The sequence below is a fragment of the Polypterus senegalus genome, chromosome 2 (assembly GCF_016835505.1).
Source record: "Polypterus senegalus isolate Bchr_013 chromosome 2, ASM1683550v1, whole genome shotgun sequence".
Classification (NCBI taxonomy): domain Eukaryota; kingdom Metazoa; phylum Chordata; class Cladistia; order Polypteriformes; family Polypteridae; genus Polypterus; species Polypterus senegalus.
Window position 1 is genome coordinate 2,150,199 of NC_053155.1, and position 144,179 is coordinate 2,294,377.

At 42.2% G+C, this 144,179-nt stretch overlaps 2 protein-coding genes across 2 annotated transcripts; one reads left to right on the top strand and one right to left on the bottom strand.

Annotated features, from left to right (window-relative positions):
- Positions 1-42,730: 42,730 nt before the first annotated feature.
- Positions 42,731-94,309, top strand: LOC120521313 (complement factor B-like). The gene is made up of 11 exons (XM_039743025.1): positions 42,731-42,898; positions 48,545-48,649; positions 55,087-55,202; positions 56,215-56,365; positions 66,962-67,109; positions 67,507-67,583; positions 88,650-88,750; positions 89,850-89,985; positions 92,772-92,821; positions 93,316-93,482; positions 93,935-94,309. The coding sequence occupies exons 4-10, from the start codon at positions 56,239-56,241 to the stop codon at positions 93,463-93,465; spliced, it is 789 nt and encodes a 262-aa protein (XP_039598959.1). The 5' UTR covers positions 42,731-42,898; positions 48,545-48,649; positions 55,087-55,202; positions 56,215-56,238; the 3' UTR covers positions 93,466-93,482; positions 93,935-94,309.
- Positions 94,310-100,105: 5,796 nt separating this feature from the next.
- Positions 100,106-112,457, bottom strand: LOC120521304. Its single transcript, XM_039743019.1, has 5 exons — positions 112,368-112,457; positions 109,353-109,438; positions 107,034-107,618; positions 105,467-106,018; positions 100,106-100,779 (listed from the first exon to the last, which is right to left on the bottom strand). Exons 2-5 carry the CDS (start codon positions 109,431-109,433, stop codon positions 100,342-100,344), a joined length of 1,656 nt encoding a protein of 551 aa, XP_039598953.1. The 5' UTR covers positions 109,434-109,438; positions 112,368-112,457; the 3' UTR covers positions 100,106-100,341.
- Positions 112,458-144,179: the final 31,722 nt, after the last annotated feature.

Genomic DNA, 144,179 nt, shown 5'->3' on the forward strand with positions numbered 1-144,179 from the left:
TTGATTTGCAGGTCTGTCTCTGTCACATTTTCACGTCCCCCGTATGTCTGTATGGCCTTTTCTACTGCACTGGTGTGACATGCCGGTCATTTTAAGTGTCCCTTCAAACTGGAACAGCACATCTGACTGCAGGTGTCATCTGGCTGCCCTGTCTGTGATTGCTGAATGGACGAGTTCTGGTGCTTTTGATGCTGAGTGGGAGGGAATAAGCAGGACAAAAATAATTTAAGCATTCAATAAAGCGTATACACTAATAATGGTTCACAATGTATTAGATAAAATGTTGAATTTTTTTTTATTTTAAACAGAGACGTGTCTTTTGATGTGATTTACATATGAAGTGATGACACTCCCAGACCATATAACACAAAAGACTGTTTTTTAAAACAGGAAAGTATTTTGCTATTTTCTAATTCCAGATTTTGGGATGAACTTGTCCTGCGTCCTGTGTAAATGTTTTAAATCTTTACTCTCTGTCTTCACACCTAAACGCTTATTCCAGTTTATCACTTTCATGCTTTGCCACATCTGTTTCTCTTCGCTCTTTGAAAACACTGAGAATTGAATGATATGCTGGTCAGCTGACCTCAGTGGTCCAATCACATGCACTCCCTCAATTCTATCTGATTATTACAAACTGCAGACTGATGGCTCATTAAACTGTCACTGATTACGTTAGTTAGTTAATGTTAGTAAATTAAATTGGTGACTGTGTGGGGGGTCTATAACACACTCCTAAATATAAGGCCTCATCCCTGAATGCTTTCCAGACAAATTCAGACGACCTCACCAAGGTGGGCTCATCGTCCAAATGAAGAGGCCTTGAGTTTAAATTCTGTTTGACAAAATTAACACCCAGGGCCCGCTTTAAAGTTCTGTCTGTCCTTCCTGTTAAACGTCTGCCCCTCCATGTCCTGCTCATCCCCATCAGGTTTCTATCATAATTATGCTTAGCTACATATTAATATAATTGATTTATTTTACTCTCATTATTGATAGCATTCAGGTAAGCATTTTAATGTGTTTCTTATTTGAGTTTTGTACTTTAACCTTGGGTTAGAATTTATGTTACTATGCATTCTTATTTCGCTGCTGTTCATGTTAGAGAATTTAAATACAATATGACATCATAAACCTTCAGAAATACAACAAGCAGATCTGCATGTGCGACACAATCATTTAGACTCCACTCGATAAACAGAAATGAAAGGAAAATAAGGATTTACATTATGTTAGATTTTATTTTTAGTAATTAAAATAATGTTACTATATAAGCAACATATAGCGTCACTTAAATAATATTGTTTTTTGTATAGAATGACAATTGAATCTTAGCAAGACCTTTTACATTTAATAAAAGAATAGCAAACATAAAATGGCCTGATATTAAGGCCTTCTAATATGGCAGTCATCATGGAGAGAATTTCTCAAAGCCAAAACCTTTATAAACATGAAACAAATGCCTTTAGTAGAGACAGTATGGTGATTAAAATCAGATGATTTTAATTCTTAGAATGTTAATGTGGAGAATAAACTGTACAGTAATAAATGGCTTTATTTTAACTTGTAGTATTAGGTGTGTAGTGAGAAGTCAAGCAGAATGGCCCCTTATATTGACTAACTGAGCAGATTACAATATGAAGGGCAACTCAGGCCTGTTCTTCAGGCAGGATGTCATGTAAAGTAATGTATGTGTGATGTGTATTGATAATATCCTGGCAACAGGAAGAAGGGGCCTGAGTTGCCTTGAAAGCTTGCATATTGTAATCTGCTCAGTTCGCTAATTAAAGGTGACATTTTGCTTGACTTCTCACTCCGTTCATAATGGCTAACACAGTACAACACCCTAGTACTACAGTATTAGGTGTGCAAAAGATTAATAAAGTTGTCATTGTCTCCATGTCTTTGTATATTTTTCACAACATCATGGAATTTTGCTGTCACTTCATATGACACAGGGTGGCATGTTGGCACAGTTGTAGCACTGCTACCTCACAGTAAGGTGACCAGGTTTGCCATTTGCATGTTCTCCCCTTGTCTTTGTGGGTGTCCTCCAGGTGTGCCAGTTTCCTCCCATTGTGCAAAGACACGCAAGTTAGGCGAACTGGTGATTCTAAACTGGGCCCTTTGTGTGTGTGTGTTTGCCCTGTGATGGACTGGCGCGCTGTCCAGGGCTTGTTCCTGCCTTGTATCCTATGCCAGCTCTATATGAGACCCTGGTCTTGATTAAGCGAGTCACAAAATGACCTCTTATCATGTGACACAGCTGTGTAGATTACATTAATAGATTTCTGGCGCCGCATGCGAGTGGCAGCCATTCCAGCAGCTCCGTGTATGACTTTATCTTTTTACCTTTTTTCCTATTTTTTTCTCTATTTCACTGATCACTTCTACCACTTTCTTTTATGTGGAATCACTCCCTGGATCAGTATACTGCTGCTGGATTATGTGAATTTCCTCTTGGGATTAATAAAGTATCTATCTATCTATCTATCTATCTATCTATCTATCTATCTATCTATCTATCTATCTATCTATCTATCTATCTATCTATCTATTTATCTATCTATCTATCTATCTATCTATTATATAGTGCCTTTCACATCTATCTATCTATCTATCTATCTATCTATCTATCTATCTATCTATCTATCTATCTATTATATAGTGCCTTTCACATCTATCTATCTATCTATCTATCTATCTATCTATCTATCTATCTATCTATCTATCTATCTATCTATCATATAGCACCTTTCCTATCTATCTATCTATCTATCTATCTATCTATCTATCTATCTATCTATCTATCTATCTATCTATCTAATCTTGTCCAATGTGTGTGTGTGTGTGTGTGTGAATACATCCTGGTATTGACAGGCATCCCATCTGGGTCAGGTTGCTGCCCTGCTTGCCAGGCTGTGAGGGTAGGCTTCTGCACCTTTGCTCCTGAACTGCACTAAGAGGCCTTTTAAAGTGAATACATGGATGAACAGATTGATTTCTTTTGCTGATCAGTTTGGGCAGAATGGTGCCTGCTGGGTGATGCCACTGCTATACAGATCCAGCATCCTGAGTTTTACTAGCACACCTAACCGTTGTACATGTGAACTCTGCATGTTCTCCCTGTGTGAAGAATTTGACCTCCTGTTACAAAAATACAGGCAAGTTAAGTTGATTTATGACTCATAATTGGCCCCAGTATGTGAATGAGTGGGCCACGTGTTAGACTGCCACCGTAGTAATAATAATAATAATAATAATAATAATTCATTTTATTTACAGTATCTCAAAAAAGTGAGTACACCCCTCACTTTTTTGTAAACATTTTATTATATCTTTTCATGGGACAACACTGACGATATGACACTTTGATCCAATGTCAAGTAGTCAGTGTACAGCTTGTACAACAGTGTAAATTTGCTGTCCCCTCAAAATAACTCAACACACAGCCATTAATGTCTAAACCACTGGCAACAAAAGTGAGTAGACCCCTAAGCTAAGTGAAAAATGTCCAAATTGTGCCCAGATTGTCAATATTTTGTGTGGCCGCCCACCATTATTTTCCAGCACTGCCTTAACTCTCTTGGGCATGGAGTTCACATGAGCTTCACAGGTTGCCACTGGAATCCTCTTCCACTCCTCCATGACGACAGCACGGAGCTGTTGGATGTTAGAGACCTTGCGCTCCTTCACCTTCCCCACAGATGCTCAATAGGGTTTAGGTCTGGAGACATGCTTGGCCAGTCCAGAACCATTATCCTCAGTTTCTTTAGCAGGGCAGTGGTCGTCTTGGAGGTCCGTTTGGGTCATTATCATGTTGGAATACTGCCCTGCGGCCCAGTTTCCAAAGGGAGGTGATCATGCTCTGCTTCAGTATGTCACAGTACATGTTGGCATTAGAACATTAGAACCCTCTAGACGAGAACGGGCCATTCAGCCCAACAAAGCTCGCCAGTCCTATCCACTTGTTTCTTCCAAAAAAACATCAAGTCAAGTTTTGAAAGTCCCAACGTTAAGAGTAGATTAACAAATGCAAAACACAAATCCTGCTCTGAAAAACAAATTAAATACTTTTAAAAGAGAGAAGGGTGCAAAGCAGCCCTATGGTGCATAGATAGATAGATAGAGAGAGAGAGAGAATGTAAGGCACTATATAATACCTGGTAAGTAGGTAGGCAGGTAGTTAGCACTTCATGTGTTCCAATGAGAAATTTAGCTTTCAGAGAAACTCTAAAAATATAGAAACAGGACCCAACAGGAATAAGCCACACAAATTAAGGCCTGATCACTGTGTTTTACTGCGGGTACGAAGGAGCCCTTTGACACACTTCTGCTGAAGATTTTGCTGGCTGAAAGTCCTCAGTGTTGATATGTCAAAGAGAGGATTTGCAGCGTTGTTCATAAAGGCACTCCTCTCAAAAGTCGTCACGATGTCAGACGTTGGTGCCATCAGTCTGTAGTCATTAGGTGGAGAGGCGTTTGCCTTCTTAAGAACAGAAACAATGAAGTGACACTTTCTGGGGTCTTAGGGACAAACCAAACCTGTCTAAGCATTCGTCTTTAGGCCTCCTTGTGGCTCGTGTCCAGCCATGTTGAATTTCCAAAAGACATTTATTTATACACTTAAGTACGCTGGCTACTTATTTGCTTGAATGTGTTGCTTTTGGGGTTTTCTCTGGTATTTAGCCTTTTGGTCAGTATATTTGTACGTGTTCTGTTTGGTATCTTTATCCCATCCGTCCATCCATTATCCAACCCACTATATCCTAACTACAGGGTCACGGGGGTCTGTTGAAGCCAATCCAGGCCAACACAGGGCACAAGGCAGGAAACAAACCCCGGTCAAGGTGCCAGCCCACCGCAGGGTGCACACACACACACACCAGGGACAATTTAGAATCGCCAATCCACCTAACCTGCATGTCTTTGGATTGTGGGAGGAAACCCACGCAGACACGGGGAGAACATGCAGACTCCACGCAGGGAGCACCTGGGAAGCGAACCCGGGTCCCCTAACTGTGAGGCAGCAGCGCTACCCACTATGCCACCGTGCCACCCATGGCATCTTCATTGTCTGTTTAATTTGCTTTTGTTTCTCCAGTACTTTGGATTTGTTGTCTTCCTGTATGTTCCTCTTTTCATTTCCTGCTCATTTGGTATTTTTAGGACTACACAAGTTTGACCTTCATGTTAAGCTTTCTAAACTCCTCAGTCTTACCTGGTCTAACATATGTAGCACAGACAGAAGAACGTCTGATATGACCACCTTGTCTGTTTTGCCCCTGATTTTACCTCCTCGCTCTTTATATTGTTCTTGCACCACTGTCTGCATGCCTTTACATTTGTCACTTGTTCAGACCTGGATCCATGAAAACTCTGATCAGCAGCCTACCCAGGTGTGCAAGGTGGACATCCACCTCTGAAACAAGAATACTAAACACCATATCTGTCACTGGAGCACACCAGTGTGCCAGCATAACCCTTTGGGGTCCACTGCTATAGAAGGTCAGTTTGGGTTTATGAAATGTCCTTCTGCTGCACCGAGCTCTCCTCCTCACCTCTAGCAGGCCCTCTTATCCCTCTTTGTTTCCTTCATGACCTGGTTGTATACCTCTGACTGATTTGCACCCTTGTCTGTAGCCCCCCAGCTTGTCCTCGCTCATCTTTATTGCCTGTTTAGTCCTCAGTGCTTCCACAGCCGTCCCTTTGGCCATCGCTAGTAACCGAGCCTGAATGTGGCCCCCTTTCATGACCTAAAGCAGCCCACCATGTAGTAATTTGTTTCCTCGTCTTCATAACTGAAATTGGAGTTTCTTTCAGTTGTCTTCTTGTTTCTGGAATTCAATTTTAAAAGTTGTTTGTCTTCTCTGGGCCTCACTTATAAAGTGTTTTATATTTGCATTTGTTGCCAGCTTGGTTTACTCTCAGCTTTATGAATTCTCATCTTGTGTGTCCAAACAGAAACAGCTGGGGGCGATTCGGATCGAAATCACAAGGAGACTTGAGGAGAGGGAGAAGACCCTGCAGGAGACGATGAGGGCGATGGAGCAGATAATGGTGAGTGCAATTAAGAAGAGACTTCATATCAGAGAGAGGAGAAATAAATGAAAACTGGAAGAGCCGGCAGAGCTTCACTAGTAATGACATGTAGGGAAAGGCAAAGGCGTTTGGACAGAAGAGGTTTAATTATGTGTCCCACGTAGCATGGCATTGTCCTCCATGTTTTGTTCATTTGTGATTCAGATAGTATGACCCTTATGTCCTTTGCATTTTCAGTCAGTTATAGTCCAACACAGGGTCACGGGGGTCTACTGGAGCCAATCCCAGCCAACACAGGGCGCAAGGCAGGAAACAAACCCTAGACAGGACACACACCAAGCACACACACTGGGGACAATTTAGGATCGCCAATGCACCTGACCTGCATGTCTTTGGACTGTGAGAGGAGTCTCTCTTAACTACGAGGCAGTAGCGCTAGCACCGCGCCACCATGCCGCCCTTGCATTTTCAGTCGCACTTTTATTTTCATCCAATTAACTCCAAAGTGCAGGTTGGTATCAATGTTGTGAAGCAGATCAGAGGGCACAATTTTCCTTTTTGGCCTTTTCTTGTTCATTTTGGGGTCACAACTTTGTTTGACTCCATAGCTTAAGGTGTGCCACTCGTTGAGTGAGTGCAGTTTTGATTGTGGTCACTGCTGTTCTTTAGTCATTTTTTAAGTCTTACACATTTTACATTAAGAACCATAAAGATTCTAAACATGTCACTGGTTCCTTAGTAAAATTCTTATTTTGCTTTGAAAGTGTACTGTTGCTAAGACGTGTCGACAGCTCGCTGGGTCCGTTTCTCTGGTCAGTTCTACTGCCTCACATATCCGGTGTCCATATGTGCAGTTCGTATTTTCTTTCTGTTATTTGTGGGCTTTCCTCCAGGGGACCTGAGGAGTTTGTTAATTGGCAGCGACTCTAAATCGGTCCAACGAGTTTGTGATGATGGGTATGTGTGGCCCTGGCACACTATCCAGGGTTGCTTCTTGCCAAGGAATTCTTGAGTTTTCAGCCAGCATTGGAAGAACTCATCACTTAAACTTTAACAAACTAATTTATTCAGCACAAAAGTTTTTAATTAAAGAGTTATATCAAACACAGCAGGTCCAGACCACTGGGGCGTACCATCAGTTGAGAACAAATGGGCAGGACATGACATGTCACTCAAGTGTCCAATTAAGAGACTGACGAACTGAGCTGATGTGACAGTCGAGGAACAGCAAATGAGCTGAGATGAGCCATCGTGACAGAGCCGAACGCTTCAGGCCTTTTGTTGATTTCTGCAGTCAGTCAGTCAGTCATTCTCCAACCTGCTATATCCTAACTACAGTGTCACGGGGGTCTGCTGGAGCCAATCCCAGCCAGCACAGCTTGTAAGGCAGGAAACAAACCCCAGGCAGGGTGCCAGCCCACCCACACACTAGGGACAATTTCGGATCGCCAATGCACCTGACCTGCATGGCTTTGGACTGTGGGATGAAACCCACGCAGACACGAGGAGAACATGCAAACTCAGCGCAGGGAGGACCCGCGAAGTGAACCCAGGTCTCCTTACTGCAAGGCGGTAGCACTACCACTGTGCCGCCCTAGAAATGCTGCACCTCAATTAAACATCTGTGGTGGGCTGGAGCCCTGCCCAGGGATTTGTTCCTGCCTTGAGCCCTGTGCTGGCTGGGATTGGCTCCAGCAGACCCCCGTGACCCTGTGTTAGGATATAGCGGGTTGAAGAATGACTGACTGACTGACTGACAGTAAAACATGAAATTCCCCTTCTAACCCCATGCCAATTGCTCACTGACACTCCTTTACATTTATTTCTGAATTGTTTCCTTAACAACTGATTCCATTCATTTAAATGTAATAAATGTTAAGTTTATATTAATGCCCCTCTGGCGTCACTCATTTAACCCCCTTTTTTCTGCACCAACATATCACACATGTATTAAATCTCTTAGTCTCTTCAGTCTTTCCAGGAATAGTGCGTGGCACAGGTAGACCTTCTGAGACTGACCACCTTATCAGTTCTGCTCTTCAACTTAACACGAAACTCTTCAAATTTCGATCACACAACTGATATTCTGCATTTTCGTATACAGTATGTCACTTGTTGCAACCTGGACAATGACAACTGAGCCTAACAAAAAAGACTTTTTTAGCCATCCAGGCAGGACTTCTACCTGTGCACCGGTAAATTAAAATCCTGTGCGAGACTTCAGCCCCAGAATCAAACCAGTGCCTCCGTTTTCCCTTCTGATTTAGTCCTGGCTTTCTCTTCATTTCTTTCTTTGTACTTTGGTGTGGATGTGTCAGTTGAGACTTCTCATTCCTACCTACCACCTCAGACTTTTAGGAGTACCCGTCCAGTCCTGAAATGTCCCAGAAACAGTTGGAGACCTCCAGCTCTAGGCTTGATGCACGTGGACTGTATGTGTCTCTTACCCTGTGCTAAATTCAGGCCATGACCCATCTGTGTGTGTCTTTCTGGTCCCCTTCTGCATCGTTTAAGGACCGCACACTATCTCAACAGGAGACATCCGAGTACGTTCACTTCTGTAGGCCAGCGGTCGCCAGCTCCAGTCCTGCAGAACCACAATGGCTGCAGGTTTTCATTCTAACCCTTTTTTTTAATGAGCGCCTATTCTTGTGAATTCATCCATCCATCCATCCATTATCCAACCTGCTATACCCTAACTACAGGATTCTTGATTATGCAAGAATGGGCTGCCATCAGTCAGGATTTGGCTCAGAAGTTGAGGGACAGCCTGCCAGGGCGAAATGAAGAGGTCTTGAACAAGAAAGAAGGGCCAGGACTGCAAATATGGACTCCTCATTCAATAAAAGCCTTTGAAAATCCTGAAATGCTTGAAATTCTACTTCAGTATTCCAGAGAAACATCTAACACTTTGTGAAAACCAACACTTGTGTCATTCTCAAAGCTGTTGGCCTCAACTGTATAGCAAACAGAGCTTTCATAAATATGCAAAATAACCATTAGAATACAAATTTTGAGATTGATAATGAAAATATTGTATTTCAAACTGTTCAGAAGTGAACAATAACAGGAGAGTCAGTTTACCCCTTTTAGGGCTGATTTTTTTTTTGTTTTTATTATATAACTAGCTGTTAAGCCCATGCTGTTGGGTCCTAGAAACTATCAAAATCTCCAGAAATAAATTGAAATGTAGAGACGTCAAGTAATTGAAAGGAACGACTCTGGGCGTCTCATTCCTAGGAGGTTTTGTTTTGCCGACGTGCTCACATCGTTTGTGCGTTAGCGGCTAAGCGACTGTCTTTCTTCAGAGTTTTCATTTTGCTGACGTGCTCGCCTCGCTTGTGTATTAGCGGTGGGAGGAAAAGTAAAAGGGATACCGCTTCGCCCATGTGCTTACCACGCTTCTGTAATAGCGGGATAAGCGAGTGACTCTCTCTTCGGATGTTTCGTTTTGCCGACCTGCTGGCCTCGCTTGCGTATCCTCAGGAGGTGGAGCCCTTAGCCCGACTCCACCTCTCACATCCAGGCCGAACAGACACACAAACTTCCACGCATAGACGTTTATATTATACCAGTAACGGCGGACTACACAATGACGTGTAGTGAATACACTTGACTTCTAGTTTTCTTCCTCTTTCTTTCTCTGTACGTTTACCATTCGTTTGCTCAGAGTCTGATGAGCTTCCTGTTTCCTGAGCAGCTTTTCTTTTCTCCACCATAGCGACCCGCTTCTTCTCTTCTTTCATCAGCATCTTTTTGTGTTAAAACTGATTAAGTCAGTGTTTGTGTTGCAATTACTTAGTACGTTTTTCTTAATTTTTCACTTAAGCTGGCACTTAAGTCTTCAATCTGCCTCAAGAATGATTTAAGATATGAAGAGATAGTGACGGTGAAGGTGGTAGGGATGAGAACGGCGCTGGTACACATGTGCCCTGCTGCGCACTGCCAAGAGTTCATTCTAAAATAAAATAAAATAAAAATAAAAAGAGGAATAACCTTGTAGGTCAATCATCACCCCGAAACCGAACAGCAGACATCACGTAGTATGTGTGTACCAAATTTCAGGTCAATAGTTCAAACGGTTTGTGAGCGACAGGTGATTTAAAATCCTGGACAGACAAACAGACAGCCACGGTAGCGTCGGATATAACAACAACAACAATGATGACGACATTTATTTCTATAGCACATTTTCATACAAACAATGTAGCTCAAAGTGTTTTACATGACAAGAAAAGAGAAATAATGACAAAATAAATCATTAAAATTAGGGAACACTAATTAACATAGACTGTGGTGGGCTGGCGTCCTGCCCGGGGTTTGTTCCCTGCCTTGCGCCCTGTGTTGGCTGGGATTGGCTCCAGCAGACCCCCGTGACCCTGTAGTTAGGATATAGCGGGTTGGATAATAGATGGATAGATGGATAATTAACAGAATAAAGTTAAGGTCCGATGGCCAGGGAGGACAGAAGAAACAAAAAAAACTCCAGATGGCTGGAGAAAAAATAAAATCTGCAGGGGTTCTGAGGCCATGAGACCACCTGATCAGCCCCCTCTAGGCATTCTGCCTCACATAAATGATCTCAATTAGTCCTCATGGCATTCAGGGTTCTCATGGAAGAACTTGATGATGACGGGCATGTACATTTCTGGCCTTTAATCCATCAATGTAGGGACATGTAGGGACAGTGCTTTGATTAGGTGGTGGTGGCGCAAATCGCCACCACAGAAAACTGGAAAAAGAACAGCAGAGAGAGTAGGTGGAGCCACCATGAATAATAATGATTATCATTTCAATATACAGAGCATCAGGATTAAACTAAGATGAAGTTATGAGAAAGCCATGTTAAAGTAATGTGTTTTCAGCAGTGTTTTTAAAGAGCTCCACCATATTAGCCTGGCGAATTCCTACTAGTAAGCTATTCCAGATTTTAGGTGCATAACAGCAGAAGGCCGCCTGCCTCACCACTTCTTTTAAGTTTAGCTCATGGAATTCTAAACAGACTCTCATTTGAAGATCTAAGGTTACGATTTGGAGTTTAAGGTGTAAGAAGATAATAGTAATAATAGTCACATCATAGCACTAAATGCAGAGAGGACCCAGGATTGAAACGACAACGTCTTGATTATGAAGCAGCCAATCTGCACCAACCAAGCAGATATCAGTGAGAGTGCCGCCCTTCTATTGTGAAATGCGCAAACACACACATGTGTGCAAACATCTTTACTTCGCATTGATTGATTGATATTTGGGTTTTAGCTTTCACACATTGACAGCAACATGTAAATGAAACAATTTCTTTTTCTTTGGTTTTATTCAAGAATAAATGCACACTTGTTTTGTTATAACTTTTTTCAAAGTGTTTATTTGATATTTGGACTTCAATCCTCACACATTATACACTTTACATCAACATTTTGTCGTTATTACTATAATATATCCATCCATCCATCATCCAACCCGCTATATCCTAACTACAGGGTCTCGGGGGTCTGCTGGAGCCAACACAGGGCACAAGGCAGGAAACAAACCCCGGGCAGGGCGCCAGCCCACCGCAGTCTATAACATATGAAAAATGTTTCTGCTTTAGGTATGTGTTCAACATTTTTTTTCCTCACATTTCCTGTCATCCTGCATTTACCCAGATCACTGTAGACACGAAACACACATGGTATGATTGTATTCCAAATAACAATAAATATTTTTCCTATTCAATTCCAGACACCTCACTCCCAGATAAACAGACTTTAGCTGTGAGTATTTCGTGTCTGATTTCAGCTGCCTCAGTGGTGGATGGGATAGCAGGCTACCTGTCTGTGGCTGATTGACACATTTGTCAAATAAAGGGGCTTATTGTGGGCAGCTGGCGTAGTGATGAGGAGCTGTGAGGTTTAAGGTGGCCTGGCATTATGAATATTTTCACAGACTTCAGGGATTCTAGTGTTAAGTAAAGAGCCATCAACCACCCCAGATGTAATGCCAGCCCATCCAAACAGTCCTTTACAACATCTAAGCACCAACAAAAGTGCCTTGTGACTGGCAATTCTTGTTAGGTAACTTAATTCTGTGTCTTTTTCAATCCAACCAGATCTCTGTGGAAGAAGAAGTGGAGGAACAGAAGAAGAACTTCACTCATCTGATTTGCTGTATTGAAGAAACCTGGAGGAAATTAATGGAGCGGATCAGAGAACGAGAAAAGACAGAAAAAGAGAAGGCTGAAGGAGTCACAGAGCAAATTGAGAAGGAGATTGAGGAGCTGAAGGGGACAGAAGCTGAGCTGAAGGAGCTTTTGGAAACGAACAACAATTTCCGCTTCCTGGAGGTGAGGTGACACTTCACAGGGATTCTGATTAGAATGGGGTGTGTGGGACCTGAGAACATTTAGAGAGAAATTCAGAACATCTGAGGAGTTTGTAACACATGACAAGAACAGACCATTCAGCCCAACGCAGATCATCTTTTCATATTCACCTAATATTTCTAATAGGCCTGTATTCAAAAGTCTTTGAGGTGCTGCTTCCATCTGCACCACAGGATAATGTGTTTGATGTTTCTACAGTTCTCTGTGTGAAGGGCTACATTTGAATGGAATTTATGCCTAACCAAAATCTTTAAAATATAACCTTTAATAAAAGATGACACCAACTCGGTTCATATATCGGTCAGGTCATGTTCTTAAACTGATGAGATATTGAAGTCCTTCAGCATTTCCTCTCAACTGAGACCCCACAGTCCATTCTCTTCAATCTTCTCTCGACTTTATGTTCTGCTGTTATGCCGTTTATCAAATAAGGAGACCAAACCCGCACACACTAGTCTGGATTTGGACTTCCAGCTCCTGACAACACTACATGGTGGCAGATAATGTGGACTGCCCTTCTAATTAAAGAGTTTGGCTATTTCAGCCTCCCCATTGCTAAGAGGTCCACACAGCCTGTAATCTCAATAGATTAACACTGGCTGGAGAGTGGGGTGTACTGAACCAGCATGTGACTTTCCGCATGGCACTGTCATGGGATGCCACATTTAGAACAAGCTGGCTTGCTAAATTTCTTCCTTAGTCAACCGCAGGTGCTGTAAGCGTGAAATAGAAATGTCTTGGAACACTAACAACCATGTAGGTGCAAAATGATAGAACACACAAGATTTGTGAGTGCCAAACGCTGAAGCATATAAAAGTCATCCATCTTTGGTTGCAGCACTCACTGCTGAATTCCAAACTACCTCTAGAATCAACACCAGCATGGAAGCTGTTTCTCTGGAGCTTCATTACCAAGAACCAAGTCCACCGCCATTGGAGTGTGGAGCAGTGGAAGCACATTCTCCTGACTGATGAATTATGATCTGGCAGTCTGCATGGTGAATCTGAGTTTGGCGAATGCCAGAAGAATGCCACCTGGTGCCACATGGTATCAGTCACATGGTGATGCTGTGGAAGAATCTTATTGGCCTGCACAGGACCCTGACCTCAACTCCATTGAGGTCATCTTGGGATTGACTGGACTGGGGACTGTGGGCCCGGCATTACCATCCAGCATCAGGGCAAACCTCTCTAATGCTGTGGTGAGTGAATCAAATTGCGGCAGCCATGTCCCAGAATCCAGTGGAAAAAGAGTGAATGCTAAGACAGCAAGGATGGGCTAGCAACTCCATGTTAATAATGCCCATGGCCGTACGTCATGGACACCATAACACCCACCTTCTCAGTAGCCATCTCAGCTTTGTCTGGTTGAAAATGGCGATCAGTCTAAAAAGACGCCCAAGTCTCTCTCATCAGTTGCACTTTCTAGCTACAGACCTACCATTGTATAATTAAAGTGAATCGATTTCTGGGTACTTTTGTAAGTCATTACATTGTAACGACCGACCCCTTACCCAGACCGGCCACTATAACTTTCTTGCTCTAATAAAAAGCCACACTCCTTAAAAGATGTCTTAATTTCCTGACACGACAAAATAACCAGAGACAGTAAACGGATATGTCAAATTAAACACGGATATATTGTAAAATGAAAGACAGGAAAACATTCAATAATAAATGAATATGTATACTGTAAGAGTGCACAAATTATCACTTATCCCCAAAACACCAGTGACTAATTAATATCTGTCCATCCATCCATTCTTCAACCTGCTATATCTTATCTACAGGGCCACGGGAGTCTGCTGGAGCCAATCCCAGCCAACACAGGGCACAAGGCAGGAACAAACCCCAGGCAGGGTGCCAGCCCACCGCAGTATATTAATATATATATATATATTAACACAAATATTGACAATAAACCCTCCCTTGCCCCCAAACAATTAACAAAAGCACACAACACAAATACAAACATAGATTTGGAAAACACAGCAGATGAAATTGTGGTGAAACAATGTGTCCGAAAATAAAGTCCGGCAGTATAGAAACTGGCTGTGGTGTTATGGTGCTTCCTCCCGATAACAAAATGACCTCACCGTAAAAGTCCTGGCAATGGTTGGAATGACTTCAACCCTGGGGTTTCTCGGCTCTGGCTGTCGTGATGAATGATCGTTAGATGAAAAAGCAAGCAATGAGTAGCAGTGACGAGTTTGTAGATGGATGGATAAATTGTCTTCTGTAACTGGTGTGTAAACAGGTGATTTTCGTCAAGGGGCTGCATGAAGTCTCTCTCCATCATCTGTCTCCTCTGCACTTACGGGGACGTACACATAACGGACAGTAAATGGGACGATGAAAACAACACGCACTCAGCACACACATAGAATATACTATTACTACGTAGTCCCGCTACAACGTTCAGTTTCATTTAATTACCTTCATCTTACATCTATAAAAAGCAGCAGTTCTGGCACCGACCCTGCAATCCCCAATTTTGAGTTTAAGGGCCAGACGACAATTAAGAGTTTATCTAGCGCTGTAGCACTTCACCAAAACAATCCCAAAAGTGCTAAAAAAGTGAGCTGCCATTGTTTTCAATGCTACCTACTCACACCTAAGTGCTCTAGCGGTTTAGAGAACTCCTGTATGCAGCAGTGTTCGTGTTTTCCATTGCAATTAATGGTAATGCCTATAAAAAGTTGGTAAAAGAAAAGAAAAGCGTGTTTTGGAAGCACCTTTAGAGGAAGTCACTGCCTCTGCCAGGACAAGCCAAGAGTGAACAGACTCAGTGAAAGTAAAAAAAAAAAACGACGCCAGTTGTGTGGTGACCTCTATTGACAGAGACATCAAGTACGCATGGACTTTGAAATGAAATCAAGTGACAAGAACTTCACAGAAGTTACAGGTTTACATTTAGTTTTAATCAGGTCAAAGTTTAGTACGGGCATTCTGACATATAGGCAGAGTGGTAGTGCAGAGCTGGCATTCCCTCCTTACAGGGCCAACTGGAAAGGGTTTGTAGGATCTCTCCTCGGGTAATTGTGCATTGATCGCTATCAATGAGTGTACTTAACAGCGTTTTATTACCCGATTTTATGCTGAATGCAGGAAATGTGTCAGAAAAACTTTTCAATTAAGAAAATACGTTTAGTCCTTTGCATTATTCCATTCCCAATCTGAAACCCCAGCTGAACACCGGCTGCTGTGCCAGCAGATCACTCTGTTTCAAAATATGTTATTTGAATAACTGGATTAAAACTAAACAGATTCTTTAAAAATGGGTTCCTGATTTGGAATTGCAAACACAGTGCACTCTTTCTTGCTTGGCTGGGCGACTGAGCCCTGAGAATGGCTGATGCACCATCCATCTTATTTTCTTCTTGCCTTATACCCAGTGCTGCAGTGACACTTACTGGCACCCAGTGACCCTAAACTGGGCATCTTAAATTTACCTCTCAGCCCAAGTAGGATTAAAATCTAGGAGTATAAGGCCTGTTCGGTTCTTCTGAGATGGGGATCTCTGTGCTGCTCTTTGCTGCTCGATAGATAGATAGATAGATAGATAGATAGATAGATAGATAGATAGATAGATAGATAGACAGACAGACAGACAGACAGACAGACAGACTGACTGACTGACTGACTGACTGACTGACTGACTGACTGACTTACTTTATTAATCCCAAGGGGAAATTCCCATACTCCAGAATTGAAGAGTCTCATAGTGTGGGGTCTCCTCAGTCTGTCAGTGGAGCAGGACGGTGACAGCAGTCTGTCGCTGAAGCTGCTCCTCTGTCTGGAGATGATCCTGTTCAGTGGATTCTCCATGATTGACAGGAGCCTGCTCAGCGCCCGTCGCTCTGCCACGGATGTCAAACTGTCCAGCTCCGTGTCTACAATAGAGCCTGCCTTCCTCACCAGTTTGTCCAGGCGTGAGGCGTCCTCCTTTATGCTGCCTCCCCAGCACACCACCGCGTAGAAGAGGGCGCTTATCACAACCATCTGATAGAACATCTGCAGCATCTTATTGCAGATCTTGAAGGACGCCAGCCTTCTAAGGAAGTATAGTCGGCTCTGTCCTCTCTTACACAGAGCACCAGTATTGGCAGTCCAGTCCAGTTTATCATCCTGCTGCACTCCCAGGTATTTATAGGTCTGTACCCTCTGCACAGTCACCTCTGATGATCACGGGGTCCATGAGGGGCCTGGTCCTCCTAAAATCCACCACCAGCTCCTTGGTTTTGCTGGTGTTCAGGTGTAAGTGGTTTGAGTCACACCATTTAACAAAGTCTTTGATTAGGTTCCTATACTCCTCCTCCTGCCCACTCCTGATGCAGCCCACCATAGCAGTGTTGTCAGTGAACTTTTGCACGTGGCAGGACTCCGAGTTGTATTGGAAGTCTGATGTATGTTGGCTGAACAGGACCGGAGAGCCTATATACATCAGACTTCCAATACAGTTATCTAGCAGTTACTAGATGACTTGAGGATGTTGCACCGACAGCTGCAGGCTTTTCTTGGTGAAATAACAGATTGTTTGTTGTTTTATTTCTCCCAGCACATGCTTACATGCTCATTGACACCCACATGTAATCCGGGAATTTTTCAGGATGCTGCATGATTCTTAGGGAGTCCAGAATTGTCCTCTTTGATTCCTTTTGCAGCAGAACAGGGTGAACTCAAGATGAACACACAATCACAACGCTGATGAGACCTGCTCTGCAGGACTGTGATCACCAGTAGTCAATTCTGCACCCCCAGTCCCATCATTTACAGTCTGATGACTTGCCTCTTAGGCATTACAAAAGATTATTGAAAATCAAGATCAATAATCTATATAAACTGCTGAAAAAAATTAAAGAAACACTTTGAAAACACTTCAGATCTCAATGGGAAAAAGAAATCCTCCTGGATATCTATACTGATATAGACTGGGTAATGTGTTAGGAACGAAAGGATGCCACATCGTTTGATGGAAATAAAAATGATCAACCTACAGAGCCCTGAATTCAAAGATGCCCCAAAAATCAAAGTGAAAAAATGATGTGGCAGGCTAGTCCATTTTGCCAAAATTGAATTGCAGCAACTCCAAATTGTACGCAGCACTTTGTATGGCCCCTGTGTTCTTGTATACATGCCTGACAACATCGGTGCATGCTTCTAATGAGATGACAGATGGTGTTGTGGGGGATCTCCCCCCAGATCTGGACCAGGGCATCACTGAGCTCCTGGACAGTCTGAGGTGCAACCTGGTGGCATTGGATGGACCAAAACATAATGTCCCAGAGGTGTTCTATTGGATTTAGGTCAGGAAAGTGTGGTGGCCAGTCAATGGTATCAATTTCTTCATCCTCTAGGAACTGCCTGCATACTCTCACCACATGAGGCTAGGAATTGTCGTGCACCAGGAGCCACTGTACCAGCATAGGGTCTGACAATGGGTCCAAGGATTTCATCCTGATACCTACTGGCAGCCAAGGTGCCTTTGTCAAGCCTGTAGCGGTCTGTGTGACCCTCCATGGATATGCCTCCCCAGACAATCATTAACCCACCACCAAACTGCTCATGCTGAATGATGTTACAGGCAGCATAATGTTCTCAAATGGCTTCTCCAGACCCTTTCACTTCTGTCACGTGCTCAGGGTGAACCTGCTCTCATCTGTAAAAAGCACAGGGCACCAGTGGTGCATCTGCCAATTCTGGTATTCTATGGCAAATGCCAATCGAGCTGCATGCTGCTGGGCAGTGAGCTTAGGGCCCATTAGAGGACATGGGGCCCTTGGGTCACCCTCATGAAGTCTTTCTGGTTGTTTGGTCAGAGACATTCACACCAGTGGCCTGTTGGAGGTCATTTTGTAGGGCTCTGGCAGTGCTCATCCTGTTCTGCTTTTCCCAAAGGAGCAGATACCAGTCCTGCTAATGGGTTAAGAACCTTCTATGGCCCTCTCCAGCTCTCCTAGAGTAACTGCTTGTCTCCTAGAATCTCCTCCATGCCCTTGAGACTGTGTAGGGAGACACAGCAAACCTTCTGGCAATGACACGTATTGATGTGCCATCCTGGAGAAGTTGGACTACCTGTGCAACCTCTGAAGGGTCCAGGTATCACCTCGTGCTACCAGTAGTGACACTGACTGTAGCCAAATGCAAAACTAGTGAAGAAACAGTCAGAAAAGATGAGGAGGGAAAAATGTCAGTGGCCTCCACCTGTTAAACCATTCCTGTTTTGGGGGTCATCTCATTGTTGCCCCTCTAGTGCATCTGTTGTTAATTTCATTAACACCACAGCAGCTGAAACTGATTAACAACCCCCTCTGCTACTTAACTGACCAGATTAACATCCCATAAGTTTCATTGACTTTATGCTATACTCTGATTAAAAAGTGTTCCTTTAATTCTTTTGAGCAGTATATATACATATATACATATATATATAAGTCAAAGTACGTGTGTGTGTGTATGTATGTATGTTCCAGCATCATGTCTGAATGGCTGGAGCGAGTTTCATGGAACTTAATACACATGTTTCTCAATAGTTGACTAAAAATACTGTAGAGTGAAATCAACCGTAACCCACCCCCTTCTGGGTAGGGTGTGTGTGTGTGGGGGGGTGATCTTACGGTCTCGTATGCATGTTATCATCCAGTTGACACCAGAGGGCGAACTGGAGGTGACTGCCAGCATTCTTTATGTTTGAGTGCCACCACTGCGCTCCTGTTGCTTTTGAAATGAAAGAGAGTTGGCCAGGCTGGCATCCCAAATATTTTTGGTACTCATTCTGTCTTTGTGACTCAAACAGCCATATATATATATATTTCCTGCCTTGCACCCTGTGTTGGCTGGGATTGGCTCCAGCAGACCCTTGTGACTCTGTAGTTAGGATATATAGCGGGTTGGATAATGGATGGATGGATATTTGTTTATATAGGTAAAATATTTAACCTTTAATTGATTGTAAAAGAATTTCAATTGGAGAGACTAATTGGAGATCTGGACTTGTATGTCTGTTATCATCCACTTGGCGCTCAGAAAGTTTGGACAATTATTGAAAGTTGCTGGAATCAATTTGGCCACGGCCTGTTTCTCACATTGACCACTTTATGTGGCCTGTTCAAGGGTAGGAAGTCCTAAGAACCTTTAGATGTTAAGGCTAAAGATGGAAAAATTCAAAACATTGTATATAACAAGGCACTTCAGCAAACAATACCAGCACATTAGTGAGTCTTCATTGTTTGTTCATTTAAATAAAATCTATTATTATTATTATTATTATTATTATTATTATTTTTAAAGTTGTTTTTATGATTTCATTATAATTTTCTCAAACAATTAAAAAAAAACAACACTTTATTTTGCCCCTGGGCAGCTAGTAACTTGTATAAAACAACACTGAAGTGCACTCTCAAATAAGCCATACATTAATGAAACATCATCGCCCATTTAACCAGGCTGGCTGTCCGTTACACTAGAACAGCTTTATCTAACAAATATTTCTTTTTTTTCACCATGTCCTCTCTACCCTTCTGATGGAGATTTTCTCATCTTGCTGTATCCTTTCTGCCGATGGAGACACGCTCAGCTTCACCGTCACGGCTGACTTCACTTCTGAGGAACTGAGAAAGGAGCTGGCATTTCTGAAGAAGCGTCTGGAGAAGATCAGCCAGTGGGAAATCATGAGATGGACGTCAGGTACAGCATCTGGTCATGTTGTGTCGATTAAAGTCTATTAAAAGGACCAGGAAGACAATAAGAGGAAACTGAGAGATGAAGAAGGCCTGCTCTTTAACATGTGTCTGATCAGCCTTGGCTGTTAACGGTGTTTTATTATATATAGTGCCTTTTACAATGACTATCCTAATACAGGGTCACGGGGGTCTGCTGGAGCCAATCCCAGCCAACACAGGAAGCAAGGCAGGAAACAAACCCCGAGCAGGACGCCAGCCCACCGCAGCGCACACACACACACAGCCACACACCAAGCGCACACACTAGGGACAATTTAGAATCGCCAATGCACTTAACCTAGGTGGAGTGGTGGCTCTGTGGCTAGGGATCTGCACCGGCAATCGGAAGGTTGCCAGTTCGAATCCCATAAATGCCAAAAGGGACTCTGCACTGAGTGCTTTGAGTAGTGAGAAAAGCGCCATCTAAATGCTGTCACGCACGCGCGAGTAGGAGGCCGCGGATTGATTCGATAGCACCTGGGAAACCACTCGCCGCCAGGGAATGGTGGGGTATTAACTTTCTCCCTCTGCTTCCTCATAGAAAGAAAGACCTTCCTGCACCATAGGCCTGGATTGACCGCAGTGCGATACTTCCGCCCTTCCTCCGCCATCTTGCCCTGACGTCATCCTTCCCATCCTCCCTTGCGGTCCTTCCCGCATTCCTCCACTTCCGCTCCTCCCCAATAAAATGGCCGCGACGCCAGGAGTCGGCGTCGCGCATTATGAACTGTTTTGTTTATAATTTTGACCAGTTTTTTGTTTGTAATTTACAATATACGGGGCCGGAAAACCCCAACCCTTGCTACTGTCTCCTCGGTCCTTTACAAGTGGCGTAGTCGGCAGGATAGAGAGATCCCGGAATGACGGAGGGACAGGACCTCAACACGTGCTGCAGGATGAATGACCAGCTCCAGGCGCTGCAGCTGCGCAAGCCGCCACCACCGGGAGCTGGAGGCCACGAGGCCAGGTTAGTGGAAGCCCAACGGGCGAGACCAGACCCGCCAGGCAGCCGCCTCATCCTATGGTCCCGGCGGGCCCTTCGAGGACGTCGATGCCTACCTGGGCATGTTTGAGAGGACGGCCACCCGGAACGAGTGGCAGCGGTCCGAGTGGGCGTCCATCTTGGCGCCATACCTGAAGGGACCCGCGCTGCGGGCCTATTATGACCTCCCTGAGGAGGAGGCCGCTAATTACGACCTCCTCAAGCCCGAAATACTGGCCCGCTACGGCATTAGCCCGGGCCAGCAGGCGGCCGAATGGCGGAACTGGGTCTTTGACCCGAAAAGCCGCCGCGCCCAGGCGTTCGAGTTCTGGGGCAAGATGGGCCGCTGGCTACGGCCAGAGAGCCCCGGCGGGCGGAAAGTGGTCGAGCGGGTGGCCTGTGAAGGCCTGGTCAACGCGATGCCCAGTTCCCTCGCCCAGCAGGTCCGGGGACACGCCTATCAGAACATGTCGGGCCTCCTCGACGTCCTGGAGCGTCAGTTGGCGGTCCTCCGACTTGGGGGTCAGAAAAGCCTGCTCGCTGGAACCGCAGGGACGGGCGGCCACCCCGAGCCCCTCGACGCGCTGCAGAAGCGCCAGCCAGAGCCAGAGAGAGGCCGGTCCGCCGCTGTTTCAAGTGTGGCGAGACCGGTCACCTGCTGCCAAACTGCCCCATCACATCGCCCGGAGCCTATGGACTGCAGCTGGACATCATCGGAGAGGTATTGTACCCGCCGCATCCCTTGGCGAGTCCGAATCGGGAGTGGTGTTGCTAAATGGGCACGCCGTGGTGGCTTTGTTTGATTCCGGCAGCAACATTACCATTGTTGCTCGCCGTTTTGTCTTACCGCAACAGTGGTTAAAACAGCATTTGTTGGTCACCTGTGTGCATGGGGGGACTAGGTCATATCGTTCGCCACTGCTATGTCACCTGGAAGGGGGAACCAATCCAAATGACGGTCGCTGTGTTACCTGACCCCCCCTTCCCAGTGATTCTGGGACAAGACTGGTCTAAAAGAATCAGCGGTAAGCCATTCGCCGCTCCCGGGGCCTCGTTGGATCTTGTTATGAGGGGAAAAGGCACCCCTCCCGCGCCTCCACGCCGTGCACAAGGGCAGGCCCTATGGGCGCTGGTGTCTCGGGGACCTTCCGTGGCTACGGACCTTGACCCGAAGATTCCGCGGAGAAGGGACTAGCCAGGAACTCTTCCCGGCCCAGGCCCCAAGACCCTCTCGGCGCCTGGACCATCAATTTCGGTCCACGCCGCCTCCTTTAAGAGGGAGCAGTGGAATGATGACTCCCTGCGCTTTGCCCGAATGCATCGTTCTGCCTAACAGCTCAACAGCGGACGGATCCACACCGGAACCCTTCTTTGTCCTTGAGAATGATCTGTTGTACCGAGTGGCTACCCATGAGGGCGAGGTGCGGAAGTTGTTGCTAATTCCGCGTACCTTCCGGCGGGAGATATGCGAGTTGGCACATGCTCACCTCCTAGGCGCCCACCTCGGGGCCGAAAAAACACTGGAGAGGATTAAGCTCCGCTTTTACTGGCCTGGGATCAATGAGGAGGTCCGCGGTTCTGTCAATCCTGTCCGAGTGCCAGACCCGCCAGATTCCTAGGAGGGACCGTGCTCCTCTAGTCCCTATTCCCCTCGTGGACATCCCTTTGAAAGGATAGGGGTCGATTTGGTGGGACCCTGGAGCCCTCAACCCGTGGCCACAAGTATATCCTAGTCATGGTGGACTATGCCACCCGGTACCCAGAGGCGGTTCCCCTGCGCCCGCTAATACTAAAAGCATCGCACGGAACTGGTTAATTTGTTTTCACGCTGGGCATACCCAAGGAGGTCCTCACGGACCAGGGTACGCCCTTCACTTCGGATACGTTCAAGGAGGTAGCCAAATTACTGCAGATAAAGCACCTGAAAGCGTCAGTCTATCACCCGCAAACTGACGGGTTGGTCGAACGATTTAATCAGACGCTTAAGCAGATGCTCCGCAAGGTAGTCAGCGGACGGCAGGAACTGGGACCAGCTCCTCCCGCCGTGCTTTTGCCTACCGGAGGTACCCCAGGCCTCTACAGGCTTCTCCCCTTTGAATTACTATACGGGCGACAACCCCGGGAATCCTCGACATCCTAAAAGAAGGCTGGGAGGCCGAGGCTCTTCCCTCCTCTAACATTTTGAGTGCGTGCGCAACTGCGCGACCGACTCACAAAGATCAGGCCCCTCCTAAAAGAGCACGTGACTCGCGCGCAAGCAGCGCAGGCCGGTGTTACAACCGCAACTCCGTCCTCAGGGAGTTCCGCCTGGGAGGCCGAGTTATGGTGCTCGTCCCGACCTCCCACTCGAAGCTGCTCGCCACTGGCAAGGGCCTTACGAGGTTAAGGAGAGAAAAGGACTCGTCGACTATTTGGTGAAACAGCCCAATCGTCGACCGAGTGAGAGGATCTATCATGTCAACCTGTTAAAGCCCTGAGAGATAGAGAGGAGCTCCCAGCTCCGTAGGTCACTCTCCCTTTCGCAAGCACAACTGCCCTTAACCTCGGCGAAGAGCTGACCCCAAGCAGCGGCAGGAGTTAGCCCAAACACTCCGAGCCATCCCGAGGTAGTGAGCGAGTCACCCGGCGGACCGCGCTGATTGAGCACGATATAGTCACGGAGCCCGGGGTAATCGTCCGGGAGAGGCCCTACCGACTCCCGGAGGCAAAGCAGTGCAGAGGTCGAACTGGAGGTGAAACGTATGTTGGACATGGACATAATTGAAGAGAGCCATAGTCCCTGGTCCAGCCCTATTGTCCTCGTCTCCAAGCCAGACGGCTCCTGGAGGTTCTGTAATGACTTTAGACGCCTGAATCAGATCTCCAAGTTCGATGCCTACCCCATGCCCCGCATTGACGACCTCCTTGAGCGGCTGGAGTGCGGCTCGATATCTGACTACCCTTGACATGACAAAAGGGTATTGGCAAATTCCTTTAACGGCATCCGCAAAGGAGAAAACGGCCTTTAGCACCCCTAGCGGGCACTGGCAGTACAAGGTCCTCCCATTTGGGCTGCACGGGCCCCGGCGACCTTCCAACGCCTGGTAGATAGAGTGCTGAAGCCCCACCAGTCCTATAGTGCCGCTTACCTGGATGACGTTGTCATCTATTCCGCACCTGGGAGGAGCATCTACTGCAGGTCGCAGCTGTCCTCCGAACACTGGCTAAAGCCGCCTCCGCATAAACCCCGGAAGTGTTTTTGGATTAAAGGAGGCCAAATATTTAGGCTACCTCGTGGGACAAGGACAGGTGCGCCACAGAGCTCCAAAGTTAAAGACATCTTAGAATGGCCCCGTCCGAGTACCAAGAAACAGGTGCAGGCTTTCTTGGGGCTTGCGGGTTACTACCGCCGGTTTGTTCCCCGTTTCTCCGAAAGAGCAGCACCCTTGACTGACCTGACAAAAGGGCGCCCCTATACGTGGTGTGGACCGACAAAGCAGAACACGCGCTCAGTGACCTAAAGAAGGCCCTAACGCCGGCACCTGTGTTACGGACGCCCGATTTTGGGCTCCCGCTTATTCTCCAGACCGACGCCGGACACAGGCCTGGGTGCCGTGCTGAGCCAAAGCGTCCGATGGTGTCGAGCACCCTGTGATGTACCTTAGCCGGAAACTGATGGACCGGGAGACCCGGTACGCTGCAGTGGAGAGGGAGGCCTTGGCCATTAAGTGGGCAGTGACCCACCTCCGTACTACCTGCTGGGTCGCGAATTCGCTCTGGTGACTGATCACGCTGCACTTCAGTGGATGTCCCTACACAAAGAGTCGAATCCGCGGGTCACCAGGTGGTTCCTGGACTTACAGCCGTATAAGTTCACTGTCACTTATCGGCGGGCACCCTTCAGGCCAATGCCGATGCCCTCTCTCGTATTCACGACCTCTCGGTTAGGTCCGCCCGACCTGACGGTCCTGGGCTAAGGGGGGGATCGTGTCACGCACGCGCGAGTAGGAGGCCGCGGATTGATTCGATAGCACCTGGGAAACCACTCGCCAGGGAATGGTGGGGTATTAACTTTCTCCCTCTGCTTCCTCATAGAAAGAAAGACCTTCCTGCACCATAGGCCTGGATTGACCGCAGTGCGATACTTCCGCCCTTCCTCCGCCATCTTGCCCTGACGTCATCCTTCCCATCCTCCCTTGCGGTCCTTCCCGGCATTCCTCCACTTCCGCTCCTCCCCAATAAAATGGCCGCGACGCCAGGAGTCGGCGTTGCGCATTATGAACTATTTTGTTTATAATTTTGACCAGTTTTTTGTTTGTAATTTACAATATACGGGGCCGGAAAACCCCAACCCTTGCTACTGACTCCTCGGTCCTTTACAATGCGAAGAATTATTATTAACCTGCATGTCTTTGCACTGTGGGAGGAAACCGGAGTATCCAGAAAAAACCCACGCAGACACGAGGAGGACATGTAAACTCCACACAGGGAGGACCCGGGAAACAAACCTGAGTCTCCTAACTGTGAGGCTTACAGTGACTATCTGAGTAATATTACACTCCCATAGCCAGGAGTTGATTTTGCCATTTCTTTCCTCTTCTTGTTTGGCCCTTTGCAGACATCACTTTGAAATATCAAATCAGTGATTGTTCTTTAGGTTGATCACACGTATTTGTAATTTTTAATTACAAAACATTTTATACAGAAAGCTTCCGTTTGTGCATTGTTGGTACTCCATCAAGTTTTGTGCTTAAGCTGCTGGTCAATTTGTGTTTTATTTGTATTGCTCTGCGCTTGCAATTTGTGTTTAAGAATTTACCTAACATTCCACAATGCTGTCTTCCCAGTTTCCATTCTTCTTCTCTTTTCTCTTTATTTTCAGGTCGTGAAGCTCCCATTTTTGCCATACAGCCTCCTGAACCTCGGAGCAGAGAGGAGTTTTTACAATGTGAGTCTGTGCTTTGATTAAATGGACCATCACAACAGAAATCATCCATCCATCCATCCTCTTCCACTTATCCGAGGTCAGGTCGCGGGGGCAGCATCTTGAGCAGAGACGCCCAGACTTCCCTCTCCCTGGCCACATAGTCCCTCCAGTGTGTCCTGGGTCTTCCCTGGGGACTCCTCCCGGTTGGACGTGCCCGGAACACCTCACCAGGGAGGCGTCCAGGAGGCATCCTGATCAGATGCCCGAGCCACCTCATCTGACTCCTCTCGATGCGGAGGAGCAGCGGCTCTACTCTGAGCCCCTTCTGGATGACTGAGCTTCTCACCTTATCTTTAAGGGAAAGCCCAGACACCCTGCGGAGGAAACTCATTTCAGCCGCTTGTATTCGCGATCTCGTTCTTTCGGTCACTACCCATAGCTCATGACCATAGGTGAGGGTAGGAACGTAGATCGACTGGTAAATTGAGAGCTTTGCCTTACAGCTCAGCTCCTTTTTCACCACGACAGACCGATGCAGAGCACGCATCACTGTGGACACCGCACCAATCCGCCTGTCGATCTCACGTTTCTTTCATCTCTCACTCGTGAGCAAGACCCCGAGATACTTGAACTCCTCCACTTGGGGCAGGATCTCTCCCCCAACCCTGAGAGGGCACTCCACCCTTTTCCGGCTGAGGACCATGGTCTCGGATTTGGAGGTGCTGATTCTCATCCCAGCCACTTCACACTCAGCTGCGAACCGATCTAGAGAGAGCTGAAGATCACGGCCTGATGAAGCAAACAGGACAACATCATCTGCAAAAGCAGTGACCCAATCCTGAGTCCACCAAACCGGACCCCTTCAACACCCTGGCTGCGCCTAGAAATTCTGTCCATAAAAGTTATGAACAGAATCGGTGACAAAGGGCAGCCCTGGCGGAGTCCAACTCTCACTGGAAACGGGCTCGACTTACTGCCGGCAATGTGGACCAAGCTCTGACACCGGTTGTACAGGGACCGAACAGCCCTTATCAGGGGGTCTGGTACCCCATACTCCCGGAGCACCCCCCACTGGATTCCCCAAGGGACACGGTCGAACGCCTTTTCCAAAATTCACAAAACACATGTAGACTGGTTGGGCAAACTCCCATGCACCCTCCAGGATTCTGCTAAGGATGTAGAGCTGGTCCACTGTTCCGTGACTAGGAAGAAAACCACACTGTTCCTCCTGAATCCGAGGTTCGACTATCCGACGGACCCTCCTCTCCAGAACCCCCGAATAGACTTTTCCAGGGAGGCTGAGGAGTGTGATCCCTCTGTTGTTGGAACACACCCTCCGGTCCCACTTTTTAAAGAGGGGGACCACCACCTCGGTCTGCCAGTCCAGAGGCACTGTCCCCGATGTCCATGCGATGTTGCAGAGACGTGTCAACCAAGACAGTCCTACAACATCCAGAGCCTTAAGGAACTCCGGGCGTATCTCATCCACCCCTGGGGCCCTGCCACCAAGGAGTTTTTTGACCACCTTGGTGACTTCAGTCCCAGAGATGGGAGAGCCCACCTCAGAGTCAACCAGACTCTGTTTCCTCATTGAACAACAGAAATCATTTCTCTTTTAATATCTCAGGCCAGGATTATTATATGAAAGTGAAACCAGCAGAAAAAACTGCAGTGTGAGTGTTGTGTGACTGATGAGATGAGAGTGATGGGGTCTTGTGACAGGGGCATTATGGGACAGAGAGGATCAGGACAGCACCCAAGCAGTCTATTAGGTGTCATTCTCTTCAAGTGTCAAGCAAACTCACAGGAAGTAAAAACGGATAAACTGAAAATGAAATCTTGCCGACTACACCAGGTCCTCTTTGTTTGGACACATATTGCTTTTGTATTTCTCTGTTTTCCATTCTGTCATTTCTGTGTGTTGCCATTCTGTGCTTATTTTCTTATAATTTGTAATGACATTTATAATTTTAAGAAGAGCAGACTACTTACAATAAAAACAGCTGAGAGTGTTTCACACTAAGAACTGCAGTTTCACCCACTGGTAACATATAAATAATACATATAAGCAGTCAATGCTAAAATACGCAACATGATACGGTTAATGAAAATGACCGACATTCCAGTAAGCCGAGTACTCATTTCGACTCCGTGTCACATCAGAATGGCAGACATTTTCCTCAATGACTCGTCCTCAGGTTTACTGATTTGTGTCATTCAATAAAATTCAATCAGTGACTCGGTGATCGGTGAACAGCAGCTGATCGTCTTCACGGACTGATTCATTCAGGTCAGCAGACCATCATGGCCGTGCTGGGTTTACATTAAAGTGATTTTGAAAACACCCTCATCAGGCCACTTCAATCCAGTTCAGGCTGCATTCTGTAAAGTCAGGTGTTCACACAGCCACAACCACACAAGGCCAATTCAGAGTCGCCAATGAACCCGACAGGCACGTCTGGGGGATATGTGAAGGAAACCAGGGATGACACGAGGAGAACAGGCGGGGCTGACAAAGACCACGACATGGCGCCAAATTCAAAGTCGTGAAGCTGAGTCTGTGAGGCTGCAGCTCCAACCCTTTAACCATCATGCTGTCCTGAATCGAGGTTTGCCAGTTCAGTTCTCTTCTTTATCTATATATATAATTCACTAAGGGCACGCAAGACACTGCGGGCACGCAATACAGTGAGCACAAGCAAGACAGAGCCCCGCCCGCCAACTCTAACCCTCCTACCGCGTCATGGGATACGCACGACAGAGCCATGCATGACAACTGTAACCGTCCTCCCGAGACCAGCGTGTCTCTCTCGAGGCACACAACAACTCTCCAAACACAGTCTCAGTCGCTTTCATCTGTGCAAAAGTCCACATGCACCTCTGAGCCACGTTGACTTTACACCGCACGCAAGACAGAGAGCCACGGCCGCCAAATCACCGAGCCCCGCCCACCAACTCTAAGACCATGGGATACGCACGCATTTAGTGTATAAATGGATATAAATAATTGCATGTGAACGATTAGCCAAAATCTGTTGTATGTAAACGATACTGTTTAAAACGTTATTGTTTTTTCATCAGAAAACCCGGTTTCCACGTCTACCTTTATTAGTTTAAATGGTACTTTTACCACTCGCAATATGGCGGATGCGTTGACGTATCATGTCGACTGTGCAACACAGTGAATGCAGCGTCTATCTATTTATGTCTATGTTTTCCGTAGCCTGCTACAGGAAGGTGCTCTCTCGAGTCGACCATTGGCGTTGGTTTCGCTCCTTGCTATTTTCATTATACTGCGACGGTGCTTTCCTAAGCCTTTGTTATACTGAATTCCTTTCTCACCGTTTTCCATTCCTATTCTTACACCGCCGTATGCTACGGCGGGCTTTGGCTAGTATTTCTTAATATTTGGACCCATTTTTATTTTATTTTAAATTTCTACTGACTGAATCATCTCTCTTACTGCCTGAGCACCTTCAGTTCACTCCATGATGATTTTCTTCATGAACTTAACATCTCCTAGCATTTGATGGCCATCTTGTCTGCTGGCCAGTAAATCAGCGAGTTGTCAGTCAAGGTTTGTTTTTCTTTATTTCCATTTTCTGTGTAGCCGTGACCTTCACGGTGACCCCTAAATGTTTAATGGACCACCAGAAATGGAAGGAGAAAAAACTGGGAATGGAAGGAGAAGAAAGAGGATCAGGGGTTTAGTGTGAGGAAAAAAAATCAGTTTGGTGATCAAGTGTGACAGTGGATTGATTATAAATTAAAAGAGGTGGACAGTGACAGCAAAAAGTGTCATTTAATAAAGCCAGCAGTCAGTGTAGACAGTCCATTAGAACTTGGGCCTTGATGGTCACTTTATGGTGTTTATTGTAATTCCAGAATGTCATTTTTTAATTCTCTTAGATTCTGTCCAATCAGTTGAGCTCTTTACTGTCTATGGCACACGTTTGAGTCTCATCAGCACAGCTCCTGATTGGTTCTTGTTAATTGTCTGTGTTGTGCTCCGCCCCCAATCCCGTTACGCACTCACAGATTTCCTAACTCGTTTTCTTTTGTCTCTTTCAGACTTCTGTCCTCTCACACTGGACATCAACACGGCAAACAGAGAGCTCCGTCTGTCTGAAGAGGACAAGAAAGTGACATGTAAGAGGACAAAGGCCAACTATCCTGATCACCCTGACAGATTTGACTACTGTCCCCAAGTCCTGTGCAGTGAGGCTCTGACTGGGACCCGCTGCTACTGGGAGGTGAAGTTCACTGGACACTGGGTGAGGATAGGAGTCACATATAAAGGACTGTGCAGGAAAGGACTGGGCAGCGAGTACAGCCTTGGGAACAACGATAATTCCTGGAGTTTGTTCTGCTCTCATTCTCAGTGTTTTGTGTGTCACAATAGACAGCGGACCATAATCAGCGCCCCCTACAGCCCCAGAATTGGTGTGTATCTGGACTGGCCTGCTGGCTCGCTGTCATTTTATAGCGTCTCACACACAATGACCCTCCTGCACAGGTTCAACACCTCCTTCACTGAGCCCCTCTATCCAGGGTTTTGGGTTGGTCCTGACTGCAGTGTAACACTCTGCCCTCTGACACCATGTGACTACTGATCAGTACCCTCCACCGGTCACTCGATGTCCCCTCGAGTGCAGGTCTGTTTTGTGTTTTTTAGTTTGGGATTCAAGTGAATTTCACTGCGAGGGGACAGCACCTCTGTGACCAAAATTGGGATTAAGAATGTTGGGCAAGTTTGGCTATCGAGGTCTTCATTATTATTGGGTTGGAGTAGCCAGTCAGGTGTGTTGCGCTGTCATAGTAAGGGGTGGTGACATCTCAGACTTACAAACACCAGTCTAACCAGCACTGGTCACGGTTGCTTCACAGCCGCATGTCCTTCAGGCTGACACCATGACAACTGCTGTGTCCTCTTGAGTGTCACTGAATGTCATCTGTTAAGTAGAACGGACGTGTGGACCTGCTGGAGCAGCACTACTGCAAGGCACTATATAGTCTAAGTATCGAGACTTTTTGAATAGTGACCATACAGTATGTAGGAGCACAAATGTGACTAACTTTGGCCTCTCACTAGACATTTTGTGCCCCTCCATTGGTTACTCAGGGGTCCATCACTTCTGAATGAGATGAGCACTCACCGGCAGTCAGATGTCATTCATACTGACAGAGTTTGACTGAGTCCCTTGATGTCACGTTAGACTTTAAACTGCACCTCATCCTTCTGGTCCCCAGATTTGTTACTACTGGTGTTGTTGAAGCTCTGACATCCTCAAAAAAAAAAAAAAAAGAATTCTTGGATAATTGACACACACTTGCACCCATGTCATGGCCTAGCAGTGGGCTGGCACCTCATCCAGGGCTGGGTCCTGCCTCGTCCACAAACCAGAAATAGAAAAGTGGACAAGAAAGAGAACAGATGGACAGACAGGGTCACTGATTGGTCAGTAGCCAAAGTACTGCTTCTTGTGGCCATTCAAAATTTTACACAGCAATTTACAAAAAAAAGAAATCTAAAACATTAAAGCAGAAAGCATTCGATGAAATCTTGAGCACTGAAACGTGAAAGCAGAGAATGAGAAACAATCAGAGAGTCAGACCAGTGGAGACGTTAACTGGAGGAGTGAAGTGCAGCAGCACTAGTCTAGTGGACTCTCGTCATATTACACACTTGGGCAAATTCAGCAGTGGGGGATATTATTATTATTATTAATTTTTATTATTATACTTTATTAATCCCGAAGGAAATTACCCCTTGGGGTCAGAGCGCAGGGTCAGCCATTGTACAGCGAGCGCCCCTGGAGCAACTGGAGGTTAAGGGCCTTGCTGAAGGGCCCAGCAGAGTAGCATCCCTTTTGGCACTGACGGGGTGACAAACCAGCAACCTTAGGGATGCCAGCATAGATCCTTAGCCTCAGAGCCACCACTCTGCCCCTAATCTCAGCTATAGAGCATTATAACAGAAAAAAGAATAAAATAAAAGCACACGAATAAAACACCAGAAAGAAATTCCTTTAAATTACTTTAAATTCAAATGCAAATGTATTAATATTGTTATTACCTTTTAGGACAGTGTTGCTTTGTTAGGTTATGTAAGATTCTTATGGTAAAATAACATTTATTTAAATGAATTTCTTTTAATTTCATTTTAAGTAATTTTTAAGTATGTTATGTAAGATTCTTTTGGTAAAACAACATTTATTTAAATTTTTTTTTATTTTAAATAATGTTTAAGTATGTTATGTAAGATTCTTACGGTAAAACAACATTTATTTTAATTCATCTCTTTTTATTTCATTTTAAGTAATGGTTAAGTATTTACAACATACAAATCTAATAATTTTTAACAGTTTGCAAAATTCAATGAATTATGCCAAGGACACTTGCTTGGCTTCTCAGGATCTTTAGATTTTCGTGTGTCCGTCTGGTGTTGCCTCAGCTAAGGGAACATCGTCAGATTCACTAAGCCGGGTTTTAGGGAGAACTTACAAATCCGATTCTGTACAAAATATCATATCGTTTTAACAAGGCAGCTTCATTCCCAAGAGTGTGAAATGTTCAATAAACAGCATTTAAAACTGCAAAGATGTTTCTGACCTGGTCATATATTGTTTTTGCTTTAATTTGAATTAAGTTACTATTACAGGTTTTATCACTTGGTTTCAATATGCTCCTTATTTGTTGTTATCGAGTAATTTAACGTTTCCATCAAGACCATACATTTATAGGATGCCCCATAACAGAGATTTCCGGGTGACAGCTACGGGATTCTAACGGGTGGGACTTACAATCACAAAGCTGCGGCCTGGATGGTGCTCTGATCAGTCAGCCAGGCAGTTTTGCTGCCATATTTTGGGATAAAGCGTCAGATCCCCTCCAGTTACCACGGAGACCCAAAAATCATCCCAGTTATTCAAAAAGGCTTTGCTTTTATTTGAACAGCAGGACTCAAACCAGCTTTGAAAGGGATGCAATCCACTATCAATCACATCCCCTCCATTTAATTTCAGTAAGGGGCCAGACACATTTGAATTCCAACATTTTCATTTAGCTTTATTGCTCTGCCATCCATGCCACAAATTTGGTTGTGAAGTTTGCGGATGATACGACCGTGGTGGGTCTCATATCAGACAATGATGAGACTCACTACAGAGAGGAGATACAACACCTAGCACTATGGTGCTCAGCCAACAACCTCATCTTGAACACCAGAAAGACCAAAGAGATCATTGTGGACTATAGGAGGTCCAGAAGAACAGAACATACATGTGTGTGGACAATATCAAGTTCTTGGGTATCCACATCGGATCTGACCTGGTGTTTGAACACATCTCACCTGGTAAAGAAGGCCCAACAAAGACTCTTTTTCCTCATGAAGATGAGACGTGCTGGATTCTCCTCTCGGCTGCTCACAAACGTCTACAAATCCGCTATAGAAAGCGTTCTCTGTGATAGTATGACAGTGTGGTGTGGCAGCTGCACAGTACAGGACAGGAAGGACTTGGCATGGGTGGTGAGAACAGCACAGGGGATCATGGGAGGTCCTCTCCTAGACCCGGATTCTCTATATGCTGGAAGGGTGCAGAAGAGGGCCAAATGTATAGCTGCAGATCTCACCCATCCGAGAAATTGACTGTTTGTACCACTGCCTTTGGGAAAGCGGTACAGAAACATAAAAACACGTACCAGCAGACTGAAAGACAGCTTTTCACCAGAGTTGTGAAGTCCATCTGCCCTGTTGATACACACACATCTACACCTACATCTACCCCTAACCTGCCCCACTGTAGACATGCACACACACACTCCCTCGTAATCAAACACACACTCGTATTCCTCCCCTGTAGACCCTCGTACACAAATCACTGGTCTCTACTACCTCAGGAAAAGTCTGGACTTGATGATGTCTTATTGCTGCTGTCTTTTATACTTATTATTATGTTTATTTTATTATTTATAGTGTATTGTTCCTAGTGTGTGTGCTCTGCGGTTGGCTGGCGCCCTGCCCGAGGTTTGCTTCCTGCCTTGCGCCCTGTGTTGGCTCCAGCAGACCCCCGTGACCCGGTAGTTAGGATATAGCGGGTTGGATAATGGATGGATGGATGGATGGATGGATGGATAGTGTATTGTGTATTTAAGTATTCTGCCTTGAAGCCAGAGTCCTACCAACAAAAAAAAAATGATTATGTGTATGCATAATGACAATAAAGAATTCTATCTATGGATCTAAAGAAATGCGTTTCCCCTTCAATACCCCAGATTGCTGTCAGTAGATGTTATTTGTGCTGACATGCAGCAACACGTTAAACACTTCATTGTCAGCAAACAAGTCAAATTTGGCCCCTGTGTCAGATCCCTTCAGCCCTGGGAGGCATTCGGCTTTAACGTCTGGATGAACACAGTTTGGAATTCTAACACTACACACCATGGAGTCGTCATTTATGAGCACTTTGTTCTTCAGCTCCACAGACATGCTGCTGAGTGTCGTGTCTGTTCTGAGTTTGCCTTAATGATCTGGATGCCAGGGGTCTAAATTTTGAATTCTAGGACCCCTCCACTCGCCCTGCAGCTGAATTGGTGCCGCTGATTGAGGCCACGCACTGAGCCAGGAGGGACTGAAGATGAATCCATAATGTCCAAATTGTTGAAACAAATCAAGTCATGTTTGACTATCATGCTGGAATTTTACGAGGGAGCAATCCAATATAATTAGAGATGTGCGTCTATTATTACTTTTCAGACTTTTTAAAAAGTGTTTTATCAGGTGCCACATGAGAGTTTAGCTATTAAAAGAACTGGAGGTTTAGGGAGCAGTGTGCACATGAGCGAAAAATTGACTTATTAAAAGTTTGGGAACAAAGTGTTAAAGTGCACAACCCTTTTTGATAGATTGTGATATTAAAAGTGGGGTCCCTCAGGAGTCAATGATCTTTTTATTATATATAGATAAACGAGAGAGATCGCAAAGGAGAGAGGAGTCTGAGACTGACGTGCTGGCATCACCCGTGTATTTTGAAGCTGAAGAACGGTTAAATGTTGTGCGTTATTACTGTGTAAAATTTAATTAAAACACAACTTTTGCTCCTGAATTAGTGAATAACAAGAGGCAGATCTTAGTAAGAAGGAATTATGGTATAAAAAAGGTGTTAGCATGCAGGAGAGTTAGCTCTAGAAAGAGGTGGACAGACAGAAAGAAGCCGAGGCAAAGAGCTTGAAAGTGACAAAAGAGCGGAAAACTGACAGGAAAAGTAAAGTTTAATAACTTTGATGAGATTCACACAACAGGAGCTTAAGGGGACCGCAGGTGTTACAGAACTGCAGTAGTTAACAGGATATTATCTTGAACAGTCAAAGTTAAAGAACTGAAATGTAATAAAGAGGAGCTGAGCATTGACGTAATCCAAATAGAAACTTTAAAAATGACGCCAGTACAATAATGCAAGTCCTGTTTGATGTTGGACTTTTTGGAGGGCAGCCTGGATGGGCTTGAAGGCTCCGTCTGCAGGAGATACCAACCGGTCCAGCTTCTCAAGCTCAGGGTCACTGAACCGGAGGAGGAGGTCGCTGTCCTGGTGGCCCTGGAGATGGTGTGGCTTGTGTGAACTGCTATTACTCCAGAATACTTACAGAACAATAAATATGGAGCAGAACTCCTCATGTAGAGAAAAAACTGCTGAGATGTCTTTCACGCACACTGCCCACTCGTCATGTGATCTTCTTTAACAAGAAAAATCCCAGTCTACCCATAATAATAATAATAATAATAAATGTGAGACGGACTACTTATAATAATGAGATGAAATTAAAGTCACCATGCAAGGGAGAGCTACAAGCCTCTTTCGAATTCAGAGAGAACGGATTCACGTGGTCCTTACATCAGAATGTTGAGTGTCTGTTTAGTATCTTCAAGTCACGACTACATGTTGGGTTCTGATCTGATTGCCCAGCTCGGCAGATGGGATGTTAAGGGTGTCAAGAGCTGAATTTTGAATGAGACATGGGATTACTTTTGTGTAAGCTTGATTGCTGTGAAACACTTTAACGTAACGTAATCTTAACAAGACCAATGCAAAGAAGAAGAGAACAAACAACTGACTGACCATGAATATACTGTAACACCATACATTAAATACAACATCAGATAATAGATACAAGAAACACTTATGATTTGATTATGTCAATGCTCAACCTCTCTTTATTACATTTCAGTTCCTTAACTTTGATTGTTCAAGTTAATATCCTGTTAACTATTGCAGTTGTGTAACACCTGCGGTCTTACGAAACCAATGCAGAGAAGAAGAGTACAAATAACTGACCATGAATATCCAGTAACGCCATACATTAAATACAACATCAGACAATCGACATGAGAAAGACTTGTGGTCCGTAAGTGTGAGCAGATGGTAAGCTGCCTGTCCCTGAACCTGCTGCCAGTGCTGATGGTCCTGTACCATCTACCAGAGCTGAGGTGGGAGAGCAGAGATTGTACAAAATGGCTGACGTCTACAATACAACTGCTTACCTTTCTCTTGAGTCCTGAACATGTCCATAGTCATATGCTCAATCTTATTTTACCATTTGGTTTCTCTGTTAGTGATGTTAATAATGAAGAACTTTGTCTCTCTGATGAAATGCCAGTCATATTCAGTGCGGTGGCGTCTTCTAAAAACACTCCCAGGGTTTCAAGCAGTAGCTTTAATGCTATAAACTTCACCAAATATTTTTCTTCTGATATTTATGTAATATCTTCTGATGCTAGCTCCATGTCCCGAGATAACCCCAAAACACAACACAATTGATTACCCTTTTTTAATTCTGCATGTCAATTTATACCTGATTATATTGGTCCTGTGAAAATGAGACATTCCATATGAGGAGCCCATCCCTGGTTTAAACTCGGCAATAGGGAGGGACTAATGGAATTTGATTTGACTGGATTATAATCGTACAGGCATCTTTAAAGTGTCCCAGAGGGCTAGAGAAACGTCTGCCGACTATAACGGACCCATTATTGCGACCAAAAAAAAGTAACCTGAGCTGCGAGGGCAGCAGTGCCAACCACTGCACCACCATGCCCCTGTAAGATCAAATAAGAAAGAACTCAGTCAGACTCGCAATCATATATTTTGTTTAAACAAATGGAAAATACCGAAATCGTTGTCAAAAGTCACAGAAAATACGTCTGCTTTTTAAATGCAGAAAATTCAAAATGCTGAGGCAGTCGCGTTAAAGGCGCTCCAAGCTGTCTGTGCTGATGCTGTGCACTTTTTATTCTATCAAAATATTAAAGCGTCTTGTAAATAGTAGTACACATTATTATTATTATTATTATTATTATTATTATTATTATTATTATTATTATTATTATTATTACTAAGCTGATCCGACTTTTAAGTTGACCACTTCTTAAGGCAATTCAATATGTAGATCAATTTGATATTTTATACAAACTCATTCATTTGGTTATATTGCATTTGAGCGGTATAACTTTAATACACGTAGTTTCTGTTATTTTTGTGATGAAATTTAAACTTTTTTTCCATATTGAGGTCGCCCTTTTGAACCCCCCTGATATTTACTACGCGGTGAGGCATTTGTACTCCATCAACATGAATTATTTCCAGAGACATCATTTTGTCTATTTTTCCAGCGCATCGCGCACAAAAGCAAGGGAACGATGGGAGCACCAGAACTCTGCTCACATCATGTCGCTTCGTACCGCAAACTGCAAGTAGTAAGTCTGTGATAAGCGGATAATCCCGCTACGCTTTCCACTCACGGGACGGAAGGACAATCCCGAACGCTTTTATATAGTAAGAAAGAAGAAGAAGATATCGCACAGTCTGGAGTAGAAAATCATCTTTTACTTGGAAAAACGAAACTACAAATCCCATCGTGCATTGCAAAATGGACGGGGCGTGTGTGAAACTCCGCGCCTGCGTAGCACTCAGGACAATCCCGACCGCTTTTATATAGAAGGATTATTATTATTATTATTATTATTATTATTATTATTATTATTATTATTATTATTATTATTATTATTATTATTATAGAGTCCCCTGTGTTGTCAGGCCCCTTTTGTTTTTTTATCTGCACGTGACTAACTATGCTCGTTTTACAGATGTGGAACTCGTAGATCAACTTGCAATCTGGCGACAAGCAGAGAGATAAGTTATTTATGCCTTATATGTTTCATAAAAATAAAACGATGAGAGCCTGCATTATTAACTTATCTGTGCCACCAATAATTAAGTCCCACAGAGTCACTAATGCAAGTGATCAGCATTATATTGGGGTCTTCGGGGGGTTTTGGGCATTCCCAGTCAATGTTAACAGTGACAGCTCCGGGGGGTGTGGCGCTGGCCTCGCAAAGCATTATATGGCGCTAAGGCAAAAAAAGTCCCCTGAACTGGCTGAATCATCAGGAAGTCATTCGTAGCAGCTGATCAACACAACTTGAGACGCAGTCAGTGGCGGCGGAGTCTGTTAACCAGGATCTCCATTAGAAACGAACACAAGTCTATTGTGCCCTGCGCGAGATCAGCTTAAAGCCTCACGATTCTTAGCCCGTTTAGAGCCGAGCCCTCATTTGCGTCGTTGCGCTCTCCCGTCTTCTCGCTCTCCTTCCGAGTCCCGCTGAAGCTGCTGGACGGAAGGAGGAGGCTTTGTAGTTTTTTAACTTGAAGAAAGAAGCGAACTAAAGCAGGACGATCGTCACGTCGCTTCCAGCGTGCTTGTGTGCAGAAGCAAAGTCTCGCATTTTGAGTTGAGTCTTGACGCTGCCCCTGCCATCTCAACAGTCATTGGACTCGCCGTCCTGTCTCTCGTGCAATTCTGTGACCCCAAGCTTGACAAGCTTACAAAAGTAACGGTTTCAAGGGTGCATCGACCGAGTTACCGTTTAAAGTGAACAGGCATAGCAACCGACACTTAGGAATGGCAACTGCACTATTTAGCATTGGCCTTTTCACTCTTGCTCCATATGTCAGATCAGGTAAGGGTCCACCTACCATTCATTTAAAAGCTGCGGGAGTTCAGTGTTCTCCATTGCAGTCAAGTGTGCTTTAGTAAATAATGTTTGTATTACACATACATTTTTGCTATTGATAACAAGATATAAAATTAGATATATTAAAAAAACGCGTTAAGTTTTGGCCAGGAGGTGATCGCGCCAGGCAGTGCTTTGGTCAGAGCGGAATTTTCATGTATTTTTTTTTTTTACATTAGGAAACGTCCATCCATCCATCACCCAACCCGCTATATCCTAACACAGGGTCACGGGGGTCTGCTGGAGCCAATCCCAGCCAGCACAGCGCGCAAGGAAGGAAACAAACCCCAGGCAGGGCGCCAGCCCACCACAGGGCACACACTAGGGACAATTTATAATCACCTCACCTGCATGTCTTTGGACTGTGGGAGGAAACCCACGCAGACACGGGGAGAACATGCAAAATCCACGAAGGGAGGACCCGGGAAGCAAACCCTGGTCTTCTAACTGCGAGGCAGTAGCGCTACTCACTGCGCCACCGTGCCGCCCCAATTTACGAAACAATAATACAAAAATGTTAAGTGTGAACATAAAGAATTAAATACACATCCTGTATTGTATTTATATATTATCTTTAAATAAAATTGAGAACTATATTTTTATTTCAAAGTTTCAAATTACACAGTTCCTCACGTGCATGATTTCCTTGATTTATTCACAGGTGCAGAGGAGTGGGAGGGAAAGGGGAGGGGGGTCATAGCAGTCCTGGCGCAATACTACGGAAGAGTAAGGAAGTTTAACATAACGGCATAACACCCAAGGCATGCATGGTGTCAGTTTCTAAGCCAGGTAGCTGCTTCACAGGACTTTTTAGCGTGCCAGGAGCCGCGTTTTCCAGCCTTGTTAATGTGGTGGCACACTTTTTCTAACCCAGAACATCACAAGGCACACCTCGATCTTGCCCACCACAAAAAAACAAAAAACCAAAACCTTAAATCTCATATACTTGCGAAGACGAGGGCGTACGGAAGCGCTTTAGGGACATGGAGAAGAAAAAAAATTGCGAAGAAAAAAAAGTTGACTTTAATTCCTTAGTTTGTTTTGTCATTAAAGTAAAACCAATGTGTAATTTACTTGATTTATTCAAACCCCGTCATTACTAATGTAGCACATGAAACGCTTTGTATTAAATGTTGCCCGAGCCAGCTGTTAATGGAGAAGAGCGCAGACAGGCAGCGCCCGCCGGACACCTACAATACATCGACTCCATGATATCACAGCTCCCTGGACATGTCCAGCACAATACTAAGCTCGATGTCATTTACATGATGAACTGCATTAAAGCGCGCGTGTATTAAATCCGGCTTTGGAGTGGCGCTGGCGCTGCTGACTTCCACTTGCACGGAGCACTTAGGCTCTGGTTGTTGAGGTTATTGCTGTAAGTAGGAAGTGTGCCATTACATTTAAAAAATCTTTTGAGTTAATTGTACGTTATTTTGGGGTTTAGTACATAAATATATATTTACCTAATGATTTATGTATTTATTTTATGACTGCATGTTTTAATGTTGCCCTGCCCGGGGTTTGTTTCCTGCCTTGCGCCCTGTGTTGGCTGGGATTGGCTCCAACAGACCCCGTGACCCTGTGTTAGGATATAGCGGGCTGGATAATGGATGGATGGATGGATGTTTTAATGTTAGATGCGATTAATCACAATTAATTCCATGCATTTATGCAATTAGTGTTTTTTTATTTTTAATTGATTCCCAGTCTTAACACACACACACACACACACACACACATATATATATATATATATATATATATATGCAAACCAGAAGAGAGTTCACCCAATGAGGACTCCACCGGAAGGAATTGTGAAAAATTTTTTAGAAAAATGCATACATTTATCTGTATCCCCCGACCTAATTTTTTAAAACATTTTTGCCTTTTTATCTGTGCTGTATATATGTACATTGTTTTGAAAGTATTTAAATCTTGAAATCCTGGTACAGAAAAGTAAGCTGCTCACAAAAATTAAAAGAACACTTAGAAAACACATCAGATCTCAATGGGAGAAAAAATCTTGCTGGCTCTCTCTACTGATCCGCACTGATATGGTGATGTATGAGGAACAAAAGGATGGAAATGAAAAGGATCAGCCTACAGAGAGAGGGTTGAATTCAAAGACACCCCGAAAATCAAAGGGAACAAATGATGAGGCAGGCAGGCGAGTCCATTTCGCCAAAAATTCCATTGCAGCAACTCCAAATCGTACTCCGAAGTTTGTATGCAGGCCTGCCAACATCCTAATGAGACGATGGAAGGTGGAAGGAGGATTTCCTCCCAGATCTGGACCAGGGCATCACTGAGATCCTGGACAGTCTGAGGTGTCGGATGGATCCAAACATAATGTCCCACCCAGAGGTGTTCTATTGGATTGAGGTCAGGCTAGTGAGCGTGGGGGCCAGTCAATGGTATCAGCTCCTTCATCCTCTCAGCACATGAGGCCGGACATTGTCATGCACCAGGAGGAACCAGCATAGGGTCTGACAGTGGGTCCAAGGATTTCATCCCGATACCCAATGGCAGTCCTGCAGTGTCCACCGTTGTCTAGCCTGTAGAGGTCTGTGAGTCCCTCCATGGTTATGCCTCTCCAGACTGACCATCACTGACCCGCCACCAAACTGGTCATGTTGAACGATGTTACAGGCAGCATAACATTCTCTATGGCTTCTCCAGACCCTTACACGTATGTCACATATGCTCAGGGTGAACCTGCTCTCATCTGTGAAAAGCACAGGGCACCCATCAGTGATGGACCTGCCAGTTCTGGTATTCTATGGCAAATGCCAATCGAGCTCCACAGTGCTGACCCTCAGGTCACCCTCATGAAGTCTGTTTCTGATTGCTTGGTCAGAGACATTCACACCAGTGGCCGGCCTGCCTTCCTGCTGGAGGTCATTTTGTAGTCTCTGCCAGTGCTCATTCTATTCCTTGTTGACCAAAGGAGCAGACAGCAATGGGTCCTGCTGATGAGTTAGGGACCTTCTACAAGGGGCCCTGTCCAGCTGTCCTACAGTAACTGCCTGTCTGTCTGCTGGTATCTCCTCCATACCCTTGAGACTGTGCTTGGAGACACAGCAAACCTTCTGGCAATGCCATGTATTGATGTGCCATCCTGGAGAAGTTGGACTACCTGTGCCAGCTCTGTAGTGACACTGAGTGTAGCCAAATGCAAAATGAATGACAAAACAGATGAGGAAGGAAAAAATGTCAGTGGCCGTTAACCCATTCCAGTTTTGGGGGTCGTCTCAGTGTTGCCTAAATCAAGTGCACCAAAGCAGCTGAAACTAATGAACAAGCCCCTCTGCTACTTCACTGACCAGATCAACAGCCCACAAGTGTCATTGACTCGATGCTTCACTCGGATTAAAAAGTGTTCCTTTAATATTTGTGAACAGTAATTATATATATATATATATATATATATATATATATATATATATATATATATATATATATATATATATATATATATATATATATATATATATATATATATATATATATATATATAACTGTGAAATAATTATAGCTTGGCCTGAGCATCAATTCATTTTCTGTTTATCGTTTAATATATTATGGTACAGTACTAATTTAGCATCAACTAAATCCTTAATGTTTTCTTTTAGAAGTTAAATGTCCTGACCTGTCAGAGTCCCAGCAGGGTCACCAGAGCCATCTGAGCCACTTTATTATGTAGGAGACACCACCACGCATCAGTGTTATGGCGGATTTGAGCTCTGTGGCGCAGCCAGCAGGACATGCCAGCGTAATGGGAAGTGGAATGGGATCACACCTGTCTGTGTCCGAAAATGCAAGTAACACTTTAAATTTGATTTTTTTGAAGCGTTAAATAAGGTTAAAATGCAATATTCTCTAATGCGACCTAAATCTGCAGAAACCATCCATCCATCCATCCATTATCCAACCCGCTATTTCCTAACTACGGGGTCTGCTGTAGCCAATCACAGCCAACACAGGGCGCAAGCCAGGAAACAAACCCTGGGCAGGGTGTCAACCCACCACAGATCTGCAGAATCTTCTGAGTAAAATTTAGTAATATCTAGTGATGTTTTATTCATCTGTAAAGAGGCAATATTCATGTCACTGTATCCCTGCTCACACACACACGCACACACAGACACACAGACAGACAGACAGACACACACGCAGTGTGCAGGTCATTAAATTAGATTTGACATCTGTAATCCAGTTGTACACAATAGCTTTATAATAACATTTTTTCTGTGTTGTAGCAAGTGCTCTCATTTAGATAGATAGATAGATAGATAGATAGATAGATAGATAGATAGATAGATAGATAGATAGATAGATAGATAGATAGATAGATAGATAGATGAAAGGCACTATATGACTGATAGATAGATAGATAGATAGATAGATAGATAGATAGATAGATAGATAGATAGATAGATAGATAGATAGATACTTTATTAATCCCAAGGGGAAATTCACAATTTAAAACCAAAGTTTAAAACAATATATCATTTAATACGCTTTAAACTAAATTGCATACGTATGGTAGGTCAGTTTTGTAAAGTTAGGCCTTATAAAATATCCTCTAAAGGAATATGAGTACAGACTACTCCTTAGATGATGAAGACGTTGGCACAGACCCTGGGGTTCCTGCCTTCAGCAGAAGGACTGGCGACGGCTTTGCCATCGATGACGAGGTGACATGTGAGTGTGCAACACCAATGATTTGGATTGGATCCGAGGTCAGAGTTTGTCAGGAATCTTGGGAATGGACCGGCGCTGAGCCTGCCTGCTACTGCAAGTCCACCATCAAACCTTTCTATTGTACGTGATGTGCAAACAGATAGTGTTGACTAAGTATTAACTCTGTCTACTACAGTCCTGGTTTTTGAAGTTAACACCTAATTTACTGTAAAATCTTTCTGTGTAGGACTTCAGAATTTATTTATTTATTTTATGTTCTACTAGCCATCCCCCACAGCTTCACCCACATATTAGTGAAACAGGACAGTGAGGAGGGTCCTGCTTGGCTCCCCATTCCTGACGTCACTCTTCCCCTTCCCCTCGGCCCACAGCCTCTGTCCTGGATTAGCGCAAATATATCACTCCCACAAGCAAACTATAATTCTTAGCATGATGAGAGACGTTGCAAAATCAGCCGGAATGTTCAAGCAAATTACAGGAAAAAACACGATCTAAATCCGTTAAGTAGTTGTCTCGTTTGCTAGCTAAGCAGAGGTAAGGTACCCACCCAGTGTCTGGCGCATGAGTGAGGAGGTAACTCGGCCTGCTGCGTATCTCTCGGATTCACGCAAATAAATCAGTGCCAAAAGCAAACTCTGATACTTAGTGCAATTAGAGAAGTCACAAAATCAACCGGAATGTTTAAGAAAATTATAGAAAAAAACCCAATCTAAATCCGTTAAATAGTTCTCTCGTGAAAAGCAGACAGACAGACAGACAGACGTTGGATTTCATATATATATAGAGATGTGATTATTTTAAAAAGAAGTAGTCTGTCATGTAATTTAAAGATGGATATCCGAGTGAATACAAGGTGATAAGGTCACTCTCATCAAGCAAGACCAGACTCCCTGCCACTCTGCCACTCTCTGTTGAGCAACCCATGACTTGAATTTGGGAAACTGAGACAGGAAATGGACAAATGAAAGAAATGTTAATTTGTTTCTGCTGAGGTCAATGTGTTGGGTGCTCACAGTGCTGTTTCTGGACAGCATGTTGAAAACACACTGTGAATTGTTAAGGACAGCTAAGTCAGAAAGACAAAGGGCTAGTTCTGTATGTTCACGTCACTGCGTTTATTTTTCCTAAGTGATTGTGTCTCTTCCAACCAGACTGGATTCTGTGTAAGAAATATCCAAATGTGTGCTGTCACAAGAATAAATAGGAGACATAAAAAAAGGTTTGGGGCAGCCACCAGTGTATTATGCCCTGGCTGCGAAGGAGTTAATTTTTGGAGGAGTTGTGTTTGGTTTAATGTCCAAATCATAACTGATGACATGTGGCAAAGATGGCGGCACTCTCAAGGTCTGGATAGGAAGTGACGTCATCATGGGCACCGGGACCAGAAGTGACATCATTTGTGGCAGGAAGTGATGTCATCACGGGCGCTGGAACCCTGTGGAATTTCCTGTGAATGTTCTGCAGTGGATTGAGAGAGTAAGTCAGCGCACCTCGCCCACCCCTGGTCAGACTTGGAATTGCCACCATTCGTGCCCTTTAGCTGCCTCCCATGCACACGTGTATGACAGTGTGTATTTAGAAACATTAGACATCTCTTATGCACCCACATAAATGAATACCAATTTTATTTTAGTGGTCAGTATGGTGGTCCAGTGGTTCTGGCCCAGTCTGGTCCACTGTCCATGTGGTGATTTACCTGTAAGATTATTTTATTGATAGTTGGCTTTTCTAAAAGGCACCAATGAAGCATCACATTAGTAATGTGCAGACCTCTGAGACTGAGTTACCCAGTTTTGTAGCCTCTTTTATAGTTTTATCCATTATTAGAAGTTAACCTAACTGTACTCATTCACATATAAAAACTCCTGAAGATATAAAAGGTTTGGGAGAGCGTTTAGTTTGACATGATTTAGTTTCACAGCTAATGTAAGGTGACGAGATTCCTATCTCTCTATTATAAAAAAAAATCTTGGAAGGTTGGAAGGAGACGAGACGTGATTTTCTCAGAGAGACACTTTCATGTCCCACGACACGAGTCTTTGTGCCAAGAGATTTAACCAGGCCCTGGGCCAGAAATAAAAGACAAAGAGTAGATGACAAAGTAGAACATCGTAAAGAATTTAAAAATGTTGGCGCGGTACACATGCAAAGCAAGTTAGGGATAATGGAAGTACGAAATTTCTAAAGTCTCAAAAAAAGGATAGTAAAGATCACATTAGTGCAAACAAATGGAAATTATTACTTGGTGAAACAATGGAACAGCGAAAAGAGATCAAATATATTGTTTGGATTTAAACTTTAAATTGGAGACTTGTAAATCAGCTAATTCGTGTTGTCATCAGGGAAAAAAAAAAGGTAAAAAGTAGTGTATCTTCCCAATGAAGAGGCCTAACTGTGAGATTTAAAATATTTGTTGTTTGGTGAAAGTGAAATCCCGCGAGAGAAATCAGACACATTTCTTGTAGAGAGAAAGAAACTATACTCACTCACGGGCAGTTATACGTTGTGTTGTCACAATTTGATTCCAAACAAGGAATCAAAATTCAATGCAATACTGATGAAAAGGTAAAGGCAAAAAGAGATCGAGTATATGGGCAGCAGCAGTAAACCAGCAGCTAATCGAGCAAAGAGGAGGTAAAAAAAACTGTTTCCCATTGTATCACCGTTTGTTTAAGAGGGGGTTTGGGGAGAGCGACCGCGTCTCCTTGGGGTGCATTCAGCCCCGCTCTTCACAATGCGAGCATCAGAGACGTGAAATGGTTGGCGTTTAGCACAGGCCAGGGGGAGTGAAGCCCCCTAGTTTATTAATAAAGCCTTCTCAGATTACACTTGCAGGAGTTTATATGGTGATTTCAGCCTGACTCTCAGTATAACTTTCTTCTGATAGTTCAAAATCCTTTTGTTTATACAGTTAGGTCCATAAATATTTGGACAGAGACAACTTTGTTCTCATTTTGGTTCTGTACATTACCACAATGAATTTTAAATGAAACAACTCAGACGCAGTTGAAATGCAGACTTTCAGCTTTAATTCAGTGGGTTGAACAAAACGATTGTATAAAAATGTGAGGCAACTAGAGCATTTTTTTAACACAATCCCTTTATTTCAGGGGCTCAAAAGTAGTTGGACTTTTGGTCAGTACACAACTTCACACAGCTGCCAAGTTATTAGATCGTTTCTTTGTAACAATATACGTTTAAATGGTGTGTGTCTGTGTGTTTCATGCCAGGAACTTAATGACTCGCATACAACAAACACAAAAATATTTTGAACACAATGCAGCCGTAAATGGTAACAAAGGACAACACAGATCAAATCTAGTTATGTAAAAGATTATAACTAAGTTAGCCTTGATTATTCTATACTGCAATATTATGACATCTGTCGAAATGGAATAAACTGATGTTAAATATAAAAACACGGTTTACCTGGAACTGTTAGCATTCTGGCATACGATAGTTAAGAGACTCATGTTAGTATAAAGAATTCCTTCACTGAAGGTTTACCATCTTGGTCCAGGGTTGATGCTTTTGTTATGTCGTACCTTTTAGTGATATTTCTGACATTTCAAAAATCAATCATTAAAAATGGAAATGGGAAGTGCAATACACGCCATCCATTGCTGGCAGACTAACAGGACGTCGATTTATCTGTCAATGCATCACATCCAAATTTAGTTTTATCGGCAAGGAATAGCCCTTTTCGCAACCTAGTCAAAATATTTCATAGATTTCAAATTTTTTTTTTTATTTTGTCATGTCAGTTCATTATCTTATATTAAAGATTTCTCTTTTCTGAGAATGTAACCAAAATGATTTGTGGTCTGGAATTGATTAGTAATCACGGACACTCTTGAAGGAACACACCTCAGATGTAAATGGGACCAAGTTAGACGCTGAACTGTCATTTGTAATTGGTAACTGGTTAAGAAAACAGAAAACAACTATTGATGGCGTGTGAATTAAAAGTGAGCCTTAAAACTGCTGCTTGCTCAATAATTACCTCATTGACAGTAACTGACTTCTAATTAAAAACACTGACTTGGACCAAAAACCAGCAGCCATTCCGGCCCACCAGGACCTGAACTTCAGCACCCCTCAGTTTTATGATGTTAAGACAATATTCCCATCAGAAATGATCTTTTAGAGCGCGTTGATCACCCTGCGTTGTTTGTAGATACGGGTGAGAAGAATCTCGTGTTTTCATGGAGAGGACAGCATTTTTAGTACAAGGGGCTTCAATGGGGGGCTCATTGGGGTCTGACTGAAGAACAGCAAACACCATTGAGTCATCCATGACAAGATAAACTCTCAAGTTTCTGGTGTCTGTCACACACTCCACATGTCCTGTCACTGAGAGTCACCCTCTTTAGCCAGTAACCTAAACTGACTGAACAGTGGGCTCACTTTTGTAGCTACTGAACACTTTATGAAGAAAATGTCTTCTGTAAAACAACTGACCATCACATAATGAGAAGAAGAAAGAACAAAAAAGAGAACACATTTATTGATCATTGAATTTGCACAAAGGCCAATAATGTTACAGAATTAAAGCTGAAGACAATGTGCCCTGCTGCTGAAGGTGGTGAAGATCTCAATGAAACTATCCAGTGGCCATCACGTAAAGTGAAATATCTGTGGCTTTCCAAAGTATTAGCGGTCAAGCACCTCAACTGATCTTCAGTTATTAATTTGTGTTACTAACATTATGATTATTAAACATAAACCTTTTACCATATTTTTTTCTCTTGTATAACAGATCCTTACACTTACGAGACACCAGAAGAAGAAGCAGCCTCAAAACTGGGTTCCACTTTGAATGTTTTGCTGGAGATTTCGGATCCTGAAAAACCGAATGAAAATAGTAAGTCTAAGCAATATGTCGGCCAGAATATGTCTTTATACACACCTATTACAGGTTTATCTATTCAGTACTTAACATCTCTTCTCCCATCTTTGCCTTCACTTTTTCTTGTCATCCTTTGTCCAAACCCATTCAGCCCTATTCAAGGTTGCAAGGAGTAACGTCAGTCTCAGCAGCTTTGGAAAAGAGCTTGGAAACAACTCTTGTGCCTGTCCAAGAAAGCTTTTATTATTTGTTTTGTTAGTTTATACTCTGTTTCCATTATTCATCTTCATTGTATTATCTTAATATAGCTTATCAGAAATGATTATTACAATACATTTCCAGTATTTGATGACACTTGCCTCACTGTCAGTGTTTATCGTAGGCCTTTCCTCGGTATGCTCATGTGTCTCAGTCTGTCTCGGCCGATGTTTCCTCTCTTTTCAGACTCTGTTGTTTGCTCACCTCCTGCTGCTCTTTGACTGCCACCAATGGTAGAACCGCCTGCTGTGAAAACATCATTTGTGTTCTTGATAATACTTCTCGTCTCTGAAGGCGACTCTCAGCACTCCTCCTACTCCTCTCCATGGTATTTTCATGTGTGTCAACCTCTCCTGCTCAGTATTTCCTATCTCCTGTCCTATCTTGGTAATTTCTGTCCTTCCAGATGCAGTCTCAGGTTTTTCTTTTGTATAATCCTGTAATCTTTGAATCAGTGAACACCTTGCCTCAGCTACACTACCCACCTGTCTATTCTAAGGCTGCATTGGCTGTTTGGCAATGACTCTGTAACACCCAGGGTGACAATGTTTAGTTTCACTTTGGAAATGTTCATATTTTACTGTATTTGTTATTAAAGTGGAGCAATGGTAGCATCACAAGGAGACCAGGCTTCAAGTCTCGGGTGTCAACTGTGTGCAGTTTGCATGTTTTCCACACGTCACTATGAGGTTCCCTTGGGTGTTCCCATTCCTCCCACAGTCCAGAGTTTTACAGGTTAGGTGGATTGCTGTTGGTAAAGTGGCCCCAGTTTGTATTTGTGTGTGTGTGTGTGAGTGAGTGTGTTCAACTAATGACGGGCTGGGACCCTGTCCAGGTGTTGCTCCTGCATAGGTGGGATAGTCTCCAGTGTCCCCATGACCCTGAATGAGCGCTCTAGGAGGATGCCTGGATGGATGGATGGATGTTTTCATTGTTCCCAGTACTCTGTTTTGTTTTTCATGGGCGTGGCCTGTTGGTAGGGGTGTGGTTTCAGAGGCTGTGAATTGTGACATCACTAACTCAACTGTATAAATGTCGATGATAAGTGCGGTGTTGCCGTTGTCTGAGATTGTGGATATTTTCAGAACAGAGTGTGTGTGCTGCTGTAGTTCTGGTCATCCAGGCTTGGACCTCTGCTGTGTTTATTTGACTCTGAGTTCTGGCTTAAATATTGGGCTGTGCTGTAAAATATGTACAATAATGTGAAAGGGTTTTCACTTTGTAACCTTCAGTGAATTGCAAGTGTAGTTAGTGTTTAGGATTCTCAGTCTTCGCAGGTAACGTTTTTTGGTTCCCTTCGCACACATCATCTGATCTTCTGCATACTCCCCTGCCTTCTGGTCAGAATAGTGAGGTTAATGGGTGATTTTAAATTGGCTTAGTGTTGCTGTGAGTTGGTGTGTGACTGGGCCTGACAATTGACCGGGATCCTAACGGGATAGGCATGGCTCCCCTGTAACCCTGATTTGGATTACGTGCTTTGGACAGTTTATGTCATGCTGTTTCTACTTTCTGTGTCAAAAATAAAACTGATTATTTACTTAAACAGTTGAGTTCTGAATTATGGTATAAACCAATCCAATTATTACGTATTTCTCTAAGTGTATCAGTTGGTTGCAGTGCGGTGTTTGTATGCCTTATTAAAACAAGAGGCCTTTTGTGCGACCATCTTTACTAATAATCTGAACTGGGCTGTGGCTGAAAAGAGATGTAGGCAGCACTTCTAGTGTCAGCTGGATGGGGACGAGGACAGAAACTGTGCGTAAAGCTGTTCATGAAGCACAGATTTGACAGGCTTAAATACTAGGGTGGTGAGTTCAGGCATTCTGACTTGTTCTTCTTCATGAAAATCACACCTCCAACCCAATCTGCAGCTCCAGTGGAATTGTGTGACCAAAGTCCCAAAGCCATGCAGGGCTGACACAGTGACCTGATGGAAATCATGAAAAGAATGATGGCTGCTCTGTAAGACCTGTGTCTGAGCCTCCAGTGACAGCACAATGAAAACATGACAAGTATTATCAAGAAAAGCTCACTGACAAAAGCGCAATAGACATATGAGCACTGACAAAACTGCGACGGACAAACTCGCTAACTGGTTTTCGACAAATGCGCGCCGACAAAATTGGCACGACAAAATCGCGAGAGAGGCCAAGAGAGTGGGACGCATACGTGCGCTTTATGTACACATTATGTGCTAGGTTATAACTGTTATAACTGCTGATGGCATGCCGTGAACAAATAACTCAGTCGAGGTTTGGCATAACGTGTCGTATACAAAGCGGAATTACCAGCAGTCAGGCAGCCAGCAAGTCTAAATACGCTCAACTATCAAGACGTCTTGCTGCAATTCTTCCTACATATACAGGGCGTGATCTTAAGGACTATCTGCGTGCCACGTCTCATAATATTGACTTCTAAAATAAACATTATTACAATACATTTGCAGTATTTGATGACACTTGCCTCACTGTCAGTGTTTATCGTAGGCCTTTCCTTGGTATGCTCATGTGTCTCAGTCTGTCTCGGCCGATGTTTCCTCTCTTCTCAGACTCTGTTGTTTGCTCACCTCCTGCTGCTCTTTGACTGCCACCAATGGTAGAACCGCCTGCTGTGAAAACATCATTTGTGTTCTTGATAATACTTCTCGTCTCTGAAGGCGACTCTCAGCACTCCTCCTACTCCTCTCCATGGTATTTTCATGTGTGTCAACCTCTCCTGCTCAGTATTTCCTATCTCCTGTCCTATCTTGGTAATTTCTGTCCTTCCAGATGCAGTCTCAGGTTTTTCTTTTGTATAATCCTGTAATCTTTGAATCAGTGAACACCTTGCCTCAGCTACACTACCCACCTGTCTATTCTAAGGCTGCATTGGCTGTTTGGCAATGACTCTGTAACACCCAGGGTGACGATGTTTAGTTTCACTTTGGAAATGTTCCTATTTTACTGTATTTGTTATTAAAGTGGAGCAATGGTAGCATCACAAGGAGACCAGGCTTCAAGTCTCGGGTGTCAACTGTGTGCAGTTTGCATGTTCTCCACACGTCACTATGAGGTTCCCTTGGGTGTTCAGTGTATACAAAGCGGAATTACCAGCAGTCAGGCAGCCAGCAAGTCTAAATACGCTCAACTATCAAGACGTCTTGCTGCAATTCTTCCTACATATACAGGGCGTGATCTTAAGGACTATCTGCGTGCCACGTCTCATAATATTGACTTCTAAAATAAACATTATTATATATGCTTTAAACTTGTAATTCATATTTAATGAAACTTTTGCGATTTTGTCTGTGTGATTTTGTCTGCGCGATTTTGACGCCGTGTTTTAATGGCCGCTATTTTGTCGGCGCTCATATGTCTATCGCGCAAATGTCGGCTCACTATCAAAGAAAGCCCATCCAAGAATGTTCTTTATGCAGCATCTGAGGACATGCCATCTCCCCAAAGCTACTCTGGTCTAGTGTTACTCAGCCATCATCAGATCCATTCTGACCTGACCTGTAACTGTCTGCTTTGGTGCTGCTTCTGTTCAGGCTCAGGTCCATCATCAGAGCTTTAGAAAAGACCACAGGCTGTGACTTACCACCCACTCACGTCCAGTCTGAGTCCAGGATAAGGGAGCATGCAGCAAAGATCACTGCTGGTCCAAATCACCCTGACAGCACCGACTTAAAGACTTCAAGCGGTGAAAGTTAAAACAACACGTCACTTCAACAGTTTTTATTCAATGCGGTTATCCTGATAAGAAGGCTTGAGTTTTACTCGGCTTATACGTGGTTTCTCATCATGAAGTATAATTATAAAATCCACCCCTCCAACCACCCATTTTTCACCAGCTTAATACATTAAGGGTCTCCTGGCAATGCTGTACATTAGTAGAGAACTTCCGCAGGATGAGCCGACAGTCCTTTGCAGAGCAGGCTTACATACACAGCTAGACTCACACATACAGGGCTAGTTAAGAAGTGATGATTCTAAAATTTAAAGGATCGTTAGTATCACATAGCACAACAAAGTTCTTCCTTGCACGTGCTAATCAACATGCAACACATTGATTGACACTCTTTGGCACCATGATTAGTGAGCAATAACAATACAAGAATTGTGTGTTTCCTGTGACCCTGGATTGGATTAAGTGGATTTGATGAGAAGATTCGACTAATAAAGTCATGTAGTAATTGACACTTAGAGACAGCGAGCAAAAGGGACGTTTGCTATTATTCTCCAAACTGTACAATCAACCAGAGAAAATGACATAACAAGGAAACTGAAACCAAAATAAAAATATTCATGTTAACACCAAATGCCAAAATAGTAAATCAAAGAAATTGAAAAATTCTTATTTTATTTGTGTACCAAACCTGTTTTTATCACCATAAGCTGAGGCACATATAGCATCTCTCTATTATAAAAATACTTGATCTTTAGAAGAAAGATCGTTTGAAGAGAGTCAGAGAGTTAGAGATACTTTCACGTCCCACGAGACGGGAGACTCACGTCATACTTACAACCTTCAGACACAAGTCCCGTGATACACATGAAGAGCAGGTTAGAGATAATGGATGTAGGAAAATTCGAAAGTCTCAAAAAATGAGAGTAACAATCACATTAATGCAAACAAACTGAAAATATTACTCGGGGAAATAGCAGAACAGTGAAAAGAGATCATATATTCAGGTGCTGTGCTGGCTTTTAAATGTTCGAAGCTCCGCGTGAAATGCGGATCACGCAGCACAGCAGTAGCAGCAGCAAGCCAACAGCTTCTCGACTAAAGAGGAGGTGAAAAAAACACCTGTTACTTGTTACCCAATGTATCACCATTTAAGACGGGTTTTGGAGGAGCGGCCGCGTCTCCTTGAGGTGCACTCAACCACCTTCACAACGGCACTTAGAGAAAGGGTAGGCGAGCGAATTGCCGATCACGCGTGAGGGCAGCAGCTGCACTCCATGGCTACTCGAGCAAAGAGGAGTTAAAAAATCGTATTTGTTTCCCATTGTATCACCGTTTAAGAGGGGTTTCGGAGGAGCGGCCCCTGACAGGCGCTGTAAGGGGTTGGCGAGCAAAGCGAGCAGGGGGTGAAGCCCTGTAGTGATTTAAAGGTATAATTGAATTAAAATGGACTGGTCATCTTAACTGTGTTTTTGACGACAGGCTAAAATGCCAACTTTTTTCAATCTCTCTATATATAAAATCCAACATCTGTGTGTATGTCGATCTGCTTTTCACGAGAGAACTACTTAACAGATTTAGATCGGGTATTTTGCGACCAGTTGATTTTGTGACTCCTCTCATCGCGCATCATCCTCTCATCTCCTGTCATAGTATCATAGTTTACTTGCGGTACTGATTTACTTGCTCAAATCCGAGAGACACACTGTATACACTATAATAATAATAATAATAATATATTTTATTTATCTGGTGCCTTTCCCATTCTTAATAATATTTTTGTAAGCGTTGTGGTATGTGGCCGGCAGTTCATCCTGGCCAATACCCCCACACCGCCAGATGGAGCCCTTCTTGCAACATGGAGGTGCCCCGAGTTCCAGCAGGGCATCATATACAGTGGAGTTTTACATCACAGCCCTGCTGAATACCATGGGGGCCACCAGGGGACGCTGCAGGAAGGCACAGGGATATTTATGATAGTCCAGAAGTACTTTCTAGTCACAGGAATGGAAATAACAAAGTACTTCTGGGATGAAGAAAAGAAGGAGTTTTCACCTGACCCGGAAGTGTTGTGAAACCACGTGGACTGGGGGATAGAAGCACCTCCGGGTCAAGGACTATAAAGGATTCTGGGAAATCCCAGCAAGCTGAGCTGAGTTAGAGGAAGGGTGACGAAGCGTCTGGAAGAGTGGACGATTGTATTGTGGATTAGTGATTGTTTATTGTGTATAGTGGAGGTGGAGGTGCTTTGTGCACAATTTATGAAATTAAAAATATTTCTTTATTTTATCTGGTGTCTAAGCATGTTGTCTGAGGGTTCAAGGGGCAACAGCGACCCCTATCTGTCACAGCATACAGCAGAAACCAAAACAAGACATTAAGAGCTAAACAATGCACACTATGTGAAATGTACACCCAGTTCACAAGGACTTTGTCGTCTCTGTCGAAGGCCTAAAACAGAACGTTGTTGTCTTTCAGATGTGAGGCTATTATTACTTAGTTAATACATTTTCTTTCTAAATCAGATGAATCGGAAAGTGTGGCATTATGTGGTCTTTACAAGGAAGATGAAAAACCACTGAAGCCGGGAGAGTACAGGGAGCAAGAACACTATCCTTGGCATGTGGCCGTCCAAATAACCGTAAGTACAAAGTTCATTCTACTATCACAGATTTCCACCTCCTTATATATATATGGAGTCTGCTCGGTTGGCACGGTCCCATAGCACTTCAGACTAATAGTTAAGAAGTTCAAGTTGTTTCAGTAGTGAGATAAACAACAATTAAGGCATTATGTGATATTTTTATGAAAAGTATTTTTTGGAGTACATGGAAGTTCTTCATCTGTTGCTTTGCACAGAGGTTGAGAACTCATCTCCAATTTCTGAAAAGTTTTCCTGGTGATGTATAAACAGTGAATCATACTAAATAAATGACGATGTGGAGAAGAATGGAATCCATTTTTTTATTTCAGTTCAGACTGAATAAGAATATCCATCCATCCATCCATCCATTATCCAACCTGCTATATCCTAACTATAGGGTCACGGGGGTCTGCTGGAGCCAATCCCAGCCAGCACAGGGCGCAAGGCAGGAAACAAACCCCGGGCAGGGTGCCAGCCTACTTCAGGAATAAGAATATAAAATTTTAAAATTGAAGTTTAAAGTGCAGTCATTTGAAAAAAAGGGAGAGAAGAATTAGTTAAGGTGGCCAGTTTAGTCATCACAACTGACTCACACTTCACTCATTCTTACAGTTTATATACGGTACATGGAAACAGGTAGACGGACAGTTGGTGTGATTTTGAGCGTGTGGGCTCAGAGTTCTCACCTGAAATAAATGCCTAACAAGCAGAAGAAACTGGAAACTCCGTCTCCCTTGAGCCTGATGACAGACTCAAAATTACATACAGACGTGTCCAAGACAGCAAGGTTAGCATGTCAGCAGGCTTTGGTAACTAAATAGTGACAATTAGTCACATTAAAAAGTCATGTCAGGTATTTAAAAAAGCTGAAATGCTATTGGGGAATACGGAAAAAAAATGAGAAAACAGATAAAGCCCATGAGACCCCCAAACAAGCCACACAAATCATGCAGAAAACAGAATGGTGATTCCATCTTTCATTGACTTTTAAATGTTACGACTTTCACAGCATCCATGGGGAGTCCAAACATGTATGGGGTCCATTGTTGGAAATCTGCATGTTTTGACTGCTGCACACTGCTTCACAACAGACGATGATCAAAGCAACGTTAAGGTGCTAATCAATGACAAGGACGCTGAAAATCCTCAGAGACCTACAAGTAAGTAAGACTACACATAAATCATGTAAATCTGTAAAGTATAAAGGGCATGCTGTATATATCTACCATTGTGATATGTGAGACTGGAGTAACGCAGGTATATCACCAAGAACTGTTTACAGATATTCTACATGTGTAGGTAGAAGGCTGAAATTTGGCAGGCTTATTCCTTACAGCTTACTTACAAAAGTTAAGCAGGATTCATTTCGAAATTCTAAGCGTAATGGTCATAACGGTCGACAACGTCCGCCATGTTGAACTTTCTTATTTATGGCCCCATCTTCACGAAATTTGGTAGGCGGCTTCCCTGCGCTAACCAAAACCAATGTACGTACTTATTTCGGTGGTATGATACCACTGTCTGCCGCCATATTGAACTTTTCAATGGTCTTTGTTACTTGGGCCCATCTTCAAGAAATTTGGTACACGGGTTCCCAATGCTAACTGAATCCTACTTACGTACATATATACGTCCCTAGCTTGCAGCTCGGTCACCGTGTGAGGCAGCGTTGGTTCCCCCATCCCAACGCCTCCCACGTGTTGGCTACCTGCCTATATAAGGCCGTCCGTCGCTCCTGTCTCTACATTCCCTTCCTTGCTTTGCCACGGGATTCACGTCTCCCTGCTGATAACTGCAGCCTTTCTATTTAATCCACGGCTTCTCCGTTGTTTTATTGTTCATTTATTACGATTATAGTTATTGTGTAGGTATTTTAGACTTACTTTACATTGTTCAGGTACCCATTTCCTTTATCATTCCAATCGTACCCCCATTAACATGTCTATCGAGGTGATCACCATCGATCAAAGAACTGTCACTTACCGAGTGGTTTCCATACCCAGAGATACCACCTACCTTTTCCATTCTCTTTGTTACATATTGCACGGCCATATCAGGCTCACTCTTGATATCCATTGTGTCTTATGTATTGAATGACTGGGACAGGTTCAAGGTGTGGACTGATGACGGTACAGGAGATAATTAGACTACACAGGAGCACTAGAAGAGTGAAATGCTTAAGCACTTCAAATATGGTTCTGCATGTGAGTTGATGGCTGCCGCTGAATTGTTCAGTTGTCGCTTTCATGTATACCGAAATGGCCAAATATTTTACACCTTTGGACAACCGCCAATGCCTCTTCAACATCTTAGATTGACAGGTGACGATTTCAGTAGTGGACACTTTGATGTTTATGAATGTTTAAACTCTTAAAAGCTGAATGTGAAGTTATCGATGAAACCGGTTGTATACTTACAACACTTGACAGATGCTGAATGTCTCTTCAACACAAGTCCTACAAATACTGTCGTAATTGAAACAAACCATGAAACTCAAACCGTTTATGACAGCAGCAATCCAAGCTGTGAGATTTGAGACAAGATTACTGTTCACATGGCCAACTGTACGTTACATGCTCAAGAGTAAGCTCAGCGCACAGCTTGGTCATGTTACAACCGGAGGGCCGAACTCACAATGTGGTATACAAAGAGATCCTTATCAAATAAATATTGGTATATTTTCCCTCAGTTTAAAAGGTTTAATTTTCTTTTTAATAAAAATTTTAAGGCAGTACTTCGCCGCCGCGAATCGCGGGTATTTTGCTAGTTCTCTATATACGAAGAGTGCTTAGATCTTCTGGTCAACTGCCTCTTGTTGTCCCTCGTACCAAGTGTAAAACTTAGGCATGGGTTATACTTCACGTGACGCGGCGCATGCTGCAGCTGACGATCCTGCCACGCAAGCGTTGTACCGTTTATACTTGCGCACGGACTTTACGTAAATCTGGAGGAATCCAGCAGGTGGCAGTGCAAGATATTATCACGGTGAGAACAGGTTAGGCTTTGCTGTGTTGTGAATTGCCTGGAACACCCATTAAACTCCGATGACATCTTACCGCAATATCTCTGAAAAGGATGTTTAATGATTAAATTAGACATCAGCTCATCGCAAGATGAATACAAGCACACACATACACGCTGGTGTCATTTTAGTGTAACCAAATCTGCATATCTTTGGAAGAAAATTGGAGCCCACTGTGGAAACCCAGCAGGAAAACATGCAAACTCCAGGCAGGGAACACCAGCGACAAAACAACCTGCAAAACAGCAGCGCTAACGCTCCGCCACCGTGTCACCCCCATGTGTGTAATTATTAACAGTATTCATTATTTAAACGAAATTACTGATTTATCTGTAAAATGTAACATACATACTTTAATGCATTTCATCATGAAAGTGATATCAAGTATAAATCTAAGGATTCTAAATGTGCAGAGAGTTAGAATATCAGACATTTAATGTGCTCAGTGTGGCAAACTATTGCTGTTTGCCGCTGCTGTCAGTACCGGAGGAAGCTCTAGAAAAAAAGATGGCACAAAAGACGGTATGTGAGACTTTTAAAATGTGTCGTGTCATTACAACTGGGAATATGCAACGCTTGAATATAAAAGCACCAAGAATACATCTGTATGTCGGCATTTTGCTTCGCCACATCGAACCAGTCATTAAACATCGAAGTGCACACACCGATCTTGTATGATCCGCAAAGCGGCTTTCTGTCACATGTAGATAGTAACCAGAGACTCTGACGTCACATTCCAACTTTTAGCACACTGCACCCCCTGACTTTTTGCTGGTACTGCGCATGTGTTGCATAAATTTCTGAGGACCTGCTCAGAGGACACATCAAATGAATGTTGGAAACATTTGGTAGCCATGATGCGGGTGCGTATGCGTTCTGAGCGTGAAGTATAAACGAGCCCTAAGAGGGACAGACAGGACTTTGTGCAGCTGCTGCTCCTCGCCTGTGGAGCTCTTTACCTCGTCACATAAAGGAGTCGTCTACAATTCAAAACAATAGATTTCTATTCACTTGCTTTCTGTGACCTTCAGTAATACTGATGGTTTCCTCATTCTGATTATGTGATCTTACTTCTATTAATTAATTATGTTCATTTATTTTATTTGTATTTATGTTTTTTATGTTAATTGTATATTTTTTTCTTCTTTTATTGTAAATCACTTTGGCCACAGCATTCCTATGTTGTTTTAAATGTGCTATATAAATAAATTGACATTGAAGTTAGATCACTATTCAAAAAAAGAATTAATTATATAATCAGAAACCTTTTAAATAGATTGGTTACTTCCAATTGCTAACGGGACATGACAAACGTTGATACCATAAATGACCACAATTTACCCTGTCCACGAGGTTGATTGATAGTTCTGTTAGCTTAGGGTGTACGTGACTTTTTAAAAGTATTATTTTAATTGTTATTGTAGGAGATATGTGGATTTCTGCAGGATTATCCTGTATTCCAAAGGAAAATTCTTTGCATTTATATAGCGCTTTTCTCACTTCTCAAAGCGCTCAGCAATTGCAGGTTAAGGGACCAACAGAGCAGAGTCCTTACTGGCATTTACGGGATTTGAACCAGCAGCCGTCCAATTGCCAGTGCAGGTCTCAAGCCTAAGAGCCACCACTCCAACTAGGAAAGAACAAAAGCCTAGATTCTTATGATCCAGGAGGGTACAAAAACAGGAAACTTAGTACTAAGCAAAATAGAGGAAATTGGTTATGCCATAAAATTTACATTTTCTCTCAGGGGTAATATAAAATAATACAAAATCATTTATCATAGTTAATAATAAAATAATAGCATCAGCTTTTAAGCATAAGCTCAGACATATATGAGACTCAAACACATGCTAGGTGCACATTGGACCAGGGTTCAAATTCAACTCTTATAGAAGACACTGATACTGGTGTAAAGTTTGTCAGATTTCTTCCTTTTAATTAGGATGCTTGCAGCTCAACTCTGTTAGAAACAAATTTTAGCATTGTAAACGGCTAAAGACAAAGACACATATGAACTTTTCTGTATCCTCTAAATATATAAAAAGCCAAACATGTGCTGTATTTCTTATGTGATAAGACAGCCCCCGGGTGCAGACAGACAGATGCTGAATGTCCAAAAACACACACCGTTTATTCACATAAATGTCCTGCACCCAACACAGTGCTCCAGTCCGCCCAAACTCAGTCCCTTCCTTCCTTCACTCTTAGTATTCCTTCCGCCTTTACTTCTCTCCTCCCAAGCTTTGTCTTCCTCCTCCCGACTCCGGCTCCTGAGTGGAGAATGACAGCCTCTTTTATAATGCGATATTTTATTTATATTTCATTTTATAATATGATGTGTTCCAGGTGCTCCTTAACGATCTTCCGGTGGCACTTCCTGGTGTGGCAGAATTGGCACAAGAGCACCCAGAAGCACTCCGGGTGTTCCTGGAATTTCGAGTGTGGCGAAAGTGCTGACGTCCAGGGCTACACAATCCTGCGCGGGGGTTCAGGGGCCCTGTGGCAACCACAAGCCCCAATAGGGTTGAGCTTCTCTGCTCTGTTCCTGTGGCCCCCATAAAAACCAGGGTGGCTGCTCTCTCGTGGCCCAGGGGAGGTATAGTCCCTCTCCGGGTCCTTCCAGGCATCCTGGCTGGGCATGGCCTCCAGCCATCCGCCACACTTAATTGAAAGAATGCAGTTCTGGTGACATAATTATTATGAGATTTAAAATTATGGTCTGAATCTAAAATAAATCAAAAGATTTTTTTTTACCTCAAATTTTCTGCTTTTTTTATTTCTGCACCTTTTCTGTGTTGTGGCTATAAACAAGTAGCTTAGTTTTCATTTTATTTAATGTTGGAAAGTTACATCTTAGCCACTGCATAAAACACGTTGTTTAGTCAATCTGTCAGATCGTACGGAGCCTTCAGATCATCTGGGACTATAAATAAAGCTGTGAGTTATCTGCATAGCTGGGATTATTTATATTGTGTGTTGAGATACTCAGGTCTGAAAGGGAGCATGTAAAGTGAGGACAGCGATGGACCACAACTGATCCTTGTGGGACACCATATTCAATGTTACGTGTTTTTGGTACACATCAACAACAACAACAACATTTATTTATATAGCACATTTTCATACAAAAAGTAGCTCAAAGTGCTTTAGATAATGAAGAAAAGAAAAATAAAAGACAAAATAAGAAATTAAAATAAGACAACATTAGTTAACATAGAAAAGGAGTAAGGTCCAATGGCCAGGGTGGACAGAAAAAACAAAAAAAAACTCTAATATCTCATCAATTAATGGGTCAGACACGTCTTTGAAGACAAGTGATGGAACAGGATCAAGGATAGATGTGGATGGTTTAAGACTGGATATTATTTTACAAAGTTTATGTTAGTAAACGGTTTAAATGAGTAGATTTAGTAGTAGATGGATCAATATGCTCCGTTGTTGTTATTGATTAGACTGCGAGAGACTTTTAGCGATTCTTTTAGCCAAAAGAAGAAGAAAGAAAGAAAGATGATCTTTTCTTAAATAAAAATTTGGAAAAAGTGCACTTTTTCCACAGCTACTTAGGTAGGTTAGGTTGGCTTTTTATTTGATAAAGCAGACAACTCCTTACACTTTAACCTCTGAGGCTTATGGCTGGTGCTGGATTTACTAACTGATGGATGGCTCTGTGCTATCCTTTATGATTTTGTTCAGATAAGAGCATTTCTCAGATCGCACTGCTGCGTTGTACTTAGTTCTATTTGACTTTAGGATTTCCTACTCGACTCTAACTTTTGTCTTTCTCCTGGTTCAGCCTTTTCTTTTTTTCCAGTGCACTTAACTTTGACTTCTATTGATTTTTCCGGGAGTTGTAATGTCTGCTGCTGTCTTTGGTTTAGCAGTGAAATTGTCGACCATTCTACTTACTTGGTCATCAGTCTGAAAGTGAGCAGTGGCGTCTGACCAACTTTTTAAAATGTCAGTGAACTCAGTGGCAGTGTTATTATCAATGTCTTTTATATCTGAGTTCTTCATTGAACTTAGGAACACAAAGAGATATGTTACAGAAAATACAGTGATAATCAGAGAAAGCAATATTCGCAATTTGTGGTATATTAATATTAATTCCCTTTGATATTACTAATTTTAAGCTATGGTCAGATTTTTACATTAAGACATGCTAAGAACGAAAGAGAGAATTCAAAAATTCTCTTTTTTTGGGTATCCTGGTTTATCCAAATGTTAATTAAAATCATCAAGTATGTAGTACAGCAAGAGAGAAAAGAATGAGAAGTTAAACTCATGTTAAAATTGAATACATTACAACATGGCTTGAACAGAGACATGGGTCTTATAGCCAGGTATGAGGACTGTTTGCATCTCTCAGACTGACACAGATAACCTGACTACAGACCCACCTTGTTTTGAAAAACTCATCACAAACTTCAAAGGACTTTTTTGGACAGTTATCTTATCTAAAGATCTTGACCATACATTGTTCTTCTCTCTCTTGTTAAATTAATCTTTGCCTGAATGAGCCTATTAATTTTTTACATTTAAGATTTTTCATTTAAAGATTTACCAATGTTGTTTCTTGTCCTAGTGTGTGGATATAAACACAGGGAACTTCAGTTTCTGTATTACATCTTGCCTGAAGAAGGGGCCTGAGTTGCCTCGAAAGCTTGCATATTGTAATCTTTTTAGTTAGCCAATTAAGGGTGTGATTTTGCTTGGCTTTTCTCTACAATCATCAGGTATTAAACGCTCATTATATTCAATCATTGTTACGGATAACAGATCTGGGAATTCCTCATAAGAGAGGCATTATATTTTGGTGGATGATATACCAGGGTGGTCCAGATCTAATTATGCAGATCCAGATCACCTGGATGACTTTGATTTATGCAGAGACGATTCCAGTTCGGCGCAAAGACGATTCTTCATGTCGTCGGTTCACACACTTCTCGATGGATTTTTCGGAGGATTTTTTATGTAATAAACTTAATAAGTTATAGCGTAATGAAAATTGCATAATTAGATCTGGACCACCATATATTGCTACTAATAGAGCTGCCAAGTTAGCTTTAATACATTATTGCAATCAATATTTTCAAAAGCAGTAAAATGACCCAAACTGACTTCTTTACAACTTGAATAGTTTGAGAGCATGTTAGATAACCACCCGCCCCAACGCCTTTTTCCAACATGGACAGACTGTAAAAAAGTTAGTTCAGTTTCAACTAAAACTGGGAATGAATTAGCATTAGGCCAAGTCCTACAAAATGTAAAAAAATCAATTTCCTTATCAGTAATACGATTACTCAAGAAGACCGTCCTACTCATCAATGCCATATTAGTTATCTTGGGAGTAGATTGCTTATGGGCTTTTGAATTGTTGGCACATATTTTAATTAAATTACTGTTATTTGCAGCAGAGTACTTATTCCTTTAAATATGTCTGTGTATATTAAATATTGGCTTAATTATAAGTCTAAAGGAAAATCATTGCGATTTAAATCAATGTCTTGATTATTATTATTCCTATTTTTTGGTCACTAATAAAATCATTTACATAGAATGATTTCGTAGTTATTCTGATACCACGTAAGGCAACTTTACAAGTCACAGATTGGCACAGTTCCACCAAATAATTAACGACAGGGATATTGACTAAACTGTGGACAGTAAACCCCTTGCTATTTAACTTTTTTAATGTGTCTGTTATTAGTTACATGAGGCATAATTAACATACTTTTTATTCATCAGCTGGATATTGAAACATACCATACATTAGTGTTGAGGTTAATTTCAAATAGTCAAAATGGATTAATTACCTTAGCTATTCTGTCTGAGAGGACCTGAGTGCCTTGCCTGCTGAACTGTAGCCCATTTGTCTTAAAAAAAAAAAAGCGCTGAAGGCCTCGTCCGATCTTCAGAGCACAGGTTGTGGTCCAGAGATGATGATCAGTGCAACTGGCTCACAGGTCCCCTCTCGAGAAATGAGGAGTAGCAAACTGTGACTGGCAACTGTGAATGTCATCTGTTCCCATGCGAAACAAATGACATCTTTATGGTTTATAAGTGCAGTTAGATTTTATTTACAATGTCCTGAACACGTGCCTCAGGAAAGCAGGACAGATCTCCCAGCTGGACAGAGTACAGTCCAGGTTTCATACAAGGTTTTGTCCCTCAAAGTGACCACAGCACTTCAGCGGGCAGCTAAAACAGAGCTGAGAGCCTCAAAACGGTTACTCAAATACAACAGTGTCACTACTCTGTGTGCTGGAGAGTGAGGCTCTCATTTCAGTTGGTGGTCCCAGACTCCATCTGGAGTTGAAGAAGGAGCAAAACAGATACTCACCAGCTTCAGCCTCTGCTGGGGTGTGAAGAAAACGAGGGAGAAGCCGCTCAGGACACACTGCTACACCGTGCTGTAGCTTGAGGGCTTTCAAATGCCTGTAGCAAATGTGCAGATTTTAGATCTCATCCTACAAAACATTCAGTTCTTCATTAAAGTTTGGAAACTCCCATTCTCCATTATATGAAATCATTCTCTGTGGGATCTTACAGTTGATGAAACAAGAAAAAAAGTGACAAGCCAACAGACAAAAAATTGACAAGCCAACAGACTGAACAAGTGACAAGCAAACAGACTGAACAAGTGACAAGTCAACACATAAAGCTTCCACATACGCATTCAACAAACCGACGATTGACGACCTTATTGTGACATGCCTAACAAATTTGTATTAATGACGAAAAATCTGTGGTTTTTTTGTTTTATAATAAATAATCATAAAATCTCCTAAATTTGCTCCACAGAAAGTAATAGCCAAAAACATGCAATGGAATGTTGTTAAAACAATATTCTCATCTTAAATAGTAATGCAGTATATTTTACTATCGCATAACTGGAATGTACATTCTGTAAGAAAAATCGCAGCCAAGCATGAAGTTAGGGTACCCGCAAGCAAACCCTAATCATTGAAGAGAAGTGTGGTTTTACAAAGGCATTGACAAAGAGAATTGTCTTGAACGGATGCGAGTCCAAGTATCGCCTGTCTCAAGATGGTGGATCTTATAGTAATGGGGACTTCCAACAGGAAAAGGCTGGGCCAGGTGGACAGAAACAGAAGTGATGTTATGGGTGGTAAAGCTGTCAGTTTTCCTTTCTGCAGAGGGAGGAAGCGATTACCACCCTCAGAGCCTTTATGTTGTCCCCAATGTGCGTGTAGGTGACAATACATATGTACTAATTGAAAAAAGGAGCACAGTACTGTTGTTGAACTGAAATTTCAAACTTCATTCCTGAAATAACAATTAACAAATGAAAAGAAAAAGAAAACAAAACAGTACTTTAACAAAACAAGCAGTAGAGTAAGACCAGCCATGAACATCAACTCCAGTGGTCTTACTCTCCTTCACCTCTGTGACAGATAGAGGGCGCTCTCGTCCTCTTGAACCCTTGACCAATACGTCAGACCACAGATAAAAGTCCAAATTTTGACGTTATTATTTATGCACAGTGCACAAAGCACCCTCCTCTCCACAATACTCATACAATAACCAATACTCAGTAATCAATAATCAATCCTCCACTCTCCCAGACGCGTTGCCACCCTTCCACCCAGCCCAGTTCCTCATCTAAGGATTTCCAGTCTCTTTTATAGTCCCTGACCCGGAAGTGTTTCCAATCTCCAGTCCATGTGATCTCCTATCACTTTCGGGTCAGATAAAAAAGTCCTTTTCTTCACCCCGGAAGCACGTCATTCCTCTTGTCCATGTGACTCGGACGTACTTCAGGGTGTGGGGAAAATATTCTTTGCTCCTCCATCTAGCAGCCCCTGTGGTATCCAGCAGGGCTGTAGATGAAAACTCCATTGTCCATAATTCCCTGCTGGTATTCAGGGCACCTCCATGCTACAGGGAGGGCTCCACCTGGCGGCCTGGGGGTATTGGCCAGGATGACTGGCCGGCCATAGACCACACCTTTTAAGGCCACCACTTCTAGGCACCTCTGGTGCATGGAGCTCATGAACGTCTGAATCTTCAGAAGGGCCTGACAAGTTGTATGTCCAGATGTTGAGATCCACGGCATCAACAAGGTGTTCAGTGAGGTGAAGGTCAGGAGGAAACGCAGGCCAGAGCAGGCTGTGCAGACCTCAGAGATTTAAAGACGGTAAGACACACCATTTGAATGAGTGACCTTTAGCACATCTTCCAATGGAGTCGCTTTCTTAAAGTTAAGCCTTCACCTCCTAAAATGCTGATTATAATTAATTAAACATCATTACATTTAATTAAATATTATGTTCCCACACCACCAAACTGTCACAGAGGTTCTTCAAAGATCTGTGGAGGCTTTTCTTTAAAAGCGTAGGGGCCTTCAGTCTCAATTAAATACATGGTATCATAGAGCAATAACCTCTCAAAAATTAAATGAAATGAAAAGAACTCTGCACATCTCCAACAATGGGAAATCTTCCAACGCCCATGAAGTTCTACACCTTTTAAGTGGAAATTATACCATAAATTGGTCTTTTACTTGACTGAACTTCATATGCTTATGTGTAGCTTCCAAACATCAACTAACAGTCAGATTTAATACAATGTTAATAGAGATTTGTGAAAAGAATGTGAACATTTTTGTGATTTTTCTAAAATCAGTAACTGAATATAAACAGTTAGAGACATGACCTGTATTAAGAAAGACTTGGACACTTGTTTCAATTTTTTTTATCGTTTTGCCCTATAGACAAAAAGGTGAAAGCAATCCATCTGCATCCGAATTACAGCGTTTACTCAAAGAGGAATCGGGGCATTGATGAGTTTTATGACTATGACATCGCTGTTATTGAACTGAACGATGCGATCAACAAAATAAAAATTTCACCAAAAGCCCGGTAAGCCAGACATTTAATGGTGTGTTGCAACAGGCTGTAAAAACTTATTCAAGTGGAGTTATTATGTTCTCTTGTTCAGATTATTCAAAGACAACAGACTAATGTTTTATTTCCCTTATTTACTACAACAAACATACTCAACAATGCAGATTGTGTTAATTGTTTGTGAATGAATGACGAGTTAGTTAAGTAGGGGAGAGAAGCAAAGGGAGAGCGAGGGAGAAGCAGATGAATGAATAAACTTAATGCAATTAATTTAATTGGAATTCATTTTAATTTAATTAATTAAAATTCCTATAGAGATCAATTGAGGCTCAGCATGCCTGAATGTCTTAAGACGTTAAACTTAAATTTGAATGATATTTTCATAAACAATGTGATTGATTTTTTTTTCCAGACCTATTTGCATTCCCTGCACTGAGGCGTCGAGAAGGGCACTGCGACTGAAACCTGAAGCGACCTGCAAAGATCAAAGTATCCATGTTTTTATTTTAAACATTCTTGTCTAATCCTAACAGATTTTTGCTATTATTACAATAACATTTTAATTAATTAGTATGATTAGTAAAAAGGGTTAGAAAATGGATGGATGGATTAGTAAAAATATGGAGAAATTGGTGGAAGATTGAACAAATAATTAGCAAAAACACGATTAATTTCACTTCATAATGTCAAAGACTAACTATGGTGAGAAGATTCCCTCAGACTCAGAAGGAGTTGGGGTGAGGACCCCTGAGAGAAAGCAAGCAAGGGGGTAATGTTTGTGTCGGTTTAGTAACGTACGAGTCAAATATCCATCCATCCTTCCATTATCCAACCCGCTATATCCTAACTACAGGGTCACAGGGGTCTGCTGGAGCCAATCCCAGTCAACACAGGGCACAAGGCAAGAAACAAACCCCAGGCAGGGCGCCAGCCCACCGCAGGGCACACACACACACACCCACACACCAAGCACACACTAGGGACAATTTAGAATCGTCAATGCGCCTAACCTGCATGTCTTTGGACTGTGGGAGGAAACCCAAGCAGACACGGAGAGAACATGCAAACTCCACGCAGGGTGGACCCGGGAAGTGAACCTGAGTCTATGAGTCAAATATGTAATTATAATTTCATATTTTCAAATTTTCATTTGTGGGTGGCTTCCAACACTGGCATTCAATCTTTCACTATCATTAGCACTTTTTGCAGATACTCCAGTTTCACATAACCAGAAGAAAGTCTAACATAATTCCTCTGATAAAAAATTGTAACTGTGTTTATTTAAAATTACCACAGTTCTGCACCTATAGTTTGCTTCATGGGATTCAGCAATAACTTGACACTTTGAAATGATCCCACAGACAAAATATCTTTGTTTTTAAACGCTTTAGTAAAACTCAAATTAAAACAGTTCACACAAATGGGACTGTAACACAATAATAACTAAAATGGTCAGAGTTTCAGAAACAGGCCTCACCCCAGGAAGCCTTTCTCCAAACCCAAAAGGCAGGCTTCAAGGCCTGCCCAAAATGAAGCTCAGGCTTTTAAAAGTTAAAAATGTTTAAATGTGCCAAAACACCCTGTAAGTGGGAGGAAAACCATCAACCTCTCACTGAAATGTTCAATTCAAAAGAAAGTTCTTTAAATATCAATGAGAAACATCAATGAGAAATGAGAAACGTGTAACATTAAAACTTTTTGTTTGTGTTTTGAATGTTTATACGCTCTGTTGATTTATTTTGATAAAGTTTATTTATTAATTTATTTATTTTGAAGGGTGGCACGGTGGCACAGTGGCACAGTGGTAGCGCTGCTGCCTCGCAGTTAGGAGACCCGGGTTCGCTTCCCGGGTCCTCCCTGCATGGAGTTTACATGTTCTCTGCGTGGGTTTCCTCCGAGCGCTCTGGTTTCCTCCCACAGTCCAAAGACATGCAGGTTGGGTGGATTGGCGATTCTAAATTGTCCCTAGTGTGTGCTTGGGGTGTGGGTGTGTGTGTTCTGTTGTGGGTTGGTGCCCTGCCCGGGATTGGTTCCTGCCTTGCGCCCTGTGTTGGCTGGGATTGGTTCCAGCAGACCCCCCGTGACCCTGTGTTCGGATTCAACTGGTTGGAAGATGGATGGATTTATTTTGAAATTTTATTGCAATCATTCCATACAAATCAATCAATTTTTACAAAAGTAGGACTGAGAACAAGTCGACCCCCACCCCTGAGAGAGAGAGCATGGCCAATGGAGTTAAACTTAAGGCTTGTAAACATACTGTACCTAAATTAATAAGTTTGATAAGCCAATACTGTAGAGATGATTGGAGAAGAAAAAGAAATACAGAAATAATTACTTCCTCTGTGCTTTAAGAGCTTATTCTAAAATATTACTGATTATATCCTGCCATGTTTTGAAAAAAATCCGTACAGATCCTCTAACTGAGTATTTGATTTTTTCCAATTTCAAATAGTATAACACATCAGTTTCCCACTGACTTAAAAGAGGAGAGTTTGGGTTCTTCCAATTCAGCAAAATAAGTCTGCGTGCCAACAGTGTAGTGAATGCAATCACAGTTTGTTTGTCTTTCTCCGCTTTAAGCCCCTCTGGAAGAACTCCAAACACAGCTGTTAATGGGTTAGGAGGGATTGTGAGTCCAAGGCTGTCTGACAGGTAATTAAAAATGTTGGTCCAGAATGATGTTAATTTGGTGCAGGCCCAGAACATGTGACCTAGTGAGGCTGGAACTAGTTTGCAGCGTTCACAGGTTGGATCATGCCCTGGAAACATTTTGGAGAGTTTTAGGCGAGACAGATGTGCTCGATATATAATTTTAAGTTGTATAATTGTATGGTTTGTTTTGGAAAAACTGTGATTAATGCTCAGCGTAAAGTTTGAGGAAGAGTTTGATTGTCTCTGGCTTCTGTAAATGTTGCTAATAGGAGGGGAGCTACCTGAGCAGAGAATTTCTTATAAAACTCTGTAGGGTAGCCATCAGGGCCTGCTGCTTTCCTGCCTTGAAGTGCCTTTATAGCATCTAGTAATTCTGATAACGCCAGAGGTTTATCAAGTTCCTCTGCACTAAAAGTGTCTATTTGTGGTATCTGTAATATATCCAGAAATGCATTAGATTGTATATTGTCTTCTTTAAACTCAGTAGAATATAGGGATTTATAGTAGTCTCTGAATGTGTGCATTATATTTTTGTGGTCAATGATTTTGTCTCCGTTTGTGTTGGTGATTACTGGGATTGCATTGTGGACTTCTTGCTTGTGAATTTGTTGAGCTAACAGCTTATTAGCTTTCTTTCCATGTTCATAGTAATGATGTCTGGATTTATAAATTAGTTGTTCTGTTTCTTTAGTTGTCAAGAGGTTTAGTTCTGAATGCAGAGCCTGCCTCCTCCTATGTAGAGCCTTGCCTGGAAGCCTGGCAAGTTCTTCATCTGTTCTAGTAATTTCGCTTTTTAGCTCTGCTACTTTCTTGGTTTCTAATTTATTTCTGTGGGAAAGATATGAGATAATCTTTCCTCTTAAGAGGGCCTTAAGAGTTTCCCAGAGTATTCCTGCAGAAATCTCTGAGGATGTATTTGTCTCTAGGAAGAAACTGATTTGTTTGGATATGAATTCTATACAATTCTCATCTGCTAATAGAAGCGGGTTGAGACGCCATCTGCGAGGTGAGTGTGTGGGGCATAGTGACTTTAGCTCCAAGATCAGAGGTGCATGGTCAGAAATAACAATAGCATCATATCTGCAAGATTTAATCAAAGGCAGGAAATTAATATCTATAAAGAAATAATCAATTCTTGACTAGCAATGATGTACTGGTGAGTAGAAAGAATATGTTCTTGAGTTTGGGTTTAAAATCCTCCAGGGGTCTGATAAGTTGTGATCAGTTATAAACGTAGTAATTATCTTTGCGGTGTTAGATGCCGTTCCCCCTGTGGTAGAAGTCCTATCTAAGAGAGGATTTAAAACACAATTAAAGTAACCAGCCATTATAATTTTATGAGTGTTCAGATTGGGAATGGATGCAAATAAATTTTGTATAAATTCCTTATCATCAACATTAGGTGCATAAACATTTATCAAAATCATTTTACAGTTAGATAAGTCTCCCATGACCATTACATATCTCCCTTCAGGATCCAATACTACATCTGATGCTACAAATAAGATTGTTCTATGTATGAGAATTCCCACACCTCTAGAATGGAACATTTGGCCAGTCCAGTCCTTTTGCAGCCGGAACTGATCCTTGCTTAGTAAGTGGGTCTCCTGTCAAAATACTATTTTAGCGTTTAGACCTGTTAGGTGAGAGAGTACTTTCTTTTTCTTTAATTCGTGATTCAGGCCTTTAACATTCCAGCTCATGAAGTTAACTGTCCCATCATGGAGATAAAGTTTTTTTTTAATATTTTTGTTTCATTTTGTTTTTTGTTTACACAATGCTAGTTTTGCATTAAGCCACGATGATTGTCATTTTTGTGACATTGGCAGAACTTGGGTATAAATACGGCAGCATTTCCTTTATGAATTATTCATTGGTTGGGTAAAGAATCAACTTCTTTATATTAATGTCTTCTTCAAAATAAGCCTAACATCAGGCATTGCTTTTGAAATTAAAGTTGAAAGACATACTGATTAAAAAACAATAATGGCTGAAAGAACAAAAAGGTTTGATTTGTTATAGGATTATTCCAGCAATCTCAGGTAGAGATAAGACATCTAGGATGGGGTTTTATCCTTTCACGCTAATGATGTCATATGCCATGAATTTCTGGGATGAAACCATGGCAAAGGGGTAATCAAATATTCCGCAAGATACCAACACAATGTGAAAACCCAAAATGCCAATTGAAGTGTGACAAATACATGTTCATATTTATAATAACAAAAGCCAGATGGAAACTGAAGATCATAATGGAGTCTGCAAAGAAATAAAAGGCAACAAAATCATTAAATAATGCAAACAAGAAGTGCCACATAATATAATATATGTAAGAGAAATGAGTCTAACCCGCTTAGTGCTGAACAGGGTCACTGGGGGTGCCAGGGCCTATCCCAGCTAGCACAGGGTCCACGGCAGTAACAAAACCAGACAGGGCATTAGTTCATTGCAAGGACAACAAGAAATGAGTCATGTCCAAAATACAGAACAAATATGGCTTATAGTGTCGTGATTGTCATACTGTTTCTTATAAGTTGGGACACCTACATTAGAGTTGGTTTATGGTACTTCCCCATGACATACTGTATCAGGTATTTGGTCACTTTAGTGCATTGATGTGAACAGCAGAGGTATTACAGAAAAATAAGGCAACAGAAGATGAGACATGAGTCGAATAAATAAGCTAAATTTGTAACCAAAAAGTCAGACTGATTAGTTAGTATATCACTAACTTAAACACAGGTTCACTTTGTAATCTCAGATAACCAAGGAGTGTACACTGCTGACCTTTATTTTAGTTGCATTGATAATGTCAGGCCACACGCATTCTTAGTCATTCTTGGATAGAAATACCATAGAAACAGATACAAAAAGACATAAAATTGTGGTAACAATAATTACCAATAATGGCACCAAAGGAAGACGCACAAGATTTGCAATTTTTTTTATCATATTTTAAAAGTGAAAACAAATGTCACCGTTGAGTTCTGCATGATTGAAAATTCTATATAGAATGCACACTGACCAATCAAAATGCAAAAAAATTTTAAGCTAATGGCAACCCAATGAATGGTTTATGTCATCAGTCATTATCCAACCTGCTATATCCTAACACAGGGTCACGGGGGTCTGCTGGAGCCAATCCCAGCTGGCACAGAGCGCAAAGCAGGAACATATATATATGAAGAGACTAAATGGAAGGGGAGTAAGGCCAGGTGGATCAGAGGTGGATTCAAATTGATCTATCATGGTGTGGATGAGAGGAGAAATGGGGTAGGAGTTATCCTGAAGGAACAGTATTTCAAGAGTGTTTGGAGGTGAAAAGAGTGTCAGACAGAGTAATTATTATGAAGCTGGAAATTGGAGGTTTGATGATGAATGTTGTTAGTGCATTTGCACTGCAAGTTGGGTGTGCGATGGATGAGAAAGAAGATTTCTGGAGTGAGTTGGATGAAGTGATGAACAGTGTACCCAAGGGACAGAAAGTGGTGATTGGAGCGGATTTCAATGGGCATGATGGTGAAGGGAACAGAGGAGACGAGAAGGTGATATGTAGGTATGGTGTTAAGGAGAGGAATGAAGAAGGTCAGATGATAGTGGATTTTGCTAAAAGGATGAACATGGCTGTGGTGAATACGTAAAGAAAAGGCGTATGATGAGTTGTATGAGAGGTTGGACACTAAGGAAGGAGAAAAGGACCGGTGGGCTACAGAGATTCCGAGCTGGAAAAGATGTGCAGCAGGTTAGGGTGATAAAGGATAAAGATGGAAACGCACTCACAACAGAGGAGAGTGTGTTGAGCAGATGGAAAAAGTACTTTGAAGGGCTGATGAATGAAGAGAACGAGAGAGAGAAGAGCTGGATGATGTGGAGATAGTGAATCAGGAAGTGCAACGGATTGGCAAGGATGAAATAAAGACAGCTATGAAGAGAATGAAAAATGGAAAGGTCATTGGTCGAGATGACATACCTGTGGAAGCATGGAGGTGTTTAGGAGAGACGGCAGTGGAGTTTTTAACCAGATTGTTTAATGTAATCTTGGAAAGTGAGAGGATGATGAGGAGTGGAGAAGAAGTGTACTGGTGCCGATATTTAAGAATAAGGGGACGTGCAGTACTGTAATGTCAATGTCAATTTATTTATATAGCACATTTAAAACAACAAAGTAATGCTGCAGCCAAAGTGCTTTACAATAATAGAATAAAAGAGAAAACAGAAACAATAAACAATAAAACATAAATAGTAATACAATATATGAACATAAAATAAGATAGATAATAAATAGAAATAATATTATATGATCACAAAGAGGAAACCATTAGTATTACTGAAGGTCACTGAATGCAAGTGAAAAGAAGTGAGTTTTTAATCTTGTTTTGAATTGTGGACGACTCCTTTATGTGACGAGGTAAAGAGTTCCACAGGCGAGGGGCAGCAGCTGCAAAGGCCCTGTCCCCCTTGGTTTTACATTTGGTACGAGGGACAACAAGAGACAACTGACCAGAAGATCTAAGCACTCTGGATGGCTGGTGTAAAACACACAATTCAGATAAATAGGCAGGAGCAAGCCCATATAATGATTTAAAAACTAGCAGCAAGATTTTAAAATCAATTCAAAAACTGACAGGCAGCCAGTGTAAAGAAGCTACAATAGGAGAAACAGAGTCATACTTCCTTGCCCCAACCAGAAAGTGAGCGGCAGCATTTTGGACCAGCTGTAACCTGCGTATCAGAGATTTGCTAATCCCAGAATACAGCGAATTGCAATAATCGAGGCGAGAAAAAATAAAAGCATGAGTAGCTTTCTCAAGATCTTTAGAAGATAAAAAAAAAGGCTTGATCTTATCTAATAGACGAAGTTGGAAAAAGCAACTCTTGACTACAGAATTGACTTGTTTCTCAAAAGAGAGGTTACTATCAAATGTAACACCAAGATTGCAGACTTGAGGTTTGGAAAAGACAGAGAAAGAGCCAAGAAGTCCAAGACCAATTTGGGCTTTAGCTGGTGGACCCACTATAAGCACCTCCATTTTATTTTGATTAAGATCAAGAAAATTATTGGCCTTCCAGGATCTTAGTTCAGACAGACAGTTGTGGAGTTGATTTGTTGCAGAGTTGCAGACGGGAATATAAACCTGAGTATCATCAGCATAGCAGTGAAAAGAAATGTTAAATTTCCTAAAAATCGCTCCAATAGGGTGAAGGTATATAGAGAATAAAATAGGAGCCAAAATGGATCCCTGAGGAACACCATATTTAAGAGGAGCAGTAGATGAAAAAGAGGAATTTAAAGTCACTGAAAAGTGTCTACCAGTTAAATATGACCTGAACCAGTTAAGAGCAGCCCCTTTAATCCCAACAAGATGTTCGAGCCACATCAGCAATATTTCATGGTCAATGGTGTCAAAGGCAGCGGACAGGTCAAGGAGGACAAGGACTGCCGCATCACCTGAGTCAGTAATAAGAGAGATGTCGTTGAACACTTTCAGGAGTGCCGTTTCAACACCATGATAACGCCTAAAACCAGATTGGTAGGTCTCAAATAAATTATTGGAGTTAAGGTGATCGACCAATTGATTATAAATAATTTTTTCTAGAATTTTAGCCAGAAATGGCTGCTGGGAAATTGGACAAAAGGATCTAATCTTGCCTTTTTTAGATGGGGACGGACTGCAGCATGTTTAAAGAAAGAGGGCACAACCCCCGAACTAACAGAATAATTTATAATGGCTAGTAAAGATGGGCCCAACACATCAAAGGCTTCGACTAAGAGGCGTGGTGGTACAACATCGAGGGGGCTGGAAGCTGGTTTAAGGGTGTCAACGGTTCTTTTTAGCATTGAAAGTGAGACTTGATCAAAGGAATCTAGAACAATGTCATGATTAACAGTAGGAAGTTCATAGCCAGTTTGAACAATGCCACGGCGGATAGTATCAATTTTGCTGACAAAGAAAGATAGAAACTGCTCACATGAATGAACAGTGCTATTTAATCCCATCATAGAATGAGGTTGAATGGCCGCATTAATTTAATTAAATAAAACCCGAGGATTGTTAGAATGGCGGGATACTAAATCGGCAAAGAAGTCATGTTTCGATTTCTTAACTTCAGTCTGGAAATTGAAAAAAGTCCTGAAAATCTGTTTAGAGATAGTCAGTCCATCTTTTTTCCAACGCCATTCAGCAGTTCAACAGGCGCGGCGCAGTGATCGCGTAGTTTCATTTAGCCAGGGAGCAGGTCTTACCTTATTACTGTGTATCTTGGGCGGAGCAATTGTGTCTAAAACCGTTTCACAGGAGGAATTAAATTTTACGACAGAGTCATCGATATCATTATTTTGGTCATGCATATAAAGACTAGAGAAAATGGTTTTAAAATCAGATATAATGGAAGAATTTAAAAAGCGCGAGCAGCGTGGTGGACGGCTATTAGTCGGGAGATCAACAGTAATATGCAGATCCATCATTACAGAAAGGTGATCAGTGAAAGAAACATCACATAAATCAATACTATTCACTGAAATATCACGAGTAAGAACGAGATCAAGGGTGTGACCTAGAGTGTGAGTTGGCGTATTAATATGCTGTATAAAATCAAATGAGTCCAATAGCGATAAAAAGTCTTTGACCAAAGGTTTCGATTGACAACAAACGTGAATGTTGAAATCACCAACAATAAATATTTTGTCATGGGAGAGGTTGATATCAGCCAGGAGATCAGAGAATTCAGAAATGAAAGTATCATTAATTACAGGAGGTCTATAAACCACGGTAACTACAGAGGGATAAAATTGATGAGCCACAACATGAAGTTATGGAAAAGAGTAGTGGAAGCTCGGTTAAGAAGTGAGGTGATGATTAGTGAGCAGCAGGATGGTTTCATGCCAAGAAAGAGCGCCACAGATGCGATGTTTGCTCTGAGGATGTTGATGGAGAAGTTTAGAGAAGGCCAGAAGGTGTTGCATTGTGTCTTTGTGGACCTGGAGAAAGCATATGACAGGGTGCCTCGAGAGGAGCTGTGGTATTGTATGAAGAAGTTGGGAGTGGCAGAGAAGTACATAAGAGTTATACAGGATATGTACGAGGGAAGTGTGACGTGGCGAGGTCTGCGGTAGGAGTGACGGATGCATTCAAGGTGCAGGTGGGATTACATCAGGGATCGGCTCTGAGCCCTTTCTTATTTGCAATGGTGATGGACAGGTTGACAGAAGAGATTAGACAGGAGACCCCGTGGACTATGATGTTTGCTGATGACATTGTGATCTGTAGTGAGAGTAGGCAGCAGGTTGAGGAGACCCTGGAGAGGTGGAGATATGAGAGGAGAGGAATGAAGGTCAGTAGGAACAAGACAGAATACATGTGTGTGAATGAGATGGAGGTCAGTGGAATGGTGAGGATGCAGGGAGTAGAGATGGCAAAGGTGGATGAGTTTAAATACTTGGGATCAACAGTACAGAGTAGAGAGATTGTGGATGAGAGGTGAAAAAGAGAGTGCAGGCAGGGTGGAGTGGGTGGAGAAGAGTGTCAGGAGTGATTTGTGACAGACGGGTATCAGCAAGAGTGACAGGGAAGGTCTACAGGACGGTAGTGAGACCAACTATGTGATATGGGCGGGAGACTGCACAGGAGACACAGCTGGAGGTGGAAGAGTAAAAGATGCTAAGATTTGCATTGGGTGTGATGAGGATGGACTTGATTAGAAATGAGGACATTAGAGGGTCAGCTCAAGTTGGACGGTTGGGAGACAAAGTCAGAGAGGTGAGATTGCGTTAGTTTGGACATGTGCAGAGGAGAGATGCTGAGTATATTGGGAGAAGGATGCTAAGGATAGCGCTGTCAGGGAAGAGGAGAAGAGGAAGGCCTAAGAGAAGGTTTATGAATGTGGTGAGAGAGGACATGCAGGTGATGGGTGTGACAGAACAAGATGAAGAGGACTGAAAGATATAGAAAGAGACTGATTATTAAGATTACTAAGATTAACTGAGTATTAAGATTACACCTGTCTGGATAAAAACACTAGCTAAAGAAACATTTAAGCCACAAAAAAGCTTTCCAGCTACTTCTTCAACAACAACAACAACATTTATTTATATAGCACATTTTCATACAAACAGTAGCTCAAAGTGCTTTACATATTAAAGAATAGAAAAATAAAAGACACAATAATAAAACAAGATAAATCAACATTAATTAACATCGAATAAGAGTAAGGTTCAATGGCCAGGGGGGACAGAAAAACAAAAAACTCCAGACGGCTGGAGAAAAATAAAATCTGTAGGGATTCCAGACCATGAGACCCCCAGTCCCCTCTGGGCATTCTACCTCACATAAATGAAACAGTCCTCTTTGGATTTAGGGTTCTCACGGAAGGACTTGATGATGATGATGGTCACGTAGACTTCTTCCTTTTAATCCGTCCATCAATGTTGGAGCATCATGAAGCTTTGAGTAGGTGGAGGTGGCGCAGGCCACCACCACAAAGAGACCGGAAAAAGAAACAGAAAAGAGAGTAGGGGTCAGTACCGATTTTAGAGCCACCATGAATAGTTATTATGATGAATTGAACATACAGAGTATCAGGATTAAGTTAAATTAAGTTAAAATGAAGTTATAAAAGGCCATGTTAAAGTAATGTGTTTTCAGCAGTGTTTTAAAGTGCTCTACTGTATCAGCCTGGTGAATTCCTATTGGCAGGCTATTCCAGATTTTAGGTGCATAGCAGCAGAAGGCCGCCTCACCACTTCTTTTAAGTTTTGTTCTTGGAATTCTAAGGAGACACTCATTTGAGGATCTGAGGTTACGATTTGGAATATAAGGTGTCAGACATTCCGATATATAAGATGGAGCGAGATTATTTAAGGCTTTATAAACCATAAGCAGAATTTTAAAGTCAATCCTGAATGACACAGGTAACCAGTGTAGTGACATCAAAACTGGAGAAATGTGTTCTGATTTTCTTTTCCTAGTTAGGATTCTAGCAGCTGCATTCTGCACTCGTTGCAAACGATTTATATCTTTTTTGGGTAGTCCTGAGAGGAGTGCGTTACAGTAATCTAGTCGACTGAAAACAAACGCGTGAACTAATTTCTCAGCATCTTTCAGTGATATAAGAGGTCTAACTTTACTTATGTTTCTTAAGTGAAAAATGCTGTCCTAATGATCTGATTAATATGTGATTTAAAATTCAGATTACAGTCAACAATCACCCCTAAGCTTTTTACCTCCGTCTTGACTTTTAATCCTAATGTATCCAGTTTATTTCTAATAGCCTCATTGTATCCATTATTGCTGATCACTAAAATTTCAGTTTTCTCTTTATTTAACTTGAGAAAATTACTATTCATCCATTCTGAGATACAAGTCAGACATTGTGTTAGTGAATCAATAGAATCGGGTCATCAGGTGCTATTGATAAGTACAGCTGTGTGTCATCAGCATAGCTGTGGTAGCTCACGTTGTGCCCTGAGATAATCTGACCTAACGGAAGCATGTAGATTGAGAATAACAGCGGACCCAGGATAGAGCCTTGTGGAACACCATATTGGATATCATGTGTCTTGAGTTGTAATTCCCACAACTAACAAAAATTTTCTCCCTTTCAGGTAGGATTCAAACCAATTTAAGACACTGCCAGAGAGGCCCACCCATTGACTAAGGCGATTTCTAAGAATGTTGTGATCAATGGTGTCAAATGCAGCACTCAGATCTAAGAGGATGAGAACAGATAAATGGCCTCTGTCTGCATTTACCCGCAAGTCATTTACTACTTTAACGAGTGCAGTTTCTGTGCTGTGATTTGTTCTAAAACCTGACTGAAATTTATCAAGAATAGCATGTTTATTTAGGTGGTCATTTAACTGCATAATGACTGCCTTCTCAGAACTTTACTTAAGAAGGCAGGTTAGAGATGGGTCTAAAATTTTCAAGAGCCCAGGGGTCAAGATTATGTTTCTTAAGTAGGGGTTTAACTACAGCAGTCTTAAGACAGTCTGGGAAGACCCCAGTATCTAGTGACGAATTTACTATGTCAAGAACATTATCAATTAGCAGCCTGATACTTCTTTGAAAAACCTTGTTGGTATCGGGTCAAGGACGAGGTGGAGGGTTTTAATTGAGAGATTATTTTTTTAAATCAGGTAAATCTATCCTAGTGAAAGAGTTTAATTTGTTTATAACAGGATGCTGGGGTTTAGGAGGATCCTTAGTGTTGGGGAGATATACTATGTTATTTCTAATATCATTAATTTTTGATTGAAAATACAGCGATAGCCTCACAGGTTTCACTGGAAGCACTTAGGAGGCATTCCTTTGAGCTACCTGGGTTTAGTAGGCGATCAATTGTAGAAAATAAGACTCTGGGATTACTAGCATTGTTATTTATAATCTTGAGAAATAGCAGCGTCTCTCAAGACGGACAGTGTTATTGTATTCTGTTATTTTGACTTTTAATATTTCATGGTGGATAGTAAGTTTAGTCTTCCTCCATTGACGCTCAGCTCTCGCATGTTCTCTTTAAATCAGACACTCTTTGGGTCTTCCATGGTATAACAATGCTAGAAGATTTTTTCACTGTCTTTTCAGGTGCAACTATGTCAACAGCAGCTCTCACTTTAGAATTAAATCTTTCCACCTTACTATTTACATTATCCTCGCTATTATAGCTGGCACTATAAACGGACTGATTGCTTAAAATGTTTGTAAGTTTTAAAGCTGCTGCGAGTCAAAGAAGCGTTTTTAACAATATGCTTCTCATGAGTGTTTTTATCATTATTTCTATATTAAAAGTAGAAGAAAATGGTCTGATAGACCAATATCAATGATCTGTTTTATATCAACTTTCAGTCCTTTAGTAATCACTAAGTCTAATGTATGACCTGCTTTATGTGTAGGCTGATTTATGAGTTGTCTCAAATCAAAAGAATCCAGGAGGTTCATAAATTCTTTTACTTTTAGATCACACTGATTATCTATATGAAAATTAAAGTCGCCAACTATTAGGAGTGTGTCATCGTTAGTAATTAAAATTGACATTAAGTCAGAGAATTCCTCAAAAAGACGCGTTATGTTTAGGAGGTCTATACACGGATAGTACTAGAACTTGAGAATCTCCATGAATAACAACGGCGAGATACTCAAAGGACTTGAACTTACCAAAACTGACATCTTTACATTTTAATCGCTCGAGTAAATGTTAGCCAATCCGCCCCCCCTTTTTCCCTGGCGGTCTGCACGAGTAAAACTGTAATCCGGAGGCGCAGATTCGATTAAAACTGCCGCATCTGAACTAAGCCATGTTTCATTTAGTGCAATAAGATCTATTTTTTTATCACTAATAAGATCGTTGATAAAAAACGTTTTGTTAGTTAAAGCTCTAACATTTAATAGTGCCATATTTAATGTTTCGAGGTGCAGAGATGAGTACTATGTGCGTTATTGATATTTGGAATAGGAACTAAATTATTATTATTAGCGCCGCTCTGTGTGTATTTTTTGTTTAATCTGTGATCTGTTTTTATAGTTTTAATACATTGTTCCTCTAAAATAGTGATTTTAATTAGATTATTGGAGTTTATGCCGTATTTCCTAGGTTTTCTACGTGCATTGAGATTGCTTATTACAGTATTAATGTGTGCACTTTAACGGAAGACTCTATTAAACATTCATCATGTCCTGGCACAACAGTATTATTTCGGAAGGGGTTAAGAGCAGAGATAGATAGTCAAGAAAAACGAATTACCTTCGATATGTTTTCGAGAGGACCCGGGCGCCGAAACTGTTCGGATGCAGGCCATCACGCTTGAAGAGACGGGCCTTTCCAAAAGAGATTCCAATTGTTGATGAAACTGACATCCTTCTTCTTGCAGAAACCCTGTAGCCAGTTGTTCAACCCTAGCAGACGACTGTAGTACTCGTTGGATCGTCTGACGAGAGGTAGTGGACCCGAAACGAAGATCTTTGCCGATGGGGTCCTCTCCTTCGTGTCTTTAATCAAAGCTGCGAAGTCAGCCTTCAGGATTTCTGATTGTCGGTGCCTTATATCGCTTTACGCGGCATGGAACGATTGCTCCAACTGCCCTCTCCTTGTGTTTCTCATAGATCGCTGGTGCACGCCTCATTACATCTCGGACACGAGCACCGGGAAAACAAGAAACAAACGATTTTGCATTAGGGCATGCGACATTAAGGTTTCTAACAATAGAATCACCTACCACTAATACATCACCAGGTGCTGAAGGCGAAATGGGGACGCGGAGAGGGTCAAACCGGTTCTGAGATAGAATGCTCACCTGTGACGATGGAGGTGCTCTGGCCTTGAACACCCGCCTGCATAGCTGAAATCCACCGAGGTCAGCAGCGGCGTCGCTCCTACGAGACGCGGGGGTGAGGTCGGCACAACGCGGGGTTGATGTTTCTTCTTCTTCTTCTTCTTTCAGCTGCTCCCATTAGGAGTTGCCACAGCAGATCATCTTCTTCCAAACACACTGGTTTGTGCATCTCATGTGGCTGGGTTAAGTACCTTTTATTCTATTAAACAAAATAATCATTCTGACATTTCTCAGATGACAATTGTTCCTTGAAAAAGTTTAACTTATGACTATCATTCCTACCATGTTGAATGTTTTTAAGTCAAAAGTATCAAATTATATTGCTTAGACTAGGTTTACAATAATACCTTGGTGTTGCTGTATCAGTATCAGTTCCTTAAGGAGTGCACTGCTGCCATGTTCCTTGTGATCTTGACTTTTAGACCTTAAAATATTGGTTATGTCATTCATTTAACCAAAACAAAAGACAAATTAGAGCACACAGTGAAATTGTGTCTCTTGTATTTAAAGTTACGTACATTACTTGACCTCATTCAATTCCAAGTTTGTTTAAACTCGCTGTTTAGATTGTCCAAGCATCCCAAAATGAGCAGAAGTTGGGTACTTGCCCCAGCAGTCATCAATAGTACACATGCCAAAGTTCCAACAATTCTAAATCATTCTGAAAAGGTCCATGTCATATGGCTGGCTTTACAGATGCTGAAAGAGCAAGGCACACGCAATTATAGAAAAATAGCGTATATTAAAAAAAAAACGAATGTTACCATCCATTAGAGCAGTTCTTCAGATGAAGCACCACCACTTTCTTATTATTGGTGTCACAAACTTGACTCCGAGACATAGAAAGTTTTGGGGCAGCCACCCGTATGATTGGTATCCCGGCTGCAAAGTCGTCAAGTTGTATACAGCACAAAACCGAGTCCAAAACAGAACTGAGGGAATAGGGAAAAGGTGGAGGCTTTTAAAGGGGAACACAGGAAGTGAAGGCATTGGGGTCAATCTCATAAGGGTCTTCAGCCATAGGCTTGAGCCTGGATGTGACATCACAGGGGCTGGAGCTGGCAAGATCTTCTTCCATAGGCTCGGTCCCAGAAGTGACGTCAAGAGGACCAGGTGGAATCTCCCGTGAATGGTCTGCAGGAAAGGGAGAAAAAGAGTCAGTGCACTCTGACACATCCCGGTATGCCTCGGAACTGTCCTTACTCAAGCCCTTTAGCTGCCTCCCATGTGCATGTGTGTGACACTGGCAAATCAGCCTAAGATAATGAGATATCTAAAAGACTTAGAGCAGTAAGATCAAAGGGCTCCTCCATTGTCAGATAAAGCACATACTGTGAGAGAACAAGAGAAAAAGTAGAGAATCACTTACAATCTAAATACAAATGTCAGGTTACATACTATAATTAATAATTAATACATCAAAAATCATCAACATGTATATTGTACTCTACTGAACCAGGAGGTTGCTTTGGGATGTTCTATTAACAGATAAAAATAAAGTAAAAAAAAGTATATACGCGTACATATATCTGAAGAGCAAATACTACAAGTGCATCACAAGATTAACAAATAGCTGTATGCTATTAACCTGATTATTGATTAACACCCAATTTCCAGGGAATATTCTGATATTATAAAATTATAAGTGACAACAGTAATTAAATTGAAAGCTGATCTGTGTACAATATACATGTAACTGTCAGTCCGAACCTCATGCAATTTACAATTTGGATTGATTTTCAAGTTCTTAATGTTCTGATTGAAATGCTGTGTCTGCTTTTATTTTTCCTTTTTTTAGTTTTAATACTCAAATTATTTGTATTTGACCTAGGACTGTCTCACCACGTGCATAGAAGAAGAGAAAAATGTCAGTCCATCATTGCGACATAAAATCATTTGTCAAAAAAAACGTGGCACTTACTCCAAAAATCTAAGAACTCTTAAAAACTATTACGAAGTGTTAAGAAGTGTTTTTAAGGCATAACACTTAAAATGAAACTTTTAAAGGAAAATGATGCTCCCATGAATAGTACCGTATATACTCGCAGATAAGTCATGCCTTCATTTTACCATATAATTCCTGGTATTTTAAAATGTCGCTCATATAAGTCGAATGCGGAAAACTCTCGCTATTGGTCCAAGAGATTACGATATGCTAACGTCCACCTGAGAGAGTAACCACGGGGCACACGGCCTTTCTTTTTTATGTGGGTGCGGCGATGCGCTCTATCAGCGTGCGCTCCTAACCTCTCTCTGTCTCTGTCTCTATTGTGTCTACATGACCACACGGTAATACCCAAACTATTCTGAAGCAACGTTTGCACTGATTTGTGTTTTTTTTATCTCACACCTTCATATTGTAAGAGCATCCCTTATCTACGATGGATCGTTCTATCAGAAGTAAATATGAAGCTGGTTTTAAATTAAACATCGTTGAAGTGGCGAAAGAAATCGGTAACTGCGCTGCTGCAACAAAATCCGATGCATCTGAGAAACTGATGTGAGATTGGAGGAGGCAAGAATATGTAAAAATAAATAAATAAATAAATAAATAAGTGTCACATTTTTGAACGGGCGTATAAGTCAGGGTCTGGTTTTATGATTGATTGTTTGGGTTTCAAGACCCGACTTATACGTGAGTATATACGGTAATAAAAAAAAAGATTTCTTTAGAAAAAGAAATGCTGTACTGTAGCGTTGTTTCACATTTAGCTTTGTAACAGATTTAGAGACCTATTAAGATAAAGCTTAAGGCTTAACAGTCAAGCAACAAAAATAATTCAGACGTAAAAGCGCAAACAATTCTTATATATATCTATACTAATAAAAGGCAAAGCCCTCACTCACTCACTGACTCACTCACTGACTCATCACTAATTCTCCAACTTCCCGTGTAGGTAGAAGGCTGAAATTTAGCAGGCTCATTCCTTACAGCTTACTTACAAAAGTTGGGCAGGTTTCATTTCGAAATTCTATGTCTAATGGTCATAACTGGAAGGTATTTTTCTCCATTAACTGTAATAGAGTTTAGCTGGAAAGACGGGGGGGCGGAGTTTCGTGTGACATCATCACGTGAACTGACTGTCAACGCAGTGCGTGGAAAACCAGGAAGACCTCCAAAAGCGCTTTAAGAAAACATGCATTATATAATTGAGAAGGCAGCGAAAAACAATAAGAAGCGAGCGAGTGACATATACTACCATATTCATGAGTTCTGCTACCTCGGAAAGAAAGCAAGGTGCAAACCTAAACTTTAAATTAAGTTCATAGACAGGCTACCGCTGGTGTTTCACATGCCCACGGGAATGCGGGATACAAGTTTAATGAGAGGACGCAGGATATAAACGAGAGTTTTGATCACTTTGTAACTAAGTTAAAATTGTAGGTGAAGGGGTGTGCTTATGCAAATTCCGTGAGACTGTGTTTGTGGGGGATTGACAGTTAAGGCGGGTGGGGGAGTCACGTCATCATCACCCCTACCATTCATCTCATTTCGTTCTGAGCTGAGCTCCGCGGCTAACGCCGTCTTCCGAAGCAAATTCGTCACACTGCCACCAAATACTCACTGAAAAATCCACAACTTAATATACACTCTGTCTCTAGAGTTTCTCCACACTGAATGCTCCAGGCACTACTTACAAAAGGTTACACTGACAATCGCACAGCTGAGAAGCTTCGATGCATGTGCTCCATAACGCATTAAAAAAATAATGCATTTAATCACAGTTTCAATTCCAACCAAAGGGGAACTTCTGTCAATGCATGATTTGCACAGAGACACAGGAGGTCGTAGAAACAAGAAGGATTTTTATTCAAACACTGCAACACATGCGCTTAAACGTGCTCAATGACAAGTCAGAGATGACAGTTCCGCTAGGAGCATAGAGAGAGAGATAAAAGCAAGCAAACAATCAATTTTCAACTGACAGGCGCTGCACAAGGCTTTTAAGTTAGCGGAGTATAGCGCGAGGTTTGCAGTACGCGGTATAGCGCAAGTGAGAAAGTAATAGTTATGTGTCGTTCGCGAACGAGCCGGCTCTAAGTGCCGATGCTTTCAAGTGAACGAGAGGAGCCGATGTCCGTCGAGCAGAGCCGAAACTTCGGCCGCTCCACATCGGACTAGGATCACACCATTATGTGAAAGAAGGAAGGGGGGCAGACGCTCCGAAGACAGCGAGTGTTGGTACAGGCCAGGTACACAGAGCAACACTGTCGCTCTGTGTATCTGTCGCTGCGACAGACGAGGAGCCAGATTTAAATGCAAGCGCATCGTGAAGAAAAAAGAAGAGTAAAGAAAAGAGTGAAAGCCGAAAAAGAAGCAGCATCTGGCTGCATTTCAGTGATATTGGAGACTGCAAAGCTAAGTGCAGAATATGAAAATATCCGTTAGAGCAGGGTCAACAACAAACCTGCACAGACATATAAGATCCACCCACCCATCCGTGCAACTGGAAGAGACCGTGCCCAACCAATGAACTTCTGTCAATGCATGATTTCATGGTACATTGATCAGTGCTTCCCAAAACCTCAGTATGTAAAGACGGCGTTGGAATATTTCGGAATATATAATGTAAGTGCTGGAATATATAAAGTCAAATCTTGAATATATAAAGTCAGCGTCGGAATATATTGTCACGCTTGGGTCACAGATTTGCACAGAGACACAGGAGGTCGTAAAAACAAGAAGGATTTTTATTCCTAGAAACAAGAAGGATTTTTATTCAAACACTGCAAACACATGCGCTTAAACGTGCTCAATGACAAGTCAGAGATGACAGTTCCGCTAGGAGCAGAGAGAGAGAGATAAAAGCAAGCAATCAATCAATTTTCAACTGACAGGCGCTGCACAAGGCTTTTAAGTTAGCGGAGTATCGCGCGAGGTTTGCATTACGCGTTATAGCGCAAGTCAGAAAGTAAAGAGCAATGTAAGGGTAGTCTGTGTTTCAGGGGTTCTGGTTTGCCCAGGGGCGTCTGTATCTTCTTGGGGTGCGATCAGCCCTCAGCTCACACCCTCCCCCTCAGCTTTATTCACATTCCCGTGAATCAAGCGACTCTCTGTACCAGGTTCATTTAGTCGTGATAATACGTCTGCGTTGACGTGTTCAGAACCTGGTCGATGTTTTACTGTGAAACGGTAAGGTTGTAAGCCCAGAAACCATCTCATGAGGCGAGAGTTTGTATCTTTCTGTCGGTATAACCATTGAAGTGGATCATGATCAGTTACCAAAGTGAAGTTTCGTCCCCACAAGTAATAGCGAAGCCCTCCACCTCACAATATAAAGTAAGCGCTGGAATATATAAACACAAAACTTCAATATATAAAGTCATCGTCGGAATATACAAAGTCAGTGCTGGAATATCCATCCATTTTCCAACCTGTTGAATCCGATCACAGGGTCACGGGGGTCTGCTGGAGCCAATCCCAGCCAACACTGGGCGCAAGGCAGGAACCAATCCTGGGCAGGGCACATGCATCATTTTCATTAATTTTTTTAATTAATTTTTCTGAATACGTTTTTGTTAACTTACTTCAGTTCAGAGTCGTTTCAATCAATATATTTTGACTTTGACTTTATATAATCAGGAATGACTTTATAAATTCGACACTGACTTTATATATTCAAGTTTTGACTTTATATATTCGGCAATGACTTTATATATTCAAGTTTTCACTTTATATATTCTGACTGACTTTATATATTCAGAAAATCAATATATTTGCCTGTTTCAGCACCCCATAGTATATGTGTGTGTGTATATATGTACACATGTGTGTGTATATATATATATATATATGCCAGCAACACTCATGACAATGACAAAACAATTATGTTGTCAATCATGTTACGTTATTATTAAAATGTTTCCTTTTCTTTTTACTCTCAGCTGCCAAGCGGTATTTTGCTATATATATATATATATATATATATATATATATAGATAGATATATAGATATATATAGATATAGATATGACAACAACACTCATATCAATGACAAAACAATTACATTAACAATCATGTTACGTTATTTTTAAAATTTTTCCTTTCTTTTCATAACTTCTTTTACACACTACTTCTCCTCTGAAGCTGGTATTCTGCTAGTATATATATATATATATATATATATATATATATATATATATATATATATATATATATATATATAAAATTTTCATTTTTTCTTTTTTCATTTGGGCTTGTGTAAACAATGCCAGTCTGTCATCTGGCACAGTGATGGACCCCCACACTGACTCTTGCCGGGGACACTTTAGATGCAATAACAACAGGATTTGTGTTTTTGGTGTGTTGAAAGTCATACATCTCTCACACATGTGATAGGAGAGGACGATGACGCCACAATAAAAGGGACCCGTGTGAACTAGAAGTATGAAGCACTGTCACGATGTCACCCAAGGGTGGACTAATGTTGCTTTGAGAATACTAAGTGCTTAAATTAAAAATAATAATTTCCTTTATTATGTGAATGATTCTGTAAAGAAGACTTCCTACCAATGCATATTCTGTGTGATTAATAACCCAAGTATTTGTTTTGTTTTGTATTTTTCTCTTAACAGTAGATTATCTGTTCTTCAAGGATGTAGTCAATGCATTTTTTGTGACAGGAACAGAATCACAAATGAAAAACATGAATGTTAAAATAAAACTAAAGAACCAGGTATGTGCTCGTTCATTTCTTCAACAGAGCCAAGTTAATGACATACAGCATCAGTTTAAAGGATACATTTGTTATTTCTCATGTCCAAAGTTATTTCTTCACAATCATATGTTAACTTGCTACATGAAATTGCATTCTAATTTGAAGCATATTTTATAATTTTCATATTTTATTTTAAAGATAGCCCGGTCTTCCTTTGTATCATGGAGGGTCCCATTCTGAAAAAAGATAAATACGATGACCAAATATGTCCACTTTTCAAGCCAGAGAGTTTTTTTGAGTATTGCTCTGTGTCTTGAGATTACATACACGCGTGTCCATGTTTTTTTAGGAAGGTAAAAGAAACAAAACATTGTTATGAGACTGAGCCATTTTAAAAGCCGTGCACTTCATTTCTATGCTTGTCTTTCTCCACAAAAACTCTCTGGGCCAAGAGCATGGATTTACCTCGGAAAGTCATCGCCAGACATCTTCATTGACACTTAATGTTGACGGCCCGATGTGAATCGCTGTCTCCGTTCTGTAGACAACTAGACAATCTTGGAGGTTATCTCTGTACTTTACTGGAACGCATCTATTATTTCGACTGAGTATTAAGATTACACCAGTCTGGATAAAAACATTAGCTAAAGAAACATGTAAGCCACAGCTACTTTCTTCTTCTTCTTCTTCTTCTTTTGGCTGCTCCTGTTAGTGGTGGCCACAGCAGATCATCTTCTTCCATATCTTGCTGTTCTCTCCATCTTGCTCTGTCACACCCATCACCTGCATGTCCTCACTCACCACATCCATAAACCTTCTCTTAGGCCTTAGGCTTGACCGCTGTATCCTTAGCATCCTTTTCCCAATATAATAAATGAAAAAAGAACACACAATCGCTTATATTCTTTCACCATACAGAAGATTTATTTCATTCTTTTGCTAAGGTACTGCCTGGAGTGATAGCCACACATGTGCTTCACTGAGAGAGAATACCCAGCACACATGCACTTCCCAGAATTCCCAGAATGCCAGCTGCAAAAGCATCCATCGCTAAGGTTGCTCATATGCCTGATATCGACATGCTAAATTCTTCAGCTGCTTTAACTTATCTTTATAGCCTTTACTGAAATGTAATGAAGACGCATTAAAGGCTCCGCTGTACACAAAAGTCAACGACTGGAAGGAGGTGGTGACCGACAGATTCCTCTGCACAGGAGGCACAGACCCACAAATCGACGAGGTCACATGCAAAGGTAAGGGTGGTCCAGTAACTCTGCACGCCAACAGGGATTGTTGACCGTCATAGTTTTCAGGGGTCACAGTTGCTCTTTACATCTGATTCATGTATTTTTACACTAGCAGATGACAATTAAATGCGTATGCCACCCTTACAGTGAGGTGCGTGTGTGTGTGTCACTCTATTGTCACAGCCTTGACTTTTCTTCTCCTGTCTACCAGGCGTGTACGCTAACTACACTCAAATGAATATTGGTAGTTGAAATGACGTGCTTATCTGTGGGCACCAGACAAGGCCATGTCAGCCTGTAAAATGTGGTTGTCTAGTGCAGCGTTTCCCAAACTCGGTCCTGGGGACCCACTGTGGCTGCAGGTTTTTGTTCCCATCAGCTTCTGTTTTTAATTGAACTCCTGGTCTAATTAAGTGAACTGATATTTCCCAAGTTCTATGTTTAGGGAACAATATAGAAATTAGAAAACTTGCTAAAAAAAAAATATTAAAATGTACCGAGCAGTTATATAGGAATAATGTGTTTTTTTTCTTTTTAACAGTATTTTCATCTTGATTTTCATTCTACTTTTCAAGGTGTTCTAATTGTTTCATTAATCCATGATTTACTAATTAGTGGGTCTGACTCTAAAGTAGTTGCAGCCTTTGATTATTCTGTGTTGTTTGCCTGGGTGTCCGCTCTGCTTGTTTTAAATTGTCATTATTAAGATACAACGAAGGGGAAAAACTGCACAAAGAAAGGGAAAAATATAATGAAATCAACAAAAGAGAGTTAAGCATTTTAATCTATAGCAAAAGCAGAAATATTTATAAATGTCTTATAAATGTACAAATCATGCTGCTGTGCTTTTCTGAATGTTGAATAAAAGAAAAAAAATACCAGCTAAATAAATGAGCTCAGAGTTATCAGGTGTTGTCACTGACAAAAACCTGCAGCCACAGGGGGTCCCCAGGACCGAGTTTGGGAAACACTGGTCTAGTGGATCACACAGTGCAGAATATCTTTATAAAGTCGGCCTCAGGCTATGCTATGAACATCTTTTACTGTCTCTGTGCGTGACAATCACATGAATGATCTCTTTAGAAAAGTGAAAGGGGCAGCAGGACCCCCATGAAACGTGCACTACCGTTATGAACTACAGAAATTGGCACCACATCCCTCTTACTTGGTGTCTGTGCTTTGTCAGACACAACAGAAAATGAAATACATTAAAATAAATTGTGTAATTAGAACGTTGAGACTCTGTGGACTTGTTAAGACATTTCATGTAATTAAATGATAATTCTGCTTTAGTCATCTCAATATATTGTCGAAATTGTCCTAAGACTGGTCAGAAGGCCTGCCCTGGTCACCATTGCTGTGCGGTTTGCATATTCTCCATTTGTCTGTGTGAATTTGTGTGTCCGCCTTCCTTCAAATCGATCTGCTGGTCACTTGACGCACCTTCGCCAATCTTAACCTGAACCCCTTGAAAACAACGGCAACACTCCTCACCTCCTACACCCCCAGGTAGAAATGGTGGAATCATCTACATTACCTGCCACCTCAATCACTCCCAGTCTGAACTGGGATGAAAACAAACCTTCTGTTATCAAAAAGCTCAGCATCAGCAGCAGCAGTGTCCTCTCCGTCTACTTCAAAAGTTCAACCTGTCCCAATCGGGAGTGGCACAGTTTTATAGAGCTGTCATTGATACAATCGTCACTTTCTACCTAACAGTCTGGTATGGCAGCACATCTGCTCACTCGAAACATTTGGTCATCAGAAAATATGGTAGGCCTGTGACTGGACACACTGAGGTGCTGCGTATGTCACCGGTCAGAAAACGTGCTGAAATAAAAGCAAAGACGACACTCATCATGGCCACCATCTCTGTCAGTCACCATCAAGGAAATGTCACCGGGCGCTCTGGTTAGACAGTTTCTGACTCCTCTCTGTCTCTTCCTGATTTCTAAACTCTTCCTTATAAAGACTTACTTGATATATTACTGGGTGACAGTGCCATTCTGTATTGTCATATTCATTTATGTATTTGAGTCTTGTGTAATATGTTTTTCACACCTTCGCTTTATAATCTTGTAATGTTGTTAAATATTAAATATTGTGTTGTTTAACTCTAAGTACTTTGTTACTGTATGGTTGTAACACCAAGAGAAATTCTAATCAACTATGTCTGCATGGTAATAAAGTTCAAGTCATAAGAGCCCTCGAGTTTTCCTTCCATATTTTAAAGACTTGCAAGTTATGTTAGGCTTATTATCAAATGAAAACTAATCTGTTTTTAGCTGCTGGGTATAACCGATATAAATATTGCATATGGCCGACACAAGTTTGTTAAAGTCTTCTCCAAAGATGGTCTCTTCATGGTGGGCTCTTCAGCTGCTCTATGCCCTCCACTGCTCTTGTTCACCTTGGGACTCTCATACCAGCTTGGCAGGGAAAGCAGAACATAAATACATTTTGATTTGAATCTTGAAACTCACACATAGTGCAGAGCCCAGCAATGACCTGTTCACACCCCAAAGGTATTGCATCTTAAAATCACCTCGACTGTCCACAGTGAACACTGACTGCCCTGACCCATTGAAACACAATGCCATTCATGCCATATTAACGTGAAAGCACCAGTAAGTCAAGTGATATTGAACTGGCCACACTGAGGCTTAAAGAGCTTCGTCTTAGTCATGAGGCCGCAGCATTGAAGAATACACTCCAGTCATTTGATGTCAAGTGGAGAACAAATTTCACTTTGAGACAATTCACCAATTCTACTCTTCATTTCTATTGAACAGGAGATTCTGGGGGCTCCTTTGTAATTAAAAGGAAAAGAAGAGCTTTTCAGGTTAGTCATCAAACAAATATTAATACATCCTTATCATGCAAATTGTATGAACAGTTCTGCCAAAAAGCACAAAGTTGGTAAGGCTTATTGTTTAAATGTTTCTTTGTTTATTTTTAAATCCTGAAAATTGATAAAGTTGGCACTGATTGTTATTCTGCACTGAGGTGGTCGCCTTCAAGGTTTGGTTCCTGCCTTGTGTGAGATTTTGTTGGCACAGGCGTCACTGCTCGATTCGAAGAAGTGATTTCAAAAATGAATTGTGAAGTGGATGTGATTGTTTAGTAGAACAGACTTTCTATTTCATGGGTGTTTAAGAGAGCTGCTGACTCGCAATCGATTACGAGATAACAAGATTCCAGTTATTAGGAGGTACTCTTGTATAATGGTTCATTTTTTAAGAATAAAAAAATCATATTGACAGGCAATTTAAATATATTATCATAGCAATGCAGCTTTCTTTTTATGACTGATGCTAAATTCATCTGTTTTTCCAGGTCGGAGTGATAAGCTGGGGTAACAAGAACCTGTGCCAACCAACGCGAAGACATTCTGATCCAGACTCGCGCGACTACCATACCAACCTTCTTAAAGTTCAAGACTTTCTAGAAAAGAAGCTTCCACACCTCAAGTTTATAAAGAAATAATTTAAACATTTAACTTAGTAAGTGTGATACTATTTTTGTATGCTTAACTAAATAAGTGCATGTAATGAACTGTGCTTTTCTATTCTGCTAAATAGACTCATAATATTTAAGTTGAGTGCTTTATTTTAGTGTGAGTTTTATGTTAGAATTATTTAGATGATGGCTCTTAAACTATCTGACCAGGACTTTGTTTTAGAGCTCAAATGACATTCTGTACTCCAAATGTTCTGTAACTGAAATAATATGCAAATCAGCTCATTTGTATATTAATATTCAAAAGGTAGTTTACCAGAGTGTAGAATTATGGAAGAAGATACAATTCAGGAGTATATGCAAAGATAAAATGAGTGGAAATTGTTAAGAGTGTCACTGTTTATTAGAATGTAGATATTTAGATAAAGTAATCAGTATGTGTTTGCTTATAAGAATATGATTTGGGGACATTAAGATGAAAATGTTTCGTGTTTAGCCAAAAGTAACTCAATCAACAATCAACCAGACCACGGGGACTTATCGGTTGTCCCAGACCTTTGACTGATGCAGTATCTCGCATAAGGCAGGCAGTCAGCAAGACACTATAAAAATGAGGATATTTTAAAAATGTCACTAAGAGAGTGACATCATTATCACCTGGAAGAGAAGGAGACATCCTTGTGCCATCAACTGTGCCACCTACCATCCCAAAGCTCACTAGCATCCCAGCTGAAGAACACAACAGACTCTAAAAGCTAAAGCGGCCGCCTAATACAAAGCTCGCTGTGTGACTCTGATTTCAATCGTTCAGGTTGCATATCTCATATAACATTTATGCTTGGGTTTTGTGCATATATAAAAATATAAGTGGTTCTAAGAATAAAAGTCTGAGTTTTGCTTCATTGAATTTTGTCTGCTTGTTTACTGGCACTTGCACTAGCATAGCTGATGAGTGGCCATATAACGCTGTGTTTGCCGATAGTTACATTCTTTCAAGTGCGGCTCATGGTGACCCGGCAAGGGAGAGCTTTCTAGCAAGCAATTGGCTTCTGTTAGATTGGGTAGCCCCTTTCAAAGGTACAGCAGCTTATCCGACTCGGCAGGAGCAGCCTTCACAACAACAACATTTATTTCTATAGCACATTTTCATACACTGCGGTGGGCTGGCGCCCTGCCCGGGATTTGTTCCTGCCTTGCGCCCTGTGCTGGCTGGGATTGGCTCCAGCAGACCCCCATGACCCTGTGTTAGGATGTAGCACGGTATGGAAGATGACTGCCTGACTGACTGACATCTTCATACAAGTGATGTAGCTCAAAGTGCTTTACAGGATGAAGAAAGAGAAAAAAAACAAAATATAAAAAATAAAATTAGGCAGGACTACTTACTTACATAGAATAAGTCAGGTCTGATGGCCAGGGAGGACAGAAAAAAGAAAAAATAAGACGGCTGGAGAAAAAAAAAAAACAAAATCTGCAGGGGGCCACGAGACCACCCAGCCCCTTCTAGGCATTCTACCTCACATCAATGACCTCAATCAGTCCTCAGGGTATTCAGGATTCACATGGAAGACTTGATGATGAAGGTCAATGTGGACTTCTGGCCTTCAATCCATCAATGTAGGGACATCACAGTGCTTTGATCAGGTGGTGGTGGCACAGATCGCCACCACAGAAAACCGGAAAAAGAACAGCAGAGAAAGTAGGTGTTAGTATGGATTTCGGAGCCACCATGAATGATATTGATAATTAAATGCATATACAGAAAATCAGGGTTACACTAAAATGAAGCTCTGAGAAAGCCATGTTACGATAATGTGTTCTTAGCAGTTTATTAAAGTGCTCCACTGTATTAGCCTGGCGAATTTCTATCAGTAAACTATTCCAGATTTTAGGTGCATAACAGCAGAAGGCCACCTCACCACTCCAACATGCTGAGATTTCATTCGTCCAACGTTGTGCGTGACTTCCCAGTATAAAACTGGAATCAATATGTATAACACATACCAATCTCAAACTAGGGACAATTCACCAGTCCTCCTAACCTGCATGTGTTTCAAATGTAGGAAGAAACTTGACACAAACATAGGCAGAACTTGACAACTTGACCCAGGGAGGACACGGGACATGAATCCTGGCCTCCTTACTGCAAGGCAACAGCACTACCACTGCACCACCGTGGTGATCTAACAGAAAGGTACGCAGTCTTATCTTGTCATCATAATCTGACTGTATCCAAATAATCATTTTAAACCACCGGTATATACCATACTTCACTTCAAAACCCTCTTTAGTCAATCATCTCCAGATCATCTTTAACCACACTTCAGTTAGGAATCCTTCAGTCCTCACACCCTGGACATTTTCATGCTTACATTGTAGTTGCTGCACAATTGTCCTTAAAGGTGGTCCCATCACTACCACACATGGTTCTTTTAGTTCTGCCCTGTCCATTAGTTCATGTGGGACAGTCAGACACCCCTATTGTGAACACAAAAGTAACATTAGAAGATTCTCTACAAAACATTTCCAATAACGACTCAGGACTCCATTACAGATTTCAAATGGACAGTGCTGGACATCATCAAGCCACCCCGCCATATGTTGGCTTCACAAACCTTCTCTGACATAAAGAGGTTTACTAAATTTTTAAGCTCAGCTAACTGAATGGTCTTTTGTGTTTCCTCAAACAGATTTTCCCATTTAGTTTCACTTCCGATGACTATGATCTACCATGTTTTCAATACAACGTACATACACTGCTCAAGAAAATTAAAGGAACACTTTGAAAACATGTCAGATCTTAATGGGAAAGAAATCCTGCTGAATATCTCTACTGATATGGACTGGGTAATGTGTTAGGAACAAAAGGAAACCACATCGTTTGATGGAAATGGAAATTATCAACCTACAGATCGCTGAATTCCAAGATAGCCTGAAAATCAAAGGGAAACAATGATGCGGAAGATAGAGGAGTCTGTATTGCCAAATTTTCATTGCAGCAACTCCAAATCGTACTCAGTTGATTGTATGGCCCCCACATGCTTGTATGTATTCCTGATAACGTCTTGGGGGTTGCATGCTTCTAATGAGACGATGGATGGTGTTCTGGGAGATCTCCTCCCAGATCTGGACCAGGGCATCTCTGATCTCTTGGACAGTCTGAGGTGCAACCTGTTGGCGTCAGATGGGCCGAAACATAATGTCCCATCCAGAGGTGTTCTATTGGATTGAGTTCAGGTGAGTGAGCGTGGGGGCCAGTCAACGGTACCAATTCCATTCATCCTCTCGCAACATGAGGCCGGGCATTGTTGTGCACCAGGAGGAACCAGGTCTGACAATGGGTCCAAGGATTTTATTCCAATACCTAATGGCAGTCAAGGTGCCATTGTCTAGCCTATAGAGGTCTGTGTGTCTCTCCATGTATATGCCTCTCCGGACCATCACTGACTCACCACCAAACCGGTACTGCTGAACGATGTTACAGGCAGTATAACGTTCTCCATGGCTTCTCCACACCCTTTCATGTCTGTCACATGTGCTCAGGGTAAACCTGCTCTCATCTGTGAAAAGCACAGGATGCCAATTCTGGTATTCTATGGCAAATGCCAATCAAGCTCTATGGTGCTGGGCAGGCAATGAGCACAGGGCCCAATAGAGGACATCAGGCCCTCAGGCCACCCTCATGAAGTCTGTTTCTGATTGTTTGGTCAGAGACATTCACACCAGTGGCCTGCCTGCCTGCAGGAGGTCATTTTGTAGGCTCTGCCAGTGCTCATCCTGTTCCTCCTTGCCCAAAAGAGCAGATACCGGTGGGTCCTGCTGATGGGTTAGGAATCTTCTATGAGGGGCCCTGTCCAGCTCTCCTACAGTAACTGCCTGCCTGTCTCCTGGAATCTCCTATATGCCCTTGAGACTGTGCTGGGAGACACAGAAAACCTTCTGGCAATGCCACGTATTGATGTGCCATCCTGGAGAAGCTGGACTACCTGTGCCACCTCTGTAGGGTCCAGATATGGCCTCATGCTACCAGTAGTGACACTGATCTGACCATAGCCAAATGCAAAACGAGTGACAAAACAGATGAGGAGGGAAAAATGTCTGTGGACCAAAGCAGCCGAAACCGATGAACAAGCGCCTCTGCTACTTCACTGACCAGATTAACAGCCCACAAGTGTCATTGACCTGATCCCATACTCTCATTATAAAGTCTTACTTTCATTTTTTTGAGCAGTATACTTGTATTCTAATGATTATTTGTACCTCAGTGTATTTATTATTCATTACATCTGTTTGCTATATTTTCCCCATGTTCTTTTCTGAATGATACTTCTTTCTATCACATTTAAGTTCCCATTTTCTCCTCTTTCTGCTTCATCAGAGAATGGTCTCAAGATGACTGTCCATTTCAGGTTCAGGTGCTCAAGTCTTGGAGGTGACTGAGTGTAACCGTTAATCTAAAGTTTATTGAAGTCACACACCACCAACAGAAGTGCTGTTCTTCATATTATAAAGGGTCTGGGATTAACACTTATGGTGCTGGCCATGATATGCTTATGCAACTGGTAGAGAACACCTCAACAAAGATGTTGAAGAATTAAGGACAACTCTCAAGACGAAAGGCATAAAAGTACAGAAAGAGTTTGTTAGTTAATTCAGTTACATCACACTCAAGCAGGTGACCATTTGGGCTAGAAGGATAATGAGCAGATGAGGAATTAAGGAGAACATGAAATCAGGCCATGTGTGTGCAGAAGTATTAGAAAGAAAGGAGTGAAGAGAACGTCCTTTAGGGGAGAAAACAGGAGTTATGGGAGAGTTCAGAACAGATCAAGACACACCGAGCAGGCTGCGACAGTGCATGAGAATCAAGCAAACATGAAATTATTTTTAATAGATATGGACACAAAGTAGTTTTATATAACTTCTGTAGTTAGGTTGTATGTATATGTAAAATGATTTTAAAATGAGTTAGAGTCCCCCAAACAGAATTTTTTGAAGGCTCGTTTTCCTGGATTTGGGAGATGCCAACAAGTCCAATGCCTCCAGCTCAGGATCACTAAACTTGAGGAGGAGGACGAAGTAATTAGTCCATATCAGTCTAGAGAATTAAACTTACAGAAGGGGTCTTGATCAGGGGCACTCCTAAAGTGGCACTGGATGATGGGTCATGGTCTGAATTTAACACACAGTAAGTGATACATACTGTCCACATGCATCTAGCCCAGAGTTGGAGGTGTCCCGACTGTTTTCAGGAGCTTGTGGAACAGGATGGCTAATCTGAAAACTCTGAAGTGGTAGACATGAATGAAAAGTCACAAAAAGTCCCACCCAAACCAGTCCAAACAAAGAAAGGGAAGTAGTGACAGTAGGGAACTCAGACACTATGGGATCAGAGATACGGGTGTACATATTCTCATATAAGTCTCATATTGTGTATTGCTTCACTGGTAAAACAGGTAGAAAACCTTGATGTGTAGAAGGGAGTTTTGGCAAGAGATGGGATTAATTCAGTTGGCTTTGTCCAGGATGAAATAAATGACATACATAAGAGCAGGCTGTAAGGTGTGTCATCCAAATTTAAGCAGCCGGGTGCTTAGCGGAGGAACAGAACTGACATGGAGGTCATCTTAGATATCTTAAGCACAAGTCCAGGTAAAAGTGAGGATATTAGAAGATTTAATATATGATGTAGAACAAAGGAATGTGTTACATTTGAACCAGAGGGACACTAACATAAGCTTAACATTTATCACAGGTAAAATAATCAAATCACTTATTAAGGAAAAGCAGCAAACATACGGATCAGGTGTGATAGTACATCGGTGGATTGGACGGAGGATTTCGTGTTACAGTAATATGCAAGAATTTGACGAGTAACCAACAAACACACACCAGTATAAAACTGTAAGCCACTCTGCTGGTTGGTCTGTCAGGACGGCTCTCCTTCAGTCACTTGTCCTTCCTTGACTCTCACTGCTGTTCACCTCGTTGTGTCCTAATTGGACAGCACAATGTTGAGTGGCCCCAGTGGTCGGACCTGCTGCGTTTAATACTTTAAAACACTCGACGGTAGTGAACTCTTCAATATGAGTCTGTGATGACAAAAATTAGGTTGTAAAAGTCTAAAGTTACGAGTTCTTCCTCTGTTGCGTAAAAATATTCTCAAAACAACTCCTGGACAGTGTGTCAGTCCAATACTGGGCCACACAAACCAACACTCAGAATCCTAGTGGGCAAATTTAATTAGAGTCCCTGTCAACAGAACACCTGGAGGAAAACCCACAATGGGACGGAGAAAACACACAAACTGCACCTGCAGAAAGAATGGAGGACACTGGATCTGTGAGGAAGTAGAAGTGAGAGAGACGCGGTCTCAGCAAACCATCATCATGTCCTAAATGGTTCCATCCTTCAAAATAAAGTTTTACAAAGGAAACCATATTGTTAGAATCCTAGTGGTTCAGAATGGAAGCCAAAAGTCTAGTAGGTCACACAGAACTAAAATTTTGTTAAGATGTAGAAACAAAATCTAAAGAACAGCAATCACGATAATTAAAACTGCACTCATTCAACCAGGGGAACACTAAAAGCTATGGAGTCAAAGAAAACCTGAAAATGAACGTGAAAAGTCCATTAAGGAACATTGTGCCCACTGATCTCAATCAGAACATCAGTGCCAACCTGTGGTTTGAGTTAATGTTGGGGGTTATTAAATATTAGTGTGACGGAAAGTCCAAAAGACAAGAGGGCCATACTGTCTGAATAAATGACGAGGACAGTGAGTCACTCCTACAGGTATTTGGGGGTCCACTTCAATGAAAGTGCAGAAGAAAGCGCAGAGCAAAATGTTCTTCCTTAGGAGATTGCATTCCTTTAACGTGGGAAGTGACATCCTTCAAGTCTTCACAACTCAGCAGTTTTACAAAATATCTTCAGACTCTCCTGATGTTCTTCACAGAACTTCTCCTTCAGATTTCTAACTGGATCAGTCAGCGTGTCGTCCTTCGAGGCTCCTGCTTCAAAGTGGGGCTGCAGAGGAGTCTGACAGTAGGTGACCGCGCACGTCAGACAGGACTCTTCTGCTCTTTCTCCAGACCCAGCATAAATCTGAGATGGAAGAGAACTAAGTATCGCCAGCTTTATTTTCTTGATATCTTCATTCAGCTCAGTGTTAATGTGCAGTTCAGGCCTCGTGGTGAAGATCTCTCTGCACTGAGGACAACTGCACACTTGGTTTTGTTCCCAGTAGTCAGGGAGGCACTTCAGACAGAAACTGTGACCACAGGGGATTGAGACGGGGTCACTCAGGGTCTCCAGACACAGCGAGCAGGTGAACTCATCCTGTAATCCGAAGAAGCAGAAAGAATCAGTCAGAGAAATGGGAGATTTAAAGAGACACCTGAGAGCAGACAGAGAGGACATCTGAGGGGACAAAAATTAGGAATCAGAGCTGGCTGTCTGCTAATGTTTAATTCACATCAATTTAATATACAAATTAGACAGACTCAGCACTCTATACACATTTAAAAAATGTAAAAATAATGAAAATAACGCTGAGTTAGGTGTTAATCAGATGTGGATTGTGACCAGCACCAGGTGGTCCTCAGCAGACTGAGACAGAAGTGGTTTGTAGTGAGGGGTCCATGATGGTGCATGGGGGAGTGGGAGCTCCGTGGTGCTGTAGTATGTCGATGGAGAGACGAGCTGATTGCTGATTGACGTTCTGCAGGTCACAAGTTGGTGGGCAGAAGGAGCCTGGCAGAGAGTGGAGGATGGTCTCTGCCACCTAAGAACACCCGATGGGGTGAGCTGAGAGGAGACACATAGAGAAAGAGGTGCTGGACTGGAAGAAATGGAGCTGAGTCCGATATCTGCATGGATTGAGACTGGGCTTTTAACTTATGTATTGGATCTTTTATTGTCCTGAAGCATTTATTTATTTATTTACGTACATATGTATGTATTTATTACGGTAAGCTGCACATCTGCACTTTGGAGTTTCTTTGACTTTTGTTTGATAATAAAAGCACATTTGCACTGTCAACAGTTCGTGTACAAGAGGGACACCAACATCATGAGATATGGCAGCTGTAGCCCACCCAGACCACCGCACTGCTAAACTGATCTTTTCATTCCAGCCACACTTCAGCTCTTGATTACTCACATTCTCTTTCTCTCAGTAAGTCCTCCTCTGTCAGTTGACTCTTATAGCCTGTAGAACTCAGCACCATTCAGGTGAGGTCCTTTTGAATGAAACCTTCAGATGTGTCCTGCATCACCTGCTGCACTCTTAACCCTTTAATGATTGTGTTTAAAATGTCCTTTCATGCCCCTTCATCACTCCTTGGAGGTGGACTAAATGGAATGCTCTCGGCCCACCTGAGCTTGGTCAAGATGTGGTGAGCCAGTGCATAATCGATCCCAGTGGTTTATTTATCGATGGGACTATGTTAAAGTGGATGGTAACATTTCTATTTGTCATCATCAGCTCTTGGACCAAACTGGAGACATGATTTTAACCTTCAGATCTGCACTGGACTGCGTTATTTTCCTAATATGATTATAGACTTTTACACAACTGAAAAATCTCACTTCAGCAGTGGCACTAAGCCACTCTGCATTTTCATTGCTTTATGAGGACCTGTTCTTTCACCACCACTGCTGTAGGGAAAGATTAGAACTGCCTAAATAAACCCTAACCTTGGTTTGGAGTTTTTGGACATTTTAACTTTTCTGGGGATTGATTCCCAGCTACGCTCACCAACAGACTAGAGGTGCCCAATGACACCTAGTTCCTCTGTGGCTGTTGCCCTTAAATGTGACTGACTTCAGACTGCTCTGGAGTCTTTGTGCTCCCTGATGCGACTGTTCAATCATCTTGTTCTCGGAATTAAAAGCCTCCATCTTAGTTTCTCAGATGGCCTACCCTATGAAGCAATTCTTCTGCCTCACATTTTTGGACCTGCCACTGGAGCAAACACAAGTGAACTGCCTGATGTACTGCAACTGAAGGCTAATCTCACCTTTGAGGCCCTTCAAGAACATAACATAAGAACATAAGTATAACAAATGTGACTCTGGCATACCCAGTGCTCCTGGATATGTTCTTGGCAGCCCATGGGGGCACCTGCAAGGTGATAGGACAGAAATGTTGTTCCTACATTGGGACACTTCTCACAATATATCTGACCGAGCCTAGAAGAATCTTTATGTAGCTGATCCAGTCTTTGCTCTGAATTGGCCATTAGCACTGAATACTGACTGGTTTCATTATTTTTCTTTCCAGTATTTGTTGCTTCAGTAACTTCTGTCATCATCATTCTTTTGTGTTACTGTATTTTTAAATGTACCGTGTAGCCTTTATGGCACCTGTCATCAACATCATGGTAGACACTTCTGCTCTCCCTTCTGATATTAGTTATGTTGCCTCATCACTTCAACTGCCTTTTGCTAATCTGGACCTACCTGAATCAGCTACCTTAAGTGAATGCTTATTGATTATTGTTGTTCTAGAAGAACAAAATGGGGGAATCGGGATATTTTACTGTTAAATATGATTTGCACTAATTGATTATATATTGTATTACTTCTGTTTGTGTTAACTGTTAGCTTTTTCCTTTATCACTCTTACACAGGACTTTAATTCAAACCTCTTGATCTGTGACCAAGTCCTGCTGCTACTTTAGCACAAGGTTAAGGATTGAGAACTGAATGAGTATAATGGAGGTAGCAGAATGTTGACTCCGAGGGTCTGTTTATCAGTAACTTGCAAGAACATGGGAGATGAAGCTAATCACGCACTTCTGAAATTAACCAGTGTATTTAAGAAATGTAATCAACAGCTCTAAGTCAATCAGTTCTGTCAATTCCTTCAATGCACTGAATAATGACTCCACGCGCGTATCAATGAAGCAATTTTTCTCCTCCTGAACTGGCTTAGAGAATCTGACTTTGACATCCCAGGGTCCAGGACAAAATAAGAGAAATGCAATCCCACCACAGCAAACAACTTTTGGTACCCATCTAAGGGTACTTACTGTAGTAAGTCAGGGTGACCCCCAATAAATAAGGGAACCCCCTCACCCTTAGGGTCAGGACACAGTGTATTGTCTTCCTCTCATCAAATGAGGAAGGTCTGCAAATTTTGCCAGAGACTGGTCCAACGATGTGGATTTGTATACGAGACAAATACACACACACACACCGATTTTGAGTTTTACATGTTAGATTCTCAAGCAGAAAGGCACAGTGAAAGGATTTCATCTTGAGTGAAAGGAATCTGAATGAACGAACTGACTCACATAAAGAAAATCCCATAATAACACAGAGACAAAACTAACTGGATAATAAAAGGGGAATTATTAAGCACAAGATCTTATGCCAGTGGTTCTCAAACTGTGGGGCGGGCCCCCCTAGGGGGGCGCAAAGTAACAAAAAGGGGTGTCGCGAAGATATGAAAAAAAGGAAACAAGAATCAAAAATATGACAAATACATCTATTGAAACCAAAACAAATTAACTTAAACTGCATTCTGATACTAGAAAAATAAATATAGAATTGGATAAATGTCGATAAAAGTGAATTAGGTATAATAAAATATGCATCTATGATATATCATTAATTAAAAAAGAACAAATTGGTATTAGTGGACTCCTTTCAAAAAAAAGCTAGGGGTGCGCAATTAAAACTATTATGAAAACTCAGGCCGCAAATACTTAAAAGGTTGAGAAATGCTGGCTTAAGGGCATCAAAGGCACAGTCATGAAGAACCACCTTAGCGAGGACCTGAGGACGACACCAAGCTTTATATAACAGGGCCTCAAATATTCAGATTGAAAACAACTAAATATTCAAATATATTCCAACTGAGGTTAATAATTTTGGATATTATATGTACCTTTGTGTGTGCTTCTTTTATACTTTAAACAGCGGCAGCAACAGCCACAGGGAGAACAAAATCCAAAAGGAGAAATTCTAGCGGTACTTGGGCAACTGTTATTTAAATGTGACGGCCATTAAAGACCTGAGAAGCTGCACCTTATTAGAGTGAAGAACCTGCACGACCATCTTGTCCACAGGTGATTTTCAGTTGCAGACTTCACTTACTTCATCTTAAAGAGTTAAGAGGCTGACAACCAATGAACACCCACCTGGACGTCCAATGCTTATAAATCACTGACTAGTAAGTGGGGACACAGGTGTTTTGGACCTCGAAAGCAGAAGAGAGGCTCGTCTGTGTGATGTCTTGTGTTGTGTCTTGTGTTTTATGTACCTCGACAGAATAGAAACAACAAAAAAGAGGGCAGAGATTGCAATTGAACTCTCAGTCCCTGGTAACCCTTCGTACAGCACCGGCTCCGTCAGGCATCAGATAAAGAGCTGAGCACTCAATTCTCTGAAAGTGTGAAACTGTGCTGGGAAGCTGTCACCTCATTGTGCAATTTAACTTAGCTAGCTACCATTTTTACTGATGTAAATTGACAGGCTTCAGTAACAAGATCAGTAACTGCAGTCACCACTTCTGACATTTCCTTCAGCTAGAAGGCACCTGATATGACGTCAGCTTCAGCGAGCATTAAACAACAGTCAGGGATCTTAGGCTTATAAATGAATCAGAACAGGATCAGATGTACAATTGTACATTATTAGGGCACTGGAGAAGTACTTAGAAACAAGCTGTGAAGATCAGAAAGCAGAGTGATGGGATTGAAGTAATCAGTTTCATGCTGCGCTCTGAAAGGGTGTGGATGATAAGTTTTATTAATGAGCTAACCATTCAAAATGACACAAAGGCTGACTTTGTAATTGATGCAAACACAAATCTGCACATAGCATATCAGGAGCAGCACAATAAATGTGAGGTCAAACAAACAACCTTTCTATTACAATCAAATGTCAACTTTAGACTTTAAATGAAACCTTTTTATATAATAATACTAATAAATTCAAGTTATACTCAAATAGTGACATTTAAATCTGACTGCCCTTTCTCCTCCTGATGTTTCCATTAAACACTAAACCCCATCACCTGTTCTTTTTCTTCTCTTTTTGTCTCCAGCTCGACCACTTCATGACCTTTGTGTCTGGTCATCACACACATCACGCAGATACACATCTCATCTGTTTTACAAAATATCTCCAAACATTTCTCATGTATCACACAGAGCTTCTCCTGAAGATTTCCATCTGGATCGGTCAGCTTATGGTCATTGAAGGCTGCTTTTTCAAAGTGAGGCGTGAGGTGAATCTGACAGAAGGAGGCCATACAGGTGAGACAGGACTTCACTGCTCTGAACTTCTTTATGGGACACACATGACACTCCACATCTCCAGGCCCGGCATCATTTTGAGATGGAGGAGGACCGATGGCCATCATCTTTATTTTCTTGATATCTTCATTCAGCTCAGTGTTAATGTGCAGTTCAGGCCTTGTGGTGAAGATCTCTCCACACCCAGGACAGCTGCACACTTGGTTATGTTCCCAGTAGTCAGGGAGGCATTTCAGACAGAAACTGTGACCACAGGGGATCGAGACGGGGTCACACAGGGAGTCCAGACATAGCAAGCAGGTGAACTCATCCTGTAATCCACAGAAGCAGAAAGAATCAGTCAGACAAATGGGAGATTTAAAGAGACACCAGAGAGCAGACAGAGAGGACATCTGAGGAGACAGACGTTAGGAATCAGCGCTGGCTGTCTGTTAACGTTCAATTCACATCAATTTAATATAAGTTTGTAACAAATTATGCTGACTCAGAGCTCTGTACACATTTATCAATGTAAAAAAATTAAAATAAAACTGAGTTAGGTGTTTATCAGATGTGTATTGTGACCAGCACCAGGTGGTCCTCAACAGACTGAGACAAGATGTTTGTAGTGAGGGGTCCATGATGGTGCGTGTGGGAGTGGGAGCTCCGTGGTGCTGCAGGATGTCAGTGGGGAGGCAAGCTGATTGCTGATTGACATTCTGCAGGTCACATGTCAGTGGTGGGCAGTAAGAGCCTGGCAGAGAGCTGAGGAGGGTCTCTGCCACCTAAGAACACAGGATGGGGTGAGAGAAAGAGGTGCTGGGCTGGAAGAAATGGACACCAGTGACCCCCAGTAAATAAGGGATATGACGTCAGCTTCAGTGAGTATTAAACAACACTCAGGGATCCTAGGCTTACAAATGAATCAGAACGGGATCAGATGTACAATTGTATATTATTAGGGCACTGGAGAAGTACTTAGAAACAAGCTGTGAAGATCAGAAAGCAGAGTGATGGGATTGAAGTAATCAGTTTCATGCTGCGCTCTGAAGGAGTGTGCATGATATGTTTTATTAATGACGATAACGAGCTAGCCATTCAAAATGACACAAAGGCTGACTTTGTAATTGATGCAAACACAGATCTGCACATAGCATATCAGGAGTGTCATGTGTTAGTGTGAGGTCAAGCAAACAACCTCTCTGTTACAATCAAATGTCAATTTTAGACTTTAAATGAAACCTTTTCATATAATAATAAATTCAAGTTATACTCAAATAGTGACATTCAATCTGACTGCCCTTCCTCTTCCTGATTTTTTTCCATTAAACACTAAACCCCACTCACCTGTTGTTTTTTGTCTCTTTTTGTCTCCAGCACGACCACTTTATGACCTTTGTGTCTGGTCATCACACACATCATGCAGATACACATCTCGTCTGTTTTACAAAATATCTCCAAACATTTCTGATGTATCACACAGAGCTTCTCCTGAAGATTTCCGTCTGGATCAGTCAGCTTATGGTCATTCAAGGCTGCCCTTTCAAAGTGAGGCTTGAGGTGAATCTGACAGAAGGAGGCCATACAGGTGAGACAGGACTTCACTGCTCTGAACTTCTTCTTGGGACACACGTGACACTCCACATCTCCAGGGCCGGCATCATTTTGAGATGGAGGAGGAGCGATGGCTATCATCTCTAAATTCTTGATGGCGTCACTCAGCACCGTGTTAGTGTGCAGTACAGGCCTTGTGGTGAAGGACTCTCCACACTCAGGACAGCTGCACTCTTGGCTTTGATCCCAGAGGTTGGTGAGGCACTTCAGACAGAAATTGTGACCACAATGCAGTGACACAGGGTCAGTCAGGGAGTCCAGACACACAGAGCAGGAATTCTCATCATGATATGTAAATAGTTGGTCTTCGGCCATTGTCTATGAGAAGGAGAAGCAGGCAAAGGTGAGAAAGAGGAGAGATTTAAAGTGAAGCCTGTGAGCACACAGGACACACATCTGATGGCTAAATAGTTGATGTGAAACCTGAGCCCAGAGAGTGAAGATCAAGACGTGACAACACAATAACAGAAGAGATGATCGATCCTAAGGTGTAAGTTTAATTCAGTTCCACATTTACTCAGAGCTCAGTACATTTATAAATGTTATAAATTGAGAATAAAACACAACACCCAAATCACTATAAATACATTAGTACCACAACCGCCAAGAAGACCTCAGAAAACCAAAACAGGGACTTGTTAGATTGGTCCTTTAATGCCAGTTGTGCTGGAGCTCTTGGTTACACAACTCTGCCCCAAACTCAGTCCTGTTGGCCAATTTAACTGAGGGGGTCCTGTTATCTTAGGGGGGACAATAGGTGTTCTTCAAGTTCTCAGAGTGGGGTCCTCATGAAATAAACCTTTCAGGCTTTTGTGGCTTCCCAGGTAAACTTCTAAACCATTTATTTTTCCCCTGTTCTTCAAAACCTTTTTTATTTTTCCTAATTTTTTAATTGTCATTAATAAGATACAATGAAGGAAGCAAACTGCACAGAGAAAGGGTGAAATATAGTGAAAGCAACAAAATGAAGTTAAGCATTTAAGTCTATAGCAAAAGCAGAAATATTTCTAAATGTTAAAATCGTGCCTCTGTGCTTTGTTAATGTAGAATAAGAGAAGAGAAAAAAAAAATACCAGCTAACTAATTGAGATCCGTGTTAGCAGTTGTCACTGATTATAAATCTGCTGGGAACAAAAACCTGAAGCCACTGTGGGTCCCCAGGACCGACTTTGAGAATCCCGATCTAGAGATTGTTAAGGAGTAACGTTTGATGTTTTTGAGAGAGATCAGAGTTACGCATGTTTTAGAGGGTAGCAGCTGATTGGCAGAGATGTCATGGCCATGTGCTTTTCTCCCCACGTGTGGGATGCCCCCCGTAAGAGCTGAACACGATCAGATACAGTGCCAACCTTTGACCTTAGAGTGTACCTACCTTTCACTTGGCCAGAATTACATTTTATTTTTGAATTGCTGTCTAAAGTTTGTCCTATTTCACTACTACCTGGGCAGAGCCGTGGGGGACAGCCAGTATATTTATATTCTGAGGCCCATATTTTCTGTTCCATCCTTCTCATTGTCCTCTCCTGTAATATTCCATTTACTTGTCAAGTTCTCCTTCTCTTGGATCTTTCTGTTCTTTATCGTTCCTCTGTTGTTTTCAGGAACAATTTCTGCAAATTTAGCCTGAGCTTTGATTTGAAAACCTCCTGACTCTGTTTTTAAGTTTCTTACAGTCCTTCTACTCTAACCTTATTCTTGTTGAGCAGTCTGCTGCTAGGATTAATGGGGCGAGCAGCTCCAGCTGTTTCTAAGTCCTATGGACAACTTGTGTGGATTAGCTTAATGTCCTCATAGTGTTTATGGGCCTTCGCTCATCCATGATTAACTCCTGCTGTTTGGGTGGTTTTTATATCTACTGATGTTTCAGGGCCTTCACTCATCCATGATTAACTCCTGCTGTTTGGGTGGTTTTTATATCTACTGATGTTTCAGATTATTCAGATTATTTCATTAAAGATTTAAAACCTAATGAAACTCTGACTGCTCATCTAGTTTTAATGTATTACTTCATGATTTGCTATAAATTGTCATCCTTATCTTTATTTAACTCACCGTCTTCATCTTGAATGCCATCCTGATCTTCACCCCTTCCTCCTCCAGTCTCTTCTTGAGTGTACTCAGTGGCGCCCCCATCTGTTCTGTTTGGGGACACAAGAGGACACACATGTGGTCTCAGCAGATTTCACTTTTCAATTCCTACTTCTCTTTCTGAATGTCCCGTGTTCTTTGGATCACATTTGTTTGACATTTTAATGACCCGACTTGCTTTATTCTTTTATGTTTCTCCTCATGTCGACACAGAGTATGTGACACACAATACATGGATCTGAATAAAAGGTTAGGACAGGAAAAGATGAACAGAATCAAGATGGAGTTGGGGTTTGTGGAGAGCTACAAGTAAAATAACAGACTGTCTGAAGGGATACTGCTATACAAGTCAGCAGAGAGGATACAGGAGAAAGTAGGGAGAAATGACACCTTTTATTGGCTAACTAACTAGATTACAAATGCAAGCTTTCAAGGCAGCTAAGGCCCCTTCATCAGGCAAGGTGTAACCGGATTCACATGCAACTGAAAACCCGATGGAAGAAACTAGCCCACTTAAACCGGATGGAAGAAACTAGCCCACTTGGACAGCGATATCTTCTTCTTGACAGGTTACACCTCACCTGATGAAGGAGCCTTAGCTGCCTCAAAAGCTTGCATTTGTAATCTATTTAGTTAGCCAGTAAAAGGTGTAATTTCACCCTACTTCCTTCTGTGTCATTCTATGGTGTCAGGGATGCCGGGGCAACGACCCGGCCGGGACGCCTTGAGGGACCGGAAGAGGGTCTACGCCCACCCTGGTTGCTTTGGGGGCCACGGGTAGAGGGCTTGGAAGCACAACCCTGTAAGGACCCGTGGTCACCGCCAGGGGGCACCCCAGTGCCTTGGGGACTGTGGACCTCAGCATTTCCGCCACACCAGGAAGTGCTGGGGGTAAGAGGAGCAGGGACACCCGGAGAGCTTCCGGGAGAACAGCCAGCACTTCCGCCACACTGAGGCGTGTCCATGGAGGGGTGCCGGGATACACCTGGAGCTCATCCGGGATGAAATAAAAGGGGCCATCTCCCTTCATTCGAGGCTGGAGTCGGGTGGAAGTAGGACAAAGCAAGAGAGGAGAGTGGAGGCGGCCCGAAGAGGAAGGCATTGTGTGGCCAGGACTGTGTGGGGGTTCGTGTGTGCACTGACTTTTGAACTTGTAAATACTGTAGTTGTGAATAAACGTGTGGTGGTGATGAACAACATGTCTTCCTGTCTGTGTCCGGGCCGCGTCCACAATGGCTAATATAGTACAACACTCTACAGCAGAGAGGATATTCTTAGAAGATTTCACATTGGTGATGAAGAACTCAAAAAAACAAATTAAAGTCATGGTTTGCACCACTAAACACTCTTAATATGTCAGGCAAGGAAGGAGCTAAACTCGATTATTCCTATTATATGTGGACTTTCTTCATCAATCTATGCAAAACTGTCTATTGTTCATCTTTAAACTGTACATACAATACAATACAAAATACAATTTATTTTTGTTTAGCCCAAAATCACACAGGAAGTGCCGCAATGGGCTTTAACAGACCTTGCCTCTTGACAGCCCCCCAGCCTTGACTCTCTAAGAAGACAAGGAACAACTCCCAAGAAAAACCCCAGTAGGGGAAAAAATGGAAGAAACTTCAGGAAAGGCAGTTCAAAGAGAGACCCCTTAGGTAGGGTGGGCGTGCAGTGGGTGTCAAAAGAAGGGTGTCAATACAATACAATACACAGAACAGAACAAATCCTCAATACAGTATAAAAATAAACATTTTAGAATTAGGGAGCAGAATTTAACAGTAGATGATATCACATAATATGATTCGGATTTGTTTAGAGTCCTGGAGACCTCATCCATCAAGCTGCATATCCATGTCTCTAGATTCAAATTATTCTAAACATCTCAAGCCCTGGACCCTAATTGTGAATGCCACCTTCCACGTAGCTTTGGCCCTGGTAGGACTTTCCTAAAGGTAAACCGTTATAGTAGAAGACATCTCTCTCTGCTTATCCATCAAATATGGCCATTGCTACTCTCTAATGGCAGCGTTTGTGTAACAGCAGATGAGGTTAGACATTTGAGTAATCAGATCACTAATTTTCTACACCACCTTTCTAGCAAGTTGATTACCTCCACAAATTCTAAAGCATTTTCAATAAACTAAACGGGAAAATGATGTCTTATGTGATATAAAACTAGAAGGCATCACCTCACACCAGAACTCTCATTCGTCTCCTTTTCTTTTTCTATTTACAGCAAAATGTGGTGTCTTAGGAACAGAGGAAAGGGAATTAGAAAAAGAGAAATAAGAGAGTGAGTGAAATAGAGAAGGAAAAGAGTGGAAAGCAATAAGAGTAAAGAACAAAAGAATAAAGGAGAGAGACGATTGAAAGCGGGCCAGCACTTGTGAGACCCCCTTATACACACACACACGGTCCACACCAGCAAGGGACATGAAGTGTCAAAGACACTCATCAGGATGAACACATCAATAAGATCACAAACTCGTGCGTACAAATTCCTCACCACTCAGACGTTCAGAAGACTGCAGAATGAAAACTGAAGCTTCAGTAACTGAACAGAAAGAGAAAAATGGCCGCTGTTAAGAAGGCCTTTGCAACCTCAGATCTATTCACTGGTCCAAATATGACATAAAGTGACATGCAGCTCGCTCATAAAATACAAAGCAGGCTGCTGATCCACCACTCAGTGTCCATCAATCAATCAATCAACATTTATTTATATAGCACATATTCATACAAAAAAATGTAGCTCAAAGTGCTTTACAAAATGAATAGAAAAATAGAAGACACAATAAAAGATAAACATAAATCAACATTAATTAACATAGAATAAGAGTAAGGTCCGATGGCCAGGGTGGACAGAAAAAACAAAAAACAAAACTCCAAAGGCTGGAGAAAAAAATAATAACATCATAAGCACTGGGACATCTTGGGGTCAGCTGTGGTTAAAGACTTTGTTGGTAGACTCACCAGCTCTCGCTTTATTTTTTGGCAGTTCCTTCTTCACCACAGACAGTCTTCAGGTCCTCTTAGTTAGATGAGTGTGACATGAAGCGTTCCACTGGCAGAGCCAAACAAGAATGAGCAGACCAGAATGTGCTGAGTGTCTTTGAAGTGCCTGGGGGTCTCTTTGTGCCTTTGTGTTCTAGTACAACTTGTAACAGAGTTTGACATTCCAAAGGCTTCAGCCCTACATGGTGAGACGAGCTACAGGGTTACAGTGGCAGGGACTGTCACTTCTGTCACAGGGCCTGCCTTATCAGTATGTGACCCTCAGTCTCTGTGGGTGAAACAGGCGACTAATGGTCATCACTTGTGTATATCTGAACATTAGAAATGTGATGTGACGTGTCTCCCAGTTCCTTTACTTCTTCTCCTGTTTCTGTTGGAGTTCCTCAGCCTGGTTCATGCAGCTAATAACAGTGCTGGTTATTAATTAGTGGCTCTTGATTATATTTGTTTAATTTGAAGGGTGCCCTGCTATTTAATAGGTTACATTTGTAAGCAAAAAACACAAATTTCCCAGTAAAGGGTAGTACTAGGGTGTTGTACCGTGTTAGCCATTATGAATGTAGAGAAGAGTGTAAGAAATATCCCGACCACAAAAAGACAAGATAACGCAGCGTCCACAACACACATGTTTATTTGCAATAATAATTCCGTGTATTTACACAGTCCAGTCCTGGGTTCTCCTGGCCGCCTCCACTCCTGTCTTCCACCCGACTGCAGCCCCTTGATTGGAGTGAGGCGGCCCCTTTTATCCTGTGCCTGATGACAGATTTCCGGCAGCACTCCCCAGTGTGGCGGAAGTGCTGCCCTTACACCCGGAAGGGTATTAACCATCCCTGGTCTGTCAGCACTTCCTCATATCCCAGAAGTGCTGTCCCCCAGGGATCAAGGACCGGCCGGGTACCCAGGGAAAAGAAGTGCCGCTCGGTTTCTCGGTTCCTCCTTCCTCCAGGCATCCCGGCAGCGCAGAGTTCCTGGCCGTCTATCACAAGGGTAAAAGAAAGGTTTGGAAATATGAAATGTACCTTCTGCTACTAACTTACTAACGTAGAAAACAAAAATCTAAGATTACATAGAAATATTTGCACTGTACTGTATGTGAATGCTTGATCACTCCTGACCTAAATGTGTCCTCCACCAGCTCACTGTCCACACTGCTAACCAACATTTTCCATTTCACAATGGTCGGTTGTGGGTCCGGCTCCATGTTCCCTCTTCCCATTTTGGGAGCCTCTTGAATCCAACACTGTCTGTAATGTAACTGAATGAACTGGAAGATGGGGACAATTCACACTTGTAGGATGGAGATGGTGTAAACGTGTCCAAGTGCTTTTATTAAAAAAAAAACCAGAATAGTGTCCAAATAAAATGCAGTGCTTCAAAACTTCATAAATAAATAATTCATAAAAGCAATGAAAGATGGCTGTTAAAATCAATAAACAACCCTATAAAACGAGGTTAGAATCAGCAGGCTGGAAACTGTCCTTCATAAAAACCTGATGACTTCTCCGTTTAGCTGGCAGCTCACCAGCTTCTCTCATACAGGCCCTGCAACAGGGGAGTTGCCCTATGAGCAGGTGCAGCTGACCTTACTTCTGTCCGGTTCCTTCCGTCTCCTAGCTCCATACAGCTCATCCACTGGACCGAGACTCGGGTCCCCAGCGACTGGGGCGCTCACACTGGGGCTCTCCCTGCCAAGCCTCCTCGACTCCCGCTGACTTATGGGGCGAGTTGTCTCCACTTCTGGTCACTCCGGCTCCTCTAAATTGCTCAGGTGGAGTGACCGCTTCTTACTGCTCGTGAAAGTTGGCCACACACTCTTTCACGGCTCTCCTCCCAGCTGCCTGCATTCACCAGCAAGCCTGCTCTTCCTGCCTGCTCCCACACGCATTGGCTCTTTCTTCTCCTGCCTTCCTCTTCTCTCCACTAACCTACATTCTTCAATCTTTATTTTTTTCCTTACTTCTCCCTCTGCACTTGGTCATGGAGACCAAAAGGGAGTCTTCTAAATTTGAATAGCTCATCCTAAGTGATGAAGATGGTCATCTCGGCTCACCGCCCGCTGCTATATTTAAGAATTGATGGCTAAACAACTCAAGTGTGTGTTATGATTAAATACAATCTTAAATAAATTAGAAAAATAGACAGAAAAATGGACATGTGTGTAATAAGTGACCCTGATCAAGACACCAATAAAGACAAAATAAAGTGAGTGGGTAACCTGCCACCATCGACACTCAAATTGACAGATCACTACACCAACTGCAGCTGTCGTATGACGTTAACAGACCGGCAGATGGTGACGTCTTTAAGGCCGACACATCTTGACCAGGGGGTATTCCATGAAGACCATCACTTAAATTGAGACGTCAGGCTTATCTGAGCCAGTTTTACTTCAACCAAAGAGGATTATGGAAAGTTCTTACCAGCATGAAGATGAATATTAGCTGAATGTTGTGTATCAAGACTTTGATGAGAAACACAATGTCAGAGAAGTTTCAAAGGAATTATTTCTAGCACGACCAACTCAACAAACAGCTGGACCTTCCTGTCATGAACCCTGGCATAGGGTGAGTCCTGTGTGTCACTTATGTGAAAGGACATTAGTCACTAGTTCAGGGTGTCAATTTGTGCATATAATAATAATAAAAATGATAACTGTCTTTACAAAATAAACACACCCACAAGCTGAGTGTCAAAAATAAATCAGAAAATGGGAATGTAAGAGGATCTAAATACCAAGAAAAACGAAACACTCAGGTTTTAAAGAGAAATGTATAAAATAGGAAGAGGACACCATGACAGCATAGTTGGCCACAAATAAAGTCAAATGGCAATGTCAACAATTGGATAACTTCTGTCTGAGATAACATGAATCACACAAAGCTTCATCTTCTGCCTCCATTTAATGAATAAGAAACCCCCAAAGAACAGAATCAGCCCCTTCTCTACCCCCTCACCATAGAAGGTCAAATTTGTCTCTTTTGACCATTCAGACCAATGGGTCTCTTGGGCTGGCTTTTGAGTTTTATGAACATTATGTTTTGTTTTATCCATCCATCCATCCATCCATCCATCGTCTTCCGCTTATCCGAGGTCGGGTCGCGGGGGTAGCAGCTTGAGCAGAGATGCCCAGACTTCCCTCTCCCCGGACACTTCCTCTAGCTCTTCCGGGGGAATCCCGAGACGTTCCCAGGCCAGCCGAAAGACATAGTTCCTCCAGCGTCCTGGGTCTTCCCCTGGGCCTCCTTCCGGTTGGACGTGCCCGGAACACCTCACCAGGGAGGCACCCAGGTGGCATCCTGATCAGATGTCCGAGCCGCCTCATCTGACTCCTTTCGATGCGGACGAGCCCCTCCCGGATGACTGAGCTTCTCACCTTATCTTTAAAGTAAAGCCCAGTCACCCTGCGGAGGATACTCATTATGGTCACTTGTATTTGCGATCTCGTTCTTTCGGTCACTACCCATAGCTCATGACCATAGGTGAGGGAAAGAACGTAGATCGACTGGTAAATTGAGAGCCTTGCTTACGACGTTTTTCACCACGACAGACCGATGTAGAGCCCATATCACTGGTTTTGTTTTATGCCAGCACATTTTTTATGTTTCATGTCATTGAGCTTCTCAAATGTTTGAGTATACAGTGCCATAAAAAAGTATTTGCCCCTCCTGATTTGCTGTATTTTTGTTTCTTCATAACACTTCATAGTTTCCAATCTCCAAACAAATTCAGTAGAATACAAAGACAACCTGAGTAAACCAGTTTTAAAAGGATTGTTTCATTTATTAAAGGTAAAAAGTCCACCAACATTTAGATCACCAGTGTGAAAATGTAATTGCCCCCTAAACTTAATATTTGGCTGTGCCAGCTTCAGCAGCAACAAATTTTGACCCCCTTCTTCTTCTTAAAACAGAATTGTTTTAATTCAGCCACACTGCAGGGTTCTTGAATATGAATTGCCCATTCAACATCCTGAAACAACATCTCAATCGTGTCCAAAACCTTCATTTTGTGTTTTCTCAGCCATTCAGATATGGATTTGCTCTTGTCCTTCAAATCAATGTTCTGCTGCATCAGCCAACTTCATATCACAGCCTGATGACCAGACATTCTCCTTCTGTATCTTCTGGCAAAGAGCTGAATTCAAGCTTCCCTCAATTCAAGTCATCCAGGTCCTGAAACAGCAAAGCGTCCCCCCACCATAACACTACCCACCACCGTGATTGACTGTGAGTGTGATGTTCTTATTGTGGAAAGCTGTGTGAGATTTACTCCAGGTGGAATGAGACGCGTGTTTTTCATGAAGTTTCACTTTTGACTCATCAGTCCACAGAACATCAGACCAAAGGCTTTGGGGGTACTCAAGGTGTTTTTTGGTAAACGTTAGACGAGCCTTCATATCTGGTTTAGCAGTGGTTTATGTCTTGTATCTCTCACCATTTCAGCCCAGCGTCTTTCTAATGGTGGAATCATGAATGCTGACATGAGCTGAGCTGAGAGAGTCACACCTGCTTTGTCACGTTTAACATTCAGGACTAATGGTGTCATGTGATCTCCTCACTTTTATTAATTTGGAGATGGGCTGTGCATTAAAGAGACTTTCACAAATCCACCCTCACGGTGTCAGGTATCTCTGACCACTGCTGTGCTGTCGGCCCTCTAGTGTCCTGGAGGATTTGATGTGTCTCTGCCATTCCAGAACTCTCTATTAATGATGCTGTACTTCCATGATGCCAAATGACAGCACTGACGCATGTCAGCTCTTTACCTGCACTGGCACTTTGAGCAGCTTTTCCAGCACCAGCATATATCAGGTGTCACAAGAGGCTGGTGGTCAGACCCAGCCCGGACGCCTGGAAGGACCAGGAGATGGTCTATACATCCCCTGAGCCATGATGGGGCAACCACCCTTGATATTGAGGGGGCCACAGGGAAGGAGCAAGGAGGCTCAAGCCCAATGGAGCCTGTGGCCACCGCCAGGGGGTGGCCCGAACATTGTAGAGCCTGGGAGATCGACACTTCCGCCACACCTGGGAGGGTGGAGGAAGGACCTTCCAGGGATGCCCGGAGTGCTTCTGGGTGCAAGGGTAGCACTTCCACCACACCAGGAAGTGCTGCCAGAAGAGCATCATCAGGCACCTGGAGCACATCCGGGTGGGAATAAAAGGGGCTGCCTCACTCCAATCAGAGAACTAGAGTCGGGAGCGGGAGCAGGACGAAGCTCCCATGAGTAGAGAAAAGGCAGACCACGGACACTGAAAGAGAGACCCGTGGAGAGGGTGATTGGTCCTGGGGGCACTGTGTGCTGTGTGGGACTTAGTTGTATAAATAAAGGTGTGTTTCATAAAGACGTGGTCTTTGTCTGATGGTGTTCAGACCCAAGCTCACACAGGGTGTCCAGCTCAGTTCCTGGGGGACCGTAGTGGCTGCAGGTTTTCTTCTTCATTTTGCCTTCTTTAATATTGACATTCTATTTAAGACAAACAATAATGAGATACAATAGATGACCAGCTAAACTGTGCCCACCATACAATATCTAAATGGGAGCAGCCAAAAGATGAAGAAGAAGAGGGGCTCAGAAGTGTTGATCTGCTCAGGTCATAATACAGGAAAATCAACAGTTGGGAAATGTCTGCCGTGGCAGTATGAGACCACCAACAAGCCATAAAATTAAATAATGAGTTTAATTCACAATGAGAATCGACTGCTAATTAAGAAACTGGTTGGAGTTTAAGGCCCAGACTTAGCTGGTCATCTGTTGGCTCACTAACTTCACACCTCATTTCTGTTTGGGTGCCATTTATGAAAAAATAAGCAATCTAGAGGACAGAGTCTTAAAAAACAAGGAGACTAAAATAAAGTCAATGAACAGCAGACACTGGGGACTGAGGAAGACGATGATTAGAATGTAAACCATCAGACACAGTAGCAGTACAGGACCAGAGCTGGACACCCCAGATTTACACACATGTAATGTGACCAACAGGCCACCTCACCAAACAGCTGATGGCATCTTAAAAGGCAACCCCTGTGAAAAGACCCCCAATGACAGTCACTGGTACCCCACAGCTCTTCTCGTCATGTAGGACTCTGGAAAGTCAAACTTTGTGAACGGTTCTGCTTGGACACAAAGTCACAGAGCGATGGAAACATGTAGACCCCAGGTACGTGATGACTAAAGCCTTTAAAGACACCCGGCACATTCTGTTCTGTTCTGCCCATTCTTGGTGGGCTCGCCAGATGAACTCTTCTTTTTCTGACATCTCTAAGAGGACCTGAAGACCATCTGTGGTGAAGAGAAACAGCCAAGACATAAAGTGAGAGATGGTGAGTCTACAAAAGATCTTTAAACACCAGTGAGCCCAGTGTGTTGACAAGTGGGCATGGTGGGCATTGAGTGGCACTTTAGTGGGAGTTAGAAGGTCACTTTGTGTTTTAGCTGCTCGTCAGTTTGTGTGACATTTGAAGCATCCTGTTCTAGTAATTACTACCCAGATGTCACCAAAAGCCTTCTTCACCGTCCCCTTTCTGCTCTTTTCAGGTGCAGGTACTGAAGCTCCAGTTGTCCTCCTGCTGTCACCTGAGTCTCTGAGTGGTGAGGAGTTTTTACAGGTGAGTTTGTCTTCTTATTGATTTGAATGTCCTGCCACTTCATGTCCTCTCCTGGTGTGTCCCACAAGTGCTGGCCCACTTTCACTCATCTCATTCATTCTCCTTTCTCTGTCCTCTTGTCTTTTCCACTCTTTTCCTTCTCCATTTCTCTCACTCTCTTCTCTCTTCCTTTTTCTAATTCACATTCCTCTGTTCTTAAGGAAAAAAATGACCTGATAAAGAAAGAGACATTCTGAGACAAAAAAGGAGTATAAAATTAGCAAAGTTCTCGAACAAATTGTGAATATCCTGGCCATCCAAACCAGTCCTGAGTAACGTCAAAAGATGGCTGTGAAAGAGAAACTGGTGGGCATCGACTCCCAAAGGTTATAGACGAAGACCAAAACCAGACCAGAAACAACTGGTTTGAGTTTTCCTGTTTACTGTTTACTGTGGTGGGCTGGCGCCCTGTCCAGGGTTTGTTTCCTGCCTTGTGCCCTGTGTTGGCTGGGATTGGCTCCAGCAGACCCCCATGACCCTGTAGTTAGGTTATAGTGGGTTGGGTAATGGATGGATAGATGGATGTTTACTGTTTAGTGATGCAGTCAGAAAGAACATCTTAATGGAGGACAAACGAGACAAGGAAAGTGAAAAACACACCATAAGACGTCATTGAGGATGAGATTAATGCAGTTAATGTAAAGATCAACAGAGGGAATCAGGATGATTCTGACGTGACGTCTGTCACAGTGACAGGCTGATTCTGCTGGTGATGGCAGCTCTGAGTCTTTGACTGCTGCATCCTCTCACCTGACTGACAAAGAGATTTGGGCTGAGGGCTCCAGCGACACGTAGATAAATGAATTAGCACGTGGTGTGAAGATATCTGCCCTGATGTGGCTTGAGTGTATTTGACTATAATGGGAGCATCTTGAGATGTCCCAGTGCCCAGCTGACATGGCAGCACACCAACATTCAGCTCCCTCTATTCCAGTGTGAGGAAAGACATCATCACTTATCATGACATTAAACCGTAATGGGCTAAGACCCCTGCCTGGCTGAGGTCCACTTTATACCTTCTGTGTTTTTCAATTAATCAACCCCACTCTGAATAGCGTAGACCCCCAATTTATAAAATGATCTAAATGTATGTAACTTGAATGATTGTAGTCCTTCCTTTTCCATGTATCATAGGCTTTTCTATATCACACACATCACAGTAATTGGAGTTCTTCATTCCTCTGTGCTGTCATAACGTCACGTTAGTTCAGAGTCCCTGAAAGGTGTCAGGACTTCCTATTAACTCTTTAAACTCATTTATACCCATTTAACTGGCTGTAACTTCATCATACGTCAGTCGTTCTTCATGTTCTACCCTGCAAAATAAAGGGCAGACATTTCTCTTTCAGTATGTTCAGTAACATTTTACCAAAAAAATTCACTTGGAATGTTATTCCTATTGCCATAGGTGTTAGTAGAAGTTAACAAACCAAGAAAGTGTCAGGGAATTTGTCAAGAGCACCCAGACAAATAACTGTTGTGAAATCTGTACAAGTAACATGTCTAGTTTCATGTTTCGAAGCAATATAACAGAAATCTGTATGTTCACCCATTGTAGTTCTGGGAGAGGAGGTAGAAATACTGACTGAATATAAATACTTAGGAATTTACCTAGATAACAATCTTAACTGGAATACAAATACAAAAAAAGTATTCTCTAAATGCAACCAGCGCTTATTTCTCCTCCATAAACTCAAACTATTAAAAGTAGACAAGGACCTCATGTTGTCCTTTTATCACAGTCTGATCCAGTCTGTCATCATTTGCAGTTTCATTGCCTGGTTTAATAGTCTGACAAACCAAAACTCAAAAAAGCTCCAGCAGATTACGAAGTATGCCATTAAAGTTATTGGGGCTGATGATTTGACTAGCGTGTGTGTGTGTGTCAGAGGGCAGACAATGTTAAAGAAACTGGAAATCATCTCAACTGATGACAGACAGCCATTACATGGAGAACTACGTAAAGTTCAGTAAATCAAGAAGGAGAGTCACTTTGAAAACCCACACAAATCGCTCCACAAACTCCTTTCTTCCTGGTGCCATACGACTTTTCAATAAGAAATATCGGAGATAATGATTAAGGTTTTGATATATAGCCTGTAACCTTTTTGTGTGTGTGTGTGTGTAATTATGTATTATCTAACTGCCTTACCTTAACCTTTCTTGTTTCTGTCTGTTTCATCTCATTCTGTCTGTTATTAGATGCAACTGAGAAGGCAAATTTCATGTTTTCTTGTGTAAACCTGACTAAATAAAGAAACCTTAAACCTTAAACAAACAGGATTCCTTTTCTCACTTTAACTGTGAAAGTTTGAAGGGCTCATCCTATTCTTTTAGAAATATGCAAAGTGAGAAGTCAAGCCGAATGACCCCTTTTATTAGCTAACTAAGATTACAATATGCAAGCTTTTGATGCAACTTAGGCTCCCCCTTCAGGCAAAGATGTCATCCAGAAATTTGAGTCCCCTGTGTTTATACAGATACAACATTAGAAAACCTTTAAGGGAGACATCTTAAATGTCACAAATTAATAGACCTCTTCAGGCTAAGATTCATGTAGCAAGAGAGGAGAACAATGTCTGGTCAAGATCTTTGGATAAGATGACTGTCCAGCAAAGTCTTCTGAGGATTCTGATGAGTTTTTCAATACAATGTGTGTCTGTAGTCAGGTTGTCTGTCAGTCCGAGAGATGCAAACAATCCTCATATCGGGCCCTAAAACTCTTGTCTCTTTTCACACCATGTTGTAATGTGTTCAGTTTTAGTTTGACTTCCCATTCTCTTCTCTCTTGCTTTGTTCTGAAGTTGCCCATAAGCCCTGTGACTTTAAAGACCTTCTCACTATGTCCATGGCAGCGGAAGTGCGCAGCTACAGGAACATCTGTGTCACCAGGCTTGACCTGTGGACATTCATTCTCTGGCAGAGCGTTTGTCCAGTTTCTCCCACTCAGAGTGCAGTGTTAGGACATTTCATACAGAGAATGAGGTGGACCACATTAGATAATCTACAGGACAATGAGCCCTTTATGTGATGTTCTAGTCAGCCGTGTGGTATAACTACACAGTCTGTATTATAAATGTGGGCATACATTTTACTTCTTTTCTGTAGGCAGGGAGTTGTGCCATTTTCTGTTGGTTCACTTAGGGAGCTTCAGACAATTAATGGCTGCCGGTCTGGTGGTTGTCTGTATGCCAGGAGGGGAGATTCTGGAAATCCATCTCACAGCATTTGGTCCTTGTTTAGCATTGGCTGAAGTTCTTTTAGACTTTCTCGAAGAGCTGCAAAATGTGGGTTACAGGTGACAACAAGGGGGATGCGGTTCTTGTTGTTTTTGTTTTTCTATTCCAAAAGGTTGACACAGACTGACAGACAGACAGATATATATATATATATATATATATATATATATATATATATATATATATATATATATATATATAATTATTAACTGTTCATATTAACATTTACTGTTCATCCTCAGTGTCTCCTCAGATGTTCTCTCTGTTTGTGCTCTCAGGTTTCTCTTCAAATCTCCTCGTCCTCCTCCTCCACCTCCTCCTCCTTACTGAGCACAGACAAACTTGCACTTTAATTTCTTCACAAGTCACTTCTTTCTTTGCCTGACTGACTCTCTCTGCCTGTTTCTCCTCAGACTGAACGATGGCTGAAGCTCAGCTCTGTGGATTAGTACAGGATGAGTTCACCTGCTCGCTGTGTATGAACATCCTGACTGACCACGTCTCCATCCTCTGTGGTCACAGTTTCTGTCTGGAGTGCCTCACAGACTGCTGGGATCAGAGCCAAGTGTGCCACTGTCTTCAGTGCAGAGAGATCTTCACCGCGAGGCCTGAACTTCACATGAACACGGTGCTGAATGAAGTCGTCAAGAAATTAAAGAAGGTAGGACTCCGTTCTCCACCATTTCAGAATTATGCTGACCCTGGAGATGTGGAGTGTGACTTCTGTATTAAGTTGAAGTTCAGAGCGGTGAAGTCCTGTCTCACCTGCCCGGCCTCCTACTGTCAGACTCACCTTCCGCCTCACTTTGCAATAGCAGCCTGGAAGGACCACAAGCTGACTGATCCTGATGGAAATCTGAAGGAGAAATTCTGTGCAAAACATCAGAAATGTTTGGAAATATTTTGCACAACTGATGAGACATGTATCTGCTCAAGTTCTGTGGTGACTGGACATAAAAATCATGAAATGGCTGAGCTGGAGACAGAAAGAGAAGAAAAAGCGGTGAGTGGGATTTAGTGCTTAATAGAAATGAAGTAACAGAGGCTAAGGGATTTGTAAATGCAGTGTAACAGAGGAATCTATTCATCCATCTTATAAACCTGATTTTCTAAGGACAGAGAGCAAACTGAAGGCCATCCTGGTGAAACCTTGTGCACGGCATGGAATAGTCCAGGATGTGATGCCAGGCACTACCCATGGACAGTCACGTTCTCTCATTACTCCGAGTTGAGTTTCTGTCTGCTCTAATCCTTAGGGCATTTAATGCCGTGGTGGGCAAATTACAGCCAGCAGCCCAGAACTGACCCCTGAGAGGGCTGTGAGAGGCACATGAGCTGCTCATAGACATGTCTAACATTTCTGCCCTCACAAGATGTTGCAGTTGGCTGGTGTAAATGTAGTTGGCCACAATGCAGTGTCCTCAAAACGTAACTCAGGACCCCACCACATGAATGGAGACAGTGCTGTGACATGGAGGGGAGAGCGTTTATCTGCACGTTTGCTTTGTGAGTTTGTATGTGGCTGAGCTCAGGCCTTTTTAAGAGACACGTTACAGTGACATGCCAACCAAACTGTACTGCACTCCAGAACTAGGTCTAAGATTCTTACAATAAACTCAGTTAAAAATGTCAGCGTAGTATTACTGTAAAGATGTTCTCCGATTTTTATTAATATTAAGTAGTCAAGCACTTAATGAGTGATTAGAAATCCTAAAATGTAGTGGAGCAGTAAGGACATTTTGAATGTCAAAGCTATGACTGATTGTCCCCTCTAATGTATGAGATGAACTCACTGACTACACAATGTGATAAAAAAAGATCACAAACACACAACACTGAAACGGCAATTGACCTCGCGTGTCCTCATGTGTGTCCAAACAGAAACAGCTGCGTGTGACACTGAGTGACATCAGGAGGAGACTTGAGGAGAGAGAGAAGAAACTGAGGGAGACAAGGAGAGTGATGGAGCAGAAGAAGGTGAGTGGAATTAAGATGACACATCAAATTAAAGAAATCAGAAATAAATGAGAAGCAGAATAGCCAACAGAGCTTCACTGGTAATGATGAGTAGAGGCGCAACAAAGAGAAGGATACAAGATGATGTTTTATTTTATCTTCAATGGCATTTCACAGTCATCAGTGTTTCTTGTTTTATTCATTACAGATTCAGACAGTAGGACCCTAAATTAGTGAAACATGGACTCCCCCACCTAAACCCATGCTGACCGCACACTCCTTTTCTTGGCATGTGTCACTTAATCTCTTCTTTACTAGTTGTTTCCATTAATGCACTTGTGGTACATGCTAAGCTTACGTTGGTACCCCTCTGGTTCAAATGTAACCCATCCCTGCCCACTTTATCCTTCTCTGTGATTTCAGGTATTAAGTGTTATCCTCAGTCTTATCTGCACCAACAAATGGCATAGGTAAAACGTTTGAGATGATCACTTTGTAAGTTCTGCTCCTCAGCTTTGCTCTTTACTCTTTAGGTTTGGTCAACAAGTGTGTCACTCTGACCTTAGCTTTGTCATTTGTTCAGTGACTTGTAGATAACATTGGCAATGACAGACATTGGCCAGGAAGGTAACACACAAGATGAGACTGTCTCTGGAGAAATCTTCATCTTAACTCCCTAATAATTCAATCCCTAACTTTCACTACTGTTCCCTTTTTCTGGTGACTGGTTGGAGGTCAGCAATTAGGATGTCTCATTCCTGCCTGGTATCTCATGGTCTTAAGGCTCACCATCCAGCTATAAAAGGTCATGTAAACAGATGGATGCCTCTAGCTTTGGGGCTGATGATCATGGAGAGTGTTCACCTCTTATATTACACTGACATCAGACTGTGACCCACCTGTTACTACACCAGCCGGTGTCTTGGCCTTGCACACTAACCCCCTACAACATCTGGGTGAGCCAAACAAATATTAACCAAAGTAACAATGGCAGACTGTTTTATCTTGGTAGAGTAATATATATTGCTCTACTGTCCCCTATTGTATTATTAATATGTAGCCTTAGAATGCCTAATCTCACAGACTTACCACTGTATATAACTTATCCCCACCTTCCCTTCTATATCTATAACCTCAGGCAAGTAGTAAAAAGACAAGCAGGAGTTAAGTTACACATAAAATAATGTATTACTGATAATATTCATAAATAATAACAAAATGCAAAGTACATTTGAATATTGGCAACCATACAACCTGATAAAATGGTGATGTGTAATTCAGGTGGCACACAGACTTGTAGTTACTTAAAATGTCTCTAGTTAAGGCATCGTTGGTGCTCAGCTTTCAGCCACATGCCTGTTCAATATGGCTGCTGAGCTGTGCTCTTCAATGTGTTGTCTTCATCATCACAGGTTAGCAAGAGAGATGCTTCTTCATCATATGTGTCAGTCAGAGAGAGAGAATGTGGTTGAGCAAGTACATTTATAGATGTTCTCTCCAATTCCTAGAACCAATAGGACATCATGGTACTTGAAGGCCTCTGAGACAAGCCAATTCCAAACAGCCATACCTCAGACCAATGGGTGAAATAGAACATCTTATCTCCTCAATCCCCCCAAGACCATATGCTAAGCTAACCTGGCTTTGTGAGGGGGAAAACTGGTTTAAGACACACCCCCCAAATCCTGTCATAAAATTACAAAGAGACAGTCGTAAAAAGGGGGATGGGGGAAGGCAAACATGAATACCTCTCACCACTTGGTTTGCCTAAATTATAAATAAAGACATACAAAACATTTATCAAGTTATATGCAAAATCCTACATCACAACACTCCACCCCGATGAATGTTTTCTACACTGTCTTTATACACAATGTCTTTAAATTGTTTAAAGAGTCTGATGCATAACTTGTGCATTGATTTGCAGTATTTGCTCTCCCAGTGTTAAAAGTTGTCCGTGACCATTTGTCCATTGCATATCTTCTTTATTTCAAAGACAATCTGAAGAACTTGGAAGCGCTCCCGATGACTTGTATCTGCTCCAGCTTGCGTCAACTCTTTCTGCAGTCTCCATATGTCATCAGATCTGGTGGTTCAAAATGAGACAAGTCCACACCTTCCACTAAACTAGCCCACTACAATTTAGTCTATTGTGTGAATTTTTAATCTGTACTTGTTCTCTGTCTAACTGCTAATTAGACCCCTGTCCCAAACTATCTGTTTAAGCATATGCAGCTGTACAATTAACATCAAAATTTGAAAGGTAACATGCCACAGGTGCCAGTACAACCACTTCTGCCCAAGTGACAGCACATGTGCCACTGCATAAACTGTTCACAAACCAACATTTGTGGCCCCTCTGCACACATTTGGGGTTGACTTAGTTGCCTCTTGTGCTTTCCTACCCATGGTGCAACTCTTGACTGCCATCAGCCTTTACCAGTATAGGCTGGCATCACCACCATGAGACATCAAAGCTATGCAACTCTCATCATTCCCCCCGTAGGCCACCCCTAGAGTTGTTTGCTCACCATATGCATACTCGTTGTGCTAAACACCTCGGTTCAGAATTGGCCCACTGGTCCTGTGCCTGCACCACAGCCGACAATCTCAGCAGGGCTTCCGTATTTTCCCAATTAGACTTTACCTAAACATTGGAGCCCATATGTCTTGCAAATGTATCAGCTGCACCTGCTTTCCTGAAAAGTTCACCAATTTTCTTAGTATACATTTTCCTTAATATTATTAATTATATTAATTATCCCACTTAATTAATTAATACCCAGAATGTATACTTTATGAGCCCAAAATGAATCCCCTTATTTTGGCATTCCTAACTGGTTTGTTCAGTTTCCACCCCTTGGAATATAAATTTGCTGCAGTATGAACAAACCTTTCCTTTTAAACTATAGCTATTGTGACTAGTCCTTATTATTGCATGACTTGTGGACTTGTTACTCACTTAAACCCCAGTAAGTGTCTTTTTCTTGCTGTCTCTTCAGTTCTTCTTCATGTCTTTGTCTTTGCTTGTTGACTTTGTCGTTTCCTCTTTCTTTTCTTCATTCTGCTATGTAGGCAGGTCTGCAAAATGGAAGGTGACAAAGCAGTTTCTGTCCATCTCATTTTCTTGGCTGTCGACCTGGTGCCAAAACTCAAACTTTGCTTCCAGGCATTCATTGGAACAGCTTGGCACTAGTGCCACGCCACTCCAATGTGCCAATGGTAACCCGATCTCCTGCATGGATTTTACTCTGCTAATTGCCTTCACTATTTATTACCTGCACCAAACCAAAGTCCATAAAAACCTTACAATAGAAGTAGCACTATTGCAAAAGGCCAGAAAATTGAAACAGAAATAACTATTTTCCTTTCCTGTCTTCCTGCGCTACCCTTCTATTTTTTTTTTCATTGCCTGTGTGTCCTTTTTTTATTGTATGGTAACTGCTACCTGAAAGTGTGGGCTGAAGCCTCTCCAGAATCCAAGTTCTAAATCCAGCATTTCTCTAAAACTGACCTGTGTTCTTTACTAAAGACCAGCTCACTTTTCTCCATTTTATTGCATGGAGAGTCATAGGCTGTCTTTTGAACAACTGGTCAGTCAGGTTTCAATTACTGAACCTAAGTGTGTGTTCTTTATAATTACTGCTGGCCCTAGCACAGCTGTTAGGACCCTCACACCCCTGTGCATTCCTGGCTTGCTAGCTGAGCTTCCTGCTGCACCATCCCCCATCCTTTGTTCTTTGGCTTGTCCTGTTTCATTCAAACCAACTCCTAAACTGGTGCACTTTCTTTCCAACTCAGCCATTCTTGCACTAGCACATTCAGACCTTTCACACACAAGCACTTGAATTCCTTTCATTTCCATTGTTCCTTGTTTAAATTCCACACTTTCTTTACTCAGTACCAATATGCCAATATCCAGTTCATGCCCTCTAGTCAACAATTGCCATTCACACTCACCAGCTCCTCTGCCTTCTATCTGATCTCTTTGTCCTAAATCAAATTTCAATGCAGCACTGGTTACCTTTCCTAACAGTGGTGAAATATCTATCAGTGTAGCATGCTCTTTAAATACTGGACAGACCTCAGAATTACTTGGAGATTGTGGTGCAGTGGAGAATAAAGGAAGAAAACACCCTTGCTGTTTTCCTTCCTTTCATCTCTCCTTTTCCTCACACTCACATTCCCACTCTTTATCTGAGCACACATCTGTCTCATGTAAGTCACCCACCCATGTTTTAGGGTTCCAGTCCGATCTGGTTACTGTTGCCCTAACTTTCACCATGGGTGGTTTACATTTCTTTTTTCCACTTCTTTCACTGCTTTCTACTTTAGCAGCGGGTGTTCTACATGCTAACACTTCACAATTATCACACCAACTGTTACATCTTTCAAAACTCTCACTCAACATTCCATAACTTTCACTTTCATTCACTTTGCTATTTTCTTCCTTATCATGATCTTCCTTATTACCAATAATACAAGCTAGTAAACCTCTTATAACAGCAGCTGTCTTCTTTAAACCTGATCTCTGTTTTCTTGCTTTTAATCCTTCCAGCCCCTTCCATTTTGTGGCACACTCAGCTCAGCTTCTGCTTTCTCTACCTGAACTACAGGTTTCCTAGCTTTAGCCTGCTTCCTCTGCCACTCCACTGGAAGATGGCTGACTTTAAAATGAACTTAGGCATTTCTAAGTCTACAATTTACTCTAATACAATTTGCCAAATTCGTTATGGGTTGGCCTACTTTTGCCCCTGTAAGCAAACATACACATACATACACAAAGATTCTAAACGAATAAGTACCGTATGAATAATGAATGCATGTCCCATCACTCCCTAGCACTTTAACCACTTAAATGCCGTATGAATGACGCATGCATCTTTCACCACTCCCTAGCACTTTAATTAGGGACTCACTACCACCAGCACTAACAAACATGCGGGTGTCCTTGTGACACACATGAAGTCTCTACACTTTGTTGGTTATATTCCATTCAGCAACCAAACAAAGTTTTACTTCCACCGCATTTGTACACTGGGTGCCCTAAAATTCACATACATAAACAAACACATACATCAAAACAGTATTTGCAAACAGGGTGCAAAACTTGGTTACCCCAAAATCCTGCCGACTACGCCAATTGTTTTATCTTGGTAGAGTAATATATAAATTGCTCTACTGTCCCTATTGTATTATTAATATGTAGCCTTAGAATACCTAATCTCACAGACTTACCACTGTATATAACTTATCCCCACCTTCCCTTCTATATCTATAACCTCAGGCAATTAGATGTAGTAAAAAGACAAGCAGGAGTTAAGTTACACATAAAATAATGTATTACTGATATTATTCATAAATAATAACAAAATGCAAAGTACATTTGAATATTGGCAACCATACAACCTGATAAAATGGTGATGTGTAATTCAGGTGGCACACAGACTTGCAGTTACTTAAAATGTCTCTAGTTAAGGCATCGTTGGTGCTCAGCTTTCAGCCACATGTCTGTTCAATATGGCTGCTGAGCTGTGCTCTTCATTGTGTTGTCTTCATCCTCACAGGTTAGCAAGAGAGATGCTTCTTCGTCATATGTGAGTCAGTCAGAGAGAGAATGTGGTTGAGCAAGTACATTTATAGATGTTCTCTCCAATTCCTAGAACCAATAGGACATCATGGTACTTGAAGGCCTCTGAGACAAGCCAATTCCAAACAGCCATATCTCAGACCAATGGGAGCAATAGTACATCTTAACACCTCAACCCCCCCAAGACCATATGTTAAGCTAACCTATCTTTGTGTGGGGGATCAAACTGGTTTAAGACACATCCCCCCAAATCCTGTCATAAAATTACAAAGAGACAGTCGTAAAAAGGGTTGGGGGTTGTGCAAACACGAATACCTCTCACCACTTGGTTTGCCTAAATTATAAATAAAGACATACAAAACATTTATCAAGTTATATGCAAAATCTTACATCACAACACAGACCTATCAGTAACAATGAGCTGTTAATCAAAGAATAAGATTGACATCAATCTGGGAGATGTAGAATCACAACCCTGAGTCTGACATTGGAAAAACGAAGAGGGACAATAAATAAAGAACACAATCATGTTTAATGTCTCCAATGGACAGGTTTCATGTCATGACCATCATGGACCATCTCACAGCCCAAAGCAGAACACAGCTGCCCCACACAAGCATCTGGTCCCTAAAGACTCTACAATTACCTTACAGCATGCAGGATTTTCTTTACAATACCCAAACTACTTTTCTTCTTATTCCCTCCATTTCTCTAATCCCAAGTCCATCTCACTCAGCTGAGCAGTAGAGACTATTTTTATTAACAGTCTCAGTGGACTGTCCAGCACATGGGAAGGAAACAGCCCAGATGCCCTTCTGGGTTACAGTCCTCGTAATATAATGTCACTGTCCCCTAGTAGATCCTTCTAATAGCTCTACTGGACCTCAAAAGGGATGAAGTCACCCAAATGGGAGCACTGCTAGCTGGACACTGCCACTCAGCATACTGGATGAACATTCTCCCACTGCCTCTCCTTTATTCTACTCTCTTGTTCAAACAAGGTACCACTAAACATCTTGACCAGATAACCAACCAATCCAAACTATACTTTACAACATCAAATACCAACAAAAGTGTCTCATGACTGGTAATTCTTATCATGCGACTCAATTCAATTTCATTCTTTATTCAATCAGATATCAGTGGAAAGAGGGGTAGAGCAAAATGAGAAGAGCTTCACTGATCTGATGCACTGCATTGAAGAAGCCCAGAAGAAATTGGTTGAGAAAATTAGAGAACAAGAAAAGAGAGAAATAGAGAAGGCTGAAGGAGTCATGGAACAACTAGAGAAGGAAATCGAGGAGCTGAAGAAGATATATGCTGAGCTGAAGGAGCTTTCAGAGACCAAGGACAACCTCCACTTCCTGTAGATGAGCACAACACTTACAGGAAATCCGAGCAGACTGGGGTGTGTGGAACCTGAGAACATTTAGAAAGAAATTTAGAAGATATGAGGGGTTAATACATCATGGTAAGAACAGGCCTTTCAAACCATCACATAATGTCTTTTCAAATTTCCCTAATATTATCAAAATGTACAAAAGTCTCTGAGTTTCTGCCTCCATCTGCACTTTTTCCATGTATCTACACTTATCGGTGTCAAGAAATAGATTTGTATGAAGTTTATGCTCAAGTAAATTTATTTTAAAAGATGCCACCTGACAAAAGATGACATAAACTCCCTTAATATTTTTAAACCCCTGTGTCAGGTCACCTCCTGATGTCTCCATCCTAAAACTCATAAGATTCAGATCCTTCAAACCCCACAGTTCAGTCTCATCTCTCTTCTGTGGATTTTCTCTTGTGCTGATAGGTCATTTCTCTAATATGGAGCCCAGCACCACACACAATATTCCTGATGTGGACTCCGGATATGGAGATTCTCTTCTTGATTCATACTTCACACATCACAGGCGCTATATAACTCAGCTTCTCACTAGCCTTCTCTACTCTATCTATTTGAGGTTGGTGATGAGCACACAGTGGCGCACAAGTCTTTATCATAAGTTACACTTTCTAGTGCAGACCTTCCATTGTGTAATTATCCTGAGAGCTTTGTTACTACATTTATAATTGCTTAATTTCATAATTAATTTCATTTCAGAACTCCGATGAGCCCAATGTCTTTCTTTATATGTCATGTCAGTTCTTTACCTGTATGCCCGCTGTCCCCCCTTAGCTACATTCTGCTGTCTCGGCTCTCACAGAGTCCTGCATTAAAGCTTTTTGAAAGTCAAGTCGATATCTTATGTCCCTCTACACTGAAATACTCTGCCATTAATAACCAATAAATGAATGAGAGGTGATCTCCATATTTAAATCCAGATTGACTGCCCATCACATGTGTGGCGCTGACATATAACGTATTTTACTGGTTTGTCTTCTGTCTCTCTGTTGTGTCACCCTTAATTTGTAGCCTGTCTCCATCTGAGGCACGTATAAAAACTAGAAGGATTAAAATAGGCATTCTGGGCAGATTGCAATAGTGGGGACCTTTGTGCAGTTTGATTAGTTGTGAGGATTTCTTGGAGATTGCTGTCGTGATAGATGCCATCCTGCAGTTAAATAAGGAACATAAGAGATAAAGAAAGGGATGAAACAGACACAGATCATCAAAGACTAGTGAGATGATTGTCTCATTCGGGGATTGAGTCCTCTTTTGTTTTGGAAGTGCCCACCTCAAAGAATTTCCAAACATGGCTGTTCCTGACCTGACAAGGCACATCAAGAAATGAAGAGGACTGTTTGGAGGCTCGAGATTGGGTTAGCTGTATACAATATTTATACTCTGGTACAAAGCAACTGGAGACTGAGAAAAAGATCACCGATTCACATCAGGAGTGACAAACATGTGTGTCATTGTGTGTTGTCTATCAACTAACACTTTTCGTCACGTTATTTGCATATTCTGTGTGTATTGGGGGTGTTGGGTTACAGATCCAGTTGTTGTCATTTACTTTTCTGACTTACTTTAATTAGTTCATCATATTTAATGTGTCAGTGTCACAGGAAGAGGTCTGAGATCAGTTTGAGGTTTACTTGCGATCCAAATTGAATACATCACTTTTTGAATTATAGCTTTATCATCTGGGGTAGGGTGAAGCATCATACATTGATCCATTAAAGATCTTCTAAGAAATGGTTCATTTTGTTGGTCCTCTCTGATGTCTCATCCCTTCTTCTTTCCAGACGCAGACTCTTCTATCTTGCCGTGTCCTTCCTACTGATGGAGACTCATTCAGCTTCAATGCCATTGCTGTTGTCTCTTCAGAGGACCTCAGAAAGGAGCTTTCATGTCTGAAAAAAGATTCTTGAGAAGATCACTCAGTGAGACATCATGACATTGACATCAGGTACAGCGTCTGTTCATGTCGTTCTGAAAGACCACTGAATGTCCTCTTATTGTCCTCTTTTGAAGAACCAGAGTGACGATAAGCGGACATTGAGTTGTGAGACGCATGAAGAAGGCCTGCGCTTTTACATTTAATTATGAGCCTTTGATCAAGGATGTTTTATTATATATTTATAGATTTTTATGTTTGTACACTGCGTAGTGTTTCTGCAATTCTCAGATTTTGTGCTTTAACTGCTTGTCATTTACTGTTTTATTTTACCTGCAGTGCATTTGTAATACATGTTTAATAATTCAACTAGCATCACACAGTGTCATCTTTTAAGTTTTCATTCTTCATGTCTTTTAATTTTTAGGTCGTGAAAGCTCCAGTTTTCACCCTACAGCCCCCTGAGCCTCGGTGCAGAGACAAGTTTTTACAATGTGAGTTTGTGCTTCGACCCTGCAGATCATTGTTGTGTCCTGGTGCGAGGAGCATTTTTTTTTTTTTCTTTTTCTTTATTATGTATATGTTGCTTTAATTTATTTTACCCTGGCAGCGCCTTGGACAGCAATGCAGGTCTTGTGTGAACCCGCCCCTAATGCGATTGATTCGCTGGACAATCACTGACAAGGTAGTTGGGGCGGGGTTGAGACAGGATTTAAGATTGCCGCTGCTGTTTGTTTGGGGTGCTTGCTTGGGAGAAAGGTGTCCTGAACCGCTGTAAAGGGACTAAACGTTTGGACTTTTTGTAAAGTGGTTTGCTGCTGTCTGCAAGGGCGACGTTGTCAGGACTTGAAGAGAGTGGACTACGGCGCGGTGGTCCAAGTCCGGAGGGAAAAGCGACGTCGGCGGCAGGGGCAGCGGCCACGGGATATTTGTCCCTTTTTCTCTTTGTGTCCAGGTACCCGATCGAGGCGAGTGAGTGAGAACACGGAGGCTGATCGGGTGATGTCGAGAGAGATTGGGAGTGGAACCAGGCTGACGGAATGGACGGTGGGTGGACCAGAACGGAGAGGGAGAGCGACTCGGACCCCCGCGATCCCCTGTCAGCCTAAAGGGAAGTGGCTAATAGCTAGTTGAGAGTGTGTGCATTGGCCTTATGGCTGAGGAGGGAGAAAAGAGGGTCTGAGGGTTTTTTCTTTTTACTCTTTGCCGTAGGGTCCATGATGTGACAGAGGAGAGATGGCGACGGCGGTGTGGAGCAGCAACAGTGATTGGCTGGTTGGAAGGATACCATTACTGGATTGCTGCAACTGGACACCGTTGTGGATTATAGGAAAGGTGTTCAGCATTGGAGAATTGGGACTTGTGAGAACTGGAAATTGAGCATTTGAGCACAGGGGACATTGGGCGCTGCCAGGGGTTTTTGGTATTTGGTTATTTTGGTTTAAGTGAGGGCCTTGTGGTGAGAGCACGAAGGCCCAAGAATTTAAGTTTATTTATTTTTTTTCTTAATGGTCAAGTATTGGGTTATTGTTTGAAGTTTAGTTATTCATCCTTTTTTTCCCCTTTTTGCTTTCCCCCATCCCTTAATAGTATTTATAGTGTGTTGTGTTTTGTATAATTTGAGTATTGTGGGTATAAGAACTGAGTGCTGTGCTTTCCTAGGGTGATATAACTTGAGTGCTGTGTGAAGAACTGAGGGTTGTTTTGGTTATTTTGGACTGCTGTGTTCATCACGGGTGGGTTGGAGGGGGGTCCCGGACCAAGGGGAGAGACTTACCATCTGGATAGAAAAACTTGCTCATTCAATAAATGTGTATTTGAACTTGCCGCTACGTGTGGGTGTGGTCCCTCTGTTTTGTTGTGCTCTGGAGGTCCCAAAGGGGTGTAACAAACTTAAACGATAAACCAAAATAAATTGCTGTTGGGGTCTTTTACCCCGGGCCACCACATCACAACTGAAATGTTTCTCTTTTAATATCTCAAGTCCGGTTATGATATGAAAGTGTAACCAGCAGAGAGAGCCATGTGAGTGTTGTGTGAGTGATGAGAAGAAAGTGTGAGGGTCGGTCCTAAGACCAGTGCATTATGGGATAGAGACTCAGGAAGTGAATCAGCAAAGCAGTCTGCTGGACTTGAGTCTCTGAAGGATCAGGTGACCTCACAGTCATGTGACAAGGTAAGTACACCCCTTCAATTTGCTTTTTTTAAATCCTATCTAGACAAAGATTTGGTCTTCATTGTAACAGCATTTATAGATAATTTATAAAGTTATTGAAATAAAGAAATTTCCATTTTGCAATAATTCCATGAAAACTGACCAGACGTCCAATTTGCATCTGTTAAATCCCCCCTTGATTCTAATAGCTGACATTGCCCCTCATGTTCCCATTCCCTCTGATTGTCCAGAAGTCACTAACATCAACTGCAGAATTCTGTCAGCTGTGTGATGTCTCAGGGGTGTCTTGGGTGCACAACTCATTTCAAATCCCTCAGAGCATCTCGATGAGATTCAGTTCTGGGCTTTTTGACTTGGCCATTCTCGAAGCCTCCATTTCTTTCTTTTCAGTCACTCCTTGGTGGTCAGTATGGACAGTCTATTATAACTCTGAGCTCAATGGTGACCTTATGGTGTTTATCATAATTCCAGAATTGTATTTTTCATTCCCACAGATTCTGTCCAATCAGATGAGCTCTTTACTGTCGATGGCGTACATTTTGAGTCTTGTCAGCACAGCTCCTGATTGGTTCTTATTAATTGTCAGTGTGGTGCAGTGCCACCCAGTCATTTTCTTGTCTCCTTTCAGACTTCTGTCCACTCACACTGGACATCAACATGGCACACAGAGACCTCCATCTGTCTGAAGGGAACAAGAAGGTGACATGTGAGAGGACAAAGCCTGAATATCCTGCTCATCCTGACAGATTTGACTTCTGGGAACAAGTTCTGTGCAGAGGGGCTCTTACTGGGAAGTGATGTGTACTGGAGACTGGATTCTGATTGGAGTCGCATATAAAGGACTGAGCAGGAAAGGAAAGAAAATGGAGTGCAGCCTGGGAATCAATGACAAGTCCTGCAGTTTTCTGTGTACTGATTCCCAGTTTGCTGTGTGTCAAAATGACGAGGAGACTTTCATCAGGCTCTGTCATTTTATAGTGTCTCACACACATTGACCCTCCTGCACAGGCTCAACACCTCCTTCACTGAGCCCTTCTATTCAGGGTTTGGGTTTTGGCTTGATTATAAGTCTAGCGTAAAAATCTGCCATCTGACACCATGTGACCACTGATCGTTACCCTCAACCGGTCACTTGATGTCCCCACAAGTGCAGATCCTCTTTTTGTAGTTTGGGATCAAAATGAACTTTACAGGATGGGTGGATGGGCAGCAGCTCTGTTATTGACTTTGTGGATGAGAATTCAGGACGAGTGCGGCTGTCAGGGTCTCCATTATTATCAGGTTTAAGTAGCCTGTTGGGTCATAGTGAGGGTTGATGACACCTCAAACCTTCAAATTCCAGTCTGACCAGCAGAGGTCACTGTTGACTCAAAGCGATATGTCCTTTAGGCTGAAACTAGAACTGCTGTGGCCCCTGAGTGTCACTGAATGTCACCGGCTAAGTAGAACAGGCATGTGGTCCTGCTGGAACAACACTACTGACAGGAACATGTAGACTGAGTATGAAGAGCTCCTCAATGGTGACAGTATGTTGGAGCACAAAGTGACTAGAGTGTCGTCCTCTCAGTTTACAATTTGTGCAACTCCATTATTAACTCAGGGGTCTATCACTTGTGAATGAACTCACTGTGAGTGTCTGAAGACAAGGACTCACCGGTCAGTCAGATGTCGGCCATATTGACAGAGTCACTTGATGTCACGTTAGACAATAAACTGCACCTCCTCCTCCTTGACCCCAGAACTTTAACTACTTGTACCCTGGAAACTCCGACATCCTCAGAAAATGAATTGTTGGTCAGCTGACACACATTCAAATTGGATTAAAAAGAGAGCACTGATTGGTTAGGGCCATTCAGATAGATATGTAAGGCACTATATGATAGACAGTATCCAGAAAGTACTCACAGCACATCACTTTTTCCACATTTTGTTATGTGACAGCCTTATTCCAAAATGGATTAAATTCATTTTTTTCCTCAGAATTCTACACACAACTCCCCATAATGACAACGTGAAAAAAGTTTACTTGAGGTTTTTGCAAATTAAAAATAAAAAACTGAAATCCCATGTCCATAAGTATTCACAGCCTTTGCTCAATACTTTGTCAATGCACCTTTGGCAGCAATTCCAGCCTCAAGTCTTTTTGAATATGATGCCACAAGCTTGGCACACGTATCCTTGGCCAGTTTTGCCCATTCCTCTTTGCAGCACCTCTCAAGCTCCATCAGGTTGGATGGGAAGCGTCGGTGCACAGCCATTTTAAGATCTCTCCAGAGATGTTCAATCGGATTGAAGTCTGGGCTCTGGCTGGGCCACTCAAGGACATTCACAGTTGTCCTGAAGCCACTCCTTTGATATCTTGGCTGTGTGCTTAGGGTCGTTGTCCTACTGAAAGATGAACCGTCGCCCCAGTCTGAGGTCAAGAGCGCTCTGGAGCAGGTTTTCATCCAGGATGTCTCTGTACATTGCTGCAGTCATCTTTCCCTTTATCCTGACTAGTCTCCCAGTTCCTGATGCTGCCACCACCATGCTTCACTGTAGGGATGGTATTGGCCTGGTGATGTGTGGTGCCTGGTTTCCTCCAAACATGACGCCTGGCATTAACACCAAAGAGTTCAATCTTTGTCTCATCAGACCAGAGAATTTTGTTTCTCATGGTCTGAGAGTCTTTCAGGTGCCTTTTGGCAAACTCCAGGTGGGCTGCCATGTGCCTTTTACTAAGGAGTGGCTTCCATCTGGCCACTCTACCATACAGGCCTGATTGGTGGATTGCTGCAGAGATGGTTGTCATTCTGGAAGGTTCTCCTCTCTCCACAGAGGACCTCTGGAGCTCTGACAGAGTGACCATCGGGTTCTTGGTCACCTCCCTGACTAAGGCCCTTCTCCCTCGATCGCTCAGTTTAGATGGCCGGCCAGCTCTCGGAAGAGTCCTGGTGGTTTCAAACTTGTGCTCATTGGGACCTTCAAAGCAGCAGAAATTTTTCTGTAACCTTCCCCAGATTTGTGCCTCGAGACAATCCTGTCTCGGAGGTCTACAGACAATTCCTTTGACTTCATGCTTGGTTTGTGCTCTGACATGAACTGTCAACTGTGGGACCTTCTATAGACAGGTGTGTGCCTTTCCAAATCATGTCACATCAACTGAATTTACCACAGGTGGACTCCAAAGGATGATCAGGGGAAACAGGATGCACCTGAACTCAATTTGGAGCTTCATGGCAAAGGCTGTGAATACTTATGTACATGTGCTTTCTCAATTTTTTTTATTTTTAATAAATTTGCAAAAACCTCTGAGGAACTTCTGAGGAAAAAAATAAATTTAATCCAATTTGGAATAAGGCTGTAACAACATGTGCAAAAGTGATGCACTGTGAATACTCTAAGGATGCACTGTAAGTACTACCATTTACATGCTGGTAATTCTTTTATAGCAGTAGTAGTTTTAAAGTAGAAATATTAGATTGTTATTTGGAACACATGCATTTCATGTGTGTTCGGTTTCTACAATAATCTGTATAAACACATTTTTAAAACAAAAGTTTTTCATATTTTAGTCGTAAATGAAAAAATGTACACAAACTATATAATGTGTGAAGCCTGAAGTCCAAAAATCAAATAAACACTTTCACAAAAGGTTCAAGGATAAGACAACAGCATCTGTGGCGTAGCAGTGATATTTGCTGACTTGTAATCAAGAGTTCCTGGTTTGATCCTGATTCACTCCTATATTTGCCTTTTTCAGTAGTGAGTTGCTCTTATTGATGTCGTACAGTACACACATACACTTGGTTTGCGTCTGTAACAGACGGTGTACATTTATAGTACTTGTGAAAGTTACTGTTTTTTTTCACTTTTATTCTCTGTCACAATCACGATACATACTACCGCCCTCCACCCAGGGATCTGACGCTGTTAGTTTTTATTTGAAACTGGGAGTAACTGTAGATGTGAGTTGTGTTTTGAGACAATAGAACTGAACATTCTCTGATCTGGAGGGATAAAAGCTGACACTCATACGCTGGTGAATCTGCCTTCTTCGTATCTCACCGTTACTTGATTTTTTTTTTTTGTATTCAGTTTTATCGAGTGTTCCTGCTCACGCTGAATTAGTATGTGCCTTACGGCCTATGATGTCAGTCGCACTGACAAAAAAGACAGTTTATATATGATAATTGGAATAATTCATTTTATGACCTTTTATAGTACATTTCGGAAAACCTTGTGGCACGGATGAAACATTATTCATATGAAAAACGTTTCTGTTTTAACAATGTGTTTACACAAATTATTGTAGAAACAGAACACACTTGAAATGCATGTGTTCCACGTAACGATCTGTTATTTCCACTCTAAAACTTTACTCCCAGATAATCAAACAAGACATGAGCTGGGAGAACATTGCGTACGTTCTGCGGCTGTGGGGGGATGGAATAGTAGGCTGCTTGCTGCTTATGATGTTTGGCACATTTACAGGACAAAAGACGCTGACGGAGTGGTGCGAACGGATTTAAGGGGGGACGGATTTGAGGTTTTTTGTAGGCTCTGGTAATTCTAGGGTTAAACGTCAAAATACATACAAGCTTCATTTCAATATAAACTGTAAGCATACATAGTAGTGAAACATGAAGTGTACTTTGCACACCGAGCAGGGATGTATATGGTTCTAAAAATTAAGATGGTACAGCAATATTGATAGCAAAATTTGTTTGCTTGTTACGGTAATTTTGAACATATTTATATTTGAACAATTTGGTTCAGTCTTCTAAAAATGATTCATTGAAAATGTGCCATGGATATTCTAGATTAATTGCAGAGTATGTCTGGTTTTATTGAACAAGTGGGGCTTACAGCACAGACGTCTTGGCTGTTTTACTGCACTGTAAGAGTCACAAATGAAAAAAGGCAACATTACTGAGAAAAACAAAGTCATTCTTTCTGGAAAAAGTGCACAACGTGAAGAGAGAAAGTTTGACATGCAGCAAAAAAAAAAAAATTGCTGTGAACATGGGTGAGAGTAATGATTACTAGACAGCTTATTATTGACAGCTGGGAAATGCTTCCAAGTCATACATTCATGAAATGGAGTGTCGGTGGTCATTTTGAGCAATAGGTGGCTGTTTGATAATGATGGTCTGCTAATTCATATGCCTCTCTCACACTTGCAGTTCCATTATAGTTTTAAAAAAGTGTTTTTATAAAAGGTTTACTTAAAAAAGGGGAAAAAAAAAATCTGAAAGTGATCCTTCTGTTTGCTGCACATTAATTATCCTTGCAGCAACTTAGATACATCCACAAGAAAGGGGAGCTTTTTTTAAGACAAATATGACACCTCTGGCAACATTCCTTAGTCATTTTTTCATTGTCTCTGACAAAATGTGGCCATAGTGCATACCATATGTACAGTCTATATTACATATACACAGGCAGAGTGTGAGACTGAGGGATCAATGTTAATATCCTCCAGTTTATTGCCTTTAAATTCTCCAGATTGCCCAGTTTCTGGGGATGGAAGAATTTTGCTGATTTTAGCCTATTGCAGGGTGCGTTCTGGGAGACGATACTACTGTCTGTGCACTCTAGTGTCATGCCCAAGAAAATCAGCCAGCTGATCCAGTTCTGTATCATTCAAATTGAGGACTTTTGACAGAGTTGACACTTGTAATGTGGTATTGAAAAGAGGCTAACAGGAGTTAACTCACATTCACTAGCTATCTTGTGTAGGCCAACATAAATGTCAGGCCATTTGCATTTTGGGGAATGAAACAAATCAGCGGGACATGGCAGCAGTTAAGCACTACCGACATTTATTGTGAGGACTCAGGTCAGCGTAAGTGGGGGGACTGGGGGAAGGATGTGGGGTTTAACCATTGGGGACTATAGCCGGATATTCATCCCAGCCAATACTCCCAGGCCACCAGAGGGAGCCATCTTTGCGACATGGAGATGTCCCAAATTCCAGCAGGGCATCATGGACATTGGAGTTTTCCTGTACAGCCCTGCTGGTTAACATCCTGGCTTCCAGGGGAGGCTGCAGGGAGGCTCGGAGACTTCTATTTTACCTCTAACCCGGAAGTATGTCTTAGTCACAGCGACAGAAGTAATGACGTACTTCCGGGATGAAAATATGAGTTTTGATCTGACCCGGAAGTGTTAGGAAGTCACATGGACTGAGGATCAGAAACACTTCCGGGTCAGGGACTATAAAAGGAGTATGGGAAACCCCAGTGGGTTGAGCTGAGTCAGGAGGAAGGGTGGCAACGCGTCTGGGAGAACAGAGAATTTATTGTTATTGTATTGAGTGATTATTGTATGAGTATTGTGGAGTGTAGGATGCTTTGTGCACATTTTGGTACGAAAAATAATTATTGGACTTTTACCTGGTGTCTGGCGTTTGAGCTGAGGATTCAAGGGGACAACAGCGCCCCCTATCTGTCACACCATCCTTCACTAACTGTACTTGTGTAGACTCACAATCATCATGGGGACCTAGAGCAAGTTGGTGAAGGAAGCAGAAATTTACCCTTTCTTTACTAAATATCTTTGTGGGGATACACATCTATTTCATCCATCCATTTTCCAAGGATTTGCACATATTTAAGGCCACACTCATCATGGGGACTTAAAGCAAGTGGTGACCAATTGATCATTGATTAGTTTTGTGGGGAATACAGTTGGGATTAACAACTGTTAATTGACCTCAAGGGTACCAACTGTATCATTTTCAAACAGAAATAACTTTGTCAAATAAACTGCAACAGATCCACAAGAAATAGCGTAAAAGATTTTGCCATTAAAAGTTATATATTTGTTACATGATGTAAAGACTTTGACCTGATCATCAGTAACGACAGCTTCTTTCTCTTGTGGTGGAAAGGACTGAGCTAAGCTGTGACTGAGAGCGTTCTCTCTGACATCAGTGTCCTGAGGATACAACAAATTGGCTAGATTATTAAAACAATCAAAGGATAATAAAATATTTTACTGTTAAAGTTAATATAATCCATCCATCCATTATCCAACCCGCTATATCCTAACTACAGGGACATGGGGGTCTGCCGGAGCCAATCCTAGCCAACATGGGGCGCAAGGCAGGAAACAAACCCCGGGCAGGGCGCCAGCCCACCGCAGAGTTAATATAATGTATTTGTCAAATTATAGTTGTGCTTGAAAGTTTGTGAACCCTTTAGAATTTTCTATATTTCTTCATAAATATGACCTAAAACATCATCAGATTTTTCACTCAAGTCCTAAAAGTAGATAAAGAGAAACCAGTTAAACAAATGAGACAAAAATATTATCCTTGGTCATTTATTTTATTGAGGAAAATGATCGAATATTACATATTTGTGAGTGGCAAAAGTATGTGAACCTCACGGATGATCAGTTAGTTTGAAGGTGAGGTGTCAGGTGTCAGGTGTCAGGTGTTTTCAATCAATGGGATGCCAATCAGGTGCGAGTGGGCACTCTGTGTTATTTAAAGAACAGCGATCTATCAAAGTCTGCTCTTCACAAAGCATGTTTGTGGAAGTGTATCATGGCACCAACAAAGGAGATTTCTGAGGACCTCACAAAAAGAGCTGTTGATGCTCATCAGGCTGGAAAAGGTTACCAAACCATCTCTAAAGAGGTTGGACTCCACCAATCCACAGTCAGACAGATTGTGTGCAAATGGAGGAAATTCAAGACCATTGTTACCCTCCGCAGGAGTGGTCAAGCAACAAAGATCACTCCAAGAGCCAGGCACACGTGTAATAGTCGGCGAGGTCACAAAGGACCCCAGGGTAACTTCTAAGCAACTGAAGGCCTCTCTCATCTCTGGACGGATGAGACCAAAATAGAACTTTTTCGTTTAAATGAAAAGCGTTATGTTTGGAGAAAGGAAAACACTGCATTCCAGCATAAGAACCTTATCCCATCTGTGAAACATGGTGGTGGTGGTAGTATCATGGTGTGGGCCTGTTTTGCTGCATCTGGGCCAGGACTGCTTGCCTTCATTGATGGAACAATGAATTCTGAATTATATCAGAGAATTCAAAAGGAAAATGCCAGGACATCTGTCCATGAACTGAATCTCTGTCCGGGTATCTTGACAGTGTTCTCAGTGGACCATCCCTCTCTTGCCTTCTCCTGCCCAAAAGCTTAAATCTCCTTCAGTCCCTGCAATTATCAGTTCTGGACAAACGGATTAAACAATGGCACATTTAAATTTCCTGGGTTTAACAATTAATGAAAACACAAGTTAACAAAATGTATTATCAACCATTAATGAGTACAGATCTGCTGATTAGAAACCACTATTGTCAGACATGTTCATTTCCAAGTCAGGTAAATACAAACATCCTCCAAGGAAGGAGCAGGTCTGTTATCACAACTTGGTATTGTTTGTAATCTCAACCAGCCAAAAACTTCAAAGCTGTGACTCCTTTGCAAGACAGCAGATACCTTCATCCTGCAGAAAGCCTTTTAACTTCTCGCCCCCAGTGCCAACAATGGGTGCCTATTGCCTGTTCATCTGCTGGGTTTTAAATGTAATATTGATATGTTTCTTTTCCTAAGAGATAAATGGAATGACCCAGTGTACAAAAAATGTCCCCCTCTGTCACCTGCTCCTTCCTTGGAGGATGTTTGTATTTGCCTGACTTGGAAATGAACATGTCTGACAATAGTGGTTTCTAATCAGCAGATCTGTTCTCATTAATGGTTGGTAACAATACATTTTGTTAACTTGTGTTTTCATTAATTGTTAAGCCCAGGAAATGTAGATATGCTGTTGTTTAAACCGATTGTCCAGGACTGAAAACAGCAGGGTCTGAAGGAGAATTAAACTCCTGGGCAGGAGAAGGCAAAGGAGGGGGAAATCCACTGAGAATGCTGCCA

What these genes read in the sequence shown, in the direction of transcription:
- LOC120521313 (XM_039743025.1), top strand. Translation starts at nt 56,239, where the DNA reads ATGGGGTCCATTGTTGGAAATCTGCATGTTTTGACTGCTGCACACTGC. An exon ending in AAATCCTCAGAGACCTACAA is followed by an intron (nt 56,366 to 66,961) that starts GTAAGTAAGACT and finishes TTTGCCCTATAG; the next exon opens with ACAAAAAGGTGAAAGCAATC. An exon ending in AAAATTTCACCAAAAGCCCG is followed by an intron (nt 67,110 to 67,506) that starts GTAAGCCAGACA and finishes TTTTTTTTCCAG; the next exon opens with ACCTATTTGCATTCCCTGCA.
- LOC120521304 (XM_039743019.1), bottom strand. Translation starts at nt 109,433, where the DNA reads ATGGGGGCGCCACTGAGTACACTCAAGAAGAGACTGGAGGAGGAAGGG. An exon ending in TGGCATTCAAGATGAAGACG is followed by an intron (nt 107,619 to 109,352) that starts GTGAGTTAAATA and finishes TCCTTCTCATAG; the next exon opens with ACAATGGCCGAAGACCAACT. An exon ending in AAAGAGACAAAAAACAACAG is followed by an intron (nt 106,019 to 107,033) that starts GTGAGTGGGGTT and finishes TGTGGATTACAG; the next exon opens with GATGAGTTCACCTGCTTGCT.